Source organism: Tachypleus tridentatus, chromosome 6, assembly GCF_004210375.1.
Source record: "Tachypleus tridentatus isolate NWPU-2018 chromosome 6, ASM421037v1, whole genome shotgun sequence".
Taxonomy (NCBI): Eukaryota; Metazoa; Arthropoda; class Merostomata; order Xiphosura; family Limulidae; genus Tachypleus; species Tachypleus tridentatus.
Window position 1 is genome coordinate 54,601,490 of NC_134830.1, and position 143,360 is coordinate 54,744,849.

At 34.5% G+C, this 143,360-nt stretch overlaps 2 protein-coding genes across 4 annotated transcripts; both read right to left on the minus strand.

Annotated features, from left to right (window-relative positions):
- Nucleotides 1-1,087: 1,087 nt before the first annotated feature.
- On the minus strand, nucleotides 1,088-82,901 carry LOC143252547 (formimidoyltransferase-cyclodeaminase-like). Of its 3 annotated transcripts, none has more exons than XM_076504867.1 (13): nucleotides 82,769-82,901; nucleotides 47,419-47,602; nucleotides 43,544-43,672; nucleotides 42,312-42,400; nucleotides 39,701-39,880; nucleotides 26,678-26,797; nucleotides 25,796-25,945; nucleotides 23,436-23,624; nucleotides 21,822-21,983; nucleotides 20,401-20,444; nucleotides 16,155-16,293; nucleotides 9,197-9,292; nucleotides 1,088-6,911 (listed from the first exon to the last, which is right to left on the minus strand). In XM_076504867.1, the coding sequence occupies exons 2-13, from the start codon at nucleotides 47,432-47,434 to the stop codon at nucleotides 6,828-6,830; spliced, it is 1,398 nt and encodes a 465-aa protein (XP_076360982.1). In that variant the 5' UTR covers nucleotides 47,435-47,602; nucleotides 82,769-82,901; the 3' UTR covers nucleotides 1,088-6,827. The 3 variants fall into 3 exon arrangements, with proteins under 3 accessions (XP_076360982.1, XP_076360979.1, XP_076360980.1); XM_076504864.1 differs by lacking the exon at nucleotides 82,769-82,901 and adding an exon at nucleotides 56,520-57,057; XM_076504865.1 differs by lacking the exons at nucleotides 25,796-25,945; nucleotides 82,769-82,901 and adding an exon at nucleotides 56,520-57,066.
- A 20,864-nt stretch (nucleotides 82,902-103,765) lies between these two features.
- On the minus strand, nucleotides 103,766-131,359 carry LOC143252548 (RNA-binding protein 45-like). The gene is made up of 9 exons (XM_076504868.1): nucleotides 130,921-131,359; nucleotides 120,904-121,156; nucleotides 119,618-119,776; nucleotides 114,255-114,407; nucleotides 113,775-113,904; nucleotides 112,733-112,860; nucleotides 112,108-112,355; nucleotides 110,133-110,288; nucleotides 103,766-104,411 (listed from the first exon to the last, which is right to left on the minus strand). Exons 1-8 carry the CDS (start codon nucleotides 131,257-131,259, stop codon nucleotides 110,145-110,147), a joined length of 1,554 nt encoding a protein of 517 aa, XP_076360983.1. The 5' UTR covers nucleotides 131,260-131,359; the 3' UTR covers nucleotides 103,766-104,411; nucleotides 110,133-110,144.
- Nucleotides 131,360-143,360: the final 12,001 nt, after the last annotated feature.

Sequence of the window (143,360 nt, forward strand, 5' to 3'; positions counted from 1 at the left end):
GAACCAAAGTAACTTAACCGTAGCTTTGGTCATTCAACAACAATCAAGAGTAAAGGGAGGCGCCACTGGTGGACAACAATATTCAACTACAGCTATCTTACTGGTATGTGAAACTGCAGACTCCAAATGATAAGGACAATGAGCCATGGAGTAGTAGGGAACTTCTCCGAGCCAGACATTATGCTGTTTGAGTGGGTAGGTAAAGCCACAAGAGTTGATAATAACTGCTAAAGGTAATTAATTGTTCTGCCCCTTTAGACAATTTCTTCTATACAGTTTATTTCATGGTAAACTGATGAATCAAGTTCAGTTTAAGTTGCACTGAATATTAGATATTTTTTTTTCAGTACTTCATGAGCTGTGCTTGCCACGGGTTGTGCTGGAACAAATTAATTCACTTTACATTTGTATGCTATTTAATTTGAATTTTTTGCTTTCTATCATTGTTACTGACATGAACTCTATGAAAAGCTACATTTAATTCCACTGAATTAATAACTCTTTGAGTGAGTTATGTAATAGAATGCCAAATAATGTGTGTATGTGTTGGAAATTAAAAATTATCACCCAGTTTCTTTCAAAACCTAGGCATCACTATGGAATAAGACTCCAGAAACAATTTAGGACAAGTTCTCGATGACAAGACACCCACTTGAAATAAAAATGTATCTGAGAACAGCTGGTATGGGTGTTAATACTTTTATTGATAAGCAGATAACATTTTGACCTTCCTAGGTCATCTTTTTTAACCTAGGAAGGTTGAAATGTTGTTCTCTCCTTGTCAATAAAAGTGTTAATACCCATACCAGCTGTTCTACGATATACAATTTAGGACAAAATATATAACAGCTCCCTTTGCTCATTCAAGACGTATTACTGATCAAGGGATAAAATTAGAAGACTGAAGTTTGATCTTAAATAAATAAATAGGGAAAATAAATAAATTATTATTTTTAGCTTTAAGATATAATAACCTCAGTATATTTTCTGTTGTTCTGTTAGAATGATATACTGCATAAGAAAATGATTCAAACTAAAAATTTCCTCTAAACATTGTAAACAATAGATACATCACTCCATAAGATCATTTATCACTTGATAAAGAGTATAATGGTTTATTTACAAATTGTTTTCAAAATCACCACAAAGATTTTGTACAAATGTGCAACTTGTAAGGAGTAGATAAGGAAAAAGCAATGGATCTATTTAGTTCCATCACTATATTCAATGTAGAACTCACAAAATCTAACAGTGAAAATATGACAATTTACATTAAAGTTTTAAAACTGTTTAGGTGCATCAAAACTAGGTTTCATTATTCTGGGTTAGAAGTTACACGTGCACATTATTACTAACCACGTTTGTGGTTTAGAAAAAAAAAAGTTTAAGACAGTTATAGATAAAAAATGAAAAACCATGTTACTTACATAACTCAGCCACCATAAAGACAATAATTATTGAAAACATCAGAAATCTCAACATATGTTAGTCTTTTAATATTCCCACACTACAAACTATTACACATTACTAATCTATACACTTTGTGAGAGCTTTAGTTTACCAAGTAAATAGCAACTACACATCAATACAAACTGTTCAATTATTTTAAAATTAATTTTTTTTTGTCTGATATGGAATTGTACTGTATACACCTATTCTTTATAAAATTATTTTCAAGTGTTAGATACTGCTCTAACTAGATTGAAAAAAAAACTTTCTACATTTATTGTTCTTATAAAAAAATGAAATTATTCAAAACATTTCACCAATTTTTGATAGTGTGACTTTAACCTGAATACACGTTTGAAGAATTATGTTTATTTTAATTTTTCACACAGCTGCTCAATAGGCTAGCTGTACTGTATCTGTCACAGAGATCAAACCCTGTACAATATCATTTTAATCCTCTCATGTTTACCCATATATTGTCAGGGAACAACAGTGAAATGTAAAAAAAACAACAGAAGTTACTAGATCCTTCACTAAAAAGTTTTATCTTCTACAAAATAACTCCTTACATAAAATACATGCTTTTGATACATACACGTGCTAGACCTTTTAGTCAACATATCAGAATCATTATGAAGGTTGAGGGACAAAGCTCCCAGCACTGATGAAGGGGCAGTTGAATTGTACAGTATATCAGGCCTATCACTTGGAAGGCAGTAGTATGCAAAAAAACCAAAAAAAAAACGTGGCTATTAATTAAAAGCCAAGTAAGTCATGGGTATATGTGATGCTGTGCATATGTTTCTAGCCAAACATTATAAGACAGAAAGTTACAGAGTTGATCCCTAATAGAGACTTAAATTTAAAAACCATAATTTAACTAGCTTTTAAATACAATCAGTCAAATTTATTTAGTTCATAGAACAATTAAAATAAAACTATCAAATCAGAAATACTTTCCTTCATTTGAATGTTGAACATTTGTGTTAGGTGTATACTATATATAGTGTACCAAAAAAAAAACCAATGTATTACAATTAACATCTGTACTTGGAAACTCACCAACATGAAAGCAGGACTCTAGTTTCCTGAAAACAATTTATTCTGTGATGGAAAATTGAAGGAAAATTTAAGAGTCCAAAATTAATGTTGTAGCTGGAAAGTGAATTTGATACCCTCTCCCCCTCCATCTACATTTTTTATTTATAGATGGACCCCAGACCCTTTACAAATTCAAAACCATGCTGCTATATACAAAAGATCTTGCCTTCATTTACTTTTCATTTTGAACAACATACAAAATGGTTAATTTAAGATGACATTAAAAACAAAGTGAATAATCACAGGGTGGACATGAAATTAAGTAATATCTCATTTAGTTTAGCATAAGATGATATACATTTGTAAAAATATCTAAAAAAAATTGGATTTACCAATCTGATATGCATACTCTAGCAATGTATTCCATATTTTTTAAAAAATTATTCCAAACGAAGGAACTTTTCTTTTCTTCCCTGAAAAACAATTTCAAATGAAACTGTATTAATACACAGTTAAGCTTGACATTGTTTGGAAATGAGACAGCTAGTGAATGTTAAAATGTCAACTCTTTTTTTGATTGAATAGTGAGATTTGACCACTAATCTTAAAGCACAACTGAGACTACAAAGCATATATTTCATTTATGTGGCAAAGGATCAAAAACAATGAACCCTCAAACATTTACAACCTGGGCACTTAATTACTAATAAAGTGTAATTTATGGAACTTAAAAATAAGTTTTATTTTTTAAAGTGTTGGTTATTATTATGGGCAGATATGAGCCCAGTCACCTATTGTTCACCTACATGTAATTTCTAATACAAAGTAGTGGCTTTAGAATAAAAGTAATTAGACTGAAATGGATGTTTATCCTTTGCATGATACTTTTGGAAATATTAAATGTAACTTTGGTATTTGAAGTGAATTTATATCAAAAAGGTAAAATATAAAGGAATTAAATGCTGCCAATTGAGGGATATGCTAATAATTTGCCTCAAAATTTTTTTAGAACTGATAACAATTACAATGATATTACACCATGACTGAACTGCTTTCTAGAACTTTTTCTGAATTGTTTCTTTTTTCAAAGTAATATCTAATATTTGGTGCCAACATCCTTGCACTTCAAAAAACTATATAATCAAATGGAAACAGCTTATTAAAAATACTTAAATTAAGCAAGCATAATATTCTACTTGTTCAATAAATATTTTCTTATCATTGCTTTGTCTTTCATTTAAGCTTCATTAAAAAACAAATGCGACTAATGTAAAATAGATTTTAAACTCAGAGTTTTTCTTCTCCACTGTATCACTTGTATGCCATTAAAAGATGATAAATGCAAACATTTACAGTCTTTGAAGTTGCACTATCATTTGACTTGCAGTGTACAACTTTAAAGTGACCTTAGTGGACTACTTAATGTTTTAAGTCAAATTGAGCCTAAGAATTTTGTCCAAAAATTGGATCCCCTCCCTAATTGATCACTGATATGCATACACAGTTTTGTAAACCAAGGAATAAATTAAGTGTGGCCTCAGCTTTGTTTGTTTGTTTTCAATTTTGTGCAAGTGTAAGAACAGAAGAAAAGTAGCTTGTCATCAGCACCCACTGCCAACTCTTGGGTCTACTCTTTTACCACTGAATAATAGGATTGACCATCTCATTATATTGCCCTTATGGCTGAAATGGCAAAAGCACCCTACCCACTCAGCCATGCTAGGCCCATCAGTTTTGTAGTAACTCAAAAACACTGATGCTCATAACCATCAAGCTATGGACATCTTGTGGTCATAAAGTAATCTTTTGTTTCAGAATCTCAAACAAGGCTAAATAAGAACTACATATAGTTAGCTATCCCTAATTTTAACTGATATACTGAAAGGTTGTTATACAGCCTGTACAAGAGTCTTCATATTATGATAAATAGAAAGGTAAAAAACAGGGTTTTCACTTTTACTATTTTAAATTAGGACAGTAAGAAAATGCAGCATATAACCACAAATTTGATGTGGTTTTACAAATGATGAATTAATTACCGAGAATACAACTTTCAATAAAGGTTACAGACAAATGGTTTTCTTGTTAATCACATTCTAAAATTCAATATAACAGAAATTTCAACTCAATTAAGAGCTTTTTTTTTTTTTTGAAAACTGAAAGCTTCCTTTCCATAAAACGGGTTTTTTGTTCTCTATTACTTTAAATGCTAATTCCATAATCAGCATTTTTCTCTTTAAAATCATGCATTATTAAATCAAGTCACCTGCAGACAACTTACAATGCTTAATCTACATACACAATTTAAAGACCACTGACTTTTTTTTGTATTCAGTCAACAAGAATCATTCCCGATTTATGCATTTGCCATTTGATCATTCAAAACCCATTTTCCTCAAGAAACCTTTAAGATCTAATTCGTATACCAAACATAACTAGAGTCAGCATCTTAAATTACTTCCACCTGAAATATAAAAATTAACTTTTGTTATCTTACAGTAAACACATTACATTTTATATACACATAACTAGCTTCAGGGTAGTACGTTACAAAATTCTTACTTTTCTATGTATATAAGAAAAACTTCTTGTGATCATAACATGTGAAACCAAAACACTTCATCAACTTACCATATTGAACTAATAAAGACAACTTCAGAATTTAAGTTATCACACTTTAAGGACAGTTTATTTTGTTTTCTTTATTTGCAAGATTATTTTTTTACTTAAGACATAACTTCATGTCTTTTAATACTGAAATGTATTAAAAAAATTATTTGTTAAATGTATTTAACAAAGATTAACCTGAAGATGACCTAGGAATGTTGAAACATTGTTCTCTGCTTATCAATAAAAGTGTTAATACCCACACCAGCCATTCTGAGATACAGTATAATCTGTACAAATTGAATAAATAACCCAGTTAATCAAAATCACCTTCTACTGCCTTGGTTGTTAGCCTCTACACTCAACAATCAAGTGGATAATGCACCAGACTTCTATTAAAAAGAACCAGGACTGAATCTTAACCACTACCAACATCATACCTTCTCAGGACATCCTTGGAGATTATTGGCCAAAATAAAGAATAAAAACTACTTTGTAACTGATAGAGTTATAAGAACAATAAAATAATTAGTAGTTTTTAATTAATGAACAGATTTAATGATCATGTAGGATATTAACCATAACAAAGTTTGATATTTAATCATCACAACCTTAAGTACTGAAATCTTTTTAAACATTTGCAAGCTTTTCCATGCGAGAAAGACTAATTTTTGGTGTCCTACATGATTTTGCATGCTTGGTAATAATAATAATAATAATAATAATAATAATAATAAAAAAACCTATTAATTTCTTTCCTTGATTAATTGCACAGCCTGTGATGGTTTTACTGTCTTGAAATTTTTACATCTTTTATGGTAGTTCCTGTAAGTTGAATTAGAAAATGATATACATTTTTCTCCATCATGTACAGATTTTTCACAAAACATCGTATGTACTTTTATACAAGTGAATTATTTTAATTGAAATCAAGACATTTTGTTATGCTTAAAATGATGCCAACTACTGGCTGTAGATTTCTCTAGACAAATTATGGCATGAAAATCATACTGATCATACTTGAGCCCATGAGAAGCATGCCACTGGTCTAATAAAATAGTTAACAGGTCACATGACATGTCATTTCTGTATAGTATTTATTTGTGCATGCACTTTGACATTATTATTTTCTTTTCAATATCATTTACACACTATTATGACAACACGAGAATGAATGAATGATACAAACATATTTGTGGTAAATTTGATTTAAATTTGTAACAAATCTTTACATTAGAGAAAAAACTTAATATTAATTTCTGAATCTGTGTAGCTGAATTATGGAAAATCTGAAATTAAAACCAAAAAAACTTTTATAAAGTTTAAATTTGCAGTCCTATGTTAGTTAACCATGTTAATTTAATTGAACACATGCTCAACAAATTAAAAGAATTTCTACGTATTTCATTACCAATAATGAGGTTAGCATACTTTATGTGCAATAGACCAATTAAAAGTTTCCATCTCACATAAACAGCTACTTGAATATTTCAATAAGATCAAATAAGCCATTTCTTTATTATGTATGTAAATGTTAAAACTAGGATAAAATTATTTTAAATAATAAAAGACAATGAACAAGAAATGACTTAGATTATGTATACTCTCATCATTGATCTCAAAATTAAATATGATTGGCCAAAAAAAAAAAAAAAACACTTCACAACCTTATTATTTTAAGAACCTAAAAATTCAAATAAAAATGTTTTAAACTGTCAGTCATAAATCCTCTACTGTCTGTCATGAAGAATGCTCAGCACTTCCTGACAGCCTGTTTCTGCAACTCTTCTATGGTGTTCTACTTCCTCCAAGATCTGAAACAAACAGTAAAACACAAGTTTTCTGTCAAAAAACAAACTATCAAAACACTTAAAAACCTCTCGTTCCTGTTCAAGCTTCATTCAAATGATAAATCATACATTTTAAATTCTTTAATAAACAAAACATTTTTTGTTTCTCCTTTTTCAGTGGAGGATACACACACACACGCCAATGGTATTAGTGCACAGAAGTCTATTAATACGATCTTCAATTAAAAGGATTTTTTTTCAGCATACAGGTGACAATTTTTTAATGCTTTTGAAGTGTTAAATGTTAGTATTACCTTCACACCCACAGAGATATCAATAAAACATACTGTATTACATGTCTGTAGAAATGTGTTGAGACTAATAGTATTTTTTAATTTTTTGTAATCTTTGTGATGAGATAGTGCCTTTTCAAATCACAGTAGTAAATGTAATATCTTAAATATGTTAAACCAAGAGTAGCCACAAGTAATTTTGTTTTTATGTTTTATATTGATTTAACGAGTTAAGTTTCTTGAAACCTTAATATGATATTAGTTGATTTCTTAATTTAAAAGTAAATATTAAAAAGAAACCATGAACATCTATTTTTGTGTGTCACATGGTATGTTGAATGTTCCATTACTTTAAATTAGTTTAATGCCCAAATACAAAGTCGATAGTTTATTATGAGTTAGAAATTCAAATTACCAATACAGATAAAATACAATTTCAAATAACAACCTCTTATCTTTATTACCTGTGGAGATACTACTCACATACCAAATCAAACACATTGGCCTTGCTCACCTATTTCCATTTTTGGAAATGCTCCCTTGTAAACATTTACTTTTGTCTATGACATGTTAATAACCAATCAAAAGCTCAGAATATCCCCCTAGTGGCTTTCTCAGCCATTTTCAAATATTATGACATCATATCATTGTTTCTATACAAATCTTCAAACTGGTCAGTTGAATCTTTAGCTTGCTTACAATTTCATATTTTTTAAGACTCAAATATAGCTTAGTTACTAAGACTGATAAATGAAAGTAAAATTCTATGTTAACAATATAACAATTTAAAATTTGGTTATTTCAACATGTGTGTGTACACATAAATCTAAAAACAAAGAAAATTTTGTTTCACATCCTCCATATGTAAAAGTTTACAAGTTCCAGACACCTATAACATGCAGCGAATGAGTACAAACGTCGTCACTAGAAGATAATTGTTTGCTTTAATTCATTTACTGTTCTATGTTATTCTTAAGAAAAATAAGTTTAAGAACTTGCATATAAACAGTAATAATGTATTTACATATATATATAATGTATTATAACTGAAATGTGACTGCATTTTACAAAATACTAGTACACTAAAACATAGCCAAGACAGGTTACTTTGTAAATGTGTTATATATCACTGAACAAGGTAGCCCTGGGTGCACATGCACCATGTCATTGTAACTTCTGTGATATTAGCCAACAATGGCTGAAAGGTGAATATAATAGAGTTAATAAAAAAATATGAATGAATAATGTCATGAGATTTAAGCTAATTGGACTAAATGTTTGAGTTATAATTTGTAGTCATCCTAGAAAAAAAGCATAATTTATATTTATTTCCTAATTTTTTATGATGGTTACAAGATCAGTCAAATTGAACCAACTCATCAGGCAGTGAAAATAACAAAATAGTTTTTCCTGAAGAAAACATTTCATAATTACCTGGAGGTTATGAGGAGATAATAAACATTTTGCATGTGAAATTTGAAAATGTTCTGATACATAAAAGTATCTTTAGTTTTAAAACCAAAATTACTTAGCACATTGGGCAGTTAACATCCTGAAAGAAAATATTTACAAGAACAATATTCAATTGACAAATTTTAATATTTAATTCAAGAACCTGATATTTTGTATTTGAAAGCCTTGTAATGTTTACTAATATATGGCAAATTTTTGTAAACATATGCATATATCATCAAAAACCACATCTAGTTACTTTAGTGGTTAAGAGCTGGGTGGATTTCACCCAACCCATAATGCAGGGGTTAAATTTACTGCATCTACCACATCTGAATCCAATCTATTCTAAAGGTCAACCATTCTGTTCAAAAAATAAATCTTTTTCACAACACACAATATTATGCATATTAAGTCAAAATTTTACTTTCCTCCTAAATTTAGATGAGAAATTAAGAACCATGCATGCTTCAACTGTAAGAATATTAAAAATTGACAAAACTGTTATAAAAAAAATTGTATTAGAACTACTTCAAAATTATCAGAAAACAAACACAAACTTGCCTTTTGTTTATAAATCTCATCCTTCACACCTTCCATATTGATTGTGACATTCCAGCAGGCTCCCAAAAGTCCTGTCTCTAGGCATTTCACACCAACCTGACAGTGATGGTACATAAACCAGTTATTCAACTGTATCATTTCCTGAATATGGCATTAAAAGTAATTTTTGCATTAAACTAAATATTCTATGAAAAAGAAAATTAATTAAGAAAAAACAAACAAAAATGGGATAATTTAATTAGGTTTTTTTTGTAGTTAAGCACAAAAGGCTATCTGTGCTTTACCCCCATGGGTATTGAAACCCAGTTTCTAGCATTGCAAGTTTGCAAACATGTTACTCTGCCACTTAGGGTTTATAATTTAAATGAAATTTTAATCTTGTCAAACACAAAGATCAATAATACTGTAAAAGTACATTATAAATTAATATTACAGTGAATATATTGGTCAGGGTTCATTTTCCACCACTAATTTACAATATACAGAAAGCATTTTTATTCTGTAAAGAGTTATTCATAAGAGAGTTACAGGTTATTTGTTTTAATGATACACCTGAAATTACATTTCATTTAGCAAATTTAGTTAATATAAATTTACTATAAAATTTAGCTTTTAGCTTTTGTTTTAGAAATGTAATGGATGTTGTATTCCCCTTCCTTACTCTAAATAAAATGCAGAGTTATGTCAGTCAATCACCAACAGTCATACTACTGTTATTTTACACCTATACACCACAGTCTTGTGATACAAAGAGTTAAGAATAGATAAATATTTCCTTGATTTATATCTCATAAATAAATCTTAATTTCAAATACTGTGCTATATTAAGCTACTACAACATTCAACTAGAATTTCCACATTACAGAATAACCTCTCGGTGTGAGTTCCTGTAAGTGGTAAGGGGGCCTCCCAGGTAAGGTTCTGCTCTTTAAGTTTACCTCCTCTGGGATCTAAACATTCACCCATGTGTTTGCCATGCATGGTGACCCATGAAGGGGAAGAGAGAATTCCAGTGATTGAGGGGTCCAACCCTAAACACACCACTTTGGCCTTGAATTCCTGTAGATGGGCAGCCTTGGGGTGGTCCCCTTGGGTCAATTGGCTGGTCCACTTGGGCTATGGTCAACCAAGTACCAGTGTTGGATGTTCTGAACAGATGTTGTGAACATTGTATCTGATGCTGGTGTTTGGGTAAAGTGCTCACAAAACCCTGACATTGCTGCAGTGTCCTTGTTTGACATTGTAGTGTGTCCCCTCGTAAGGCTCCATGGTGGGTGGGATCAGTGGGAACTGAAATTTTTTTATTATTATTATTATTATTATGGATCCTCCAAATAAATGTGAAAAAACAGTATACAGGTAAACTACCACATCTTGAAGACTCTGAGCAACAATCTTGAACATCTGTAACACCTGTATCTCATTTTCTACTACATTCTCTTTCAGACAGACCTTTAGGGCAGATGTCTCCCTTTTTCATTCAGAAGAGACTGGAGGGACTTGTTGACTCTCCAAAGTCAGTAAAGAAGCTTTGCTCTGGTGACATATTGGTGGAAACAACCACATCTCAACACAGTGAACTCCTCTTGCATTCAAAGGCAATTGGGAATATACCTATTGAGGTTGCACCTCATACTACTTTGAATTTACCATGAGAAGTTATTGTTGAGAGGGATTTGAAGAACATCCTTGAGTTACAGATTCTCGCTGGTTTTTCCACCCAAGGAATTTCTGTAGTGAGGCATATCTCCACTCGCAAAGATGGAATTACAATGCCAACCAGTGTCCTCATTCTGACATTTACATAACCACGTCCACCTGCTACCATCAAGGCAGATTATCTTAATTGCAGCATACAGCTATACATTCTCAACCCTCTCACATGTTTATACTGTCAGCAGTTCAGTCACTCAAAAATGTCATGTCATGGTTCCTTGACTGTACTTGTTGCGGTGGCAATGACAACGATGCATACAAGTGTGAAACAGACCCTTGTTGCGTCAATTGCAATTGCTCTCCCCGTCCTACTTTCATTCTTACCATAAATGGTTGGAAGGAAACGAAGTGCAGCGTTTGAAAACGATTCAAAACATTACTTACCCTGAGACTTGAAAGTTGCTGTCCACCACTTCATCTCTGACGTATGCTACTGCACTTCTTTCCACTACTACAGTGGGAGTGCAGACGGATCTCTCTGTGCCTCCAAAAGAATCGTTCTCAAGCCAAATGTAAAGTATTTTGACCTCCATGGTTAAGAAAAGTTGATGAATTAACTTCAACATCCATCTCTGTGCCTAACATGCATTCTAGCAAACCCCAAGATCCACAACAATCATTCCTTCATGCCCTCAGTCACTGGAATCCTCTTCCAACAGCAAAGATCTGCCCAATCGACCTAGGGCAGGATTCACGGAGGTCAATAGACCTCTCTCGAATGAAGAAAAAAAGACATGGTCAAAAACAGAAGGGCTCTCCACCCAATTTGCCTACACATAAATAAATATTACCCCCTTAATACAGTGGGACTGTTAAGGTTTCATTCTAATCTGGATGACATCAAAGCACTAATTGGCTCCTACCATCCTGTATGTCTTTCCTTGCACATAAAGTTTCTGAAACCTGCCAATACAATCACCTATCGGCAGTTTTCTTTGTACAGAAATGACAGGCTGCTTGATGGACATGTGCATGAAGGGGTGGCACTGTTGGTTAACCAGCATGTGCCCACCCTGTCTTTACCACTCGACACACACTGGAAGGCCACAGCCATCCATGTTTCCTTGGGTTGTTCCATCACTGTTTGTTCTTTCTACCTGTTGCTTGGATAGACCTATGATCAATCAGACCTTGATGCTCTCACTGAACAGTTGCTGTCTCCCTTTCTAATTCTGAGGGGACTTTAATAGACATCATCTCTTCTGGGGAAATGCTGATATTGATGGGAGGGGTTGCTCCATACAGTGTATGTTCTCTGATCACAACCTTTCTCTTTTCAGTAGTGGTTCTTATATTCATTTTCATGCACCAAGTTTATACTTTACTGCTACTGATCTCTCAATTTACTCCTCTTCACTATTTCCCTACTTTTCATGGAGGGTTGACAATAATCTATGAGGCAATAATCATTGTTTTATAATTTTGAGAGAGACTGGCCGTGGTCGATGCCACCCGACTCACATGTTCTGGTGGAAGCTGGATCAAGCAAACTGGCCCTTTTTCACTGCTCACAGAACTTGATCCTGCCATTGTCTGTAAGCCATCAATAGATGACTGTGTGGCAACAGTAACCGACTGTATTATACAAGCAGCTGCTCAATGTATTACTAAAACCTCGAAACATTTCTCATGATATTCTCATCCATGGTGAAATCCTGCCTGCCACATGGCACAGGAAGCTCAAAAACAGGCTTGAGATACTTTTCGTAGGTATCCCACTGTCTCTCCTCATTGCTTTCCAGCAGGCCCGTGCACATGCTCAATGGGTAAGACGTCAAAGCCAGAAGGAATCTTGGATTAAGTTCACAATCAGCATATCTTCTTCCACCAGTTCCAAAGTCATATGGGACCAAGATTCGAAAGGTTAGTAGGCAAAATAATTCTTTCCCCCTGTTGATCTTGCTCTCTGATGGCCAGGAAGTAGCTGATACCCAGAGCATTGCCGATACTCTAGGTGAAAGCCTTTGCCAGGTATCTAGCACTTCTGCTTCTTCCTCCACCTTCTTTGACATCAAGATTTAGGCAGAGCAATCACCTCTTTCCTTTCAAGCTGATTGTCTCTATGACTATAATAGTCCCTTTACACTGGTGGAAATCAAACTGGCCCTTCATCAGTCTGACAGTACATCAGTTGGACCTGATGAGGTACATTATGAAATGCTGTGCCATCTATCTCCTGCATCTCTTGCTATTCTTCTGGTTGTTTTTAACCAAATCTGGCAGGATAATGTTTTTCCTGATGCCTTGTGTTAGGCTACTGTCCTATCTTTCTCTAAGCCTGAGAAGATTCCTACAAACTTCCATCCATTTGCTTTGATGAGCTATCTCTGCAAGACCTTAGAGAGGATAGTTAGTGCTCTTCTTGTTTGGTTCTTCAAATCAAACAACCTCCTCTCACCCACCCAGTGAGAGTTCTGACAACAGAGCTCCACCATGGACCACCTTATTCAACTTGAAACGTTAATCGGAGAAGCTTTTCTAAAACAACAACATCTTGTATTAATATTTTTTGACATTGAGAAGACATGGAGGTATGGTATTTTGCGTGACCTCCATATATATGGGTTACGTGGCCATTTGCCCATTTTAGTTAAAATGTTTTAATGGACAGATAATTCCTAGTTTGTATGGGTTCGACACTTTCCTGTTCTTTTGTCCCTCAGGGCTGTGTTTTGAGTGTCACACTTTTCAGTATAAAGATTAATGCCATCACTGAACATCGATGACTTTCATATCTCATGTCAGTTGTCAAACATGAGGTATATTGAGCAGCAGCTACAGAATGCCCTCAATCATTTACTGAAGTGGACCACAGCAAACAGGTTTAACTTCTTTCTAAAACTGTTTGCATGTTCTGTACTAAAGATATAGAGTGTTCTTATTCGATTGAAACTCGACTACAGATCACTGGTCTATGGCTCTGCCAGGACCTCGGCTTTAAAGATGCTGAATCCCATTCATTGTCAATGACTTCAGCTCTGCACCAGGGCTTTCCACACTTCTCCAGTTCAGAGCTTTTACACAGAGTCTCATGAACTTTCTTTGCACTTCTGCCATTTACAACTGTATTTACTGTATGCTTCTAAACTTCATTCCTTACCAAAGCATCCCACCTGGGGTTGTGTTTTCCTTCCTCAGTGAGCCATACTTTTTCAGAACAGATGATCTGATATTGCTCCCTTTGGCTTTTGTATCCAGGTGCAGTTGGATGAATTGGGTCTGTCCTTGGATAACACTGCTGCATCCATTGGTCAGCCCATCCCACCATGGCTTATTACAATCCCCAAATGTTACCCGTCTTTAAGTCATCTGAGAAAAGCAGACACTCCTGATTGGAAATACTGTCTGTTATTTGCTCAACATCTTTCAAACCATCCTATCGTTCCTATTTATACAGATGGTTTGAAATCAGGTGATTGTGTGGGCTCTGCCATGGTTTCTTGTGGTTCTGTGGTTGCGTTCAGAATTCCCTCTACAGCTTGTGTTCACTGCTGAACTGTATGCTATTTCTCTTGCCCTGGATCACAATTTTATCACTGGATAAAAGTTTTTCTTTTGCTGCTGTACACTAGATGTAAAAATTGGTTTTAATGTGTTTTTTTTAATTCAAAAATTTAACTTTGTTTTATTTTATCTTAGTTTCCTTTTATAAATTTTACTACTTTTACTTTAAGTTTAACTTTTTACTGGATGTTTGGTGCAGATAGCCTAGTTGCTTTGCTCCATCAAACACCAAACCAACCAACCAACCAATCACAGAATAAAGGAACTGAAAATCCTGGGTTGTACGTAGAAGTGATATTCTCAGGAAGATCAATCTGAGAATGTTTAAATGGTATGCTGCATAACTGATGACTAAAGATAACATTTCAGTCAACCTAGATTTAGAACAGGGATATGATATGCAGAGCAGTACATATGTGCATACACTATTCAGGGCCCATGGCATTAGGTTGTCTAGAAACCCTTGTAAAATGGAATCTTTCAAGTATTCAAACTGTGGAAATAATGTGGTTTGTTATCCATACCTTTCATCACAATCTTGTCCTTGAAATGTGCTAAATTCAGGTTTATGGTAAATTACAGAATCAGATCACCTTAGAAAACATTACAACGGATCTATCAATTAATAGTGACTGGCAAGTGAAAGTGAAAAACACCCTAGAGATTAAGGAGGTAATGAAGATGTCCTAAATAAGCCAGACCACAAGGAACAATGTTTCCACAACAGGCTACTGAAATCACAGGTAGAGATACAAAGAACAGGAGATAAGAGACCTCCTTCTTTCTTTTATTGAAGAACATTATTCTGGCCAGCAAGAAGTAAATGTTGACTGATTCCTTTCTCAAAATACATTTGGACAAATGAAGGAGTGGTATTGTCTTTCATATGTCCTCTCGTGAAAGATGTTTCAGAGGAACATAGGTGCCACAGTCATGGAGGACACAAGTGAATATGTAAATACTTTTAAGACATTCCTCACTGTTAAGATATGCACAAGATAAGAAGCTTACAATATATTTTACTGGAAAAGAAACACAAACTCCTATACCAAAGAAGTTGCAAAACATACACACGTTAACTTCCAAATAGCTCTGTATTTCTTGCAATGGACAAAGGCAGTCAGAATCTGAACAATCATTCTTTAACTACAAAACATGTTTTGTAATGTAATAACAAGTTTCAGATCTATGTTTTTTAAAAATTAATTTTGTAATATAAAATAAACAATAATAATAAGAAAATTTAAACATTCCTTTAAACTTGGGGAATCTCATTGAAAGGTAAGCAAAAAGAAATGCACAATAAGCTACTGGGAAAGAGCTTATCCACAGATTATTGTAACATGTTCTGTTTTTAGAAAAAATTGATCTCAAAGCTAGCTTTTTGGAAAAAAACAAACAAAAAATAATTTTGCCCATTGTTTACAAATTTTCTTCATATTTAGAATTATGTTTCATTATCAACTGGGTGAAAAAAAAAATGCCTGTGCTCCTGGATGGTCATTGGCTAACTGGCAAATCCCATTGGAGTTTGCCAGTTAGCTACTATCAATTTTGAGGCCTACTACCATGTATGTATACTAAATTATTCTATATTACACATCTTTAACCTAGCAACTCTGAATCAATTTCAAAGTTGCATCCGTCAATCTTCTCCAAAAGATCAAAGCAACATCATATGATACAAGACTGTTACTATCGCCAAATGGTATTTAACAAACATACAATATAGCCTAACCTGTAAATCTGATTTCGTGCCTATATTTGACAAAGAGGCGAGTTCTTTTGCTGCTTCCCAGACTTTGTTGACATGTCTTGCAAGGCTCATTGGTACTTCAATAGCTTTCTTCAAACCAGCCTCCATAGCTGTCTCTCTTCTAGAACAAATATTTAATGTTCTATCATAATACAGAGAGATGAATACAAGGTTACTGAAGTAATATTGACAGATAAAGTTACAGATGCTGCTCAAAAAAACTGACAGAAAACTATAAAAATCTGCTGAATTGGTATTAAAAAACAAAACAAAATCATTCTGTATGTAAAAAATTCCTATAATAATTATATGATACAAGTAGCAAACAACTCCTACATGCTTAGTTTCCTGTAGTTTATATTTTGCCTTTACAATTTTGTTTTTAAAGTTCTAATTTTTAACATCCAATGTGAAGTTATGTGTTAGATTCAATCTAAAGTGCAATGCATTTATAGCCTGACCAATCAGGGAGCTTGTGTGCTATATCACATGATAGTTACATTGTATCCTACCTGATCTTGTGTATAGACGACTACCTGGTAACTCTCACATGAAATAGACATATTTGACCATTCCAACTGGTCAACTAGAAAGTACATATTGTGAATACAGTTCTGGTACTTTCAACAGTTTCACTGCAACCTTTGAGAAAAGAAATTTGTATTTGTCTTGCAGGGCAAGTCCTGTCGTCGTTTCACTGGTGTTTGCTGCAGTTTAAGAATTTCTACCATTTGTACTTGTCCTTCTCTTGTTCAACACAAAAGTGTTCTATTTTGACTTCAGCATTGTATTTGTACCTTTATGAGCAACACAATGCTACAACCATTATTCTGCATATTAGATCAGGGATGGAGGTGTGTGCGTGTGTGGAGATGAAGTGACTATCACTAAAGTTTATCCTTGAATTATAACACATACAAGCTTAACGTTTTTAAAATACCAGATTCAATCCATTTTTCGTAACATGCAGCATTTAAGTAGTACCTAAGTAATAACAAATGTATATAAAATTTCACAAGTTTAATCTTTTAATAGACTATATGAATTAGAAAAAAATGTATTTAATAATTTGTAATATACAAGAACATGTGAAATATTAACCAATAATAAGAAAATCTATGAGTGTAATCATTTATTGGCTTCCACAATGGAGAATTACATTAGTGGAAGTCTTAACACAATATCTATAAGCAGAAAGAAAACATTTTTTGCTAAAAGTTTCAATAGGGTCAATGATTTCAGCCAACTTCATACCATGATCTTCATCTAGAAGGCAGTTATTTGTAAGATTCAAGGTTTATAATACAAAATATCCCTGCATGAAAATTAACCTGGTATAAATTGAGCTTACAATGCCATGGGTGACAGTGTTAGACTTGGTTTTATTTTTTTCATTTCTTGAGATTCATTTTCAGAAAATGGAATCACCTTTTCTACAAAACAAAAAAGTTTTAATATTCATATTTATTAACTACTAATTGTAGCAATATTTGAGCATATTCTACAATGCATGACTTTGTTCATGATGTGACCTTCGATCTTTCCACCATGAGGTATTCTCATCAAGCTATACTCATTTAACAATAGATTACGTTATATTTCAGTCAAACTACCATATGGTGAAGTTTGCAAGTTCTTGTGAAATATTCCTGTCCATACCACCATTGGAAACAGTATGGATATAGTATGAAATATTCCTGCTTTTAACACCATAGGACAACTTTGATATTGCACAAAGTATTCCTGCCCATAACATCATAGGAAACAGTACGAATATTGTTGGTGAGATGAAGCAAATGTGGACAAAAGATAATGTTTTACTGAAAACTATTCAATCACAAGTAAGTTTAGAAGAATAAAATGTAATTTTTGATGCAAAACTTAAACAACTTTCTTTGTCTTTATTTAACATGGCAACCATCATTAATTGATGGTGCTATCAACAACATTCTCGCTGTTTAAGGGTTAATGCAAATATTGTAAAATTTGTAATTATTAGAGTGATACAAATTTTGCTGACAAAAAATATTTTTAGAACCTAACAAAAATACAATGTACATAGATTTTAAGGCAGATCATAGACAGAGAGAAAATAATTGTAAAATAATTTAAAATTAAAATGCAAATGACTATCCCATTATTTTATACATTTTTCACAAATGTAGGATAATAGATGAAAACAATATCTTACTTCTTAATGCACTACCATTTGTAGGATATGTGGTATGAGAACCTAAATATATTTACTACTAAAATTTTGTAGAGACTGGAAAACAGTAATTTCTTTTTTTAATCAGATGTTTAGTATGATATTAAGTAGAAATATATTGATATAATGATAACAACAATACATACAGACTTTAAACAAATATATAAATGATCTTATTTAATATAAATTCAAGTTTTTAACAAAATACAATTAAAATATAACTATTGTAAGAAATTTTTGTAGCCATATTTAAAGGTTTCATTTTATACTTAAAAATTATTAATTATATAGCATGTATATCTTGCTGACATACTATTTTTGTTATTGAAATATTAATTCAATATAAGGATAAAACAAACAGCTATTAAAGAATATAGATAGATTCATTTCTTTATTATATAACAACTTAAAACTTTAAGAAGGAAAAAAAAAAGCTTGGGTTTCTCTGACTCCACTATAGATTTAATATGTTAGACTGTACATTACTTGACACAAAATATATATCAGGTTTTCACAATTGGTATATAGTGCCTGGTGAAGCTTGATTTGTCAAAGTCACTTAACAGAATTTACAGCTTGCTTAAGAGCTATGTTTTTTAATTACTTTAAAATTTCTGCACATAGTGATTGCTAATTTTGAAATGACAGATCATGGAAAAGCCATTCATCAATAACCACCACCTCCATCCCTTGGGCTTCTCATGTCTGACTGTTTGTTTGTAATTAAGCACAAAGCTACATAATAGGCTGTTATGTGCTGTGACCACCATAGATATTCTAAACCAGTTTTTAGCATTGTAATTCTACTGACACATCATTGAGCCATTGTGGGACAAAGGATTTTGTGTGACTGAATGATGGGATTTGGTTAACATACTGTCTCAAAGAATTAGCATGAATGGGATGGAAACCATGAACCCTCAAGACTCTCACTCTGGACTTTTTAAGCAACAAGTTCTCTATTTTCTTTAGGAACATACTCATTTTTGAAATCAAACAATTGAAGAAACACTTCCCAAATTAAGCACCCAATCTAGACTGTACAAGATGAGCTGGTATTTCTGTATGCAGTTCTCTTAAAATGATGCAACTTTCAATGGAAGGTTCTCACAGAGAAAGAAAAAAAATTACAAGAGATTGAAAAACATAATGTGGTCATAAAATTAGTTTCTCTTTTAAAGGTATTATCAATCTTCTAATCAACATTATTTTCATATAATCCATTTTAATAAGGTAGCATTTCACAGGACAACAGTTAAAACGAGATTGTCAAAAGATTTCTATTTGACATTACTATGAAGGGAAAAAATGGGATTTTTCAATTAAAATGGAGGTGTTGGATTGGAAGAAGAACTGTATGAGGATTATCCAATAATTTTTCACAGAATATTCACATTTTCATAAATGTTTTGTACATAATAGATTTGGGCACCTAACTAACTTTTTTGACATTTTGATCTGATCTTTCCTCGTTGTGGCCATAAAGAATTTCTTATTTTTATAAACTGTTAAATGAAAGTACTAGATTTGATATAAAAAATCTGTGAAAGCATTTTTCCACACCGATATTACAGTTACTATATATCATGTCACAAGCCACTTACAGAACATTAGTGTCTATTTGTGTTTATCACACAATATGCTAGCAAGTAAATATTTTGTTCAAAGTATGTGCCTGTTTAGATCCCTGCAAATGCTGTCAAAAACCTGCAATAACATACACTCAATAATCAGATATTTTGTAAATTTGTTCTTGCTAATACACTGGCACTAACAATATTTCTTCTTCTCTGCAACAACCTTAATCCCAAATCATTTTGGTTAGCTGATAGTTTTTGAAATCCATGAATGTTCATACCCACATGGTAACTACACAGGACAAGCATTTTTGTTGATGGGAATTTGAAATCCTGACCTTCAGGTTGAAAGTCATGTGCTCTAACCACCAGGCCATGCCTGACCCAAACAGACACCAATCATTAATTGAACTTAATGTAAGAAAAATAGACAAGTACTTACATTGCTATTTCTTCAGGAGTGTTTGTGGGCAATTTCATAGCTGCCTATGTGAATAATAATTAAAAAAAGAAACTTGCATGTCTGACAACTTAATACCTGTGGTTATGACAATAACTTGGAACACATATGTACATACATACTTAAAAAAAATATAAACAATAAAACACCAGCCACAACTCCATACATAATTACAGACACTGCACAATCAATACTGAAAGGTGACCCAACTATTAATAATAGCAGTACAGAGAGCAAACACTACACACTGAAATATGGAATATTTTCTAACTCCAGTCATTTTAGTAGTAAAAAAACAACAAAAAACAGAGAACTGCACATCAAAATATGAAGGGTAGTCCAATGTGATATTATGTGGGGGTTACAATTAAGAAGTCAGCTGAAATAATACATAATACCAGTGGCTCTAAGACTGAAATAGTACTTTGTTGCATAAATAAATGTTCATTTAGTTCTGTTTGGATCAGAAAAAGGAACCTATAAGTTATTCCAATAACTCAGAACATCTAACATGTTGCAAAAGTGATGTTATTGGATAATAAAATTCTACAGTAGAGTGCGTACAGAAAATGAAAATGTGCTGTCTCAATTTAAAGATGGAAATCAGTTTGTTCACCAGTTTTTTTAAATACTCCTTTTGATTGTAAAGATGTATATGATAAAGTTCTATACTATCATTCCTTATGTAGATAAACTGCCTCGTGTTATAAGTTAGGCTGTTATGAATGACCTTTGTAAATGTTTACAGTAATTCAAAAAGTAAATCATTCTAGAACAGAACTTATGGTTCTACTGCTCTACAACATAACACACACAGTTCCTGTAGTCTTCAACTGACCAAACTTAAGACTTTTTAAAACCATCCTTATTGTTCAAATACCCTGTACAAGTTACTTATTCAATTTTTAATTATATTTACTATCAACACCAATGTGTTTAACAATGTGCAGTTTTTGTCTTTAAACATGGTGTGTTTTGTTACACTTGTATGTACACTTAAACGGTAAACATGTTGTTTTAGCCTCTGATTGATTTCAGATATTTTAAAACCTAAAAAAACCTTAAGACTTCAAAGGTCTTAAAAGTATGAAAACCAATTATTGACTTAAAGGCTCTGCAGGAATCCTGATACAAAATAATAAAGTGTCCAATGGAAGAACTAATTAATCTTACTACTAATCAACACATAAAAGAAAAATAAAGGGAAGAAGACAGTGGTGTTTAACATTTTGTATCTCTAAGGAAAATTTATAATTATCATCTGATATAATAAAAAATTAAAAAACTTTATGAACATTAAACTCAGGTATATAAATACTGTCTTCCAAACAAGACATGTTAAGTCAGGCTGAGTTTAATACGAAACATTTATAAATGTATTCTGCCACAGAAGAAACACTCACCATATAGTCATTGAAAGCTGTTGTATCAGCATCAATGAGAGTAATCAGTTCTTTCATAGTATTGTGAAGAACAGGAATAAGTTTTCTCATATGGCCATCATAAATCTCCCACTGTCTCTTACCATAAGTCATTTGGCCTACCATTGCTCCTAGGGCAGAACCCTGAATGTTAAATCACAACTTATTAAATGCAAAAATATAGGTGTCTTCCAAATATTAATGTGTCACTAACCTAGTTTCTTAGCTACTCTTATTCACACACAGATGGTACTGCAAGGCACAAAATTAATTAGCTGAATGGCAAAAAAAAAATCACCTAACAGAACAAAATCTGGAATTCTGTTTTTAGAAAAATAAATTTCAAGTCAGTATTTTGTCTGAGGCCAATACAACCAAACCAGTGAAATATTTAATTTTAAACATTTTTTTTTAATTTTATTTTATTTATTTATTTTTTTTTACAGAAAATGGTCTGTATAGTTTATTCATTGAGTCAATTTTAATACAAACCAAAAGCTTAATAACCATTACTCTCTATACTCTACCATTACTTTACAGAATGAGTTATCAGAGACAAGTAACTTTTTTATTACAATTACAAGCTCATCCCTAACTTCTTGTTACTAAATTCTTTGTGTGTGTAAGCAACTGTGCTCTCATTTCATGTAGCACAACACTTTCATTTAAGTTGAACAACTACTGAAATTACATTAACTTAGCTGGTGAAGAACTTGTCTGTGTAGGTGAAAGTGGTATGTATTAAAAAGTAACTGTCCACAAGGATAAGTGATTCTCTCTCTTTTGTTAGAAACTAATTACTTGTCAAATGTGGTTCAACATTTTTATGGTTTACTTCAATACAACAATGTGGGATTAGTTCAATTTTAATAAATTCATAACTGTTAATTTAATTAATGCAAAGAAGAAATCCACATATGCAGCAGTGTCGTCAGGAATAAGTTGGCTTTGTTCAATGTATATTTCTAGCAGACTTATCTAAGAAGCCACACAGAGCTAAAAGACATGTAGCTTTTCAGCTGTTGTGGCTTACCACTATACCTGGAAGGAATAAAACCTTATTTTTTATATCTGTGTTTGTTTATATGTTTGTCAGCAATATTTTTTGAAAACAGGTGAATGGATTTAACACACAAGTTGGTATACATTTGGACTACGATACAACTCAAAAGTAATTAGTTTTTGGTAATTAGTCATTATCCAAGGTTTGGCAGATCCAAGAAAATCATTCTATTAACATGGGAACTGATTTTTCATACACTTTTGCTCTGTAACTTAGGGGGCACACGCATAATATTACTCCTCTCTGTCCTACTAAAATGATCTACGTCCATTGATAACAATAGAAACACAGGTACATTTTTGTGTTTTTGAGATCCAAATGCGATCAACACCTCATGGTAGAGATATGCACAACATAGAAACTGAGAAATCTGATGAAGTTATTTTGTTCTTGAATATTAACCCAGAAGTAATATGCTAATAGAATTCCATATTACATAATAGCCAAAATTTACAAGATTAACCTATTATTTTTATGGATATACAAATGAAAACTTAAAATATTATACAAGTTTTATAAATACAACTACATACCATAGCAGCAACAGCAGCAGCTACCGATCCACCTCCTGGGGCAGGTGTTCGTGCTGTAACTGCTCTAATAAAGTCTTGTACAGTTTTCTTGGCCAGAGGGCCAACACGTTGGTCAGGAAGCCTATATTCAATTATTTTTTCTTTTGGGTTAAAATGGCCTAACGAGTTTAGACCAAGTCTGTTGACTGCCTAAAATTTACAAAATTGTGAATTTCTTTAAAATGAAGTATTTCTAATCTAGTAACACTGTTACATAAAAATAAATTAATAATTCAATAAAATCTTTTAAAATAACACTATGTAACACAAATTTTGTTTCTGGATAGCATGTGTTATTTCTTAATTGCTTTTGTAAAAGTACAGAAAATGGCCGTTATTCCCTTCATACTTTGCTTTTGTGACCTGGATACTGAAATTTAGAAATTATCCTATTTTCTATGTAAAAATGGGCAAATTTGCACATTTACATTTACATAAGGTCTGAATAAAACAACACATGAATCAAGATTTACATGTATTTATATTAAAGTTATACAAAAGTGTTTAGAAGTGAGTAGTTTTTAGAGATTTGCAACTGTAATGTAAATCACTTTCATGTATCAGCCCTCAAATATAGTCTCCCATCATGTTTTCATTATATGCTCCTTGGTAATAGTGTTCAAAGTCCAGTACATCCTGGTGGAAGTGCTTGCCTTGCTCCTTGGAGTATGCTCCCATGTTTTCCTTGAATTTATCAAGATGAGTGTCAAAGGATATGGACTTTCGGGGACATCCTGCAGCTCATTTTGCCATAGTTCTTCACCAGAGCCTCAACCAGTTACATGTTTTTTTAGACCTTGTGATTGCCCAAGAAGCTCTAAACCACTGCAACAAAGCTGCCCCAAGCTTTTTTTCCCTTCCTACTGAGCTTCTTGGGGAATTCTGTGCACTCCAGGATCTTCTTTATTTGTGGTCCAACGAAGACACCAGCTTTGACCTTTGCCTCAGTCAGCTTAGGTAAGAAGTCTCGAAGGTACTTGAAGGCTGCAGGCTCCTTATCAAGAGCTGTGACAAATTATTTCATAAGACTCAATTTTATGTGCAATGGTCAGAACAACACCTTCTGGAGGTCCACTCGTGGCTCACACTTGACACTGTGCCTCCCCACAGGGAACTCAATCCGTTGCGGCTAGTGGTTCCTGTTGTAGTGCGCTGCGGTGTCCCTGCTGTCCTAAAGGCAAAGATAACAGGGAAACTTGGTAAATCCTCCTTGGAGACCCATCAGGAATGCCACCATTTTGAAGTCTCCAATAACTTTCCAACCATACTAATTATACTTCAAGGCTTCTAGCAAGGTCTTGACACTGTTGTATTCCTCTTTAAGGTGCACTTAATGAGCCAAGGAAAGAGATGGATAGTTATTTTAGAAAATTCTGAAACATGCCTTGTAGACTTCACAAATTTTAGCAGATGCTATCACAGAACACCTTTTTGCTCTTGTCTTGATAAATTGGCCACATACATAGCATAATGCATCTGGAGAATGCTTGCAGCTTCTTGATGCTATCTCTGATAACATCAGATAGGTCTATGTATTCACTTGGCAGCTAGAACTAAACTGAAGTGATGAGTGCTTAGCCCCTGTATATATATATGTGGAAAGTTCTAGAAAATTCTTGTAAGCTCGAGAAAATTCTCTATCAGCTACTTGGCATTGAATCTACCTGGAATGTTCTGGAAAATGGGTAAATTTGAAAATTTCATTACCCAAGTCACAAAAGCAAAGTTTGAAGAGAAAAAATAGGTCTTTTCTATTTACTTTAGACATAAACAATTAGGGAATAACACTTTCTCTCCAGGAATAAAAAAAGAATAAAAAAATTTTGTTACATAGTGTAATCTGTGTTTACAAATCTAACGAATAAAAACTAATAGCAACAATAAATTTATGTACACAGGTATAAGAAAAACACACCTTCATAAAATAACACCATTTAATGACTAAGAAAAGGGGGAAAAAAAGGAAACTCTAGTACATATTTAAATGTGATTTATTTGTTTGAAGTTAAGCACAAAGCTACACACAATGGCCTTACTGTGTTCTGTCCACCAAAGGTATCAAAATTAGATTTCTAGTGTTAAGTCTGCAGACATACAACTGTGCTACTGGGGGGCATTTAAATAAGTATATTAACCTAAATACAAAATTGGACATACACATTAAATAAAACAATCATATTTCTCTTAAGTAGTTTCACACATTAAAAACAAGAAACTTTTAATTAACTGAAGATTTCTTCTGGTAGTTCTGAGAAAACTATCGTGGTTACAGTAAAACTAACAACTGAACACTTACTAAACAATTCATCTGATATACATACAAGGTGAATTTTTTGGTCTTCTTCCAATAAGAAGAGGTTTTCTTTTTTAATGTAGTATTCTGCTGTTTGAAGCATAGCACGCAATGGAACTAAACCGACAATTTGAGAACCCGTAACTGGTATTCTTAGGTCTTGAGCATGCTTGCAAACCTACAAATATGGATCCATAATTATAAATACTTGTTCAGTATTTACTAAAAACAGTAAATGAAATATAATTGGGATAACAAGAGTGTTACAAATGCATAAAGCCACCTGGCTCCCAAATAATAATTTTGTATTATATTGTAAGTACTACGTGTTTCTTCATTCGTGGCAAATGATCACAGGTGTACTACCAAAGTTATGGCATATGTGCCTCAGAATACTTTTTATGAGAAAATTTTTAGATTTTCTAGCATGTATTTACATCTAAATAAAGAAACCGGAAACAAAAACAAACAGAATGAATACTTCCCATTAAAAATAAGTCTGTGTTAGGACTATTTGGTAATGACAGTTATACCAGATGACCTCTAAATAAAATAAATATTTACATCAAGCTATTCTGATTACTTGATTGTTTTAAATTTCATGTGAAGCTACGTGAGAATTGTCAGTGCTAACCATCCCTAATTTAGTAGTGTTAAACTAGACGGAAGGCACTGGTCATCACCACCCACTGTCAACTCTTGGGCTACTCTTTTACCAACAAACTTTGGGATTGGCTATCATATTATGATGCCCCATGGTTAAAATATGAGCAAGTTTGGTGTAACAGATTTAAACTCGCAACCCTCAGATTGCAAGCCAAGCACCCTAGCCATCTGGCCATGCCCAATCTACTATTTTTTGAGGAAGTCACTATTTCTACAAACATCAACTAATAGTGAGTTAAATTACCTCTTCATACACAGTATGAATGGGAGTAATATCATGATCTGTGAGGTTCAGGGATACCTGAGCCAAGCTGGCTTCATCTAGCCACCAACCAATACCATGACAATTCCTGAGGCAACCTGGCTATTGAAAAAAGGAAACAAATATGTATTTAACATTTCAAACATTTGATATAAACACATACCTCATGAGTTGCAAATGGTATTGTTAGAAAATTTTTCATTATTCAAAACATGTCGAAACTTATGGTTGAAAAAATTGAGTTAACATTGTTTTAATTATATCTCTCTGAGATCTAATCATGCAGCTCGCAACACTATACAAGTTTTGCTTATGTATAATACAGGGTGTTCGGAAAGTCACTGTGCACTTACATATTTATTAACAGACATGTTTTAATTTAGAATAGAGGAGGTAAATATACTTTTCAAAAAAGAAATGCAAAAGGGATATTTTTTGTTATTTTAAAGAGAAATATATGTAATAACATTACATACTCAGAGTATGTGATGTTACATGTGTAACAATGATTGTCAGACCAAAATGACAATAAAAGTTGTGCACTTTGAAAACGGAGGAAAACATCGGATTTTTCACCAAAACGCATTCGTGTCCAATAAATTTGTTTGAGAGACCTGCATGTTCTGCAAGTGCAACATGTGCAAAATCCCTATAAAAGTGACGGCTTCTCGGTTTCCATAGCTCAGTGTTAAGCCACCGACACGCAATACAGTTATGCCAAGACTGACTGTAGCACAACGCAACAACGCCATTGGTCGGTTGGAAGCAGACGAATCTTGATCAGATGTTGCCAGAGTTTTGAATGTCCACCCAAGCACCATCACAAGGCTATGGAATCATCACCAACAACATGGAATAACTCATGACCGTCCACGATCTGGCAGACCTCGTGTGACCACACCCGCACAAGATCGCTACATCCGGTTACGTCACCTTCAGGATAGGACCACCACTGCGACGTCTACTGCCTCAACCATACCAGGACTGCGTAGGATTTCCGATCAGACCGTACGCAACCATTGACGAGATTCTTAGGCCCCATGTGTAACCCATCATGGTGAACGTCAACGACGTTTTTCAACATGACAACGCCAGTCCTCACACAGCGCGACTCACCACTGTCTTCTTTAGACACCACAACATCAACGTTCTTCCCTGGCCCTCCAGATCACCAGATTTAAACCCCATCGAACATCTTTTGGACGAGTTAGACCGACGTCTGCGACGGCGACAACCTCAACCGTAGACTCTACCTCAGCTTGCAGCAGCTTTGCAGGTTGAGTGGACAGCCATTCCACAGGATGTGATTCATCATCTCATCGCTTCCATGGGCAGGAGATGCCAAGCAGTTATTGATGCTCACGGGGGGGGGGCATACTCGTTATTGACGTTGAGTGACGTTAAACTTCACCTAGTGAGTGTGGACTTCGCCTTTGCAGACTTTGGATGTTCAGCAGTGAATGTGCAAAGTTTCACACATGTCATACAGAACTAACCAGAATAAACTTGTTAACAATATGTCTTAAATTTTGCCTTTTGCGTTTCTTTTTTTGAAGAGTATATGAAAGAGAAAGACAATTATAAACAATGTTGAAAGTGACCCCCATAGGCATCAATACAGGATTGGATCCTTCTTATTTTGTTTCTAAACACCGCTATCTGTTGCTGGCTTGAAATAGACTAAATGAATGCTGTTATTGCTGCTTTCAAAACTGCACAGTGACTTTCCAAACACCCTGTATGATCATTCAGTTACTTTTAAACTTCATAAGAGGAAAACTGTCTCAAGAAAAACAAGAGGTGCCTACAGACAACACTGCAGCTGTCTAGGTGTTCAAAGGCTGGAATTATATGGTTATGCCAAAGTTTGAACACTATTATTGTGCATTTCTTGCTATCTCCATGTGTGTTTATGATCATATAAAAACAATTTATGGATAACATATCTTTATAGTAACAACATAAACAAAATGAAAAACTCAAATTGAGAGAGCATAAAATACAAAAAACAAAGTAAAATGAGAAAACAAAACTTCCAATTAATTTCCTAAACTTGCGTAAATGTACGTTAGCATTTTCTTAAATCAAAAATGTATTTCCAATAATACTTACTTCCTCTCACATTACAACTATTACTTGATAGGGTTTCATCTTTGTTCATCTAAGCATCTGCTTTATTTAGCTTGCTCCAGTCTTTTATTCACCACTTAATGTTTCCTGATGATATGTGTCTGTTAACACACTCCACCTACATCAATGAGCTCTCTATCTTGGTACAATATATAAGCACCTCCTTCAGATAATAACTTTTTTCAAGACTGTCAAAGTCACAGTCTCTAACACATCTTACTGGGGAAGAAGGGTGTGAGATGAGCTATTACCAGAAACACATTGTTGATTTAAGAAAGTTACCTTCTGAAACATACTCATCTCTTTTCACACTACAGCTGGGATCCAAGATCGATAAGATGGATGGGCTGGTGAGAGCATTACACTATGTAACACAAATTTTGTTCCTGGACAGTACATGTTATTTCTTAATTGCTTATGTTGTAAAAGCACAGAAAATGGCCATTATTCTCTTCAAACTTTGCTTTTGTGACCTGGATAATGAAATTCAGAAATTAACCTATTTTCTATGTGAAAATGGGCAAATTTGAACATTTTAATTTACCCAAGACCTGAATAAAACAAGATATGAATCAAGATTTACATGTATTTATACTAAAGTTATACAAAAATGTTTAGAAGTGAGTAGTTTTTCGAGATTTGCAATTGTAATGTAAATCACTTTAATACATCAACACCCAAATATAGTCTCCTATCATGTTTCTGTTGTATGCTCCTTGGTAGTGGCATTCAAAGTTCAGTATATCTTGGTGGAAGTGCTCGCCTTGATCCTCTGAGTACGCTTCCATGTTCTCCTTGAATATATATATTAAGATGAGTGTCAAAGGATATGGACATTTGGGGACTTCCTGCAGTCCATTTTGCTATAGTTTTTCACCAGAGCCTCAACCAGTTCCACATAATTTTCGGCCTTGTAATTGCTCAAGAAGCCCCAAACCACTGCGACAAAGTTGCCCCAAGCTTGTTTTCCATTCCTATTGAGCTTCTTGTGCACTCCAGGATCTTCTTTATTTGTAGTCCAACAAAGACATCAACTTTGATCTTTGCCTCAGACAGCTTAGGTAAGAAGTCTCGAAGGTACTTGAAGGCTGCAGACTCCTTAGCAAGAGCTTTGATAACTTGTTTCATAAGACCCACTTTTATGTGCAATGATAAGAACAAAACCTTCTGGAGGTCCACTAGTGGCTCACACTTGACTCTGTGCCTTCCCACAGAGAACTCGGTCTGTTGTGGCCAGTGCTTCCTGTTGTAGTGTGCTGCAGTGTTCCTGCTGTCCCAAAGGCAAAGATAATAGGGAAACTTGGTAAAGCCTCCTTGGATAGGTCTGTGTGTTCACTTAGCCAGCTAGAACTAAACTGAAGTTGTGAGTGGTGAGCTCCTATATATTACTATAGAAGTTCTACAAAATTCTAAAAGGTTCTTGAAAATTCTCACAAGTTCTACAACATTCTAGAAAGTTCTTGAAAATTCTTGTAAGTTTGAGAAAATTCTCTATCAGCTACTCAGCACTGAATCTACCTGGAATGTTCTGGAAAATGGGTAAATTTGAAAATATCATTACCCAGGTCACAAAAGCAAAGTCTGAAGAGGAAAATAGGTCTTTTCCATTTACTTTAGGCATAAGCAATTGGGAAATAATACTTTCTGCCCAGGAACAAAAAAAAAGTAAAAATTTTGTTACATAGTGTTATCCATACAGAATGCATCTGTATAGATTGTGGTCCTGCCTATAAAAATTAGCATCCTAGTGGAGAAATTGTTCTACACCCAGAACAGGTATGCTCTTCACCCAGAACCAAAATCATACATTTTGGGTGGAATTTGACATGATAGATTATCACTACTGGTCAGGTACAAACCAGGTAGCTGAATTCCCACTGCTCAGGGTTGGAATTACAGGGCTGTGGCCCCTAAATACCACTTTGGTGGCTAGAGCACGTGGATCACAGTGGATACATTTTAGTAGATCCCAACCAGTAGTTGTAGACTGATGCATTCCAGGCTACCAGAATCAAAAGAAGGTAAGCAACACCCCAAGCTCAGTCAAAATGATGTCATTCTCAACCTGAGGGAACAGAACACTTCTTGACTGGAACTGTGAATGCTCATCCTCATTTCCCAAAAATGTGGGCAAGATAAATGCCACTTGGTCCCAGAATTATGAGGAGAACTTAGAACAAACAAACCTCAACCTAGGATCCAGGATGGGACCACTCTGCACTCAGAATTATAAGAAGACAATGGACTCTCTGCCAAACAATGTACCAAACCAACCCATATTGATCAAAGAGAAGGGCCACTCTCAACCCAACCATACAGCTGAGCATAAATTCTGTACTGATATTACAAGTAGGCTGGTGCCACTCCTACCACATTTTGAAAACAAATATCCACTTGAATGTCATTCGAAAACACCAGAGGAATAACCTCTATCACCCACAGTGACTTGAAACTGGGAGCATAAGGACTCCTTTGCTCCACTAGTAGAATAGGGGAAAGGTGGAGGCAGGCACAATGGGAAGTCTAGAAGAACTATGCTCTGGAAGAAGTGCAATTGATGAATCAAGCTTTCTAAATTTTTTAAAGGTGAACTAATCCCAATTTATTTAATCCACTAATTGGCAGAGATGAGCACAATCATCTTATGCTTTACTCATGGAAGTCCATGAGCAATGGTCAAGCATAATACAGTAATACCACCCAATCTGCCTCTAGATGATCTTATGGAACACTATTTCTACAGAGCCTGTTGCAACCTAGATAAAGTACATTGTGTTAGTGGATTGCTGGTGTGGATTTGGTTTGATAAAAGTACACGTGACTGAGACAATAATCACAGAGTGGGATCCAGTGAAAAACTAGTAAGAGACCCTGAAAAGGAAAGAAGGGATGATATTAGTAACAAAAATACTTACCCCTCTTTATCACCTAGCAGATAGTTTCAGGGGTAGGGGGTAATAAAAACTCCCAAGGGAAGAAACTGCCATATCAGACAAATAATTTGAGATAGAAGTCCTGGGGAAAGTCCACACACCAGTCTGCACAATGTCCTTAGTGGCCTCGTTGAACTGTCCACTGCAACAAGACATAATTTGCAGAAGTTTCCTTATCTCCAAAGAGAGATCAGAATAAGTGCTTTGGATTAATTTTCTTACCCTCCCTGTTTAGGTACTCAGGGATAAATCCCAGGTAACTAAAGAATCATAATGAATAAAAAGCCACTGTCTAGCACTTTTAAAAGCTTTAATGTGCATAACATAATACTTCAAGACAACTGATGTGGATCCAACTGCTCACAGAGGTGAGAAGTAGCAGTCACATGAAACTGTGAAAAAAGATTTATCTACTTCCCTGGCTGTCAGTGTCATAGGGAAGAAGGACCTGTCTGGGTATAGAACATAGGTAGAATGATAAAGCATCCTATGCATGTGCAGTGCAAACAACTCCAACTAGTGATGTCAGACAAGAAGTAGTAAAAAAAACGTTAATGAGAAGGTAATACATGGTATATTAAGTTAAAGGTTCAAACAGATGTAGAGAAAGTGAATGTAATAACTACTGTTATATCCCATTTAAGTAACTGAAACAGTTTAGGATGAATGTCTTAAAGTAACTTTGAGCACTGAGGAATCAAAAAATTTCATTCTCTTTGAATATCTAAAAATAGTCAATATGACTGCCTTATACTGAGCAATTATAGAAGATGTGAAACCCATGTCAAAGAACCAGGTACAAAAGGAACTATGATTGGTACATCTGAGCAAATTTGGTTCAACCTCCTTGCAATATAACAGTCTCGATATGTATGCCATTTCTGCTGATAAATATTAATTGCATGAAAACAAAGACTGAGACAGGTGCATAGCAACCTTAGAAGTTAAACCCCAATGCCATGCAAAGGACTTTATAACCTCCACACACGAAGCTTGAGTTTCAGAATGGATGGGTGTCGAACTGTGGCTGCCTCAAGAGAGATGGTCTAAGAGGAAGTGGAAGAGGTAGGCACTCCTACAGATACTGCAGAACCACAAACTAAAGCTGAGCTGGCTAATCCAGGGCTACCAACAAAACTTAATCAGGAGATGAAAAATAAATGCCAGGTCTCAGGGTAACAGGCAAACAGGTGAAATTCTGTCCAGTCCTGACTAATGCATCTATTGTCAGTGACTAAGATTCTGATAGTTGTGTGTTTTCTTATAGCAAAGCCACATTGGGCTATCTGCTGAGCCCACTGAGAGGAATGGAACCCATGATTTTAGCATTGTGAATCTGTAGATTTACCGCTGTACTAGCAGGTTTCTGGTAGTTAAAAAGTCCAATTAGGGTAAAATGCATTGTTCATCAGTGCCCTGAACTGAGAGCAAATCCAACAGAAAAACTCTCAATGAAGAATTCATTCTGTTGGGAAGATGTGGTACATTTGAGACAATTGATCCACCACTAAATTCATCAATACAAAAACATAGCAAGTTAGTAGGACAATATGATAGGAATGAGCCCAATATAGAATGTCCAAATTTAAAAAACAGAGGCGTGAATCGTAAACATAAAATTGTTTGATTGAAACACAACAACTTTGCCCCTCAATAATCCTTAACCTTGAGACACTGTCCTATGAAGAGCAAGAAGTACTACAACTTTGATGTAAAGGAAAGATTTGTCATTCATCCACAGGTCAGGTAATTCTTAACTGTTGTGAGATACCCATTCTGAAGTGAGGCCTCCATGAAAATATGCAGCTCTGGACAAGATAGCAGCAGAGGAACACCAATTGTAGTATTGTTCTGGTCAAACCACTGTTTGAGATCAAAGATGTTGACCCTGAAGAAAGAAATCGGTGGATCACTGTTCATGATCCATTGCTTGTGCATAAATCACTGAAGGGATCTCATGTACACATATCCTAAAAGTAATGAGGGGTCAGAGTGATGCTTGTACCTCCAAAACAGAAAGAACCACATGAGAAGGAGATATGAATAAGAAAGAGACTGCTTGTTCCACAGCGTGGAGCTGGTTGGTAATTGGTCGAGTCTGACCGAGATATGTGTTCATATAACACTGGAAAACACTTTTTCAGTAACTTTGAGTTGCATGGGATATTTTAACTGATTCTGAAGGAGTTTTAGGCGTTGATTTCAAATCTGAAATTAGTTTTTCTCTACAAGCTCTAGTTTGTATGCAATTTGAGGTTAATGAAATTGTACAAATGTGAACTTGCGTAAACCATGTATAAGCATTTTCACGTCCATATATATAGAGAGCTTCTAATATTTTGATCATTCTTCTTTTGTTTCAGATCAAACATGGCTTCCAAAAATAGATATCATTGCAGAAACAAGCCTGATGCCTTCTGCTACATATGTGGATGCTTCACACTCAATCGTCAGAGACGTAACATATCCTCGTTCATCAAGCGTGCCTACAAGGCATATTTTGAAGTTCATCTTGGTGATCAAGACAAGCAATGGGCTCCTCATGTTGTGTGCCACAATTGTGAGGAAATGCTTCGAGACTGGACCAAAGGAAAACGCAATGGTCTGCCTTTTGGTGTTCCAATGATTTGGCGCGAACTCATCAACCATGTAACTGACTGTTATTTCTGCATGGTAAACACAACGGGTGTTGGGAAGAAAAACCGACATAAGATTACATTATCCGAACATTCCCTCAGCTATTCGGCCTGCTCTGCACTCTGAAGAAGTTCCTGTTCCAGTTTTCAAAGGCTTGCCTTCATTGGACGATAAAGACATTGGACATGATACAAGCGAACAAGACAGTTGTGACAGTGAATTGTCAGAAAAGTGTACACAATCAGAGAACTGTTCTTCAGACACTGAACCTTTCCCGCCCCAAGCCTCTTCCCAGGCTAAACTGAATGATTTAGTGCGGGATTTAGGTCTTTCAAAGAAAGCAGCAGAACTTTTGGCATCAAGATTACAAGGCAGAAATCTTGTTGATCACTCTGTTAAAGTATCATATTTCAGAAAGCGTGACCAGCTTTTTGTGACCTTCTTTTCAGAAGACAGACAGTTTGTTTACTGCCATGACATCCAAGGGCTTCTCAAAGAACTGGGTGTACCTTACTATAGTCCTGCTGAATGGAGACTCTTTTCAGACAGTTCAAAACGCAGTCTAAAGTGTGTTCTTTTACATAATGGGAATGTTTATGGAGCAGTACCTGTCGGTCACTCAGTGCATTTGCGGGAAGACTGATGATATGAGAATGGTCATGGACTTATTAAAATATCATGAGCACAATTGGATCATTTGTGTAGACTTAAAGATGGTCAACTTTCTTCTTGGACAACAGAAAGGTTTCACCAAGTTTCCATGTTTCTTCTGTATGTGGGACAGCCGAGCACGAGACAGACATTGGGTCCAGAAGGACTGGCCTATTTGTTACACCCTTGAAGCAGGCATGCCAAATATCATACAAGACCAAATTGTAAGCAGAGATAAGATCATCTTTCCTCCTCTTCACATCAAATTAGGTTTGATGAAGCAATTTGTCAAGGCACTGGAAACCGAAGGTGAATGTTTCCAACACATCATCACAGCTTTACCAGGGTTATCATTTGAGAAGATCAAAGCAGGCGTGTTTGATGGCCCACAGATTGAACCCTAATTCGTGATGATCAGTTTGTTGCTAAGATGACCGCTTTAGAAAAGGCAGCATGGTTATCCTTGTGGCAGTCGTTCAGAACTTCCTTGGAAACAATAAGGCGGAGAACTACAGTGAACTTGTGAACAGAATGCTCCTCGCCGTGATCTCGGGTGCAACATGAGCATCAAGCTTCATTTTTGAACAGCCACCTTGATAAGTTCCCTGACAACCTGTGGGCTGTGAGTGACGAACAAGGAGAACGATTCCACCAAGACCTAAAGGTCATGGAAGAACGCAACCAAGGGCGCTGGGACAAAAGTATGATGGCTGACTACTGCTGGAACATTAAACGAGATTGTCCAGATGAAGTGTACAAACGCAAATTCCTTCCTGAATAAAATACACAAACAAATTGATAAGCTATTCCTATAATTTCCTATAATAACGAAAAATTAAAAAATAAATACAAATTTCAAATTGCATAAAATCTGTAGCTTGCAGACAAAAACCGACTTCAGATTTGAAATCAACGCACTAAAACTGACTATAGAAAGGTCTTTTTTTAAATGCAACAAAATGAGTGTTCCCCAGTGTAATGTGTTACAGTGAAAAACGATGTTTTAGTTCTAATAAGAAATACTCTCTTAGGAGATTCAGAAAGTAACATTCGGGTATAATATTTCACCAATTGATAAGATAGTGCCAGGAGCAGCCAGATGTTAATTGAATGGTGTGTGCATGGGTCCAGGGAATGGAAGTAACAAGAAGAGATTGATACAATTTAGCAGAACACACATGCAGCCAATACTAGTCTGAAGGGTTATCTCAAAACTACAGCATCAGATCCTCATTTATAAAAACGTAGATAGTGGCAAAATAACTCTGCTAAGGAAATGTGCAGATCTTAGTCCTCCACAGTTCTGGCAAAAAACTCCATTGCAAACTGTGAAAAAGACTCCATCATGAAAAAACGTTCTGAAATTTTAAGATGTGAGAGAATAATGGAAATACTGCAGTTTAGGGAGATAATAGTGGTAGAACTGTGAACTGGATGACAAATTCTGATGAAAGGACCTCTAATAACACTATGTAACAAAATTTTTACTTTCTCTTGTTCCTGGGAAGAAAGTGTTATTTCCTAATTGCTTACACTTAAAGTAAATGGAAATAGACAGATTTTTCTCTTCAAAAACTTTGCTTTTGTGACCTGGGTAATGAAATTTTCAAATTTACCCATTTTCCATAACAATGCAGGTAGATTCAGTGCTGAGTAGCTGATAAAGAATTTTCTTGAAGTTACAAGAATTTTCTAGAAGTTTCCATATATATACAGGGGCTCAGCACTCATCACTTCAGTTTAGTTCTAGCTGCCTAAGTGAACTCATAGACCAATCTGATGTTATCAGAGATAGCATCAAGAAGCTGCAAGCATTCTCCAGACACATTCTGCTATGTACATAGTCAATTAATCAAGACAAGAGCGAAAAGGTACTCTGTGACAGCATCTGCTAAAATGTGTGAAGCCTACAAGGCATATTTCAGCATGCCTGTCGGGGATCAATACAAACCCTGGACACCTCATTTTACCTGCAAGCACTGCAAAAAAACTCTAGAAGGTAAGAGAGACAATTCTTGCTTGCTTGAATAGTAATATTTTATAATTTAAATTTTAAAAGGTCTAAAATTTGTATAAATCTTTTAATTTTTTCTATACTATTGGAAATATCATAAAATATTTTGCATGAGCCTCTTAGACATTAGGCTTTACCAAGTTTCCCTGTTATCTTTGCCTTTGGGACAGCAGGGACACAGCAGCGCACTACAACAGGAAGCACTGGCCATAATGGACCGAGTTCTCTGTGGGGAGGCACAATATCAAGTGTGAGCCACTAGTAGACCTCCAGAAGGTGTTGTTCTGACCATTGTACATAAAAGTGGGTCTTATGAAGCAATTTATCACAGCTCTTGATAAGGAGTCTGCAGCCTTCAGGTACCTTTGCCACTTCTTCCCTAAGCTGTCTGAGGCAAAGATCAAAGCTGGTGTCTTCATTGGACCACAAATAAAGAAGATCCTGAAGAGCACATAATTCCCCAAGATGCTCAGTAGGAAGAAAAAAAAAGCATGGGACAGCTTTGTCGCAGTGGTTCGGGGCTTCTTGAGCAATCACAAGGCCCATAATTACATAGAAGTGATTGAGGCTCTGGTGAAAATCTATGGCAAAATGGGCTGCAGTATGTCCCTGAAAGTCCATCTTGATATATTCAAGGAGAACATGGAAGCGTACTCAGAGGATCAAGGCGAGCACTTCCACCAATATATACTGTACTTTTAATGTTGCTACCAAGGAGCATGCAACAGAAACATGTTAGGAGACTATATTTGAGTGTTGATATATTAAACTGATTTACACTACAGTTCAAATCTCGAAAAACTACTCACTTCTAAACATTTTTGTATAACTTTAGTATAAATGCATGTAAATCTTGATTCATATGTTGTTTTATTCAGGTCTTAGGTAAATTAAAATGTACAAATTTGCCCATTTTCACATAAAAATAGGTTAATTTCTGAATTTCATTATCCAGGTCACAAAAGCAAAGTTTGAAGAGAATAATGGCCATTTTCTGTACTTTTACAACATAAGCAATTAAGAAATAATGCATACTATCTAAGAACAAAATTTGTGTCATGTAGTGTAACTCCCAAGAATTTGTGGTAAGGATTTTCTGCACATCCAGAAATTCTTGGTACCAAGTTTCCACAGATTCCTAAGGTATACAATTGTTACCACCACACTGGCAGTATTCTGAATGAGCACAGAATCTTCATGTATATCATTGGAATCTATTCTGGGTAGCATTGAACTTAAAGGTTGATGTCAGAAAACTTGAACAGGGGAATAATTATAACCCCATGTAGGAGCCATGAAAAGTTAAGACAATGATGACAGGGATGATTGCAAATAGACGATATCAACCCTTTAATTCAAAGAGACTCTAAAATGCCCACAAAAATCAAGCATTGGAGAAGAGGGCCTCATGTAACTCACTAAGATAGCAGCAGGTAGACAAAAGTCTTCCAACAAAACTCAACAATATACCATGAAAGAGACTAGTGCAAAAGCTGACAATCAAATCAAGGTGGATGCTAATAGTGGTCCCAACATCTCACCAAAATGATATGACAATAAGCCAGAGGCTTCCTAAAGATAAAAAAGGTGTAGGGATAATTAATATCTCAGCACCTTAATCAGGGTCAAATAAATTCTACAAATTTTTGTTATCTATTCAAGTTGATCACAGACTCTGTTCTGGAACCCACATTTTCAGGAGTGGGTCTATTCTCCAGGAGTCTAAATATGCTTCCACCTGGCAATGGTAGGTGAAAGCATTTTGTTTGACAAACATGACAGATAAAGCATAACTGTAACTGAGCAGTTGCCATCTCTGCGGGAACTACAGTATGGGAGATGGAGAAAGAACTGAGTACTTGCCCTCAGACCTTCTGCCATCTAGGAAAGCACATGCTCAGAAGTAAAAAGCAACCAAAGCATCCTACACTCAAAGTACCAACAGAACAAAAAGTAAAAGTGACTGATCAAAACTGCACTCATGACAAGCCAACAGAGTAAAGGGAAACACTGGAAGAAGTAAATTCTCTCCAGAATGTCCAAGATTACCCACAAATGCAGCCTCAGAGCCCCTCCAGAGAAACACTACTAGACAAAATGTACATCTTCATCTCACTCTTGATAAGGTAATAGACAGCCTTAACTGAGAGTGACCTCCCCACCCAATTCATGAGCAATGCTGGATATAAAAAGTGGAATGGGAGAAACCTGGTTTGCTTCCATGTAGGATACATTAATCTGCATACCTTAAATCAGTTTGCCTAACAACTTCATTTTTACAAAAAAACAAACAGGTAACATGAACACTCGAAAGTATCTGCAACAGCCATACAACAGAGAAACCTGTTGGTGAATACTTTGTCAAAAAAAACTGACAATATTATTTGAAGCAGTGCTTACATACAGTACCAAGATCGAGAGTGCAATGAGGGAAGTGGTGAGTGTCATGACAGAGATTTCAACAAGGGCAGTTAAAGGCAAAGACACTCTAGCAGTTCAGTAGTAGTTGTAGTGCGAGTAGATGTAAGTATGTTTTGGAATTATAATAATTATAGTAATAAAACTGAATATTTTCAATCACATTTATTTTCTTTAATTAAAATAGTTTACCCACTCCATAAAAAAGCAAAAACTACTCACTTGGTCAGCACCTCGTCCTTGTTCTCTGATATTTAATGCTATTCTATGAGCTTGCTCTTTAGTACCCAAAACATTTATATTGTAGACAATCAGAAACTTTCTTGCACCGCAAATGGTTGCTCCCCATCTTGATATGAACTCAGCAGGACCATAGTCTGGCTTCCATTCTGGCTTGGTGATCTATGTACACCAAATGTTTTGAAATGTCAAATAAGTTAGTCTTTGTACTACTTTGAATAAATCTCTATCAGCCAACTGAAAGACAGATCAACACTTATTTTAATTAATTTTCAATTTAAAGACTGTTACACATGATCTTTTCCTTCATGTTTAGGTGGAATTAGAATTAAACAATCAACTTAGTTGTACAAAGCATGCAAGTAGATCAAACCAAAAAGGTTTTGCTAGATATGGCTCTTATCAGTAGACTGTTATTTCCTATAGATGTTTCATAGTAACATGTACACAAACAACTATGCTGTTTTCATCACAATAACCTTCACTATGTAGCATAACAACTTAGACAAGATGCGTGCATCACTTATTTTATTACACATGCTCTGTAATCTAACAGGTGTGTGTAACTTGTGTATTCATACAGATTAAAAAAAAAAAAATCACCTTTACGCTGAAGAAATTTCAAGTTTCAAAGGTAAGTACAACCAGTAACAAAATAAAACTTTTGAGATTGAAGTGGAATTGAAAACAACCTTTTATTAACTACTATTATCTTATTACCCATCAGATAGATTTCTTTGTTGGGTTTCTGAAGCTAGTAAAATGCTACATGTGAGAGTAGAGATAAACTAGAAGGTAGGTAGTTAGTCAACACTACTCAGATTTTTAGATATATGGCACTGCTGTTTTTCTTCTTTCCTTCATAATTTTCGTTTCACACTCTTATCTCCTATTTATAGATTTATTCATATTTAAACAATCAACATATTTAAAAGAGCACAAAAATTTAATTAAAATTCAAAACAAACAGAAACCAAGTTTACATATTTGATTCACTGAAACTTAAGCGTTAAAGTTGAATTTTGATAACCTCAAACATACGGAGTCAATTTTTACTAACTTTGTATTTTAACAAAAGTTAAGTGAATTATTAAAATGCTTTTTGCTTATATTTACCAACTTTACATATGAAGTCAGCAAAAAAATCTAAACTTAGGAATTTCTTTTAAAAAACATTCTCTCAGTGAGGTTTGATATTCTTCTGATGAGGAATAGTTGAAAGTGTTTGAAAGTTTGTGGACCCAAACAAACTACAGCTGAATGTGAAATATTAGTCTAAATATTTCTTTTTTCAATTTATATCTTTAGTTTTGTTACTACTTTTCTGTTTGCCATTTTGTATGCAATGCTTAATTTCTACCAGATCTCAGAACAAGAGATCCAGAACTCATTTGGATCATTTTTAATCTGAAGATAGAAATCATTATTAATTTTAAGACTTTCTTGATTGGGTTGACAACTGACTACTCCATTACTCCTTTGAATCTCACTCAAGATAGTAGCAAGAATACATCAGTTTCGTTTAAGTTATTACCTGATAGAACTCAAACCATACCTTTCAACAAGGGTACAGCTACTTTTTCCCTAAACATTAAACACTACTGTTAACTTTCAAGTAACAGGTCTCGCTCTCACACCCACTTTCCTTCTAAAACAACTTTCTAAATTTCTGTGCATTGACCTGAGCAGGTCCTAACCATTAGAACAAACTCTTGTTCACAAAACAAAACAAACTACAAATAAGTCAATGACAGACATCAGATGAGTAAGACCAAAATAAGTTAGACCTAGTCATAATTGTTTTTTATATTTATATACCATCTGTTATTGTACAGCTATCTTATGGAATAAAAATATATGAAGTGGTAATGGGCAGCTAAGAGCAGGCACCACAATTACAAAAATTCGTTTATATAAAGAGTTTCTTGTTCAGCAAGTTCTTATGTTGATCAGAAGATTAATCACTTAATACATTAAAATGCAAATGTAAATATAAAAATCAGTTTCTTAATTAGAAAACTTGTATAAATTTACTATACTCATCTCATAGTTTATAACTGAATTCACTTTAAGTAACACAAACTTCAAATAAAGCTACAGGTTCAAATACAAGGCCAGCTAACTATACTAAAAATGTACATTGCCCCAGTAAGTTTTCTAAAGTAGCATTTTGTCTCTAAGTAATTGTTCTGTTGTTAAGTTGTCAATTAAAAATCAAAAAATACTAAACTTATGTAACTTGTTAATCTTGTTTTCTTTTTCTAGTGAAATGTAAATTGTAAATGGCAAGTTTGCTTGGATAAAATCCTTAAAATTACTGGCATACTTTTTTTCTGTCTTTATTGAAATTGTTAATAAGCTTAGAAAAAAAGCATAAATGGCAAATATAAAAATGACTACAAACAGAGAAAAGTTTGATGTTTTTCATACAGAAATATTTAGTCATAGATGGACATTAACATTTAAATTGAAAAAGCTTATATTTTACTCGTCTGAAGTTCAATAACTAAAAAACAAATACAACTATAATATAGAACAGGACACAAACAAAAAAAATTATACACAACTTTTAAAAAATACCTAAAGAAGTCACCTTTTCCTTTAATCCTTCATATTCTCCTACTCGTATCTGAGATACAGTCTTTCTGTGTTCATACTGAGCAGCAAAACCATAAAGAAACACTACAGCAGAACAACACCACGATCACTCTTAGTGTTACCACTGCAACATCTAGATATACAACAATAATCATTTTTTGTTCTAGTTTTGTTTCACCTTTAGACCACATTAGTTTTTTTTTTTTTTTGTAAAAATAAACACAGGCCTCCTAGTGGGCCACTTGAAAAATAGTGTTTTTTTTTCTAAAATTCCTCTAATTCCTAAAATGTATGAAGAGCAAAAGAGTTCACAAATGAAAATATATAGTTAGGTATATGCAAGGTTTCCTATTTGTTTGCATAATTTCCATTAAGAAATCTATTATGTTGCTTGTGAAGCAAGATTTCACCATAGAAGATTCAATAATGTTGAAGCCAAAGCCTCAATTATCCCCCCCCCCTCCCCAGGAAATGCTGCAAAATTATTATATTTCAACTAATCTGTGCTGGATAACAATGGTAACAGCACAACTACAGTGCTGATACTTAGTCCTGCAGCAACATTTTTGGTGGAAAACATAGGTTTCCAAATTTTTAAGTGCCTATTTTCAACAAAATACAAGAAAAATAGATGATAAAAATATTTTTTAATACAATTCATTTGGAGGCACAAACATTTCATTAATGTATACATGAATATAACCTTCAATGACGAAATGTTTTTATTTCATTTTACAACAAACTTGCAATAGGAATTGTTCTTCCTTTGGGATGAAAAAACATAAATGAATATAACATCGGATTTATGCTTGCAAATATAATGTTTTGTTCATTTTTGATATGTCATCATTGCAATAATACCATGTATTTTATATCCTAAATTTCAAGTCAATCACATATAGAGTTACAGAATATTTAAATTTCCAGTACCAAATCAAAAAGCATTTTGCAAAACATGTATATATATATAAATATTACTCTATAAAGGGTTAAAAATTCTTCAGTTTAAACTTGGGTAGTGTTGTGTGTCTTAAGAAGTGAAAATTTTGGTGTTATTAATACTCATGTTTGAACTGGACTTATTGTAAATCATGATTACATAAAAATAATATTTAATTCATTAATTGACTTTATTTACCATATTAATTTTTATTGACAAATGTTTTTAAAACATAAAAGTTGAAAAGACACAAATAGATTTATAAAGTAACTTTAACACCATTTTACCTGGAACATTCAACTCTGCAGCCAATTTCTCTCCAAATTTCCTAGCACAGTAGATACACTCTTCCATTTCCACACCCTGGACTGGAATAAATGGACAGACATCTAGCGCTCCAAGTCGAGGATGTTCTCCTGAAATTACATCAAACAATTTTTTTTTTCAAAACTGATATAAAGAAGCAAGATTATTGGTGACCAGGAATCAAACTCTCTCTTAATAAGGTAATTTTCAAATAGTGTCTACTAACATACAACACTTTTTAATGCCAACATATCTATTAACATGGTGATTTTTCAAACAAAATGACTACAGATGTATTATACATGTTTTATTAAAGCCAACAGCTAACAATAACATGATGTTTTAAATAAAATGTCTACAAATGTTTTACGTATGTTGTTAAGGCCAAAACATCCATCAATAAGGCAGTTTTTCAAGTAAAATATCTACAAATGTGCTATACACGTTATTGAGGCCAACTAATATTCCAACAATTAATTTTTGGTAACAATATCTTATACACGTTTGAGGGTCTTTTTAAATAAAAGCTCATCTTCTCTGTGTATATATACATAGCACCACTAAAGGTTTCTTACTACTGTAATTTTTGCAATCAATCAATGTGTGTGTGTTTCATAACAACAAAGTGAAAACATTAATAAAAGCTGGAAAGTAAATTTTTATTCATTGCAAGAAAAATGACATTTTGGTTTTTGATTGGTAACTAGTTAACAACACTGATTAAAGTGACAATAGGAACATGAGATATTTCTATTGGTGATAACTGGAATTAGCCATTAATTAATTATATGTAAATATTGCCAAGTCTGTTATGGAGTTGATTGTTTAAACATTTCTTTGAGCAAGTAGAAACTGATTTTGACAGTTTCATTTCTGTACATCTCTGCTCCAAATCATCATTCGAAATGAATTTAACAAACTTGTTAACTGCACGTGACAGTTTTAGATTTTAATTAGCAGTAATTCATGTCTACTACATGGGACAAAAGGAGAGTTTGTCTAGTACAACTAGAACTGATCAAATCTGAATTCTGTTGTACAAATCACCAAGTGGTCATGCTGAATGGAAAAAACAAAGAAAGCTTAGTCTGGTAATTGTGGTTGATGACCACAAACTTCCTTTAACTGCCTTACTTCTTGGTTACCAAAATACATGGGAAGTTATTTTCAGACATTTCAGACACAGTCTACGAGTTTTAGAGAACATGCATTCTTTAAGTTCGACCGAAAATTTTGCATGATTAATGATTATTAGTGATCGGTAAATTCTGAATAATAAACACTTTATAGTGATATTCCTCCAATTTGGTTTCACAAAGCAGAGCTACAAACTTAAGTAAAAGGTCTTAAAAAATATAATTAGTGCACAAAAATTTTCTCTTCTTGCCTTCTTTCAGTGATTTTCTTAACTTCACATTGTCTTCTTGTACACCAGAAATTAATTTCTTTCATTCTCTAAACTTGAAGGGAATTTGGTAGCATAATTTCAGATCCATTACAGTCAGCTTACATTCTTGAAAAGATTAAATGCAATGGCCAAAGTTTATTTGACCATTTTCTAGATTAAGGCAGTTAACTTGCTAGAATTCTGTTTGTACTGAAATATACTACTGTGCACAGCAACAAAATTCATGTTATGTCATAATGAGTAAACAATTTTTTTTACTTTTGTAAATCTTCACAGGAAATTATAAGCATTAAATGATAACCAATTGTAAATAACTGTATTACAGGGTGAAAAAAAGTTTAATGTCACAAATATAGGGATGTGTTTTAAGTTTCATTCACCAATAAAGAATCAAGATTTTCATTAGGAGAACTGAAGTAGTTTCAGAATTTTTTATCTTATTAATGGGAAACTGTTTAACAATGTTTTGAGTAATAATTATATATTAAATGTAACTTAAGTGGAAATATTCTGTCCTTTGTATAACTCTACATTTCTTAAAATTTATATAACAAAAATACACATTCTATCAAAACACAGAGGAGGGGATGCTCAGGAGTGGAGTACTTGAACAAAATGTATTAAATGCATACTACACGAGACATAAGTGAACTGTTACTGCATACTAAGTATGAAACATAATATATACACTAATAATAATGATTTTAATGTTCAAATAAGTGCACTGGTGCAACTCTACACCCTAAAGCATATGTTTAATTACTCAACAATAATGTTATTGAATAAATCATTGTGACTAATAACAACACACACTTTCTTACAACTTTGTAAAAGATCTGTATTTAATTCCTAATCAAACTGTTAGTATTACATGGTTCTATTTTCCTGCTTATTTATTATGTATGTTTTATTGATCAATGATTCATGTTAAAAAGACTGACTACTCACCTGCTTGGAATGGTGATTATTAAATAAAGCTGCAGATCAGTTACACTAGAGTACAGTTTCAGTTTGTAGCTACAAGTATTGTAAACAGAGTGAAAAAAAACAAACATGCTTTTCTTCTTTGCACTCAAGATATAAAAACATGATTACTATTACATGTAATGTATTTTAAAATTATGTGTATGTTTTATTACATTTATATGTGCAATAAAATGTTTTTTTAGTCAAATATAAATCAATTTTGGTGACACATGATGGAAATCAATACAGTCAAAGGTATGAAACTCACTCTGTGATGATGAGGAATCCACACGTAACAAATAAATATGTAGTAGAGATAACTGATATTTAAAACACAAGAATTAGTAACACTGACTTCCTAATGATAGCCTAAAGGTTTGAATCTTGGTTTAATAATGCATTATTAACCTTTGAGAGTCAAAATGTATTTTAAAATATTTTTTCTAAACTTTAATGCAGAAATAGATGTTTCTTAATGAACATTCAAAACCCACTTATGCCACCCCCCCACAAAAGTTCTCATCCACAAGTCTAGGAAACTTGATTTAATAGGGACTGCATCCAGAAATCAATACTGATATTTTTAGTTAATTTAAACAATTGAACAGCTGTTTCATGGATTTGTTATTGATGCATGTAAACATATAATTTTACATAAACCATAACAGTTTCACACAATTAACAATTAGAGTATCATAGACAAATATTAAAATGTCATATACCATACATAAATAATCAAAATTTACACACTACAAATAGAATTATTCACCATAAAAAACCAACAAAAAACAACTATCAATTAAGTCTCATACTTCTTTATTAGAACAAGAGAATAAAGAATGATCAAATGTGAGCCATCAGTCTGGTCATGACATCTCACCAACAAAGGTATTTAATGACTTAACATGATTATACATGGAATAAAACACCATTAATAAAAACATTATAATCATTAATCTTGGACTAACATATATATAACAGCTGGTGAATGAAAATTACAGCTGAATCAATAAATCTCATGATAATAATCAATTATTTGACATATTGCTATCATTATCATTTTTGATTAAATTCAAAGTTGTTCAATTTTACACATTTAGTGCCACAATTCACAAAAGTAGCATTTCTGATTATTATTTTCAACTATTCCAATGATCCTAGTCTCAGAATAATCAATTAGTTGAATGCAATCTAGTAATAAGCTTTACAATTAACTAAATTTTTACTAATTACCCAACAATATGCAACAGAAAAGCTTGTACTTTTTAAATCTCACACTTAAAATAACACATGCACAAATTACCTTCAAACATCTTTTATACTATAACTTATTACATCTTTGAACTATAAATAGAAGAAAAATACTCTAACTTTCGTGTTTGATCACATCAACATGCTTATAAGCAGTCCTTGTTGTATTGAGAGCTCCTTAAATAACAAGTGGTGTCAAGATATAAATGGCAACTAGTTGCAGGTTCTTACCTTTATGTTTTATCATGTCAATATGCTTATAAGCAGTTCTAGCTGCATTGAGAGCTCCTTCAATAACATCATCTGGAGAACCAACAAAAGTAAAAACTGTGCGGTTAGTTGATAGACTACAATCTGTGTCCAAAAGGTCAACTCCATCTGTGTTGCAAATTGATTCAGCAATTTCTTGAATGATCTAAGAACATCAAAATTAACAAATTCAGAGTCCAACATTATTCATTTTACCATTAAAGCACGGAAAATAGTTAAACTGAAGTCACAAATTTATGTGTGTGTGTGTGTGTGTGTGTGTGTGTGCATTGAAATTCAAAATGAACTACTATCAAATAAAGGAGATGCTTTTCTCTATCTTTATGCATGACTTTATATGCTTAAAGTTTCAAATTTGTACATATAAAACAGCTGCTTATAATTCATTCATTAAGATTAAAATTAAAACCTAGCATCAATATTAAACCTCATATAACAGACCACAATGCTATTCCACTAATTACAATTTACATAAACTATGGTACAATTCTTGTTAAATCACCAATGTAATTTATTATTCAATTAAAAATTGGACTGATATGTTCACAGATTTTCTACAACTGAACTATTTAGTGAGTGAAGGTTTATTATGGACTGCAACAACTTTGGAACAATTGAATCTTATTGGATGAAAGTTAGTAAATGATACTGTTTTGAATTATTTCAATTATCCACATAAAGATCTACTTTTATCAAGATGGCAAAAACGTGCGTCATGATGACATACAACAAAATAAGAACTTGAAAGTGACAAAGTGAAAGCATTATGATGTCACAATAAATCAAGTGGAGAGACTGATGAGTGAAAGGTTATCACAGAAAGATATCTAGGGTGGTTCTGAAGCAGAGCAGTGCTTCTTAAATATATATCTGTAGCTGGAGACTTAGTGGTAGAGCTGTTAGTTAAGAAAGGCTGCTCACTTTTAAGCCTGCACATCTGTTCATATTTGGTTATATTATGTTTGTTTATGAGGCTCTTCTATTTAACATATTTCCCCAAGCAACTTGTAGATGAGATAATTAATTGTGTAACCTGTGGGAAAGTGTGTGTTATTATAGCAAAGCCACATCAGGCTATCTGCTGTGCTCGTTGATGGGAATCAAACCCCTGATTTCAGTGTTATAAATCTGAAGACTTTCTGCTGTCCCAATTGCGAACTGAAATAAATTTCTCATCTGAGATGAGAGATACTATTATGATAAACTTTAAAGGCATTGGCGAGAACTGAACTCACAATCTTCTGTTTACTAGACAAGTGCTCTAACCAACTAAGCCATGGCACCATCTGTGAGTTGGTTGGTTTGATGTTTTATGGTGCAAGGAAACAAGGCTATCTGCACTAAACATCTGGTAAAAGGTTAGACTTAAAGTAAAATTAGAACAATTCATAAAAGGAAATTAAGGTAAAACAAAACAATGTTTAATTTTTGTATTAAAAAAGCATAAATAGCATTAAATCCAATTTTCATCTAGTCTACAGTGGTAAGAGAAAAACTACAGTAATACAAGTTGTAAAGGACTTTCTGTAGCATAATTGTAATTATCATAACTCACCAGGAGGATTAACAGGTAAGTTCAAAAACCACCATTAGTCACCTGAAGTTGGCCTTTCCAGTCCTGGTTTCGAGTTATTTGATGTGGCCATTTTTAGAAAGTAATAGAAATGTTAAAAGACTTGTAGCAAAATTTCAAGTCTTAAAGATGAATAACAGGTAGTTCAAACAGCAGCATTAGTTACCTGAAGTTAGCCTTTCCAGTCCTGGTTTGGAGTTATGCAACATTAGGACCATATTCTAATTTCAAATCAAACTACATCTACTTTGATTCTTAAAAGGGAATCATATTAAAAAAGGTCAAATATATAAATTAAAAACATAAAATAGCATTAAAAAGATTAATGGCCTTTAAAAACTAAAAACATTTTCAAAGTGGACAGTGTCACCATCACCAATAACACTAACATTACGGATAAACCTTGAGACAGAACATGTTTAAAATGGTACCGTCACTGAGTCATAATGAAGGCAAGACAGTATAATTTGGCTTATTGTAACCTGAGTGTTACACAGAAAACACACTGGTGCACCAGTGCCAATTAAAAAAAAATGATGAGTTAAAAACTGTGACCAATGCATAGTCTAGTTAGAACAACTTTTTCTTTCCAATCCTTATGGAAGTAAGACTGCCAAAGTCCAATAGAGGGTTTTATTTTGAAAAGCTAATTTTCATGTTTTTCACTCCAAGTTGACTGCCAATTGGCAGGACCATAGTCCATGTATGGAACAGGCACAGCAGTAATAGTGCTAGAGCAGATAGATTGAGCTGCAGTGACAGCAAACTCGTTCCCACGAATACCAACACGGCCTGGTATCCAGAAAAACTGGATAGAAGTAGATGTTAAAGAGAAATGGCCCAGTCGGTTTTGAATATCTGCGAGAAAAGGGTGTGAGCAAACGTGAAGCGATTCCAGGGCCAGTAGAAAACTAAGTGAGTCAGTATAAATAGTGCAGTTTGAGTACTGCTTAGCTTGTATGTGATCCAGAGCAAAAGAAATGGCATACATTTCAGCAATGAACACAAAAGCTGTAAAGGGGATTCTGCATGCAACCACTGAACTACAACAAACTATTGCAGAGCCCACACTGTCATCTGATTTTGAACCATCTGTATAAATAGGAATGGAAGGATGGTTTGAAAGATGTTCAGCAAATAACAGACATGATTTCTAATCAGGAATGTCTGCTTTTCTCAGATGACTTAAAGATAGGTTACATTTGGGGACTGTAATAAAGCCATGATGGGATGGGCTGACCAGTGGATACACAATGTTATCCAAGGACAGACCCAATTCATTCAACTGCCCCTGGAAACTAAGGTAAAAAGGAGCAATAGCAGATCATCTATTCTGAAAAAGTATGGCCCACCAAAGAAAGAAAACACAACTCCAGGTGGGATGCTTTGATAAGGAATGAAGTTTTGAAGCATATAGTAAAGACAACTGAAAACAGCAGAGGTGCACTGAAGGTTCATGAGACTTTGTGAATAAGCTTTGAACTGGGGAAGTGCAGAAAGCCCCAGTACAGAGGCAAAGTCCTTGATGATGAACAGGATCCAGCATCTTTAAGGCCAAGGTCCTGACAGAACCATAGACCAGTAATCCATAGTTGAGTTTTGATCGAATAAGAGTATGATATACCTTTAGCATATACCTTATACAGAACAGTGATCTGCTCCCCAAGTGGTGGAAGCAAGGACATGGAAGATGTTCAGTGCTCTTCTACATTTGACCCGTAGCTGCTTGATGTGTAGTATAAAGGTCAGCTTACGGTCAAAGATAAGTCCTAACAACTTTGTTTCAGGAACAACATGCAGCACAACTTCACCAATACAGAGTTCAGGATAAGGGTAAATACCCCATTGGTGGCAAAAGTGCATGCAAACAGTTTTAGAGAGGGAGAAGTTCAAGCCATTTATTGTGGTCCACTTCAGTAAATGATTGAGGGCAGTCTGTAGCTGTTGCTCAATGTACCTCAGGTTCGACGACCGACATGAAATGTGAAAGTCGTCAACGTAGACCCCCTTTGTAACAGTAAGAGGGAATTGTTCAGTGATGGCAGTAATCTTTATACCAAAAAGTATGACACTCAGAACACAGCCCTGAGGGACTCCAAGTTCCTGTCAAAAATAATTGAAAGTGTCAAACCCACATGAACTTGGAATCACCTGTCCATTAAAAAACCTTTAATAAAAATGGGCAAATAGACACATAACCCACATATATGGAGGTCTTGCACAATGCCATATTCTTGATAGTAATCTATTCTTGATAGATAAGAATCTGGAGAAAGAAGCAAAAGTGCAAGATACCTGGCAAAAGCTTTTACCTAGAGTATCGGTGGTGCTCCAGATATCAGCTACTTCCTGGTCATCAGAGAGCAAGACTGAGAGGAGGACAGAATTATATTACCCACTAACCTATCAAATCTTGTCCCATATGACTTTGGAACTGGTGGTAGAAGATATGCTAGTTGTGAACTTAATTCAGTCCTACTGGCTTTGATATCTTACCCAATGAGCATGTGTATGCACAGGCCTGCTGGAAAGCTATGCAATGCGAGAGTGTGGGATACTTATGAAAAGTATCCCAGGCCCATTTTTGAGCCTTCCTCACCATGTGGCAGGCAGAATTCCACCAGGGACAAGGATATTCTGGAAAATGTATTGAGGTTTTATGAACACACTGAGCAGCTGCTTGTATAATACAATCAGTTACTGCTGCCACACAGTTGTCTATTGATGGCTTACAGATGATGGCAGGATCAAGTTCTGTAAGAGCAGTGAAAGAGGGCCAGCTTGTTTGATCTACCTTCCAGCAGGTAACACAGGGTGGGTGACACTGATCACGGCCAGTCCCTCTCAAAATTATAGGAAAATGATCACTGCCTAATGGATTATTGTCAACCTCCATTAAAAGTGGGAGAATAGTGAAGAGGAGCAAACTGAGAGATCAGTAACAGGAAAGGACAGACAAAGTCCATGAAAATGAGTATAAGAACCACTACTGAAAGAGAAAGGTTGTGATCAGAGAGCATACAATCTACAGAGCAACCCCTCCCATCAATATCAGCACTTCCTTAAAGGGGATGATGTTCATTAAAGTCTCTCAGGATTAAAGAGGAGATGGCAACTATTTAATGAGAGCATCAAAGCCTGATTCATCATAGGTCTCTCCAGGCAACAGGCAGAGAGAACAAACAGTGATGGTACCACCCGAGGAAACATGGATGGCTACAGCAGTCAAGGGTGTGTTAAATGGCAAAGGCAGGATAAGCACATGCTGATCAACCAACAGTGCCACCTGTCCATGCACTTATTCATCACACAGCCTGTCATTTTTGTACAAAGAAAACCACCAAAATGTGACTGTATCTGCAGGTTTCAGAAATGTTTCCTGTAAGGAAAGACATGCAGGATGGTAGGAAGCAATCAGTGCTTTGAAGTCATCCAGATTAAAATGTAAACTACAACAGTTCAATTGTATCAAGGTGGCCATTTTATGTGTATGTAAATTGGGTGGAGAGCCCTTTTGTTTAAGACCATGTCTTTTTTTCTTTATTCAAGGGAAGTCTGTCAACCTCCATTTATCTTGCCCTGGGTCAATTGAGCAGGTGTTTGCTGTTGGAAGAGGATTCCAGCAACTGAGGACATGAAGGAATGATTGTTTTGCATCTTGGGGTGGGAGAGAAGATGTACCTGAGTAAATGCCCATATCCAGAACCAAGTGAAGTGGATCTTGAGGTTTGCTGAAATGTATCTTAGATGGGTGTTGAAGTTGATTCATCAACGTTTTTAACCATGGAGGCCAAAAGACTTTTCAATTGATTTGAGAACAATTCTTTTGGAGGCACAGAGAGATCCATCTATACTCCCACTATAGTAGTGGAAGAAAGTGCAGCTGTACATGTCTGAGATGAAGTGGTGGACAGCAACTTTTGAGCCTCAGGTTAAGTAATGTTTTGAATAATTTTCAAATGTTGCACCACTCTTTCTTCCAACCATTTAGGGCAGGAACAAAAGTAGAACAGGTGAGAGCCATTGCAATTGACACAATGAGGGCCTGTTTCACACTCATAGGCATCATGGTCATTGCCACTGCAACAAGCACAGATCAAGGAACCATGACATGATGTCTTCGGGTGACCAAACTGCTGACACTGGAAACATAGGAGAAGGTTTGGATTGTATGGCCATACCTTGCGATTAAGATAACCTGCCTTGATGGTGGCAGGCAGATGTGGTGATGTAAATGTCAGAATGAGGACTTTGGTTGGCATCATAATTCCATCTTTGTGAGTGGAGATATGTCTCACTGCAGAAACTCCTTGGATGGAGAAACCAGGATGAATCTCTGACTCGGGAATGTTCTCCAAATCCCTCTCAACAATAACTCCTCATGATGAATTCAAAGTAGCATGAGGTGTAACCAATAGGTATTTCCCAATCGCCTTGGAATGTAAGAGGAGTTCACTGTGTTAAAATGTGGTTGTTTCCACCAATATGTCACCAGAGCAAAGCTTCTTTAATGACTTTGGAGAGTCAGTAAGTCCCTCTAGTCTCTTCTGAATGAAAAAGGGAGACATCTGCCATAAATATTTGTCTGAAAGAGAATGTAGTAGAGAATGAGGTATAAGCTGCATTACACATGTTGAAGATTGTTGCTCAGTCTTCAAGATGTAGTCGTTTACCTGTATACTGTTTTTTCATGTTTATTTAGAGGATCCATAATAAAAAAAGAATATTTCAGTTCCCACTTATCCCACCCACCATGGAGCCCTATGAGGGGATGCACTACAATGCCAAACAAGGACACTGCAGCAATGTCAAGGTTTCGTGAACACTATTCCCAAACACTAGCATCAGATATAATGTCCACAACACCTGTTGAGAACATCCAACACTGGTTCTTGGTTGACCGTAGCCCAAGTGGACCAGCCGATGACCCAAGGCTGCCCATCTACAGGAATTCAAGGCCAAAGTGGTAAGTTGGAATTAGACCCCTCGACCACCAGGATCCTCTCTTCCCCTTCACGGGTCACCACACATGGCAAACACACAGGTGGATGGTTCAGATTCCAGAGGAGGTAAACTGAAAGAACAGAACCTTCCCTGCATGGTCCCCTCACCACATACAGGAATCCACACTGAGGGGGCCATCTGTGGGAAAGGCCAGTTCTGATAGCAGATTCAGGTGTCTTCATCAGTTTTGCACTGCTTTTTTGTTTCTTCTACATATATGCTTGAACAGGGACACCATATTTATTACATGGTATTACTTGTTTCATCTGCAGGTGGAGTTTGTTTGGTTTGCCCTTGTGATGATAAAGGGTTTATGAAACCTTCAAATAGATTTTAACACTCATTTCTGGTGTTTAGAAGTAGTGGCAATCAACATTTTCTTCTAATGCTACATAAACACACAACAACCAATTAACTAGCTGCACACATCCTTGGTAATGGTGAATAGTCAACACTTTGACAGCCTTAATGGCACTGACAGTCAATAGACCTAAGATCCAAATAACCAACTGGTAGCACTGCAAAGTGGCCAATTGTTCCAGTAGGTTCTATAGTCAAATATACACATACACACATAACTTTCCTTTTTTTTCTATTTTGCAGAACTTTACATGTGTGATTAATGAACGATATTCACGAAGAGAAATTAAGTAAATTACACCCTGCTTCTCCACAATATGTTCTTGAATGTTTGCTGTGAAGAAAATAATAGATTATCTTTGCTATGCTCACCTGTTGATTTTTATCATTATCAGAATTATTGCTAAGCCACTGTAAAGATAGTTTCTTGAAAAATATATTTTATGAACATCAAACATGTCAAATGATTATGCTCATCTCTACAAATAATTTGAAAATTCTTGAAAAATAAACAAGACTGGCCCTGAGGAAGCCACAATAGCAAACTGTTGGATGAAATAAAAGTCCCTTTTTTATTTTTAATCTTTATGTGAAAAGTAAATATTTTTTGTTTTCCAAATTTATTAACAAATTGATTAATAAAGATTATATTAGAACAGGGATTAAGATATCAAACACAGGGCCAAAAAAAAATTACTTCTATCATGGACTCTAACATTTTGTGTTAATTATAAAACGTTCACATGTGAATAACTTCCTAAAATTTTATTCCTGAAGAAAGCATTGCAAAATGTTAAAAAATTATTAATAATAATAACAATAAAAAAATGATAAAACAGTCCAAAGATGAGCATTACAGTACAGTTAACACAAAATGTTTTATTTCTTGAGCCACCTAGGTTCATGAAGTCTTGTGGGGAAAAAACAATTGGTTTCAGTTCTAAATATAAAATTCAGACACTTCAGGAAAGCAAGAAGACTTTACTTTTTTATACTATTATTGAAGTTTTATACATTTCAGCAGAACTACAAACCATTTCTTAACACATCAACTATGTGGATATTCCAGATGCAAAAGTTTTTACTGCATTCTTGTAAAGTGTTCATATGAGTAACAAAAAATGTATGTGTAATTACTAAACTTGGACTAACTGCTTAAAATAAAGCTAACAGTTACTCAAACATACCAATGTACATATATTTTGCTTTAGGAAAATAGAATGTAAATGGAAAAAAAATGTCTGTTTTGTTGCAAGCATTGAAAACTGTAGTGATAAAAAACACAAATGAAAGAAAGTAATGACATAAAAATAATCTTGGTTTATTATTTGTTGTTTTTTTGTACAGCTGTAATAGTAATAACTTGTAGCTCTTTATTAATGAATATAATCACATGGAACATGTTCAGAAATTTAGTTGTTTTCTAACTGATGAACATCAATTTTCATCATTATTTCCCAGAATTATTATTATTAGTTTCCTTCCTAAAGTACAAAAGCTTAAGATAATTTTATTCACATTTTCAAAAATAACAAACTGTTTGTCAGCACATATTTTATTTCTATAGAGAAACTGATACTTGAATATTAAAAATTAAATATACACAGAAGTCTGAAAGACCAAGTTACATGTTCTTAAATATATTAACCTTTTGTGTGTGTGCACACAACTTATGAAATAACATTACCAGATGAGGTTGGATAAATGTTGAGTTACATCAAAATCCTGTTAAATTACTTAAAATATTTATAAGTTTTTTTTGCGTTCTTAAAAATTGAAGAGTGATCTTAATGGTTCAGCCTTTTTATTTTTTTTAATCAAATTCATGTTAATATGTTTTCAGAAGCCATAGTGATCTTTAATGATTAAAGTTTAATTTCAAAATGGAGTATTTGCAGGCCCAGAAAATGTATTTCTCAGAGGTTACATTCATTACACCTTAAAAATAAAATCGCTCATCAGTCTCCAAACAGATCACGATTCCTAAAACTTAACGTACAGAAAAAAAGTCAGTACTTAACACAGCGTAATATATAAAACAGTAAATATCTTATCAAGGCTGTGGTTAAGACTTGACATATCTGTACTACTGTTAGTTTAGTATTACATCTTAATCCACACTCACCTCTTTACTTTGACCTTCTGAAAAATTGGGCACACACTCTACGACTTTCACCTTCATTGGCCCTAACGGATGATTTCAATAAGTAATAAACGTGTTGAATGATTTAGTATCAAAATCTAAAACTCTCTAAAGTAAAACCTTCGAACACAAAAGCAAATAAGTTGCTTCTTCACTCCACTAGCGAGTGATTCATCGAATAACCAATTCCGTATGCTAGGTGAGTGAGGTCAGTGACATGGAAGTATCAATATAATTTTGAAAGCTGTGTCAGAAACAAGGACCAACGGAATAGGAAATAAACATTATCGTTCAAGGATTGGATTATTATTTTAAATAATATTTTCTTTGGGTTAATTGACAACAAAGTGCTAATTTTACTTAAATATTTGTTTTCATTTAAGTGAAAGAAAGTTTACGCGGGTTTTCGCTAAGCGAGTGAATCACTCCTCAACCGGTTTCGGGAAGTTTTAAGAAAACCATACAGTACATACAGCTTATCATTATGCACTATAGGGGTATAGCACTTCAGAAACGTGGAACCAATTTATCACCATTCCAACTTAGAGCTGTCACTTCTCACTTTTCTTGTACCGGAATGAAACGTACTATGCTAAATATGTGAAAAATCGAGTATTCCACATCATAATATTAAGTTGGAATTAAGAACCATTTTAATTCGAAAGTTATTCTTTATAACTAATCAGGAGTCGTAATTATTTGTCAAAGTTGATTCGTAGTATATCCAATTTTGTGGACCACAGTAAGGAAAGTTGAGCTGTTTGCTTGAGTGACTCTCTATGTTTCGTTAACATAAAAGAAAAAGATAAATTTCAAAAAAGGTGTGTATTAACCCACGTTTTCATCCACCCATTTACTTCCAAAACAATCCTATAATTCCTAATTCTAAAAATTCAAAAATCCTTTCAATCGCCTATTGCTAGGATAATGGTAATAACTGATCATTACCCCACATCCACTCAACCAACAATCATAAGGGTAAAAAATATATAACTTAAAATGGAACACAGCTCAAGGAGGAATCTCACAAATTATACCTTGACTATTTTTTGTTGTTTTTTTAACACTCCTACGAAAAGACGTTTCTAGTCCTGATTTCTTCAAGCCCGTTCCCCTGGCTGTGGTTTCGCTAGATAGTAGATAGGGACAGGGGAATCTCGTTAATCCATTCATTAATGGATTTAAATGGCAATTTCATTTAAATACAAAACTATTAGCCTAATATTAATAACCTTTCAAGTTGCTCTGGGGTCTATTAGGCCCCACTTTTCGTAGGAGTGTTAAATTCTCGCAAAGCTACACGAGAGCTATCTGAGCTAGACGTCCCTAATTTAGGTTTGTTTGTTTGTTTGTTTTGAATTTCGCACAGAGCTACTCGAGGGCTACCTGTGCTAGCTGTCCCTAATTTAGCAGTGTAAGACTAGAGGGAAGGAAACTAGTCATCACCACCCACCGCCAACTCTTGGGCTACTCTTTTACCAACGAATAGTGGGATCGATCGTAACATTATAACGCCACCACGGCTGAAAGGGTGAACATGTTTGGCGCGACGGGGATGCGAACCCGCGACCCTCAAATCACGAGTCGCACATCTTAACACCCTTGGCCATGCCGGGCCCCCTAATTTAAAAGTGGAAGATTAGAGGGAAGTCATCACCACCCACCGCCAACTCTTGGGCTACTCTTTTACTAACGAGTAGCGCGATTGACCGTCACATTATAACGCCCCCACGGCTGAAAGGGCGAGCATATTTAGTGCGACGGGGATTCGAACCCGCGATCTTCAGATTACGAGTCCAGCGCCTTAATCACTTGGCCATGCCAAGTTTACCGTGAGTAGTAAACAAACAACAAGAAAAAAAATTTAACACTGATACCTATCTCCATGCCCCCCGCTAGTACAGCGGTATGTCTCCGGATTTACAACGCTAAAATCAGGGGTTCGATTCCCCTCGGTGGGCTGAGCAGATAGCCCTTTGTGGCTTTGCTATATGAAAAACACACACAAACACACACCTATCTCCATTGCAAACAATAATGTCCTTTGAAAAGAAATGCATAACACTGTATGTAGCGGCAGTGTGGTATGGCTGCAGACTTACAACACAAAAAACTAGGTTTCCATATCCGCGATGGACGGAACACAGATAGCCCAGTGCGTTGCTTTGTGCTTAATTACAAAGAAAGTGCATGAAATACAACCTTTGAACAATAAAATCTTACAACATATATATAAAAAAATCTTTTTAATGATGACAACCTAACAAAACATACTCGTTAATATCCGTAACACATAAAAATAACTTATTTTAAAATATCAAACAGATCTGAGATGAAACAAAATAAAACCAAACTTTTCAACTACAGTTTAAAATAACTGTTTGCTAATAGTATAACTGATAAAAATCAAACCATGTAACATCATTAGAACTCTTTAAACCTATTATACACAAAGCCCCTCAGTGGTAAAGCGGACATCTGCGGTCTTATACCGCTAAAAACTAGGTTTCGATATTTGTGGTGGGCAGAGCACAGATGATAGCCCATTGTATAACTTTGTGCTTAATTAGAAACACAATATATTAAACACATACACTTGAGCCAAAACAGATACATATGTACACAGATATCTTAAAATGAAATTTTATCTCTATACACACTAACCTAACATTTTGCTGAAAACTTAACCTAAACAAAAATACATGTTTTAAAGCAAAATGTCTGTAAGTTTACCGCTGACCAAAGGTATACAAATACACACACACACACACACACACACACACATATATATATGTACATATGTACATATATTATATTCAACAAAATAAAGCCGTTATAAAACATAAAATTTACATATGTATACAATTTTTACAAGGTTAAATAACTAAATACAAAATCATTACCAAATATATATGTATGTGTGTGTGTATTTATATACAGTTTATAGGGAAGCTGGAAATGTTTTGCCATAAAAGTTCCGACAGCAAATCATTTAATATAGCTGTAGATGTTTAGTGTTTTATGGTAGCCTGGTATATAATATATCTGACCCTCGTAAGAGCCTTCCGAGTTCTTGTAAGATACTCTCAGATACGATACACTTTCTCCTCCAGCTTCAGTTCCTTGTACTTAAGCAGATAGTCTTCCTCACAGTTCTACAATGCCCATACCCCTTTCCAACTGGCTTCCTGATGTTTTATTCTTGCCAAAAGCTTGTAGACAGCTCTATATTTTAAATCTTTGCTCCTGGAACATTGGGGGAAGTAGTTGCCACTAATGTAGAAGCCTTGGTGCTCTAGTGGAGCCCACTATCTCAACGAGTATCTACAATTCCAGTATGGGCATTGTGATAAATACTACTTAGATCATTGTTTCTAGGATAACAGTCAGAGTCATGGAACTACATTCTTGCTTGGATGACTTCTCTTCATGTCATAACTTGTGGAAACTTTTGCCAGGATAAGATATATTATGGTTTCACAGGGGGTGAACATACATAACATGGTGCTTGTTTTGTGAAATGAAACACCAGTTGATGGGACATTTGAAGCTCTTAGACCAGTATTCTGACCTTGTTTTGGTCTTGGTCCTCTTCCTGACATATAATAGTATTGGATCTTGTGTTGGGTGAGCAGTCTGGGTAACTGCAATACTGTACATTGAGAGCTTAACAGAACTCCAACTCCCTGCCTTAGTTATCTAAACTTCTACAGTAGGTGGCAACGTCTGATGCTCTGGAGTTTTTAAGACTAGCCTATCAGTTATTTTTGCCATAACCCACATATTGATTGTGATGAAATAAATGCAAGGCCAATCCAAGCATAGTTGGAAGAACCGTAAACTTCAAAACAGTCACTAAATTCAAAGAGAAAACTATCACAATTAGTTTGTTCTTCTTAGTGTAAAGATTCAGGTTGAACAACAACACTGAAAACACTGGAATGCAACTGGAGAACTGAAAATTTAAAGAGCCAAAAGGATTAAGAAATTGATCTTAAACAGAAAAAGTCAGGATTGACAATGGAGGGTCAAACGAATTCTGTTTGTCTGAAAAACTTGGTTAAGAATGTGGGTTAAAGATGTAATATTCCCGTTATAAAAAATCTTTATCCTAAAATGATCCTCACGGGTAGAGTGCAAATAAGGAAAAATTAACCTGTGATCAAACTCATTAGATACAGACTTATTTGTGCTCATGTTCAACATGCTTTTAGAACATGATCTGTATTACCGTCAGACAGATCAGTTACTGCAGGTATCCTTGTGTATTGAGCTTGGCCTGAATCTCAGCTGTGTTCTCTGAGGTCGCAATAGCCATGACGATGGTCCAAAATTAAAATGCTGCATTCTGTATAGTATTGTCTGGTTGTTACACTGAACTGAAACCGTGTTTGCTGAGAAAGAAAAAGGGGTGGGGACGAGAGTACAAAGAAAGATACCCACAGTAGTAGCTCAAATAGACTGAATGATAACCTAATGTTTCTGACGTGAAAATTAATTAATATCTACGATTACACCGTGTCTTATTTATGACTTTTTACAGTTTCATGTTTAACACAAAGTAAGGTAACTACACCTTGTGACAAAGAAGTTACTTCTCACTTCCGATGCTAAAAGCACAGCTTCCACTTTCATGGATTATAATTGGCCATGTCCTGAAAAATGTTAAAAATATATTCAGAAAACTGTGTACTTTTGAAATTTTTCAATCTGCATGATGAAAAATATTTCATATAACCAAATAAAACATTGGACACATCAAATTTTCATTAATTATGCTTTGTGATACTTTTTATTAATATTACTTTTTATAAATAGCCTCATTTTAATCTCTCACATTTCAGTTCGATATAAAAATTATACTTTTGGCCAATACTCATGGAACACTAGTCAAATTGTGTTTTCCTACACGTTTGATACGAATCTAGCCAATACTATTATCCATTTTCATAAAATCCACTACCTGCTGAATATTTCAATGTCAAAACTGAAATACTCTAACATCCACAATGACGAAAATAATAGGTACTCTCTTTCTTCATATAATGTGTTACAGGCTAGTAACCACAGTTAGCCATAAAAATGCTTTGTTTACGGTTACCCAACCAACCCTATATAATAATCTCCAACCCTAAAATTAAAACAAAAAATCATCTCTTGACCGAACCTAATGAAAAACGCCATTCATTTAATTTTTATTTTCATTAAATTATTGCACCAGTCTGCTACCATTTTGTAAAGGATGATAATCATATGAAACTCCATCTCTGGTGTAGTTTGTCAAACCCTAAGACAATTATTAATCTCTCTCAACACGTGTATCGTCAAACTGTCCGATCACTTGAGCATTGTATACTTGATATAATTTACGCAATTATAGCTTCCAATATAGTATACATATATTCAGAAACTTACCAGATTTGCATTAAAGTTACGAGTCTTTTATGTACAAACAATCAGGTTTTTAGTGAAGTATCTTTAATAAAGACTTGTCCGTGAAAATATCGAGTTTTTTTTCCCCATTCCACATGGGTACGGCATGGCTAGGTGGTTAAGGCACTCGATTTGTAATCTGAGGGTCGCGGGTTTGAATCTCCGTCACACTAAACATGATCGCCTTATCAGCTGTGGGGGCGTTATAATGTTATAGTCAATCCCACTATTCGTTGGTAAAAGAGTAGTTCAACAGTTGGCCTTCCCTCTAGTCTTACATTGTTAAATTAGGGGCGGCTTGCGCAGATAGCCCTCGAGTAGCTTTACGCGAAATTAAAAAAAAACAGTCCGAATGCAAAATGATTTTTCATGTTAAAAGTAAAAATAGAATTCTTCATCTCAAATTTCATTTACAAAATCTCTAAAACCTCCTAAATACATTTCAAATGTTTTTTTTACAGTAAAACTTTTATTTTATCTGTTTTTTTTTTCTCCGCCCTAATTCCATTTGAAATTGGTCAAACTACCCCCCAAAGTTTTCTAATGGAAATAAATCTAAATTACATACTTCTTCTATCTAGAATGATTTAAATTACAACATGAAACTACATTTGTTTATCCGAATATTAATATCTTAACAATATACATCTATTTATACTGAAAGTTTATTGTTTTATTGTTTGTTGAACCATGTCTAACTACTATTCGCCTCGCTTGGTATGGCCAGGTAGTTAGTGCTGTTGACTGATAATCTGAGGGTTATGAGTCTGAATCCCTGTACCACCAAATATGCTTGCCCTTTCGGATTTGAGGGCATTATAAGCGACATTCAGTTCAACTATCCATCAGTAAGAGAGTAGCCAAATGAGTGGTGATGACTAGCTGCCTTTTATCTTGTTCAGTGGTTCTTAACCCCGGGTTTAGTCGAACCCCAGGGGTTCGGTGAGTCAGTCTCAGGGGTTCGGCGGAGGTCAAGACACACACACTGTGTGTGTGTCCGTTCCGTTCATCCCACTCGTATGATTCGTGACGTCATGTTCCACTTGGCCATTATTGGCTGCGGCTGATCACGTCACATCACTTGGCCTGAATATCTGTGCTGCAAGGAACTTCGTGTGCTTAGCAGTCGAGTTGTGACTGTAGTAATCGACATAATTTGTGATTTTTTCCAAAAGTTCAATCCCTTCATACTACCTATGTCGAGCAAAAACAGAAAGTGGTCGGACGAATACGTACAATATGGATTCACGTGTATAACGGAACATGATGGGAGTCAGCATCCTCAATGCATGATTTGCAATGCCAAGTTGAGCAATTCTAGTCTAGCACTGGCAAAAATAAGAGAACACTCCCTAAAGCTGCATGGAGACGGGAAATACAATAACACAGTGCTTGCTGAATTCAAGGTAAAGAGAGCCAGGTTCGATGAAAAGGCTACTTTGCCTGTTCTCGGCTTTGTACCCATCGACAAACCGATCCTCACAGCATCACACAAAGTTGCGTACTTGATCGCAAAGCAGGGCAAACCACACACTATTGGTGAAGCACTCGTAAAACCAGCTGCGTTGAAGATGGCGAATATCATGCTGGGAAAAGCTGCTGAAAATAAGTTATCCTAAATTCCTCTTTCAAATGACACTATCAGCAGCAGAATAGATGGCATAAGCGATGACATCGTGGCTCAAGTAGTTGCAGATCTGATTTCAGGCCCAGCAAAAAATTCAGCCTTCAACTCGACGAGACCACTGACGTTTCCAATCTAAGCCAGCTTGTTGTATTCGTGCACTATGTGAAGAACGACGAGATAAAGATTTTTTTTTTTTATTTTGAAGCCTCTTACAACAACAACTAAGGCAGCCGACGTGAAGAAACTTGTGGATGACTTCTTCAGAGACAACGATCTTACGTGGGATATAGTTTCTGCAGATTGTTCGGACGGAGCTCCAGTCATGCTGAGACAAAACTCTGGTTTTGGTGCGCTGGTGAAAGCTGATGCACCACACATCATTGTAACGCACTGTGTTCTGCACAGGCATGCATTGGCAACAAAAACCTTGTCTTCAAAACTGGCAGAAGTATTAAAAATTGTATTGGAATGTGTGAACTTTGTGCAAAATAGTGCCCTGAAGCACCGCATCTTCAAAGAGCTGTATAATGAAATGGGCTCTGAATTCGAGGTACTTCTGTACCATTCTAACGTTCGGTGGTCATCCCGGGAAAAGGTGCTGAATTGTGTTTTTGCCATGCATGTAAAATTAGCCCTGTTTTTTCGAGAGCACCAACATTGTCATGCAGATTGCTTCGAAAAATCTGAGTTCATTCTCATTTTAGCGTACATGGCCGATATCTTCAATGCTCTCAATCATCTTAATCAACAGATGCAGGGCGGTGGAGTCAACATCATCGAAACAAAAGAAAACCTGAAGGCTTTTCAAAAAAAACAACCGTTATGGAAACGACGAACAGAGAATGATAACTTTGCAAACTTTCCCCTGCTGGACAACTGTGTAAGTAAGATCGAAGATGTGTCTGAAATCGGAGACATTTCTGTACCCGGCGAACTGAAGCAAGCAATTGCCGTGCACTTAGATGAACTCGCAAAGTCTCTCGACGGATACTTTCTCACCAAGGAGTCATATCCAGCATGGGTGAGACAGCCGTTCACGTTTAATGTTGCGACAGCAGATGTCAATAATGAATACCTCGACAAAATCATTGAACTTCAGCAGAGCCAGGTTCAAAAGCAACTTTTCAGAACAACAACGCTCTCAACATTTTGGTGTCACCAAATCGTAGCATACCCTCGTATTGCTGAGAAAGCCCTTGAGATACTCATACCGTTTGTTACAACGTATCTTTGTGAGCAATCCTTTTCGAGGATGGTGGACATAAAAATGAAGAAATGGAACAGACTTTGTTGCGAAAATGATATGAGAGTGGCACTTGCCAAGGTGAAGCTGCGCATTTCTGAACTTGTCTCTGAAAGGCAACAGCAAAAGTCACATTGATTTGCAGTAAATATTCATTGTTTGTTTTTGGAATTTCGCACAAAGCTACTCGAGGGCTATCTGTGCTAGCCGTCCCTAATTTAGCAGTGTAAGACTAGAGGGAAGGCAGCTAGTCATCACCACCCACCGCCAACTCTTGGGCTACTCTTTTACCAACGACTAGTGGGATTGACCGTCACATTATTACGCCCCCACGGCTGGGAGGGCGAGCATGTTTGGCGCGACTCGGGCGCGAACTCGCGACCCTCAGATTACGAAGTGCACGCCTTAACGCGCTAGGCCGTGCCGGGCCTTATATTCATTAAGTTATGTTTTTTTGTGTGAAATTCATGTTTTGTTGGTTTTGTTCTTTGAACACAGTGATATTGTGTGCAACAGATGCATGGTTCATTTTGTGCACTAATAAAATATCTACTTATGTTTTGAATTTGAAAAAAATCATCTTTTATTTTTCCAATTACGAAGGGTTCAGTGAATATAAGTACGAAACTTCCGAGGTTCAGTACCTCCAACAAGGTTCAGAACCACTGCTCTAGTCTCTCACCCCTAAATTAGAGACGTCCAGCGCAAATAGCCCTCCTGTAGTATACACTTTGAGTTTGGATCAACCATAGGATGAAAGTGATAAAGTGAATTACACATGCCCACCATCCCAACACAATTCAGAAAATAACTGAGTATTGATATTAATTCCCTGATTCATGTGAATAAATTTAAAAGTGCAAAAACATGATATAAACTGCTGGCCAAAATCTTAAGGCCAATGAACATGAAGAAAAAATATGCATTTTGCGTTGTTAGACTCAACCACTTATTTTAGAAGAGCTTTGGAAAATGAAAATAAGAAAAGGGAAAATAAAAATAAAAAACTCTTTAGCATTTAATAAGGAAAATGTGAACACTATGAAATTAGCCTAAATACTAGCTGGTCAAAAGTTTAAGATCATACTGAAACGAATTGTTAACTGATAAACACGTAACGAAATTTAGTCATTTGTGTTTAAGCATTAGCGTTATCAACATCTCCCACTGACATCTCCTGTGTTACATTGGGTAAAAACATGGCAAAGGCTAAAAGGTTGACAGAGTTTGAACGTGGGAGAATTGTCGAGCTGCAAAAGCAAGGTCTCTCTCTAAAAATGCCATCGCTGGTGAGATTGGACGTAGTAAAACTGCTGTTGCAAATTTCTTAAAATACCCTGATGGATAGGGAACGAGAATTTCAAGTGGTCTGCACAAGAAAATGTCGCCGGCGTTGAGCACGAGGATTCAACGGGTTGTCCAGCAAGACACCAGCCGATCATAACCAGATTAAGGCCCTTACGGATGCAGAATGCAGCTCAAAAACAATAAGACGGCATCTACGAGAAAAAGGCTTTAAAAACCATAAACGTCTTCAAAGGCCACGCCTCCTTCCACACCACGAATCAGCTCGGTTAAACTTTGCTGAGAAGCACCAAACATGGGACGTAGAAAGGTGAACGATTATTTTGTTCTCTGATGAGATAAAATTTAACCTGGATGGTCCAGATGGCTTCCAACGTTACTGGCACGATAAGGATATCCCACCGGAGACATTTTCTACACGACACAGTGGAGAAGGTTCCATCCTTATCTGGGGTGCTTTCTCCTTCCATGGAACAATGGAGCTTCAAGTTATACAGGGGCGTCAAACAGCAGCTGGCTACATTGACATGTTGGAGAGAGCATTATTATTGACTGAAGGCCCTCGCTTGTGTGGAAATGACTGTATCTTTCAGCAGGATAATGCTGCAATCTACAATGCCCACAGGACAAATGACATTTTCATGGCGAATAACGTGATTCTTTTGGACCAGCCAGCGTGTTCGCCCAAACTGAACCCCATTGAAAATGTTAGGAGGCGGATGGCAAGGGAAGTCTATAGAAATGGACGTCAATTCCAAACAGTGCATGATCTTCGTGAAGCCATCTTCACCACTTGGAATAACATTCCAGCCAGCCTTCTGGAAACACTTATATCGATCGTGCCAAAGCGAATGTTTGAAGTTATTCGCAATGACGGCTGTGCAACTCACTACTGAGTCCTATTGTTGGGCATTTCCTACCCTGTTTAGGACTTCTTTTTGGTATGGTCTTAAACTTTTGACCAGCTAGTATTTAGGCTAATTTTATACTGTTCACATTTTCCCTATTAAATGCTAAAATAATTTTTTTTTCATTTTCCCTTTTCTTATTTTCATCTTTCGAAGCTCTACTCAAATAAGTGGTTAAGTCTAGCAACGCAAAATGTATATTTTTTCTTTATGTTCATTGACCTTAATATTTTGGTCAGAAGTGTATGTTGCTTTGCAAACATGCCAATAAAAACTTTTGCTGAACTATTGACTAGCTGGAAAACTTTAAAACACTTCGTGAATTAATCATTAACAACCGATGTGTATTGATTATCTCACTCAGTATTATAGAGGAAAGTGTTGATATCCAGGGCTATTTTCTGGAGAGGAGACCAATAATTATTTACTCTAGTTTATTATGTTTAGGCCAGTTTTCTTCTAGGCTACATATATGGTACAGTGTTGGCACCAATGCTTAACATCGTGATTCACACATGGCCATTAGAATCGTGTGTGTAATGCACTGGTTGGCTCCAGCCTTTACATCTTTACAAAGTCCAAGAAGCTTATCATCTCAGGGCTCCGGAGAACCAGTGGTTTCAACACATGCTGATGCTCATGTCCAGGTGACTGAAAAAACTGGTATAAAGCAATGTTGCACATATAAATGCTCTTACAAGTGGCTTAGACTGCAAGAGCTTACAACCAGTTCTTCTAACACATTCTCTTGCTGCATATGATAGTCCCTATGCTAATTCTGGATCCTTAATCTGATTTTCCTTGAACTCTTGAGCTATAAATTTTGTAATCTAGTCATCAATGAAATTGTCTACTGAGATGAAATTACCTTTATTTAATCACACTGTTCAAAATCATGACATTCAATGAAAAAACATGATCTAATGGCTTGCCAAGTTAGTAAACCTGCATTTCCATGTCATAAAAGTATTTCATACACCTGCAGTGTTGTGATCCAATCATTCCTACTATGAGCTACTTCAGTGATGTAAGATTCACCATAAGAGAATTTTTCGTCATATGAGTAATGTTGATATTACTTAATACATACTAAAAATCCTGTGTTTAGGAGCTAGAAGCATACAGCTAATATGTGGTATCACTCATTCAGCCTCATCCTGCAACTTAGACAGTACAAACACTGTCTAACCCATTTCAACCATTAATGAGGTATAACAGAAACTTGCAATCCTATCATGGATATGCCAACTTAAGATCTTCGATTAATGCACGATTCATAGATAGGAATGTATACTTGCACTTCTCAATGTATATGAAATACGTATCAACTTTAGTAAGAGCGGACTTGTGTGTTGATTTGGGAGAAATCGAGCGTGAAATATCAATAATATGAGGTAACACAAGGAAACTTCTTAGGCTGGGGCCAGTCTTGAACCACTGAACTCTTCATAGGGTCCATTGAAATACTTTTTATAGTCATAATATGGCCAAGAAGTTTTAAGTTTTTGTATGCATCAGGATACATTTCCTGGGTTTCAATATTAATATAGTCATTCTTATTTACTGCAAAATTATGGACAGGTTGAAAACACCAGACTGGAAGTTTGGCAAAATTCCAAGACATAACTCGTGTATCGGTTATCTCTACCACAGAAACAATTTTAGCATAATATTCATTGGCTTCTTGAAAGTGGCAAGAGATTTCAATAGGCGAAATGGCATGAATTAAACCTAAAAAAACCCATCTCATCATCCTATTTGACTTTTCAGTCTCAAAAAGCCAAGTATAAAATGAATAACTTATTAACATCTTCCAATATTTTCAGACATTCATCCCTTTGCAGCAATAGGAAGGTATCAATGCATATTAAAGCATTCTTCCTGCATAAGTCAACAAAAATCTATTCAAGCTATCAATTCTTCTGGGAAATCACCACTGAAGACGATCACACTCTCTCGAAAGGCTCTTTGATCATCCCTTTTATTAATATCTGTTGTATCTCTGCACTGGTTCCATACTCAGTGCTTCAGGGAAGTCTGAGTAATGGTTGTTTATTTGAAGATATCATAGTTCTATTAGTTGGCTTTCTGATCTCACAAATACATCAATGAATTTAACCACCAGATTACTGAGATTTTATGTTGTCTAGAAACCCAGAGATGCTAACTATTTCAAATGACTGAGCGTAATAATTGTAGACAGAGCCCGTACAGATATCGTACAACCACTGGATACAGTTTTGAGTCATCCATGTCTGTGGATCCATCTGTGGCTAAACTGTAAACACTGTTAGTAAGTATGCTTGAAATCATTTTCTCATCTTCACAACCCAACATTTGTACAATGGCTGTAGTTTTGGTTCTAGCACAGCCATATTTTTTCGCTATATCAAAGTCTAGGAACATTTTTCTGAATAGATGTCCTGCATGATCAGCTACAGCTAGGGGTAAATTATGAGCAACGACGAATTGCGTAAACATCACTTCTGCATTTATGGTTTCATATTCTGAATTCTTACTCATAAATGTCGTTATCTGAATCGTTTTTGTCTTCGCCTCAGCCTTTTGTTGGTGAGATGCCGATTTTGTATATCTGGAACAATCGTTTATCCCACCATGCGCCACAGAAAAACCAATGTGACAAACTGTACAAAACGTATGACTGTCATTGACTTTTGATGCAATGACCGGATATTTTGCACTATACTCTTTCCTAAATCTTTGATTCACAGTTTTAGTTTTTTTAGATTTGCCAGAAAGAAGAATCTGGTGAACGAGGCCTCTTTTCTTCCATGTTGTAAGCGATCGCATTGGTGTCTCTATGCCGCTTAGAAAACGAGAAATACCCATCTACGCGAGCGCTGATTGGCTGACAAGCACTGATGACGTAACTATGGATTTCCCTACGTACCCAGTATGGAGAGGCACCGCACTCAAACTATTGGTAGACGTAGGAGATACAAATATTTTTTATTATTTCAAGCACAAACATGATTATCGCAAGTAGCCATTTGGACTATGTCTTTTATTTATTATCAAAATTTATTTGTATCTCACTAGAAATTTTCTTTTCACCCATTTCAAGCCCTGGGGGATCAATTTATCACTTTATTGTATAGGACTATATAATATATAATAATTTGGGAGTTGCAACAAGTCGTAATATTTGTCTGTATGAGCGTATAGTCGTAATGTATACACCAAAATCGTAATGATTACGCTCAAATCGTCATGGTTAGCATCTCTGGAAACCTCAGTAACATTGCTACATGGTATTTGTTTCAATAACCATTCCACTGAGAAATGGGATTAACAATCATTCATAACTGCAGAGAATCACTTTGACTTCACTGGAAAAATTAGTTAAACTATGCAGTGACCAAGTTTGACGGGTTGGCTGAAGTTGTCAGTTTTTTACTTATCTACAATTTAACTGGGATGAACACCACAAATCCTATCACCACAGTTACTGCATCCATCAGGATATGAGTATTTAGAACCACTAGGTGGTTCTTCTTGGTCTAACTTGGTTGTCTTTAATGAACTCGTCAATAAGGACGTTCATATGACCTACTGATGTTATTGCTGGGTAGGCTTTATCATACGAATGATACATATCATTTGTAAGGTGATCAAGGTTATAAGAGGGACTCCTCTGAAAAGCCCTGTACTTGTCCCATTGGATGGGTTGAGTTTTCACTGGGTCAAGCTATGAACATAGTGCCCCAATCTCCAAGCTGTGTTTCTGTGAGATACTTAACAGCATCAAGTTCTAGACCATTTAAACTTATGGCTAGACATTGAATTGACTGTTTTCAAGACTGTCAATTACAGACAACAACTTGTCTGAAATGAATTTAAAAAATTTCTGTACACTCCTTTTCCACCATATATGAGTGATCTTTGCAAAGATTTCTCTCTGGTGAAAGCCTAAACTACTAATATGTTAGTAAGTGTTGTTTTAAGAAATCAATCTAATATGTTAGTAAGTGTTGTTTTAAGAAATCAATCTGACATGAATAGGCACATATCAACAGCTTATGTAGGATTATCTTTGATGCACACAGAAATGCAATTTGTAAATATCCTTTAGAAGTGTCACTAGAGAACATTCCATTACAAGACAAATTTTAACATATTCATGGGCAGATGTCTCGCATTATGGAATACATTCAGACTTAGAATATTTATATCCTCCATTATTCAATCCTGGGTGCCAGGTAGTTACTTCTACAACTAGCTATTGAAACTCGAAAGAATAAGTTTGGTTTACTAATAAATGTACATTTCCCAGACTAGAAGATAATTTACATTATGTTTGAGCAGTACTTCTAGTTTACATAAACGTGTGCTATCAGAATTCAGCGTTTTAGTCAGGTGTTCTCATTTGAACAATTGTTTTTAAAGTTAGTAATGTAAAACAACTTAATAGCCATGACATTTGTTTATCCTTGATTATGTATCTCTAGTCAGCTTTGAATTACCTTAACTTAGGTTATCCTCGTATATTTGCATATACAATAAAAAACAATCAATTTAAAGCTTCTGTTTTTTACTTAATCATATCAACCGTGAAGGAACATGATTGAGAAATCTCCAATGGTTTATTTGTTTGGAATATATTTTAGATTTGATGATAGATAAAATATCCATTCTTCAAATTGTATAACGGCCAGTGACCATGAATAATATGATTGCCTGTGTGCCAGACTGTAAATCCAGTAGATGGACTTTAGGGGTTTTAGGTGAGCTATAAGAGTAACAGTCAAATCCTACAAATTAACCTACTACTAGTCCAAGAGCTGGCAGTAAGAACCGTTAAGTAGATGCTTTCCCTTAAGTTTACAAGTTCTAATTTATGAACTGCTACTGTCTGACTGAATAGAAGGATTTGATCACTTTTATAGCGTATCTAAGATCCGCAAATTACGGGATCGAGATTTTCTGGCAATGGAATGCAAACTGCGAATCCTCAAATCTCCAGTCCGAGCACGTTACCAACTAGACTATGCCCATGGTAAGTATTATTTTAACTTTTTATTCACTAACTAGTTGCGGGTTACCTATTTAATATCTGGTTAAATCATCTTTTACCTTTTAAATCTGAGGAGAATACATATTATTTATAAAAAATGGTTTGTGAAATTATAATTTATTATCCAGAATGTTTAATAGTGATATTTGAGTCAATACAATCTAAACTGAGCAATTTTTTAGAGTACCTAAACTGTAGCTAACCTGAAATACGAATGCGTCATTCAAAGTTTCAACTCCACTGTTTACGTGGTTATACTTCTAAGACGATCGTTGTTGTCGTTGTCTTAGTAACAACATAAATTGTTTAAAATCAATTAGATTTTTGAAACATGCGAAATAACCTTCAAATTATTAACCGATCTCATCAGGTAAAAACAAAATATTATATTAGAATTATAAAGGTGTGTTGAAACTCATGTATTCTTATTTTTAGTGTATTACAGAGGCCCCAGACATTTTTAAAAAACAGGATATGACAAGTAAATAGCGTCTTAATGCATAAAGTTTGGAGGTTATATGGCTAAAATCCAGGCTTTGTTACCCATTGCAGACACAGCACGAATAGCTCGTTGTGTGGCTTTCTGTTTAACTACAAACAAACAGAAAAATGAACCTTTAAAAAAAATTATTTCCTCAACAGATGGCGGAAAAATCGTAAGTTCTAAGTTAATATTATTCGATAAAAATGTATATCAGAACGGCTGGTATGGGTATTAACACTTTTATTGATAACCAGAGAACAACGTTTCGACCTTCCTAAGTCATCTTCGGGTTAAGAAAGAGAGAGTTTGAAAGTGACCGTTGCCAGACGCATGTCTCAGGAACGAAAGTATAAATGGGTACCGGTTTGTAGGGGGCGTTGCAGATGGATGTCAGGTTATTAATTAGTACAGGTATATAGGTTTTCCTTTATATTGGTTTAATTTTTGTTTTAATTGCTGTATAAGTAAGACTTCTTTGATTTTGCATTTGTTTATATTTATTTCCCTATTTAGTATCTGGGTGTTTTCTATGGTTACGTTGTGTTTATTTGACTTCCAGTGTTAAAACAAAACAAAACGCGTGAAGGCGTTTCTTGTGTTCTTTGAATCTAGTTTCCATTTTTTCTGTTTGTTTCTCCAGTATAGAAGTCGTGGCAGTTGTTGAATTGTATTTTATAAATTATGTTGGTGTTGTGTTTGTCAGCGTAGTTTTTACATTGTATGAACTTCAGTTTTGTACCTGTTTTTTGAATAAATCTGGTGTGTACTGGAATGTTGTGTTTTGTTACAAGTTTTTTTCCAAATCATATCAGCCGTTGTGAGATACATTTTTATTTCAAGTGGGTTCTCGTCATCAAGAATTATTCGATAAAGTTCTACTTTATGTAACAAATAATGTATCACAGTCTTCCTCATGTTCATGCATCTGATACCTTTATCATTGTAATAAAAATTATAACAGAAAATGTCAACAAGCACGAATAATACAGTAATACAACCCTATCGAATATAATGTTTGTTTATTTGTTTGAAGTTAAGCAGAAAGCTATTCAATGGTTATCTGTGTTCTGCCAACCATAGGTATCTAAACCAGGTTTCTTGCGTTGCAAGACCGCAGATATACGTTGTGTCACTGGGGACTTTTACAGACTATTATTTATTTTATTTAATTAACTATTATCATGCTTTTAATGGCCTTTAAATATTCTTAATATAGCATATCCGTACTGTTGCTATACTACAGTGGTATGCCCGCTAGAAACCGGTTTTCGATACCCGTGAGCAGCGCACAAATAGCTCAATGTGCAGCTTTGTGTTTAACTACAAATAGTAACAGTTATAAAATGTTATTTCGAAATAGAATAAATTATTAGAAACTACAAGACACTCACCAAAACCGCTGTGAAACACGTTAAATATGATAGAGATTTCATAAATAGTAAGTCAAAGTATTAAATTTATTACAATAAAATACAAACAATGCGTTCAACTAGTTTCTAGTTTGGCATAGTTTAAATATTTTCTTTGTGTGAATTGCCCTTCTAATAATAAATTATTAGAAACTACAAGACACTCACCAAAACCGCTGTGAAACACGTTAAATATGATAGAGATTTCATAAATAGTAAGTCAAAGTATTAAATTTATTACAATAAAATACAAACAATGCGTTCAACTAGTTTCTAGTTTGGCATAGTTTAAATATTTTCTTTGTGTGAATTCCCCTTGCTGGGACAGTGGAAAGTTTACAAACTTATAACGCTACAATCAGGGGTTCGATTCCCCTCGTTGGACATAGCAGGTAGTCCAATGTGGCTTTGCCATAAGAAAGCACACACACCCACGACAGATAATCCAATATCTTTCTTTAAAGTACAAATATATTTCAAACCTAAACATCACGTATAAGTTCCTTTTTTGTTTTATATCATGTTCTGTTAGGAATGAAGTTAAACAAAGGACTACCTGTGCATGAGGTGATTCATGAATTATAAAGTCATAAACCCTAGAGTTGGCCGTTGAACCACTTGAGGACTAAATGTGTTGCACGAGCGTGTAGGTAAGTCTTGAAATATAGTATTTTTGATGTTGTTTCATTAAAGGACCTATATATATATATACAGCTACTGCATGTTTTACAAAGTTACACAATAGGCTATCTGTCTATCGAAACCCGATTTTTAGTGTTGTAAGTTCGCAGACATACCTCTGTGCCGCTGGGGAAGGGGAAGAAAAAAGGACAAGAATTCAACTTCCAAAAATAACGGGTAACAAAAGGGTATCCTCGGTAGCCATAACTGTGATGCACTTGAAAACAAAAACAACTTAGAACATTCTATGATCTACTGTTGAAATATGTGTTAAAAAGATTTTGTCAAATTATTAAGAGTAAAGTTTATAAACATAAAAAAAAATGTTTAGCTGTGGATTCTCTTTGATTGTCTTTAGGGAGAGATAGAAATCCGACCACGATTATGTATACCTGCAGACCTAACATTGGGAAAAAGTTGGAGAAATTAACGAAAATATAAATATAAGGAATAATAGTAATTTGAGGTTTTTTTTAAGAAAACGTTGCATCACCAACTTATCCAGGCACGAGTTGCAGTATGGAATTCCCTTGGAGTAGAAATGACGTAGAACGCAGTTGACACGGTTATCTTTAGGAAGAGAGATCTAAAGACTGACGCTCACAGCCACGTAAGTCTGAAGACCTCTTCCCGCAAGGTAACCCACATGAATCTGAAGACTTTTTCCCTCAAGGTAACCTACGTAAGTCTGAAGACTTTGTCTCGCAAATTAACCCACGTAAGTCTGAAGACCTCTTCCCTGAAGGTAATCTACATAAATCTGGAAACCTCTTTTCGCAGGGTAACTCACATAATTCTGAAGACCTCTTACTGCAAACTCCACACACCTTGTTTTCCAACAAAACCCACAGACTAGTTATACTCTAGTAAACATCAAGTTTGACGATGAAAAGTTGATGTGAAATATTATTTTCAGAAGTATGGCATACAAATATTAGTTGTTACTTGATGTACTGTTTTATCTGAATACATTCATCAAACATGCTTATATTAGTCCACCATATACAGTTCCAGTAAAGAGGATACATTATAGTTTTTGTAACATATTGTACATAATTTCTTGATATTAACAATAAACATCTACAGTCTCAGTAAGAAATACGTTAGCTGATTTGTTTCGTTTAAACATACTGTCCTTTACTCACCATTAATATCCTAAAATACTCTTAAATGTTTAGATAACATATAGCATACCTTCAAAATGTATTTATTTACTTCTTAATTTCTCCATTTTTCACCAAAATGTGAACCTCAGTGAAGAAAAGCCAAAGTCTAATCTGTTTTTATGATTTAATACTTCACAGACTTAATTCTTCTAGTTCACGGTTCATCATTGCTGACTAAAAAGAGCCCAGCAAATAAAAACAGTAGATCTCATTACAGTGGCGAAATATAAATAATTTGTTTGTTTTTGATGTATATAAATAAAGTAGGCTTCATGCACTAGAGGAATATAAGCTCCTTGTTTGGTTTAGGTTACATGAGGCCTTTTTCATCTGTTTCGTTCTTCCAAGTGTCACTCATGAGTTGTAATTCAACGAGACTAGTCTGTTGAAGCGGAAGAATCTTTTCGTCTTTGAAATTTACGTTTTGGCGAAAAAAACTAGTAAATTACGTAACAATAGTTTTATTACTTTAACAAAGCTGGTGAAATTTATAACCTTTCTACGAAATATTTTATTTTGGGCGAATAATCGAACTATTTTAATGTACCTCTAGTTTTCTATTTCACAAAAGTAATAATAAACCAAACAGGGACGTAGATCCTGGGGGATTGGGGGATACACCCCCTTCATTTTAGGTGGGGGGTATAGTGCATACAATTATCCCCCCTACAGTTTGGTCTGTTGAATTGTTTTATAGCATCACATGCCTACAAATTGTGTGTTTGTTCATGTGATTCTCGTGTTCATACCAATCGAATTACATAATTAGACCTAGATGTAAGCTTTTTCAGTAGCCGAAATGTACATCTTTAATATAAGCGTGCTTCTAAGCTTTTCGATCTAAGCGATAGTTCGTAAGTATCAGTCAGTAGGCCTAAGTATACATGCAAGTATCGTGGCAACAAGATTAGTCTGTGACTGCATGTTTACATCTTTCAGGTTCACGTAATCAGAGATTACCAATTTGCAAATTGAACAGTCCACATAAGTGGTTGCAAAATTCATCCCCCCCCCCCCAACGGGTGTAAAAAATCTACGCCCCTGGTTGTAACCTCTGATACCAAATGATGTTCGTATTGTACTACATTTAGTATCGTAACTATACAATAACGTTAGAATAATTGTGAAACAATATTCTGGAGATTGTTAAAAGCACGTCACAAAAGTCTCGAAATATAAAAACAAAAGTTATTAAATAAGTTAGCGTATTTTGAAGCCCGCAACATAAGTTGAAATAAAATAGTATTTTTATAATTGTTGGAGAGCAAAAGTCGTCTTTATTTAAGTTTATTGCCAAAACATTAACAATTTGTATGAGTGATAGTTAATGTATCCAACCATGAAAAGAACGACGTCCCGGACGTAGGATAAAGGGGTATACTAATTAAACAATGAAACTAATTATGAATTATGTTAGAACTTGTTTCAAGGGTGAGACGTTGCAGAAACGAAACAGGTTAATGTCGTCGTAACTTAGCGGTCAACTTTTTTTTCTTTATACACAGCAACATAAAAGAACACTGAATGATGTGTCGAAAAGTTTATATTCGGCAACACGGGAATAATTCGGAATTTATTTGTAATTCTTTTACTAATTACAAGCGATCTCAGGTTTCTATCTTTTGCTGATCTTATTATTTATTACTGTAACGGATTTGCCGTTACACGTTTATTTTAATATCTAAGTTTGATTGAGTATGATGCATGTGATGTATATTGTTGGATGTGTTCTGCCTGTTCTCTGAATTTGTTTGTTTGTTTGTTTTTGAATGTCGCACAAAACTACTCGAGGGCGATCTGTGCTAGCCATCCCTAATTTAGCAGTGTAAAACTGAAGGGAAGGCAGCTAGTCATCACCACCCACCGCCAACTCTTGAGCTACTCTTTTACCAACGAAAAGTGGGATTGACCGTCACATTATAACGCCCCCACGGCTGGGAGGGCGAGCATGTTTGAGCGCGACTTGGGCGCGAACCTGCGACCCTCAGATTACGAAGCGCACGCCTTAACGCGCTAGGCCATGCCAGGCCCGTTACACATCCATCTAGTACTTAAGAGTATTCAGTGGCTGTAATATTTTAAAGTTCATTTCTTTAAAAAACAACAGCAAAATATACTAAAATAAATTCCAACATGTGAAAGCAGTGTGCTATTAGAGTAAAAGGAAGTTCTCAAACGCCCACTAGAAAGACAGAAATACAGTTACGACAGAAAGTGTTCGTACCCCTGCGTCCCGAGTGGCTTTTTGGTCATAACTTAAAAAGTATCACGAGTTGGCTAATATAAGTAGATTTATTACAAATATTATACTAACACACATCTACTTAAAATTTTATGTAAATTAAACGACAAATAAACTGTTTATAAACAGATAACCAAAAATAGGAGGAGCAGAAAGTGTTCGTACAGTTCAGAACGTGTGAAAAAACTAATATTCCCGTAAAAATTTTGTTTTCGTTCGGCGAATAAACTCTTTTATACCATTCCAGAACTTGACACTGGGTTCATAATTATTGGAACCTAGCCAACAAAAAATGTACTTCCGTCAATTTAGCGCCGTCTCCGTCATTATCTGCTTGGTTATTATGGCGAACAGGAAACAACTGTCCAGTGATTTAAAAAACCGAATTATTGTAAAATACAAGTCTCGTGTCTCTTTCCGATATTGCCACACAACTTAATGCGCCGAAATCTACTGTTCAAAGCATAACTGCCAAGTTTAAGCTTATAGGATCAACTGCTAACCTCCCTCGTTCCGGACGCCCCACCAAAATTTCAGAGAGAACCAAGAGGAAGGTTCTCAGAGAAGTTAGTAGGAACCCTCGTTTAACACGTAATAACATGCAGAAACTGGTAAGGGAAACTGGGGTTGAAGTAAGCACCTCTACAGTTACGAACACATTACGCTTTTCTGGGTTCAAAGCATGCCGTCCTCGTAGAACTCCAAATTTAAAGCCTTTTCATTTAGAAGTACGATTGAGGTACGTGTTTAACTGTAGGGACGGTGTTGGCTCGATCATGCTATGGGGTTCCTTCAGCTCTTCTGGTGTAGGCAGCCTTCACCGCGTCAACGGAATCATGAAAAACGAAGAGTACGTTGATATATTAGGTACTTATATCAAGAATGATGCTCGGAACTTGCGGCTTTGGCGTCGTTGGATCTTCCAGCACGATAATGACCCTAAGCACACATCGAAATATGTGCAATCCTGGTTGCAGGGGAACCATATAAGCGTTCTGAACTGGACATCGCAGTCACCCGATCTCAACCCAATTGAAAACGTTTGGCATAAGTTGAAGACCAGGGTTCATCAGCGTCATCCGAAAAACTTGCAAAAGTTGGAGGCCTTCTCTAAAGAAGAATGGAAGAAAATTCCACTCGAGTACTGTCAAACGATCATGGAGAGCTATGAGGAGAGATTGCGCCAAGTAATTCACCTGAAAGGCTACACAATTGACCATTAACGTGGACGCACGAACACTTTCTGCCACTCCTATGTTTGGGTATTTGTTTATAAACAGTTTATTTGTCGTTCAATTTACATAAAAATGTAGGTAAATGTGTGTTAGTATAATATTTATAATATAAAATACTTTTATTATCCTAATCTTGATACTTTTTAAGTTATGAGGAAAAAACTACTCACGACGCAGGGAAATTCTGTCGTAACTGTACGTAACTTTTAAAATCTTGTGTTGATAATGTCTTGTAATAAATCATCTTGTACCCTTATCTTTCTCTGTGTGAATGCTGAGTGTACCTCCCCATAAATAAAATGGGTTCTGCACTAACTGTGAAAGTTTATAACGTTAAAATCTTGGTTTCTATACCTGTGGTGGGCACAGCAAAATTAGTCCATTGTGTTGATTTATGCTAAACAGACTGCACATGTCTTTTGTCTGTCCTTTTGTGTATTTAAGATATTAGAAAAACACGTAAGTTCAAGTAAATCCGTTCATTGTAACGGATTTACCATTATACGTTTATTTTAATACCTAAGTTTGCTTCAGTATAGAGTTATTTTTTTGCATATGACGTCTATTGTTGGCTGTGTATTGGACAAGTCCAACCCGTTCTCGAAATTTGTAGAAGATTCTTGAGAGTAAAAATCAACAATATTTGTTTTACGGAAACGCTAATGCATTTTCGAACATTGTTAAAATTTCGAGGAACTCGCATGATTCGCGTAAAAACAATTAGCCGAGAGACAGTAATAGAAGATTATTATTAGTCAGTTACAATCAGCGTGGTATAGGTCTCGAAAGCTATAAGTGTGATTAACGCTTATTATTAATAGGAAAACTACAAAATATGATCAGGAACGTTTATAGATTTTAAACGTTACAAAGTGTAAACTTCAGTGAATTAACTTCCGACGTTAGTGTTTCTACGAGGACATTATATATCATCATCGGTAAAAGTCAGCGGTGTGAGGCCAATCAAGCTAGCTAGCTTAAGAGAAGTGTGACAGTATCTACTCAGAATTAAGTTCCTCGTCGTTGACCTAGATCGTTGACTCAGTATTGTCTGTAAGTTTGTAAAACTGTTATATATAAATTATTATTTGTAATAACCGTTAATATCAATTGTATTGTTGTTTGTATATTATAATACATTTGTGTTAAGAAAAAATTGTGTGTATCAATCTTATTGGCAACTATCATAAATTTAATACATATTAGCATTTAATTAAGTTCTGTACTAAAATTAAAAATTTTGGCTATTTGAAATCGTAATACGTAACATACTTAACATCACAAATGGAAGACTCGTCCGAAATAAGTTATAATACGTACCACAATCAAGTTAATACAGAAATACGATACCAAAAATCAGATCGCTTTTAAAATATAGTGTTGTATATGTTTTTACTTTGTCTCTATATTTGTGTTCAAAATTCCATCTGTTTATGTATCTGCCTGTACAACTTATTTGTTTGTTGTGTCAATACTTATTTGCTTATACATATTTTCACATTTATCCACATAAATCTGTCTACATATATATACGTATCCATATAAATAAATCACTGCATAACTAAATATGAGAAATTTGAGCTTGTTAAACTATTTGATTGAAATAGATTTACTCGTAACACAGATTTATTCTGAAGCACACGTGACACGATGTTTGTGAAATATTCTCTTATTTGTTCTATTCCGCTGTTGTTCTGTACGTAGACAACTGGCTTACTTGCTCTTTATCAGAATCAGGAAAGAAAACAATTGGATGATTTCAACACCTGTTTAAGGCAGCTTGACATCAAAGTGTTACACGATTTTATTACAAGTTACAGCTTTTACGTCGAGGATTGTTTGTTCAAATTTCGCGCAAAGCTGTATGAGGTTTGTTTGTGCTAGCAGTCCCTAATTTAGCAGTGTAAGACTAGAGGTAAGGCAGTTAGTCATCACCACCCACCGCCAACTATTGGGCTACTCTTTTATCAACGAATAGTTGGATTGATCGTACCTTTATAACGCCTCCACGGCTGAAAGGGTGAACATGGTTGGTGTGTCGGGGATTCGAACGCGCGGCCCTCAGATTACGAAACGAGCGCCCTAACCACCTAGCCATGCCGGACCTTTGCGGAAGGAAGAGCCCGAGTATTGTATTTGGGTCCGATGTACGTATGTATGCAAGCACGCGAATTTTGAAAAAAAAAAATCGATCTGTATCTCAGAACAGCTGATATGGGTATTAACACTTTCACTGATAAGGAGAAAGCAACGTTTCGACCTTCCAAGGTCATTTTTAGGGTTTTTTTTCTTAACCTGAAGATGACCTAGGAAAGTCAAACCGTTGTTCTCTCCTTATCAATAAAAGTGTTAATATCCATACCAACCCTTCTGAGATACATTTTTATTTCAAGTGGCCCGCGTCGCGCCAAACATGCTCGCCCTCCCAGCCGTAGGGGCGTTATATAGTGACGGTCAATCCCACTATTCGTTGGTAAAAGAGTAGCCCAAGAGTTGGCTGTGGGTGATGATGACTAGCTGTCTTCCCTCTAGTCTTACACTGCTAAATTAGGGACGGCTAGCACAGATAGCCCTCGAGTAGCTTTGTGCGAAATTCAAAAACAAAACAAACAAACATATTTCAAGTGGGTTTCTCGTCATCAAGAATATCCCGACCTACTTGAAAAATTTTTAAAGGAGAGATAGGGTGTCCCCGTGGGATTGTCCTCCCCAAGACTGGTCTGGATTCGGATTCTGAATCGCTCTGAAACATTTGTAAAATGCATATGTAAGGCATGTTTCAGTTTATAGATAATAATTGTGTTAGAAGTGACCGCATTAGGACCGAATTTTTGACGCACATAAAAAAAATCCAAACATTAAAAGCGTTTGAAATCTTTCTCTTTTTCTGAACCTAAAATCGGACATTACTTAAGGTTTGTTGTTTTGTTGTTTTTTATAATTTCGCGCAAAGCTACTTGAGAGCTATCTGCGCTAGCCGTCCCGAATTTAGCAGTGTAAACCTAGAGGGAGGCAGCTAGTCATCACCATCCACAGCTAACTTTTGGGGTATTATTTTATCAATGAATAGTGGGATTGACCGTAACATTATAACGCCGCCACGGCTGAAAGGGCGAGCATGTGTGGTGCGACGGGGATCCGAACCCGCGACCCTCAGATTACGCGTCGAACGCCTTAACCCACCTGGCCATGCCGAGCCTACCCAATGAACGATCTGATATGTTTATATCAGTAGTCCCCCGTTGGACCGTCCGTATAGACCTCCAACGTCAAAACCCTGGGTTCGATGACATCAGTAGATAGCCCGTTGTGTAGCTTTCAACTAAGAGAACAATAACACATCAGTAATATTTAAACAAAAGACTATCCAATGTTTTCTATTATTAATAGTAAAATCGAAAGTTTCGTGCTATGTATATATGTGTATAGTTACCATGCAAATCTTAGCCTAACTAGGACTTACCAGCAAATCACTCTGTGCTCTTAACTTTACAGGAAAGAAACAGTTTGTCCTCCAACAACTGTCGTGGTTTCAGAAATGGAAAAACTTGTATATTTCGTAAGCAAGTCAAGAAAATCACGTGATCTGGAGCTATCTTTTATTTTCACACAGGTTCACGGGATACTTAGCTGGACCCGAACAATGCCTTTGATGGTGGCTCTCTGTTGTTGCCTTTAGTCATGATATAACGTTACATACTCAGTTTTCTCAAGAAAGAAAATAACAACAACAATGAAAAACATATATATACTCACACATACATTTTGGCACCATACATCGGTGAATTCACGTGCGCAGGGGTGTGATACCGCTTGGCACCTTAGGTGTTATCGTATAGGACTGGCTTATAAATCACCTGATATCAACAGCCAGGTAAGTTACGTGATATACGGAAGCTGAGAAGGGCCACTTATACGAGATGCCCTTCAATCGCCAATGTGCCGTAAACAGGTATTACTGCGTCTCACTGTATCCTACAGACTGACTGACTATTCAAGCGAAGGCTGTTGTGAACGATCAGGTTGCTTGCTAGACTGCTAGGACAATCTCTTTTGTTCTACTGAAAACATGGCGTAATGAGGATAAACTAAAACCGCGTAATAAACGTATTAACATTTGGCAAAAAAAACAAACAAAAAAAACGATTATTCAATTTCATTTAAGAAAACACGTTTTTGTGTATTTTTATTCGTAATATTGCGCAACAAAAGCTTCATCTGTCGGGTTTGTGCCGATAGTCAACTTTTCACATCGTAGTTTATTTTTATTTCCTTTCATCACAAAACACTTCGTTGGTGTGAAATCAACCAATTCTTAATCAATTTTGAAACACGTGACTGTTAGATCTTCAGTCAGTGAAGCTACCAGCAATATTACATTTGTCCTCCCAGTTTTTCTGCAATTCGTGTTCAATGTGTTTTAAAATCAAACAGTTTCCATAACTACTTCAAAGAAACAAATTATTATATTCGTTTTCAATAATCATACTTAATCATCTTTACTGACATCTAATAAAGAACTGTTACAACCACAGAAGTGACGATTAAAAATGTATTTAATAAACGCTTATTATTTTGACCAGAAACAACCAACATATTAAAAACATAAAGGCACAAAATGTCCCTGTATCGACAATGATGCAGTTTCTTTTAAATGACTATATATATATTTGTACGATTCATCCGGATGTACCCCAGTGGAACAGCAATATGTTTGCGGACTTACAATGCTGCAAACAAATAGCCCACTTTGTGGGTTTGTGCTTAACTACAAATAAACAAAACCATCCCAATAAATTCTTGATGTTTTTCTCCTAAGGTCTAAAGATAATTATTACTTATGCTAAGAACCTGACAACTGTCATTCAAAGAGGGAGAAAGCTGATTTTCGCATGTCATATAGCATGCTGTACAGATGCCATGAAAGAGATGCCAGGATAAGATTTGTGATGTTATGAGTTCTATTGCAGTCAGTGGAATTAGATCCATTGCTAACAAATTAGTATTTAAAATTAGTTTCATTATAACACTCGGAGAAGAAACTGGATCATTTTAATCCATGCAAACCTAAACGATGGAACATTCGGACAAGTTAATAATCGATATTTAACAACTAGCGCAAAAGTCCGTCAAAAAGGACGGAAAAACAAATAAACTGAAAACCAAGACTGTTTGGAATAAAATTAGTAATACACAAACTAAGTATAAAATATTTCCCAGGAGCCATGAAGAAGCCGTTATAATGTGACGGTCAATTCCAATATTCGTTGGTAAAAGGGCAGCCCAAGAGTTGGCGGTGGGTGGTGATGACTAGCTGCTTCCCCTCTAGTCTTACACTGCTAAATTAGGGACGGCTAGCGCAGATAGCCCTCGAGTAGCTTTGCACGAAATTCAAAACAAACCAAACAATTCTTTCCCAGGAACACGCTGCATATTGCTCCTGAATCCAATAAATATAACTAAGCAAACACGATACGTATTGGTGCCTTCGGATAAAAGATTAAAACATACGATGACCATATGATTACATGCATATTTGTTCTTATTCTGAGGAAAAGTTGTCCACTTCCCTACAGATAATTGTTATATTGTGTTGTAACAAAGACGTTTTCGTGATAATTACCAATTACAGATTTTTGCTAATTTTGACTTATCTTTCATAGGCACTGAGAGTGTGCGATGCACTTCCATGTTTTTGATCATGTGAGTCTTCCCGGCTTTTCTATTCTAGCTTGACGCCATAATGATGTGGTGTCGCACACGTAAGGCCAAGCCTGATCTGGTCTTGGGAACTCCCTCTTTGACACGTTTTTATATGACAGAAAAAGTACCGAAATATAGGAGCTATTTACTCCTATGTTAACAACTGTTATCAAGTAAAATAGGAATGAGAGGAAGTATTATAGGAGAAAAAAGTGGAACTGGACTCGTGTAACTCACGAAATTCGGAGAAATTGAGCTTGACCGACCGACATTTGGCTCTTATGATTATGACACTCGGACAATAAGGAGGAATATTTAATAATAAATACAAAACAACAGTCTGTATGTGAATTTACTCAGGGATCATATATTAAACTATTGCTAGTTACAGCTTTTACAGTACTTGAGAGTGATCGCACCAGTGATCGAAACATTGTACCTGTTCTAAAATCACATCTTACATACTGTAATAAAATAATACTCATAGAATGAGTTGAGCTATCAACCGTCTATACATAACAATTCTAGGAGAGAGATTTGAACTACTTATCGAATAATATTTAACAATGCTTGGAGAAACGTTGGGTATTTAAAAATCAATATGCAACAATACTTGGAGAAAGATACACAAAAAGATACACAACAATATTTAGATGGTTTAACTATTAATATATATATATATAACAGTACTTGAAGAAAACAGAGTTATTTGTTTGTAAATGTTGTTTGTTTCAGTTGTATATTAGGATGTAAAACGAATTACTCGTGTCATGTCCAGTAAATAACTACGTTTGACCTCGCCCTAGAGGATGGTGCAATTGGTTGCGTGTGTGTACGTGTGTTTTGTTTCCGCGCGCGTATCTCGAAATCTAACAAACCGACGTACACGACAATTTTATACATAATGGGAAGTCAGCATGAGACAGCCCTCCCTAAATTTGGTCCGGATTCAGTTTCGGATCATTTTGAGCCATGTATAATAATAGGCAGATAGGACATTTTTGCGGTTAACGGTTAATAACTCTGCAAAATGTGATCGGATTTGTACCAAATTTCATGGACACATTGAAGTCGAGACTCCTCATCAAACCACAAAAGGTGATTCGGATCATTGATCATTCTGGATCTGAAAAGGATCTTCTGAGTTCCGAAGGTGAAAGTTATGCCATGTAAAAGCATCTGGAAAAGGAGTTAGGGGTGAGAGTATGTAATCTTCCTCATTGCTCTTCTTTTGTGAATGTGTGCTACCTAAACGTGTTAGGGAGAAATGGAGTATTCAAACCTGAACATAAACTTTCAATACAAACCAACACAAGTGAATGTTATATATCTGGTTTACAGTATGACAAATCATAACACTGCATATCTATTAAAACAGTAGGAGTACGATGTGGTGGTTAGTGTGTCGGGCTGTAATCCAGGGTTTGAACTGTGATTTGCTTAAACACGTTTTGGTTAAGAACGATAAAAAAATGACAATTGATGGGTAAAGCTACACAATAGACAGTCTGCGCTCTGTCAACCACGGAGAATTGAATCCTAAATTGTAAGTCCGTAAACTTACTGCTGACAAACGGGGCGACAGTAAGCTCTGACCTAGTTCTTTAGTCCACGTGCACACAAGGTACCATTCATGTCATAAATACCAGTTCTATTGACTGCAGTTCATTTTTATATCAGTGACTTACTTCTCAATCATGATATTATACAATATTTCTAAACCTCCCATTAAACAAACACACACATATATAAAGAGCTGATATTTTTTGTACTCAAATAGATTTTGAAGGGGCCCGGCATGGCCAGGTGGGTTAAGACACACGACTCGTAATCTGAGGGTCGCGAGTTCGAATCACCGTTACACCAAACATGCTCGCCTTTTCAGCCGTGAGGGCATTATAATGTGACGGTCAGTCCCACAATTCGATGACAAAAGATCTACCCCAAGAGTTGGCAGTGAGTGATAATGACTAACTGCCTTCTCTATAATCTTAAACTGTTAAATTAGGGACGGCTAGCGCAGATAACCCTCGGGTAGCCTTTCGCGAAATTCAAACAAACAGTACAATTTAGAACAAAATGTTTTATGATTAAATAAACAACAGACAACAGAAGATTGAAACAACTATGTATATAAAAAGATTCAAGTTTGTAAAAAATTACCTCGTCAAAAAAGAGAAGTAATTTATAATCAGATTTAAATTCCAATCAAATAATAGAATAATCCCGAACCATTTCTTCGTGTTTTGTCGAAATCAAACAAAAGACAAGGTAAACTTGTCCATAAGACTGCGTATCTTATTTTTAAGGCTAGCGAACCCTTGGGCTCATGTCCCAAATTTGTAGGGTTGCTATAACACACATTTAATGGTTGAACTACTACTTTTTATTTGTTTGACAATAATTCCCGTTTTATTGCAAATTTAACGTATTTAACGAAGCTATGAACAGTGGTTAGCAGACCTGCTTATTTACGTGTTCTAATGTAACTCAACGCCAAATTTGGAGTTCGTTTTCAGAGAATTCTAAGGGATTGGATAAAAAGTTTCATCTTTCTGCAAATCTTATGGTCGAGAAGATTCGTTTCGTATCAATTATAAGTTGATGAGTTCAGCGATTTAGGAGTTACGTGAAAAACACACAGACATCTTATTATGTAGGTAATTTCCTATGAGCAAAAATGAAGCCGACGTAATTCAGAAATACGTAAATTAAAGCGAAATTTGTAAAGTTATTTTTATCGGTTATTTCAACCAACACAAATTATTATTTTTAATTTCGAAAATAAAATACAATAAGAATCTCAATATATTTTAGTTCTGAAATAAATAGACAAAAGGTTACCAGTTAAATTATTTATCTTCTTTCCAACAGGTAGCAGCACCAAAACAGTAATGCTTGATGACGAGAAACCCACTTGAAATAAAAATTTATCTCAGAACGGCTGATATGAGAATTAACACTTATTGATCAGCAGAGAACAACGTTTTGACCTCCCCGTTAACCTGAAATGACCTAGGAAGGTCGAAACGTTGTTCTCTCCTTATCAATAAAAGTGTTAATATCCATACCAACCGTTCTGAGATACAAAATAATGATGCTTCATGCACGTTCGCTGACGCTAAATAAAAATTTTATAATGAATATTATTATTTTTTATTTTATGTTTGTACCGCAAAACTGTATCACTGATAATCTGAGCTCTATACACTACGGGAAATCGAACCACAAATTCTTGCGTTGTTGTTCCGTAAATTTTCCGCTGACCTTATACCATTATCTTATGAATGAAAGATTCGTAGACTTCGGTTTGTTTGTTTTTAAATTTCGCACAAAGTTACTCGAGGGCTATCTGCGCTAGCCGTCCATAATTTATCAGTGTAATACTAGAAGGAAAGCAGCTAGTCATCACCACCCACCGCCAACTCTTAGGCTACTCTTTTGCCAACGAATAGCGGGAATTACCGTCACATTATCACGCCCTCACGGCTGAAAAGGCGAGCATGTTTGGTGTAACGGTGATTCGAACTCGCGACCCTCAGATTACGAGTCGTGTGTCTTAACCTCCTGGCCATTCCGGACCCCGTAGATTTCGTTAAGCAGAAGTTGTATTTAAACTTTTCTTTGCGAATTGAACTGTTTATGTGTACTATCCTTTCCTAGCTAGATTTTGACTAGGATGTATTGGTATATTAAACCAAACTAAAAATTCATACGTGTATAATATTGTGTTTATCACACCCTAAACCAAAAGAAGTATTTATTATTATGTTTCATACTTCCATATATGCTTAACTCATTTTAAGTCACAAGATTAAAACGCCTACTTCTAACTTAACTTTTACTGTGGGAATTTCACGTGACGGAAGTCATACAAGTTTCAACGAGATAAGGTATTCAGTTACATTGATCAAAACCCAGGTCTTGTCAATTTCACGCTTGAAAGGCACCAAAACCTCACGACGCCACCTGTCACAAGAAATTATCTACCTCATCGGCAACGAATGCTCTTAATTTCAGTGGAAAATTTCTCCCGGTGTCTTTCCCTCACCTTTTGTGTTACATGCATTCTGCTTTTATACCATTATCAAAGAGACTAAACAACTTCCAAAGACACTTGTGAATATCTTCACCACCAAGTATGTCTTTTTGAGACAATCGACAAATTTTTGTATAATCATATACAAATTCAGAACTGGAATATAGTCGATTTTACAGTCGTGTTTCTTTTTTGAACTATTTTAATATAAAACTCACGCACTTATGCATGGAGGTGGATGTTTTTTGTAATGTGCAAAATGTTATGTTGATGTACTTGTAGCGCAGCTACTTGTGGTATTTAACGTTTGGGATGTTGTTGGTTTTATGTGAAGAGTCATACAATTGTTAAAGCTATATTTCATGTAAAATTGCTTGTTTATTTATTTTTGAATTTCGTGCAAAGCTACACGAGGGCCACCTGCGCTAGTCATCCCTAATTTAGTAATGTAACACCAGAGGAAAGGTTGCTTGTCATCACCATCCATCGCCAGCTCTTGAGCTACTCCTTTACCAATAAATAGTTGGATTGACCATCACATTATAACGCACCCACGCCTGAAAGGGTAAATATGTTTGGTGCCACGGGGATTCGAACTCGCGACCCTAAAATTACGAGTCGAGGGCCTTAGCCACCTAACCATTCCAGGATTTTATCCAAAATTACTCTCAAATTTAGTTTAATAGTTCTTGCCTTAAACAAATATTATGAGGTCATGCCACCCAGACCATTGTAATATCAGCATGATTTGAGATGACTTTTATTTGTTTGTTCTTAAATTTCGCGCAAAGCTACACGATCATTCTTGAGTACAAAACTTTTAATGGTAAAAGTGTTATATTATTAAATGGTTTATTGCTGTATTTGAAAATAAATGTAAGGCCCAGCATGGCCAGGTGGTTGAGGTGCTTGACACACATTACAAAGGTTGTGGATTCGAATCCCCATCACACCCAACATGCTCGCCTTTTCAGCCGTGTGAGCGTTATAATGTTACGATAATTTCTACTATTCGTTGATAAAAGAGTAGCCCAAGAGTTGGCAGTGAGCAGTAATGGCTAGCTGCCTTCCCTCTCGTCTTACACTGCTAAATTATGGATGGCTAGCGCAGATAACCCTTGTGTGGCTTTGCACGAAATTCAAAAACCAAACCGTTTGCTTGTCGCTTAGCAATAAACTATGATCAGATACTTTTAAGTACCAATACAATGCTTCGAATGTTTAAAACGGTTGATATGATTTCCGCTTTGTAACATTATTTTACGTTTAAGTTTATGCATATAGTTAGCTCGATAAAAAACATTAAAAAGAAGTTCTTGGACAGTTTTAATAACATCTAAATTAGTAGTTAGGGACTATAATTTGTATTATTATATAATCGTGAAGTTTTAAAATTTTATTATTACTTTTTTGGGTAAACATCTTTTTTTCTCTCTCTCTCAAACATATTATCATCAGTCTTAACTAATGCGAGCATTTAATATTAATTTTTAGGCTTAAACTTTGTGCAAGAATTATCATAAACCTTAGGCCTATTGGTTTTGGGTACTTCATCTTATTTCGGTGCTTAAACAAAAATTTTTAGGTTACAAGACGTGATCATAAAAATATCGTTAGCTTTATGAAGTCTTCCACTTACCACAGAGTCACTACAGTGGGCCAAAAGCCAAAATACTGGCAGGTGTTTCGGTTTGAATCCCTCTGTCCCCATTGCTTGGAAACATATAACCGGGGGAGCTCAGAAAGGTACTTTCTCTTCACCCCACTCCTGAATTTGGAATTAGATAAAGCAACCCGAAAAAAAGAAATAAATGAAAAAAACGTAAAGAAGAAAAGAAAAGAAATAATCATGATTATAATAATATTGTGATAGTAAAGCAAACAGAAATGAGCGAAAAGTCTACAAAGTGCACCTCGCGGTATGCGTGAATATCATCAAATAATCATGATAAGAATAATAACATTGAGAATGGTGATAGTAAAGCAAGCAGAAATGAGCGAAAAGCTGACAACATGCACCTAGCGGTATGCGTGAATATCATAAAATCAACGGCTGTTGTTTGACTTAGGGTCAGTCAGGGTGGCGTGGATCTGTAAATCCGATGCTAAATTTTGGATGTGGGGGAAACGGGAGAACCCCGAGAAAACTAACTTTCACTTCCCAGACCAATTCTCTTGGGAAATGCCTAAGCTGACAGCTGAATCGAGTAACTGGAGGTGAAATCTCAAATAGATGGTAAAGTTAGTGCATATAAATACATTTTAAGTGTTACAAACGTGATAAGAGACTGGGGGGTGCGCCATGTGCTAGGTGTATGAGCTAATGTGGTAAACTCTTTCTTTCTTTCGCCGATTTGTAGTATTTAACTGCTAGTTTGCGGATCCTATTGTATATTTTGGGTAATGCCTGCAGGGAGTCCAGACAGGTTAAGGGGTTGTTTAGATTTAGATTTGTTTGTTTTGAATTTCGCGCAAAACTACTTGAGGGCTATCTGCGTTAGCCGTCCCTAATTTAGCAGTGTAAGACTAGAGGGAAGGCAGCTAGTCATCACCACCCATCGCCAACTCTTGGGCTACCCTTTTACCAACGAATAGTGGGATTGACCGTCACATTATAACGTTCTTACGGCTGAAAGGGCGAGCATGTTTGGTGTGATCGGGATTCGAACCCGCGGCCCTCGGATTACGAGTCAAACGCCTTAACACACTTAGCATTGTATTTATGTAAGCGATGAGCTGTTCTAATCACATGGTATTCTAATTTGTTCATAATATTGTGTGACATGTTACATGTGACCATACATCTATATTCGTTGAGTGGCCGACTATATGCCTTGTAAATGGATTCCGGAGAACACCCGGTGTGGGTGCCTCCGATCCGCCTCAAGTATTCGATGAGCTGCTCAACTGATTTGCGAATACGACTAAAATGGTCGGTCCAGATCAGTGACCTGTTGAAGGTCACGCCCAAAAATGTAATGGTTTTCGTGAATTTAATGTTTGTATTGAGTAATTTTAACGTGAATCGATTTTAGTTTTTTACATTTGCTCTTACGGCGACGGTAGAATGCGCTAGCCTGAGTTTTGTTGGGGTTTAATGCGACAAGCAGCTGATTACACCATGCCGATATTCGGTCGAGTGAATCTTGAACCCGATCAGCTGCGGCTACAGGATCGCTTGACGCGCTCCAAATTGCCACGTCGTCTTAGTATTGAGGCGCGTGTTGATATGCGTTCTTGGGGATCGGAATCTCATTAACGTTAATAATGTAAAGTAATGTGCTAATGGCTGATCCCGGCCTTGATTGCAAACGGATGTGAGAGTGCCTGATTCACACGTACCTTGGCCTGTCTATTAATTAGGAAACTTGAGATCCAAGATTAATTGTGTGTGGGATTTGTAGACTGTGTAGTTTGAACAGTAGTGCGTTATGCCAGACACTATCAAATGCCTTTTTAACATCTAAGAACGCTGCTACTGTCATGTATTTGCGATTGAAAACTTGAAATACAGTTTCATTGAGTTGAACTGGATGGTCGCTAGTTTGTCTCTTCAATCAGGCCATATTTTGATTGTCGTTGATGATATTGTTGGTTTCAAAAAAAAACACGAGTCCGTTTGCGATTATTTTTTTCCATCAGTTTACCTGTGGAATTCAGGAGACTAATAGGTCGGTTGCTAGCAGAATTCTGTGAGTCAGTGAGTGCTTGTTTTCGGGATGACTACTCTTATAGCCGATTTCCAGTGCTTAGGGAAGTTCAGGGTAAAAAGGTAACGAACACAAGTATCCGGGAAGTTTTTAAGAATAACGTTTTTGATTTGGTCTATGCCTGAGGCAGTGCTCTTGAGTTTTGATATGTGTGATTTACGTTCAGCACATGATATAGGGCGAGTTATATCGACATGTGTGTGAGCTGCAGCATCACAGACAAATGTGCAAATTTGGGTTAGAACAGTTCTTGGTTGTTAGCTGTGAAATTATTGATTATTCAATAGTGGTTAAGATTGAAAGATGGAAGGTTTGGTGTCTGAAAAGCTGTCTCGAGATATTTTGCAAATATACTGGCTTTGTCTGTGTCACGGTATTAAATAAAAGAGTTAACTTGCATCTTAGAATTGTTGCATATTAAACTTTTTCCTAAACGCAATTGGATCTTTTTTACTTTCATTGATTGAGATGCAAAAATTTTCGCAATTAATTTCTTGTTGTTTAATGAGTGATTTAATAATGTTTTCTCTGTTGATGAGAGTTTTAGTGTGTCGGTCGCGCGTGATAATAAATTGACGGTGTAACCCCCTTATGTTAGTGTATTTGTGTTAACTTCCATTATTTCAATTCTCGTGATAGTTCCTTATATGGGGCTGATGTCAAGATCGCACTTTGAGGAAATTATTTTGTTTATTCGATTGTTGATCGTTGAGACTGTTATGTTCTGTTTGAATAGGAGCAGAATTAAGGTATGTGCGGAACTGGTCCCAGTCTGTGTTAGCGAAATTGAAAACTGAAGGTGGGGGTTTGCGATTTGCCGTCTCCGAGTTGAATAATGTGAAGTATATGGGGTCATGATCACCTCCGATGTTGCGTAGTACGCGAAAATTGGCAACAGGTTGGGTGTAGAAATGGCTAAATCTAAAATGTCTTGAGAGCCATCTACATGCGTATGTGTTGGTGTGCCATCATTAAGTTTCAATATTATTTATGTGGTTTATCCATGTTAATTTAGAGTCGAATGTTGGTCCTAAAATTTCTGCAATTATAGCAGCCTGAAATAATGCTTCATTCATATCGATCTCTGGTTGTGCTTTTTTGTGTTTAGTTAACTTTATGAATACTACTAGTTGTGTTTATTTTGATTCTATATTTTTCACAATATTCATTTATTCTGTTTAATTGTGGTTGTATGTTTGTGGCTGCTATTGCTGGTGTTAGAGCACTTTTTCCAGACTGCCACATCGTCAGCGAACTGTGAGGAGTGTCCGTCATTTGAATCTTTTAGAGGCATATTATTCACGTACATGATGATTAGGATACAGCTAACCACCCCTCCTTGAGGGACACCAGTTTCTGGAGTAAAACACTCGGAGAAGGTCCCTTCAACATTGACTCTACATATTCTGTTTTCCAGAAAGTTTGATAGCCAGCGAATAATTCCTCGAAGTAGTCTCATTTTTTGCATTCGGAACCGGAGGCCGTTATGCCATACAGGGTCGAAAGCCTTCTCAATATCGAGAAAGCAAACGAACGACAGTGCATTATCGTTTATTAAAACTATCAATAATTTCTTCTGTTAATCTGACTAAGTAGTCTGTAGTTTGTCTGAATTCGTTTTATTCCTCTGATTATTTTGATGTTATCTCCAGGAATGTGGAGAGTCTGTTACTGATTATTCTCTCGAGAATTTTGCCTACACAACTGGTCATGCTGATCGGTTGGTAGCTATTTTGGTTATGGGCTGGCTTTCCTTCTTTATGGAACATTAATACATTTGCATGGTTCCAAAAAACCGGGATATAACCAGAGTACAATGATAAATTAAAAATTGCTGTGAGTTGATCAAATAATTTTGGAGTGCCTTTTTTTTTTAAGAAGGATGGCTTGTATACCATCTTCTCCTAGATATTTATTTTTTGTGTTAGTTATTGCTTCTATGAGTTCTTGTACGGGAATTGTGTTTGTTAGCATTGTGTTTGTGTATTCGTTTGTGTTGTTGATTTGACAGTTATTTAAGTTGACTGGGAAGAGTGCTTTACACAGTTCACTGTGATCTGTTATAAAGTTGTTTACTTTGTTATAAAAGTATGTGTTAATGTCTAGGTCGTTGTGCGTTTTAATCGTGTTTTGAAGTTGTTGTATGAATACTTTGTTTTTTCTTTGTTTGTATGTGTTGTGGTATTATTGTGGTCTAGCGATGGGTATTCTCTTATTGCCGTGTCTCCACTTTTGAGTCTTGTTTGAAATAAATTAGACTTACTCTGAAAACAACAAAACACATTTAATAGGACAAAAAGTCATTAATGATACCCAAATCCATTGAGAAGTTTTAAAGAGCCAAGAAACTTGGAGAGGCTACTTACAACAAACCAATAGCATCTTACACTACTGTGTAAAAGCTCCTCGCATCAATCAATACCACCTGTCGTTGTGCCAGCACCAACTAATACCTTAAATAAGTGAGCAATGGCTACAGTGGTAGTCTTTGAAGAATATGGTGTTGTGAAATTATTTAGTAAATCTTACACTTTGAAGAATCAGAACAGTCCTCTTGATGAAGATTTAAGTAATATACGCATGAGACATAAAAGAGTTAGGCAGTGTTAATTCGACTAAAATCACTGCCAGCTTTTATGGAGATTTTCAACTTTTCGATAAAACAAGTTAGACCCTAAACTACTGTTATTGAAGACCAGCATTGCTGCGAAGTTGAACAGCCAATGGTGATGAACATCTTTCAGTATCATACTTATACTGCTAAGAAGAAATTCGAAAACGTTCTCCGGCATTTGCAACTGAGGCATTGCTTAACCATGGTCTTCAAATGTTGTTAACACCAAGAAACCATATGGCTAGATATAATGCACCAACTTCAGGAAAGTAAACGTTTTAATACCATTTAACATTTGGATATGCTGGAATGAAAATACTGGTTTAAATACTGTGAATATCATTTTATTATTTCTAATTACTGACAGGTTGAACTATGCGAGATGAGTCAGTCAAAGACCATTTAATTACCTAGAGAACACTAGTTAAGCTTCAACTAGCCATTTGGATTATAAATATAGCTTACTATTTTCTTATAACGTCTTGAACAGCACGTCTTAAGTGTTTCAAAGTACTTTTAGTCTGCGTCCAAAGGGAGCTGATTGATACATTGCCCTGCCAATAATTTTAGATGTTTAACAAAGTTAATCATGCCACTTAGGCTGAGGCGTCTGTTGTTTCTATGGTTGATGAAGTTATGAAACACTATAAAAGTAATATCCTGTTGTATGTACCACTGAAAACCAAACATTCGGGCTACGTTTGTACCACTGAAAATTATTATGAAAGATGACCTGGAAATGCTCAAGGCGTTTCAGGGAAGTCAGTTAAAACGTGTACCTTTTCACACGGCCATTAATATTCAAGTAACGTAAGGTAGTTTCAAGACCATTAAGCAAAAAATAAATTAAACATGGTAATCAAAGTAGGTAAATATATCGTACTTAGAAATGTTAAAAAGTTCCTTATTATCAAGTACCAAGGAGTTAACCCTTTCAATGTGTTGGTAGGACGATCATCTGGTGTGTAAGAGATCTCAGAAAGACCAGACTTGGTGAAATATTTAAAAAACAACGTTTGCTACATACAGACGTGAACCAAAGAACATTAAATTCTTTATTTCCACTGTGCTGGTATGTCACCAGACTTCTAATTCCTGTGAGACCATACCATCTGACTGCTGGGGTTGAGGGCAGGAACAAGAGCTAAACAAAAGTTACAACCACCAGAAAAGATAAAGAATCGTTGAAGTATTTCACCCAATAGTTCACATGCAATTAATTCTGAGACTTCCCAAGATAGTTTGCACAGGTTCCTGAACCACCTGTTTGAATAGGTTACTCTCCTGCAAGGCCAATACATAAAGTGTACATGTTAGGATTCATGTTTGAAGTTACAATATATAATTATTACCTGTATCAAACAGTCAGCACGTGTTTATAACATTGCAATATCTTGTCACCAGAAGCGTGGTTAACTACATGTAAAAACTGTATGAAAATTTATAGACACATTCTATAATAATTATGGAATAGGGAAATTAAGAGTCATTTTAGCGATAACATTAATTTGTATAACCATATAGCAGGTGTTGGAGTAGCTGTTATAAGAAAAAAGCACTGAAGTTTGGGATTTCATGACAGGTCTCAAGAACTGCAAACAGTTAGTTAATTCAGATAATCCACTTTTTATTGGCTGAATCACTCAGCACAGATTTGTTTGTCCTTTTTGAGTACAGCCCAAAGACTTGCAAGTAATGGGAAATGCTTGGGAATTGACTACCTATCCAACTGATATTTCTTAAGTTAATACAGCAGGAAATCCTGTAGACACTTCAATGTTCCAGGACAGAACTCTTTAGCTGCATAAACACTGAGTTATGCTGGTCAAGAGCATGACATAATGTGAAAAGATGGTATAAAAACTGCAGAATTTCTCTAGTTGGGTGGAATTATCACCTAAAAGAGCAGCCCAAGAGTTGGCAGTGGGTGGTGATGACTAGCTGCCTTACCTCTAGTCTTACACTGTTAAATTAGGAATGACTAATGCAGATAGCCTTTGAGTAGCTTTGCACAAAATTCAAAAACAAAACAAAAATAACAACAAGCTTTCCAAAACCCTCTAATGTATGAGGATAACAGTTTCTAAGCACCTATTTCAACAAAAACATATAAGCATTGTGCCTGGTACATCTATTTATAAAAATGCAACTGATATTTTTAGTTGCTGGTTCTTACTTGGTAATAAGTTTATGGTGACATCATACGACCTATGAAATGTAAAAATATAGAGCTAGTACATTCTGTTCCACTTAAGATGTATCCGCTGTGCTCTTCATATAACATATTCAATCTTGTGTATCATTATTTTTATGTTTCTATTCAAATTTACTTTTGAATGTTGGAGTTTTATTTCATTTCCAATTTGTTGTATTTGTCACTATAATTATGTTTAAACCTTGTTCTGGTAATTTATTTTCAGTAAATTCTGTATTATTACATTTTAACTGTCTTTATTTTATTACGTTTTGGTTCATTTCACTTTAATCATAAATGTGAATTGCAACATGATTTTGCAATTTACTGTAATTAAACTTTTACTTTACAGTACACGCTGTATTCCTTAGTCAGACTGCATTGGATATTTGGCTGACAAAGTTTCATTACAGGATGAAAATAAGGGGTGCCAAACTTTACCCTTCATCTTAAACTTAATCACTGACAGTTACAAATTATAATTAATATTTTTTTCTTAGCATAAATTATATAAATAATCAGGCTGCGTTTGTGCAACATCTCTGCTACTCTACTGGTTCATCAATTTGCAGTGTTTAATAAGTAATTGTATATGGGTCATTGCTTCAATGTTCACACATTCAGATAACATCTATACTTTTATCCAATAAATTATCATCTGTGGGTCACTGCTCTGATTTGCATGTATTAAGATAACATTCACATTTCCAATGGGCTTGGTTACAGGATAAAAGAACTGACTCCAAGATTTGTCTTTCTTCTACTTGGATACCATCTCTACCTCCTTCAAGAAAAGTTATGTGCCAACCTTCAATTGGTTTTACTAATGTTGATGAAAAATAAACCATTTAATAAAAATCCACAGTTGAGTTACAACTAATAATATTTTGCACACAATGTAAAATCATCTACCCATTTGATCTTTTTATTCCCATAGCTTTCATTTGAAGTCCTAGTTGAGATCATTGGAGGATGGAACCTGAAATTATATTGTAATACTAAAATGGTGTTGTTTTACATACTTTTATTTAGTGATCAAAGGGTTTTTTTGGGTACTTGTGAAGAAGTGGATCCAGTTATTATTTTCACCATCTTCATCTCAAAATCTTATTTATCTTTGCATCTTAGGTTACTTTTGATACTCAAGATGTAAGAGGATGTCAAAGTGACTGAGAAAGTAAAATTGACTGTGGTGTAATGTTAACTAAACCTATATTTTTAATAAGACAGGTCATATTCAATAAATGTCTAAATGTGCAGTTTTGTTAATTGTATTAAGTAATTATACATTCATTAACCTTACTCGACCCACAATGTAAACCAGACGTTACAAAAAATCTGTACATGGAGAACATATAAATTTAAGGCACTGCAATGTTCTCAGTTTTCCTTTTATAATTATTTATTGTATGGTATGGAGATGCACAGAAGTGGGAGTTTTGTCAATATGTTTGCTTGGCTGCAATATAATTGTTTTGAAATTTGCAGAAAACTACATAAAGGTTATCTGTGCTATCTATCCCTAATTTAACAATGACAGAGTAGAGGGAAGGCAGCTAATCATAACCACTCACCTCCAACTATTTTACCAACAAATAGTGGGGCAGATCATCCCAGTATAACACCTGACATGACAAGCATGTTTGTTGACAGGGAATCAAACCAACAATCTTAGATTGTGAGTTCAGTGCCCTAACTGCTAGGTCTTTAACATGAGGATCTAGAAATTAAATGTAAATGTAAGGTGGATATGCGCAAAGTATGTTATTTTTTAGCTGTTTCTAATTTGCTCAATCTACCTCCAGTGACAAAATCTATGTTGGGGAAATCTAAAAAACACACACACACACACATATAGAGTTAGATCCTCTGGTTACATGCCATAATTAAAGTGTTATTAAATGTGTTTAGAAATAACAGTGTAAAATACACCCAATTAAAACTTGCACACAGTATTCTGTTAGACCATCTAACATTAATACATCTCAACCAATCACAGGTATGGCAGGATGACATGTTAAGTATAGAGGAGTAAATAAAAAATATAAAAAAACATTCCCACTTTAAAATGTTGCATTCAGATTCAGATACTTATGTTTAATTATATCATACCTATGCAAAGGCACTATCTTTAATTTTATGATTTTATACTAGTTTGTTTTGAATTTTGTGCAAAGCTACATGAGAACTATCTGCACTAATTTAGTGGTATAAGACTAAAGGGGAGGCAGCTAGTCATCACCCCTGATCACTAACTCTTTGAATACTTTTGTATCAACAATTGTGGGACTGACCATTATGTTATAATGCCCCCATTGCTAAAAGGGTGAGCCTGTTTTGGTGTGACAGGAATTCAAACCCACAACCCTCAGATTATGAGTCGAGTGCCCTAACCACCTGGCCATTTAATAGAGACATCTCATTACATAGAATAATGTGACAGTAGCTGGTTGACTGTAATTTAGATGTTTTTAAATTTGAGTTATAACAAGTGACCAAAGTGTTTTGAATTTTATGAACTTCCAAATTAACAGCATTTAGTCACACAGTTTTAACTTAATTTTTGAATAAATACATCATGGATTAAAAAAAAAAAGCCTTATTCAGTTCTGAAATCAACAGAGGTGGGCAAAATATAAAACATACTGTTGTATGTGATGTTTTTAATGTTTCAGTTTAGATATACTTAAGGTGCATGACATTAAGATTAAAAACTTTATAAAAGTAGTACTAGAATAGTTGGGATGTTCTACATTATGTCATGAAAAACCAGCAAGTTTGAAAAATATCTAGAAATGAGACATCGGTTATAAATAAGAGAATCAGTGAAATATTGCATCAGTTATGACAGATAGTATAATGCCAGTTATTCAGTTAATTATTTAGTTTCAGAGAAGCATTTGGATCAGTACTAATTACTGTGAATATTAAGTTACTTGATTGATAAGCCATGAAATTATAAAAAGTTTGTTTGTACAATTATCAAATCATCATAACTAAATAAATCTGTTGAATGTAGAAGTGGAAACATATTTGTAAACTTAGGCTTAAAGTAATAAACTAATTAGTTATTATTACATAGACTGGATTAAGCCTTGTTTTCTCTGAATAATTTTAATGAACCAGTTTAGAAAAAGAACATTATAATGATATCAAACAATGTCTTCACTCTTAGACAACACAGTTGAGAATAGATATGTTTCCTGCTGGTGCTAGTTTTTGTGTTCTTGAGTAGTCAACAAAGCAACATCCTTCCCTCTGTGTGATGCCATTTTACTTTTTTACACACATTTAAAGTCAAAGTTATTTTATTTTTCAGCTGGGTACATTACATTCATTACCAAAAATAAAAGTTAACAAAAGAAATTTTGTAATTTGGCCACTACAATACTGCAATGTACATGATATTAAGACTTCAGTAAACACCTTACTAGAATAAAAAAATCAGGTATAAACTACCTACACTCACCAGTTTTCAACTACTCTCAGAGGCAAAATAATACCATGGATAAAGATCCTTATAAAAAGTAACAAAATTTTCCAAGAAATAATTTAAAACTAGCTGTATTTCTAAAATATATGACTTAGCACTGAAACTAATAATTATAATACTTGCATTCTAAGAATTTTTTTCATACATTATCTAGCACCCGAGTACTTCAAATATTATAGTACTTTATTCAAAGTTACAGGAAAAGTCTTCAAAAGTATTCTCTAATGAACTGGCTTACACACATTCCACTGACTTTACAAATGTTTTAAAGGAACAATTACCATAAGAAGCAGATGCAAAGAATAAAGCCCAGGGACACAAAACAAACATGCCTGTCTGGTTGAATTTATCATGTAAGAACTTTTAATTATTAACTGAACAACTCCATTTAGTTTGAAACTACGTGTTTCATATTAGTTTTTGATATATCTTTTTATCTGATTTTCAGAATATACAACTTGACTTAGGTGTATAAATTTCATTACTTAGTAATTCTTAATTATTAAATAATTCTGTAATAAATACAAAGAATAACTATTTCACTTCTAATAAGCTATTTTATAGAAATATGAACTTGTCACTTATGTTTCTGTTTTGGTAGTAATAAATGATTTTCTAAGTCCTAATTACAAGCATCGAGCATACACTATCTCCATTTTGTTTTGGAATTTTGCACAAAGCTACTTGAGAGCTCTCTACACTAGCCATTCCTAATTTAGCTTGTAAGACTAGAGGGAAGGCAACTACTCATCACCACCCACTCTTGGGCTACTCTTTTACTAACAAATAGTGGGATTGACATTATAATGCCCCCATGGCTGAAAGGGCAAGCATTTTTGGTGCAACGGGAATTCAAGCCTGTGACCTTTGGATTACGAGTTGAATGCCTTAACCCAGGCTGTTACTGTCTCTGAGTAGTTACTTTGTCATTTCTATTGCTGTATGCTACTTTTTAGTAATAACCTTGTTTTTTTTCATGGTAGCAACTAAACATTACTTCAGAAGAGAAAATATATAATGTCCAAGTTGTAACTGGTAGCTATACATCATTTTTGATTGAGACTTGTAATTTCAAAAGAGTACATTACTTCAGAGAATTAATTTCACATACAAAGTCTGAATAATAATTATATGTCAACATTAGTTCTTCCAGTAAATATATGAACATCACTTCCGTATGTAGGTTCTATATAATAATAATAATTGTATGTCTTTACTGCAATTAAATGTCTTCTCTTGAAAATGATACAATTTATATATATGTATCCAAAACTATTTCTATTTTGAAGAATCATTCTTTAATTTCCAATTATAATTATTATTTACATTCTGTAGATTAGGTTTAATGCAATCTGTCAAGTAAGTTTGTTATTGGGGGGTAGAGGCTGTTGAAATCACAGTTTTTAATTTCTGAAGCTGTACAGAAACTTTTAATGTTGAATAAACATCAGCAAATCAAAATCATAGGGGAAGTTAGTCCATTCAAAAGTTTGAAGAACCACATTATTTTCATTGCAAAGATATCAAAATGAAAACCATTTATCCAAGAATGTATGCCTGAAGAAGTCCTGAATAGAGAGTTCCATGTCAGGACATTATGCTCACAACATAAGAAATCAGAAAGAAATAAAAAAATAATAAATCATAGGGAAGCTTCCTACTTGAATGATATTTACAAAGTGAATCAACTATAACAATTACAGTAAAGACAAAACTGTATCTCAGTACAGGTGTCTGACATTAGAAGAGCATCCCTAACATCAAAATACCATAAATGTCAGAAAACACACACAAAAATAACATACAAAATTCATGATACTCATAAAGTAAAACTAAAGAAGGAAATACACACATCAATTACAAACAGCACCCTGATACAGAACTCTTACACACATTAGTGTTGCAGAAAATCAACTCTAAATATACTCCCAACTGGCCTTGAACAGATTTGTCCAGAATAAGTGCCTTTTGTTTAATATACACCACAAACTCCACCAATGCTTGTGGTAGGAAAGTAAATGCAGAAATTAAATCATTCCCATTTTTATGTTCAGATTTTGTATTTTCCAAGGCTGGCATTCCTATCTTCCCTTCAATTAAGGTTGTCATTTCTGTACATCTTTCAAGTAAGAACTGAATTTTTTTTCAACCATGTAACATTCTTGTGTAATAATTTGATACATCTGTTCCAAATATAATTATGTTACTGCTGATTATCAAGTAGACATCATTTCTTAATAGTAACTTTAAAAGCTGAACCAGTTGAAACATTAAATTTATGAAATTTTGTCTGGTTCAAATCAAGTACTGCTTTAAACTATTGTTTTGTAGGCCCAGTGTTCCTGTTGCTAAAAGACTAACAATTTTCTTGTAAATTACATTTATTATATCATGTTCATTCTGATGCACTAGACAATTTAACCACTTTTTTGAATTTCTGGTTGACTCGAGTATTTTGTTGTATTTTACCATGTATTTTCAAGAGATTTGCTATTATCAGCTTCTGAAGAAATTTGTATTCCCAGTAAACTTATATCAATAAACATTATTTTACACTCTCATTCTGATTAATATATATAAAAAGAAAATAATGAACCCTAAAACCTTTATTTCTAAGCAAGAACTAGTACAAAATAATCCTAGAAAAACAATATCTACATGCTGCCATGTACTTATAATGTATTATTTGAAAAAAGGAGTCTTGAGATTTTCTCTGGGCTTTTATTTTCAGAAATTTTCATACACATAACACCACGGCATAAATGGTAAAATTCTACACACATATACAAGATGAATATTGAAAAGTTAAAGAGATGAAACAATGCAGACAAAATTGGCTACTACTCTAGTTTAGGCTACACTGTTACCACATTGTTTATCACAGTGACAATATTTCTGTCTTAACCTTTAATAGTCAGAAGAAAACTGCTATATTTATATTTTCTAGCATAGTATGTCGCTCTTATACCGTTAACCTTAACTAAAGTTATATTTTCTAGCACAGTATGTTGCTCTTACATCATTAACCATAACTGAAGAAATAATGTCAAGGAATCAAAAATAGTATCATGTAGTGAAGCCTAAACTAGAGAGACAGCACTGCCTGAAATTCAGATCTGTTTTTTTTTCCGTCTGTCTGCACTTGTCACACTTAATAGCATGAAGTATTCAACTATGTCAGCTCTCTGTCTTAGAACAGTCCCCTGGTAGTGGCATGCTCCGACTTTGAACTGTACAGTGTTTCCGATGTCAATACGTCTACAGTACGGTAAGGTAAGAGTATCACGACACTTGAAGTTTAAAGCCCAGAATGTGTCACAAAGGTTAGCTGTTATCACCTTATTCTGTTAACCCTACACATGTTTTACAAAGAAAAAGAGATTAAGACAAATCATAGGACAACATAATCTCATCAGTTTCAAATACTGCAGTGTTTTCATAGTCTTCAATTACATTGTCCTAACTACTGTGCATTTTACAAGTTTTCTTAAATCTGTATCTATAAACTTATATGATTAAGATATAAAATCCTTTGATTTTGAACCTATATAATAAAGTCCTGAACATACAGACATGTTACTGGTGCCAATTTCTTGTTATGTCTGTTTTTAAAGAAAGCCATGTAAACACAATTTTTAAGATTTGTTCACATAAGCAATGTTTTTGGTCAGCCATATTTTCTATCCCAAATGTCTGAACTGTACAAAGTAACAGTGTAAAAGGTCTTTACTACCACAGTTATAACACTGTCAATTCTGTTATTTAAACTTTTTTTTTCTTATTGTAATTTTTGGAATTAAGAGCACAACTTGGAACAAACAACAAATGAAAAAATATAAAAATAAACAAACAAACCTTCAATATCTTGTGAAGATTTTCCTCCAAAAATATTTGTAGTTTTTTTTTTTTTTATTAAATAAATAAATAAAGCCACATCATGAAGTGATTCCATAGACACTTAAGACTTGATCTTATGCTCTTATTGGCTATGAGTATTATTATAATACATAAAGTACCCACATTTTCTTAGGAACAATTTTTCTCTTATTCTCTCATGTTTCAGATTTTAGATAAAAACAGATGGTTTCTTTATTATGTCATTGCCAGAACTTCCATGAAATGCAAAGAACTCGATAATAAATAACTATTTTTAAAAAGTTAGTCTAACTGTGTAAGGTCAGGTTAATAAAAGTTGCAGCTAAGAGAAAAAAAAGACAACAAAACTAGTTAATTAATCTCAGATGATCAATGGGCCACTAACTATGACTAATCCAGGATAATATTACTTCTAAAAGTAGTACATAATAATTTGTAAAGACACAAGTAAAAATAATATTTGTTTTCACAGAAATACTTTACAAAATCCAGCTTTCTTTAGAACTGATAAAGCAGACTGTTTGTACATGCCATCAGTGCTAATGATTTCAAGCCAAACAACTGTGAAGTCTTCATATGAGTACAAACCAGTATATGATATAAACTGTTCTAACCAACAGTTAAAGCAAACACCTAGCATTTAAGGTTTTGCTTAGGTTACAGACAGCAATAACCTGAACAAGGTCCAAAGAAGAAGAAAAAACTGCCCAATTTTGCCCAGAATTAATGTATACATTGCTTTAAAGATGGTTTAAGGCTGTATTTTATAACACAGATGATGTTATTAGAAAGATAGTTTGAAGAAAGTGTAGTAATTCATCTGGAAAGTTTAATGGTTAGTTTGTTCCAGCTATTTTTGCAAAGCTACACAAACTATCTGTATGCAGCCACTCCTAATTTTGGAATGGTAAGACTAGAGGGAAGGCAGCTAGTCAACAGCACCTATCACCAACTCTTGAGCTACTTTAGTCCAACAGTGAAATTTCACCATCACATTTTTAACATACTCTCGAACCCAAAATATAGAGTGAAATTTAGCAGGAATGGGATATGAACTGTGGACTCTTTGACATGCAGTCCAATTTGTTACCCACACAGCTGTGTCTGACTGAAGATTAACTGGTCTTCATACACCTGTTTTACAGTGTATTCTGGAGACCACCTTTCAATGTACCAGTGCAGGTCATCATTATCATAATGAAAACCTACCACAGCACAACTAAATGTTCAAACCTAGCTAACGAGTACTTTTTATGATTAAAAATTCCACAGTGAGAATTAACAGTCAGAAATACACTACAACAGTTTGTTCTGTTTTTAACATGAGGGCTATCTAAGCCATTGAAACAGATAAATAAAAAAAATAGATAAACAGGTGTTACATTTTAAATTTTTTTATTTTAAAACAAATATATGACTGACCACCTTGCATGATAAACCAATGTAGGTCTAAAAAACAGTCACGTAATAAGTAAGCAGTTCAATTTAAGATAAAAATTACTCCATTCTGTTAAGAGCTGAAGTTCAATAACATTATTTTAACCCTTACAATAAAAAAATTATGATAATTTTCCAACTATTTGTCCAATTATCTGCTGTCTTGGTGCTACCCTAGTTTAAGAGTTTCACAAATCTTTGCAATTGTCAAAAACTGCACATTTCTTTGTTAGTCAAATTTTCCCAACAAAAATGTCTTAACAGTGCAAAAATTATCCTATGTTTACCTTTTGAATGTTGTGTTGAAACTTGTAATTTAAATTGCAGTTGAAAATACATACAAAAAGTTACTTAAATAGTTACAAACTGATCAACAACTGGAACATTCAAGACACACAGTGTTTTTGAAATCTTTCATGTATTCATTTCTCAATGTTATAAATTTGTTTTACACGTTGATGAAATGTATGACTTTAGTACAAAATTAAATTTATCATGATAAAATAAGCTTAAAAAGCTACTTGAGAAATATGAATTTTAATAATTTATTGTTCATTTCTTTACAATGCTTGCCAAGTTTGAAAGTTAAACTTATTGCTGAAATATCAAAACACATTTGAAATTTTGAACTAAACCTTACACTAGCTTAACAAAAAAAATAATTGTTGTTTAACAATCATTTCCAGTGTGTTTATTATATTAGTGTTATTGCACTTAGTTTTGTGTAAATTTTGTCAGTGCAATATTCCTGCTGTTATTACAAGATCAGTAATCTACCAGACATTACTGAATATTGATAAATGTTTCACACAATTATGAACGTCTGTAAAGCTTAAAATGTTCTCAATCTTGCTGTTGAAAACAAAAATATATATGTTGAATCGCAATGAATCTAATTTAGTCAACTCCAAAACATGAAAACCTTAAAAGTTATGTAACAAATATAAAAATAAAGGACTTAGCAAGCATATTAAAAAAAGATACTTACAAACTAAAAAAAAAAAAGAAGTAGAAATTTCAGAACAACAATATTGTGACAAAAACTGATAAAATGATGGGGAGTTGGTCACTCCATGCTAAAAAAAACTGTCCTTTTAAAGTTACTTTCAAGCTTAAGAATAATGGAAGCTTTTGATAACAGTCACACATGAACTATAAATACAGCATAATTACATGTATTTCTTTAAATCTCTCCAAATCAAAACACTTAGTACTGTGAGAGTTGTCAGCCAACAGAATTTATTATAAAAAATTAACACCTGGTGTTAAGTTTTGCTAAAATATAAATTTAAAAACAAACTGTTTAATCTTTGTATACTTGCCTTCCTATAACTTTGAAAAGAATATCTTATATCTTATCAGAAATACTGAAACAACAAGAAAAAAAAATAATCGACATTAACTCTTAACTTATGAACTAGTCTATTTCAATAAAAGTTCAGAGAACATGCAAAATGACTGAACCTTGTCTTAGTTTTCTGTGAACATTTTCCATTGACAGACTCCATCGTAAAATAAATAATTTTAAAATATCTATGAAATAAACTATTATTGTGGAAACAAAAAACACTGACATGCCAAATATTTTCCTTTATTACTAAAATAACAAACATCGAATATTACAAATTATTTATTTTTTACCACTTAAATTATGTGTAACAATTGAACACAAACTAGCTAAATAATAATGTTATTAAGAATATGTGTTTAAACAAATGTTTAAAAATATTTGGGGTCCATGAGTACCTTGGAAGACTAACACAGGGTTAACATGTATATTTGCAGTTTAAAAGCTGTTAAAAATATGAAAACTACACAATGTACAACAAGAGTAAATTTTTTTTATGTCTTACATCTGTGTTTATAACAAGTATAACTAGTGAATGATGTGAAGTTTGGTAGAACATGTAAGCACAGTAGGAAATGTGCTACATTATTTCCTTGTGAAACCTTTTAGCAATATGTTTTTTCAAATTCTGACATCTATTGATGTGAGATTTTCTGGGCTACTATGTAACTTGATTTCAACCTTTTTTCTTTTTACTGTGAAGATATGGAAGCAGCTTACATATTAAATAGGAGCTTAAGAACATAATAACTATAGAATTTCTTAGAAAACAAGTCACAGTGCTGAGCACAATTGTGCATCACATGATACAATAGAAAGGAGGACACACTAAACACAAATTATTCACAGTTCCTGTATCTCCCAAGTAGGAAGTATAACAAACACAATATACTTAATATAAAAAGACACTTACAACACTGAAACTATGCAATACTCCAATAGTTTATGTAGACACACGCGTGTGTGTGTTAAAGTAATGATAAAACATTATTTTCTGATCTTAGTTAGAATAATAAATTAGTACTTTTTAATCTTTAAATACAGAGATGCCAACTATTTCAAATGACTGTGTGTAATGATTGTATACAGAGCCCGTACAGATATCGTACAACCACTGGATACAGTTTTGAGTCATCCATGTCTGTGGATCCATCTGTGGCTAAACTGTAAAAAAAGTTAGTAAGTATGCTTGAAATCATTTTGTCATCTCCACAACACAACATTTGTACAATGGCTGTAGTTTTGGTTCTAGCAGAGCCACATTTTTTCGCTATATCAGAGTCTGGGAACATTTTATCTGAATAGATGTCCTGCATGATCGGCTACAGCTGGGGCTAAGCTATAAGCAATGACGAATTGCATGAACATCACTTCTGAATTATGGTTTCATATTCTGAATTCTTACTCATAAATGTCATTATCTGAATCATTTTTGTCTTCGCCTCAGCTTTTTGTTGGTGAGGTGCCAATTTTGTATGTCTGGAACAATTGTTTATTCCGCCATGCGCCACAGAAAAATCGATGTGACAAACTGTACAAAGCGCATTGGCTGCCACTGACTTTTGATGCAATGACCAGATATTTTGCACTATACTCTTTCCTAAATTTTTGATTCACAGTTAGGTCCTTTTAGATTTGCCAGAAACAAGAATCTGGTGAACGAGGCCTCTTTTTTTCCATCTTGTGAACAATCACACTGGTGTTTCTATGCCACTTAGAAAACAAGAAATACCCATGTACGTGAGCACTGACTGGCTGACAAGCACTGATGACGTAACTATGGATTCCCCCACGTACCCAGTATGGAGAAGCACCGCACTCAAACTATTGGCAGACGTCGGAGATACAAATATTTTTTATTATTTCAAGCACAAACATGATTATCGCAAATAGCCATTTGGACTATGTCTTTTATTTATTATCAACATTTATTTGTATCTTACTAGAAATTTTCTTTTCACCCCTTTGAAGCCCTGGGAGAACAATTTATCACTTTATTGTATAGGCCTATATAATATACAATAATTTGGGAATTGCAACAAGTCATAATATTTGTCTGTATGAGCATATAATCGTAATGTATACACCAAAATCATAATAATTTCGCTCAAATTGTAATGGTTGGCATCTCTGCAAATATACATAAAAACGTAGGAACTTCACACCTGAAAATTTTCAGTTTTATATGACAAAGTACTGTATATTAAAACATGAAGAGTTAAAAATATTCTAGTATGTCATTCTATTTTATCACCATTAATACAGTTAGAATTTCTGGTTTTATAGAAAAAACAAAATTCTAAATACATAAAATGATGAAAACTACTTAAATAAAGATTTGTAAGATCTTTATAAAAATATCCATGTCTTTCTAAATAAAAAAAGGGTTGTTAGAGTCAAAAGCTATACGTACCTTTACTTTGGGCTATGCCTCATCATTACGAGACTGCTTAGTAAAGGTGTCTTCATCATCCTGTTGCAATGAGCGTTTCTTGTCTCGATCACCTTTTTCAGGATTTGCGATATCTACTCTGATCCTACCTCCTGCAATCTCAAAACCATGTAAAGCCTGAAACAAAAAAGATTTGATATACATTAATAGTTATGATATATAATAACTTATGCACCTCCAACTGAGAATTTGAAAAACAAAAGGATAGTGGAAGATTTGTATTTGAAGCTTATATGTATGTTAGAATTGTTAGATCTTTAATGTGTAATAATGTTTTTTATTACAGGACATCAATTCAAATATGTTGAAAATGTTCTTAATTCTTTGAGTGAAAGTAAAAAGGTGTATATCAGCCATGCTACATCTGTTGTATCCAGTGATAAGAAGGCCTTTATCCAATACCATGACCCAGTGATAAGAAGGCCTTTATCCAATACCATAACCTTTCAAGGTGGATGGGATATGACAGACAGAAATGGTTTAGGCAATATTGATACTAAGATTTTTCTTGAAGCTTGAAAATTAAATAGCAAAGTATAATTTTTGCTTTAGTTTATTTAGATCACAATACATCAGAATTAGGGATAAGATTTTGAACAATACATTTCTCACTTTAACATCGTATACTATTAATTATTATTTTATTTAATTAGCCTACTGGTTATCATTCACAAGAACCAGTGAGCTAAACTTCTTAATGACATTTTTAAATATCCTATAGTTGAAAATGTGGGGAACTTTCTATTTCCAATGTCAGCAGCAAGATGAAATAGAATAACCACAGAAATGTACTAGGATTAAAATAGCCAAACAATTTTATTTTCATATAATCTAATGTACAAAATATATGATATTTTGTGCAAGTTAAATTTCACCCTCTCAATTTGTAATAATCAGAGACAATGTAAGGGTCAATAACAAATCTGTAAAAGTACATAGTTCAAAATTGGTTACTGACCAGTGGTGCCAAGTTTACAAATTTACAAGTCACAGCTTTTAGAAATAGCCTTCTGCAAAACTGAAATAAACACAATGGTACAAACTATCATTGATACAAACATGAGGGATGTGGTTGGACTTGTAAACGTTTTCCTAATACTTTCAGTACAGAAAAATTTGCTTAAAAATATCCATGACTTTCAAAAGGCACATGGCCTGTGCAAGCTGTAAAAATTTTAATACAACAATCTTCAAGCAAACTGACCACCAAACAGAATTTGAAATGGGTCCAAGAAATACAGAACATGGTATCAAAATACTGCAACTATGCAAACTAAGCAAACTTTTGATGCATGACTCACAAAGTCAATAGCACAAGAAAACTGAAAGTGAGAAAACAAACAAACAAATCACCTAAAAAAACCCTGAAAAAATCAGGTTTAAAAACAGGTGAAAGCTCAACTGATCATTTAGAGTCAAAACATAAAAGTTTTCTTTTTAAAACTGCAAAACCATGCATCTCATAAAACCATGTTGAAAGTTTGCAAGTGTAAATACATACATTAGAAACTCATAAATCCAATTTCAAAGATAAACAACACTGAAATGTTTGATGAAGTGTTGTACATAATTAAGATCTTATGTATCAAAAGCTATCAAAAAGTTATTTTTGAAATTTTAATTTTTAAGTTGGCCACAATTAACTCCTTTTACAGTTTCAGTTCTTGAAAGTAGCATTTGACAAATTAGACTTTAAATAAATAAAATATCAGAATACTTACTTGAATTTTATGTAAAAATATTTCATATGAATATTCAAGGCTTGCATTGTAAACAGCTAACCAGTTTAATGCCAATATCATATTACTAAATGATAATGACATAATGATTCGTAATAAACAAACTTCTGGTAAATGCCCTAGAAATACCTGTCACTAATTTAATTTTAAAAACTGTATCATATTTAAAAAAATATTTTAAGAATGTAAATACTTACCTGCATAGCTCGAAGTGCAGACTGCTTGTCTGAAAATTTTGCAAATCCACAGTTTTTCCCAGGAAGGAGATAGATTTCCATTAAGTTTCCAAATCGGCAGAACAGGTTCTCCAACATTTTGGTTGGTAGTCTTTCAGGCATTACAATAAACAATCGCTCTTTCATCTCACTACCAGGTTTGGCCATGGGTTGAAGAGGAGGCAATCCTCCAGGTTCCTGCATGTTGTTTCCATTAGATTGCCCAACACCTAAAAGAGAGAATTCCTTATAAAAACACACAAAATCACTAAACTATGGGATCTAATGGAAATACAACATGTAGAAAGTTTGAAAACCAGGGACAAACTAACCCAAGACAAAGAAACTTCTGAACTATTACGCTTCTGAAACAAGAGTTGAGTTGGACTGTTTTCTTCAACCCACTCTTTATGTTATCACATAAGTAACAAATAAGTTAGAATAATAAATGCAAAACACATGCATAGAACAAAGGATGAATCTCATATTTATTTTAAACTGCATGGAGTTTACATTAACAAACTGAAGCCCAAGTAACCTAAATAGCTAAATATGGTAAACTTAATTTAAAAAGGAAAAGTTAAGAAACAACAGAATCGTAAAATACCTGTTGTGTTATTTACATGGAAGCCAACGTTCTTGAGTACATTTGCTGCTTCTGAAATTTTTTCCATCAGGGTAGCAATATGGTTGGTAAGCTGTCCAGATGGTGCCGAGGCAAGTGCCGTATCAGCTCTACGATTGAAAGAAGACATAACGATAATTAACATGATAATAAAACAACTAGACAACTCAGGATTAAACCTTCAACAGTATAAATCCTTGTATAACAGGGATAACAAAAATAAAACACTTATCATTCAAAATATTAAAATATATTCTTTAAAATTACTTCAAATTTAATCCCAGGATGTCAATCTATACAATTAACTTCATTTTACCAGCTACAAATCAACCAACCAACTTCATTTTACCAACTATGTCTTTTAACAAAATACTCTAAATATTTCAAAATTCTATTTCTGAGTTTGTTAAGGAAGATATAGGTTTATAGCAAGTAAAAAAAAAATGTTCAACACTTAACACTTTGGTATTAATAAAAAAAAAAAAAACGTAATATGCTCACACATTACTCAATATATATCTTATCAAAACTTGTTTGAAACCCTTACAGAGTACTCTTGTGACTACATATATATAGCAGAAAACTAGAAGATGTTTCAATATATATAGTATTCAGTAAACAAGGACAAACTTGCAAAATCTGGGAGCAACTGACCAGCGAAAAACAACATCGTAAGTTGTTGAAAATGTATTATACAGATTAATTTCATTACAAATATAATACTCAGTCCAAATCCTAATCTGTACGTTAATTCTTGGTACTTTAATACAATATTAATGTATATCTGGAAAAAATAAAGAGAGTAGATCATACAAAAAAGTTAGATATCTTCATGAGGCCAAATTCTTGGAACATCCCATATTAATAAATTGGATAATATTGGTAAGAGAATAGGCTTACAGCTAAATGTATGTAAATCACATGTACAAAACCATTTAACACTCCTACGAAAAGTGGGGCCTAATAGGCCCCACTTTTTGTAGGAGTGTTCAGGCACTTACAGCTCAATAATCGTTTTACTTACTTCATTCCTCCACCACTTGGTGGTATATCAACAATTTGCAACAAAAAGCCTGGAGGGTACTCTATGCGACATATTTTCTGTTTTGCCCATGTAGCAGCTTCGCAACTATTAAACTTCAAGCTGGCCAAACCTGTATTAGATACAGACCAAAATAAATGTTTTAAATTAATTAGTAAGAAGTAATGGAAACACACATAAACACAACATACACTTTGACAGACAGACTAGTTATTATAAATTAAAATTAAAAAATTATGTTTTGAAATGTAGCATTTTTAAAATTAGGAGAATACTAATATAAACCCTACTAAAAGTCATTAATAAACCTAGTTACCAAAATTTAATGATGTGCTTTCAGTTTAGCTAAAGTTCTTGTATTTTTTAAATGACATAATTAATCATAAACCTCATTTTTACTGTGAAAAGATTTGACATTTTCAGAGACAGACATGATGTGTGTAATGTTACAAGTAAACTTACCAACATTCACATCACAACGTTCCAGCCCAGGAATTAGGTCAAAAAGGTGATATAGTTGTTCAAAGCTTGCTGTCTGTGGAACTGCCACATTGACTCTGAGCATATCATCAGATTTGGGAGGAATGCATGGAATGTTATCATATCCACTGTTTACTGAAAAGAAGCAACAGATTTATTTTTTATATGCAATAATATTACCACAACAATAAATACACACAAATATTTACAACAATAGTTAAATTGTAATACAGTTGATTTGCTAGTTTTTTTGTCCACGTTCCAAAACGCACATACAAAAGCATTCACAGCTAGTATTTTTGGAGTTACGTTCAAACATGTAACAACCATATGTTTGCACAAAATGAATGGAATCTTGCAACTGTACTAAGATAAGCACTTTTATTCATGTAACAAATGATTATAAGCTTATGAGCTTTCAGCCTGTAACTAAAAGATGCCACACTAAACTATATATATGTCATGTGCTCTATGATAAATTACATCAATGATTTATTTACTTGTAAGTTTCAGATACAAAGATATGACATTTGAATGATTTTTGTTCATTTATTTCCTATTCAACTTAAAGGATATCAAATATAGCATTCACTAATTTAAGAAACACCAACTCTGTGCTTTCAGCATTTACACATATAACTAAAGCACCTACATACTGATCATAAAATCACCAAATATTATTTGAATGTGATGAATAAAGAAACTTGTAATTTATTGAAATGAAAGCATATTTATCAAGTAGAACTTTATTTTGATCAAGAACATTCTTAGCAAAGATTACGTTACTTAGTCTGACCTAATGCTATTTCAAAGACCCATGTCACCGATATATCCATCATTTTTTCCTATTTCTTTTATAACTTATAGCCTGAACTGGTTACTTTTGCACTTTTTAACAGGCCAGGGACCAAGAATTGTGCATAACCTAATTTTTCAAGTCATTTCAGATCATTTATTTATTGGCTAACATATTTACCAAAACCTTATTGGACAAAAAGCAGGCAATTATTGCAACCTTTATGAAAACTGGAGCCACATTGACATACTATCAACATTCAGTGAGTACTTGTACTGATCTTGTATTGATGAAGTTAACAAAGAAAAGAAGGAAATGGCTTGTAAGTGTAAAGTTTCTATGCATAGTACTTGTGTAAAATGCCCTTGATGTGAGTGTGGATGCAACAGTTTATACCCAAGAGCCAAAATAGCACAAAAAGCAAGTGGGAAACAGCCACATAACATTAATAGCACAAAAAAAAAAAAAAAGACTGATTACACTTATCCATTGGAGTGATGAAGATGAAATGTCTAGCTATACTTTTGAGGATCCCTTGGATTTTGTGACAGTGAAGGTCATCCAAGAACTCAAATGTGAAAGCAAGGCATTGTTGTAGTACTCCAACAGTGTGCAGGAATGATGTCTCTTCAATTTGGCAGTTATTTGGCATTCAAACCACAATAACATCAAACTTTCTAAATAAAATAGCTCAATGGAAGGCATTAAGTTTCAGTGCTCTTAAGAACAACTGAATACCTGGATTCTGCATGACTGTATTACAGATTCTATGCATCATGTTACTCTCAAGAGGTCCAGATGGTTTTATGAATGTAATGGAAACAACATTTGTGAGAAATCTGATGACAGTAAACTATTCTCATTTGCCAACAATGTGCAACAAGCTTTGACAAAAAATTGTATTCAAAGTGAAAGCAAAATTGAAGATTCGGTAATGAGCTTTTGAAACAGCTAGATGGCACTTTTGTTAACTGGAATCTGGGTTTCAGCTAGCTAGAGCCTACAGTACAGTCTTCCAGCATTATTGTAAGTGAGCTGCACTGGAAGCAGTAGAGTACCATTTATCAAAGTGATGAGAATTATCACACTGAAGCCAAGTCCAAGCCTTTGATATCTACTCTGATAAAAATGACACAAGAATGGGAACAAAAGTCCAACAACACAACAAACTATGTTTGGTCTTAGTCAAGAGGCCGAGAGGGTAAGTCAACACCACATGTACACCTTCTGAGTTTAGTACTGTGCACTATGGGAGTCAAAAATTTGCAACAGGGTCAATACATATACAAATTTTATCATATATATTTGTGTAGAATTTTCGTTCAACCAAAAGATGTTAAAAATGCAATCTTAGCTCATATCAAAACAATGTTATATATTAAGGTTTACCATACAGCCCCAATTCTGGGTACCTGGCCTGTGAAAGAACTGTTAAAATATAAAAACAATATATACTCTAATGCAGGGGTTCCCAACCGGTGGGTCGCAACCCCAAGCCTTGGCAGGGGAGTCGCGAAGCCTTGTTAGAAGTAGCTTGGGATAACATTAATTTTATTTCATCAATTACATTTTCAAGTCCCATGTGCCAAAAGGTTGGGAACCCTTGCTCTAATGAATAACAGCCAATTCAAAACTAAGTAGACTTACAAAATGAAACATTTTGATCAACATTTAAAAAGTTAAATATCAAAATAAAATGGACTATTTTAATTTTTTTTAAAATAGTGCCAAGCAAACTTTTGTACAATTCACAACCTAAAAATTGAGGAAAAAAAACTAAATTACAATACATGGATTTCTAACTATTGAGTTAGTTAGTCAAGTATTTACACTACTAGAAGCCAAATAATAAAAAATCAAAGGACACCAGTGATACCCCCAGTTTAAAAAAGAGTAGTGACATATCGTACATTATTATTACATGCTATGAACTGATTTGTTTAGCAACAACACAACCACTAATAATACTTAGGTAAACATTAAACACTATTAGCAAACCTTAACAATAACTTCCCATAAAGAAATTAGAAAATCCTACACTGGCTTTCATTTATTATGTACAAAACAAATTCAAAGTTTGACTAGACAGTTTGTCAGGTCCAATGATTCAAGACACTGGACAAAGGTAATGAGATGTAACAAACTCCATTATTTATTGTAATTATATAATAATTTATGTCTAAAAAATGTGGTATTCTTAATCCTATAATTATTGGCAAGTCTAAAGGTGTATGTAATGACCTGTTACAGTCACATGCAAAACTTAACTAATCTGTTTTACTATCAATGTACACCAATAATCTTGACATTTCATAAATAATGATTACTGCTTTGTGCATTCTCAAACTTTGTTTTTAACTAAAATATCTACACTGAATTAATGATGCAATGGTTCATTTCAGTATCCAAGTTTCATGAGCAACTCCTACTTTCACAGGTTAATGATGCAATTCCTTCAACTATGCACATACGTATTTTTTCTTTCCTACGTTTGAAAACATTTCAAATTCAATAAGAAATTATGAAACAAAAGCAAAAAACATTGGTTATAGGATTACTTTTAACAGTTGTACCTGTTTTGATGCAAAACCAATGGTATAAACACTACACACTTTAACAAAGAAGTAGTAAACAAGTCTAGGACTTACAGACAACTATTTCTAATTATTGACATTAATAGCCTTTGACACAAACTGTCAAAACTGAGGTATCCTTTAACAGTTGTTGACATAAACATCAAAAATAATTTCACGCTAATATGTTTCTACAAATTAAAAAGCCAATGCATACAATAATCAAAAGTCATAAAAGAAATGCAAGCTCACTCTTATATTTCCAATTGAAAAGACACAATGGAAATAAGATATCAAACTTGAAGCAAACAAAAGAGAAAAAAGGCTGCTAATTAAAATTTCAACATACAGCATTATAAAGATAAAAATTTTCATTAATTACTTCATCAAATAAATTTCAGAAATAGTAGGTTGTACCAAATTTGAATTTTTTAGAAACTAGTTTTTCAGTCTCTAAGTCAAGGCTTTCATTAGAACATTGGTTTATATATAGTTGATCAGTTTAAGGAAGGTTCATGGCAGAATCAGGGTAGCTGTAATGTTTATGGACAAAATAAATTGTGTGTTGGAACCCAGCCTCTGGTGAACTTGATGATGTGTTTACAGAGTACAAATGTGCAATATTACAGATAGTTGGGTTGTTTCATTTCACTTCTACTTGAGAAATTTTAGAGGTAACTACCTTCCCACAACTACCTGCAGACAGTAAAAGTTGAGCAGATGTGGGTATAAGCATTCAACTCTATACCCTTAAGACAATTTTCCAAGATTACTGACTTGTTTAAATCAGCCATCTGGTGGAAGAGATGTCCCCAATGCATTTGGGAAGCTTTTACCACAGACAATATCCATTATGGCTTTTAATTTACAAGTGGGATTTACAATTGATTCTGCAAAAAACTTCTTAATGCTTATTTTATGTGTGTGTGTGTGTATACATATCTATACGTACAACCAAAACATAACTAAGATTCACTTGTGGATATAAATACACACATATATTAAAATACAAGATACTGACTAATAATTACTACTGTCATAAAGACTAGAACAAATTTCCAGTGTATTAAAATATTCAAAAATCATATCTCAAACCTCTTTAACATTGCTACACATGAACCATTATTACAATACTCACAATTTCCATTCCTAACACACACATTTTCCTCATTTCAAAGTGTGTTAACTCTCTCAATATGGGTTCAGTCAATTTGACCAGCAACATGACCTCTTTGTACTTATTTAAAATCATTATAGATTTAATAACTTTCTGTGCAGTTGTACATCTTCACAAAATTTGGCAGTCTTACACATACAAAAAATAATATTTTAAAGTATTTTTAATAAACTAAAATAAAGGTTTGTCCAGTAATACATTGAACATTTGTAATGAGCATAGACATACAAAAAGTAGACAATTTTCCTTAACTCTCTCAATTTTTCTGGCTTTTTAACTATGAGACATCGCCATCATGAATTCATCCAAACTAGTCTCTAAGTTACTCACTGGAATGTTGCTTGCACTCAGAGTTAAATTGACTATTATCTTTTCAGAACACAGTGTTATGCAATAAGTCATTTGCCAGATGAAAACCTTGACTTTCTCTTGGTAAAATGTAATGTATAATTACATATCAGAGAGAACTGTGAACATATCCTGAAAGAGAAGATATGGGTGTAGAATGAAGGGTCTGATTTTCTACTGATAGCTCTGCAACCAAACAAAACTGAAGGCTATAAAAATTATGGTTTGTCTGAGCAATGACAATTCTATAGTGAGTAATTTACATTTTAGATTTTTACTCTTCCAAGGTGTTGTATAAACAATAGAGAATAACATAAAGTAGTTGAATAAAATTTTAGATGTAAGACACTAAAACTTTCTGTCATGAGTAGTAAAGGATAACATGTTCAAAACAGTAAAGAGTTTTACTGATCCATCTTTTGATCTAATATACAGGCAAACACACACTTACACATCCCTGGAAATTGTCCCATTATAGGTCCTGTTTGAGGAGGTGGTGGCAGTGCTCCTTTTGAACCATCAAAGCCCCATGCTCCCCCTCCTAGGGGAAGATTCTTATCTCTCTGAGAATGACCAGATGGCTTTGGGTCAGCAAATTTAGCCTTGAAAGCTGCAAAAAGAGAAAGAAAACAAAGACCATGCTCATTGTATATATTTATGATATACACATAGATATATATAGAATATTAATAATGAAGAGTTGAAGTAAAACAAAACAAAATCATGAGGAAGGACTGCATTAAAAACAGTAAATCCAAACCTTTGATTAATGAACATAGCAACTAAAATTCAAAACATGTAGCACATATTTGGGTTCATAGTTTATCATGTAGCACATATTTGGGTTCATAGTTTATCATGTAGCAAAACTGGAGAATAAAATTTGTCATTTGCAAGTTCATTCCTTTTTATACGTTTGCATTTTTCTCTTACATGACTAAAAGAAGCTTGTTTAATTACCCATCACCTGTTTGCCAGTTTACCCACACATTTCCTTGATAGGTGTGTGTGAGAGAGAAAGTGACAGGAAACCACATGACATCCATGAACTCAGTTAGTGTTTACATAGGATAAGACAGTTTGTAACTATATTATGTACATATACCTAACACACAACAGAAAGTGTAACTATGTTTGATATTGTTTATCTAATGTCAGTAACAGCAATAGAAAACTAAAATTAACTTTTTTTTACCTTTTCCACGTGTATGAACGGAAATTCCCGAGCACAAATTTACTAATATAATTTGATTTTATGTACAAACTTGAAAATGTATACATGAATCACTTTGGATTCCATGTTTCTGAGAGCTCTGCCACAAACATTTTTGTGAATAAGTACACAATCATTTCACCATTTGACAAAGATGCTTCAAAACCAAATAAAACCAACTGTAAATCATTCTGGGTTTCTGTTGTCATGTTTCCAAACCTGTATAATATAAATCCTCTTATCCACCTTGGTATACAAAACTCTTAATGAAACACAAAAACAAGATAGATTAAACCATCAGGTATAACACGTGTATTATGTGAGGGACCCAGATCCAATGTTATAATGAATTACTATAAGTGCATTATTTACAAATGCATAATAAAGTAGTTGTTTTTAAATATTTTTACTATATTTTTAACATGATAATAATCAAATTTAGCATACAGAAATCAGTGAAAACATACACAAATTAATATTTTTTAGATTTTTATCATAAATTTAAAAATTACTTCAAAACTTACTTTTTGGACAATTTTCAAAAGCATTTGCTGCTGAAGACATTTTCAAAAATTTGACATATCCAAACCCTTTACTCTCCCCAGTACTGTGATCTCTAACGATATTCACACGGTCTAATTCACCATACTGTTCAAAGTCCTTTTTTAAGTCATCCTCTGTATAGGTTTTTGGAACCATGACAAACAAACGTAACACACGCTCCTCTTCATTGGGGTCTTTCCTACTACCATCTTCCCTGTTGTGAGCTATTCTTACCTATGAAAACACCATATCAATAATTAACTTTAAAAAAGAATAGAATCTTTACAGCTAAAGTATCTACAAACAAGAATGGGGCAATTTAATCAATTAATTATACGGAGATAGGTGTGGTCAATTTGACCAGCCCTGTAAGTACCATTTAACCATGAAATTATAAATAACATAAAGCTATATGTATTGAGAGTATATTCATAAAATACAGTAAAATTGTAGTGAACATTAGAAGAAATGTTACACAAAAATATCCAATTTTTTTAAATAAAACATTCTTTACTAAATATTTGCCTGTGACTTTACAAAGCCATTACTGGGTCAGTCTTAGAAAAAAATGAGAATTTCATGTTATGAATAAAAATAAATCTTTTCATCTTACAGTTTTCATATTTTATTTGTATGTAATCCTTAGAATCTTCTAAATGAATCAAGATCAGATTAAGGCTTTTATTAACCCTTGACTTTTCAACTTATAAGAGGCCCCTTGAAACAGAACCTTTATGTGTAACATGTTTATAGTCACAGCTTGAGGCTCCCTAATTAGTGTGATATCCTGGGCTTCAGCCTAGTAAGCCCATGCCTTAATGCAGGGTTGAAATTAATACAAGTTTTTTTCCCAGTACAAATTTAAATTTTCTCTCTTATTTTTCCTATCTGTAGCAAAGTAATTAATGCAGTGAATAAAAAGTTGGAAAATACAAAATAAAAGTCAAATATACCTTTTTCTTTACCTAGACTGACAACAGATTGTAACAAACTTATAAAACATTATTTATTGTAATAGTCTCAGATTTCCCCTGTTTTCACATCTACTTTCTTTTAGTTTTATTGCTTTATTATTGAACTTTTCAGTATTATAACAATCAACACATCACATGATGAAGGAACTTAAGATAAATCAGGTTATGTCACACAATGACAAAGTGTGTAAATTGTGTTTTCTCTAGGGAATGGCCATAAGTCGTTTTCTTCAAGTTTTCATACCTAACCTGAAATGTTTTTCATTATTACATTTCAGTTGCTTATTTAAAAAATAAACAAACAGATAATAGTAAATAAATATGAAAACGATACATAAAAACCAGAACATTTAGCCTGTATATGTACTTGGAAACATACTTCAATTGGATCACTTTTCGTTTTTCTACACTACAGTGGTTGTCCACAATATAATTCATATATCTGTCTTTCTAATATGCATTTTAAAAAACAAAGTACACCAGACACTGGGACACCCAAACACTATCTAGCTTTCTACCCAACTTATAAACAGGCTTAAACAATTTCATTACTATGAGGTGCAACATCTTTAACTTAAACATATACATCTCGAAGCAAATAATTGATTTTGACCATTAAACAAAACTACATGTAGTTTAGAATATTATCTTTCTATTGGTTATAAAAATATCCAAGAGTAAGATGGAAAGAATGAGAGACATTCCTTAAATGACAGAGGGTATGAAGGATATGTTGAAACTGATGTAGTTACATCTCAAACAAGGGGTTGAAATTGTATATTCTGGTTTTTCAATATCTCTATTATATGTTTCTGACTGAAAAATCTGAGACCCTTATAAGGGTAGAGAAGAAAATCTATAAATAAGAAATCAGAAAATTATGCATCATATGAATCAGAAGTGAAGACTAGGAATTTAAAGGTTTCCTCTTCAAATTAAGAAATTAAAAGTTTTAATTATAAAATAAATTTTGATGCCAGTTTATTATCGTACATTTATAATAAAAGTAGGTTAACCATTTCACTACTGGTCATGGGTCAAAGGCCACGCCATTGCATTTGTTGACTTGGATTCAAAATTTTACTGATTACTGTTGTATGAATTCATGTCAATATATTTGGAATCAAATTGGGGATAATAATTCAAACTTTAATATTACATATGAGTTAATTTCTTAATTTAAAAGTAACTATTTAGAAAACACCTAAATATAGATTTTAGTGAGTCACATGGTATGTTAAATGCACCACTGTTTAAAATTAGATGTTTCTGATGTCAGAATACTAATTTATAATTTGGTACAAATTAGGAACTCATATCACTAATATTGTCAAGTTAGAATATAAATTGAGAACCTTGTATCTTTTTATTTTCCTGAGATATGGTTTATGTACTGAATCAAACAGTGGTCCCATTCAACTATTTCCACTTTTAGACTTATATACACTTACTTCCATATATGCATGTGAATAACCAATCAACAGCTTCAAATGTCCCAAAAGTAGTTTTCTCAGCTATTTTAATCTTTGAAAAGGCTACCTCATTCTTTTGATCCAAGATTTCAATGAGGTAGGTCATGTTTTTAAGTTTGTTTTTTTTAAATCTAAATATGTATTGTTACTTAGCTTAATAAACTATAATGGAATTCTATGGTACTAGTGTAGTTATTTATGATTTTTTTGATTATTCCACTGTATATATAAAGCCCAAAACAATTTTGTTTGATATCCTCCACGTGCAAAATTTTAATAGGCTTAGCAACCTATAGGGTGGCTCATAAGTCCCTACCCATCCATATATCTTATGTATCCAGTGTATATGTGTGCTGTCCCTCATTCTAGCTGCATAATATTATGCAACGCCATGTTCTGAGAGACATTTTCAAGTGTAACTGGGCTTAAATCAGCCATATTTCTCTGAAACAAATGAAAACAATTTATAATACATGCATAATTGAATATAACATGATAACATATGGATGGGTAGGGACTTATGGGCCACCCTGTATGTTCAGCAGCAACCCAGTACAAAGGTCATAGCTAGAAGAGATAATTATTTACTTTACTTCTTGATTTATTGTTCCATCTATATTTTAAAAAAAATAAGTTTAATAATTTATTTCTAAATAGTAGCAATCTATATACATATATATATATAATGTATAATAAATGAAATGTGACTGTGTATTACAAAATACAAGTCCATTAAAACACAGCCAAGACAGGGAAAACTAATGGTCAGTTTTATATTGCTGAATTGGTAATTTGAATGCACCATGTCAATGCAAGTTAAGTAATGTTGGCTAGGCATGACTGGAAGATCAAAAAAATAATTATATAACATTATGAGACTTTAGCTACTTTGACTAAACATTTGTATTTTTGTGTTATAATATGTGGTCATTCTAGCATGAAGAAAAGCATAATTTATATTTATTTCCTAATTTTTATGTTTATGATGTTGGTCAAGCAACAGACACATCAGAGTAGAGAAAATAAAAAAATATAAACTCTTACTGAATACAAATGTTTGAAATAAATTTAAGGTTTTAGAGATTATGCAAATAATATTTGAGAATTATGAAACAAAGAATATTTTTTTAACCATAACATAAAATCACTTTGCACATAAACTAGTAACGAATTTTTAGTAAAAATATTTCATTAAAACATCCAATACTTGTAAGCTTTACTAAACGTCTATCACATTTTGTGAAGATATACATGTATCAAAAGTTACAGTGCAAATACTTAACGTGTGCAAATGTGTAGACAAACTCATGTATACCATACTGAGCCCAGAGCAAAAGGGTTAATTTATGTTTGAATGTATACCTGTTAAAAGTACATGCATATTTTAACCCTTCCATATCACACAGTTAAATAAGCATTTACTCTGGTTAGCATCATGAAATAATCAGCTAACTGAACCTAAGTATTTCTGGTTATTACAATAATAGTTTAATTGAAAATATAATCAAATTGACTGTCATAAAAATAGTTAGTTCATTGGTTGGTTGGTTTGGTGTTTTATGGTGCAAAACAACTAGGCTATCTGTGCTAAACATCCAGTAAAAAGCTAAAATGAAAGTAAAACAAAACAAAGTTAAATTTTTGAATTAAATACATAAATAGCATTAACACCAATGTTTACATCTAGTGTACAGCAGTAAGAGAAAAACTACAGTAATACAAGTTGTAAAGGACTTTCTATAGCATAATTATAATTATCATAACTTGCCAAGAGGACTAACAGGTAAGTACAAAAACCACCATCAATCACCTTAAGTTGGCCTTTCCAGTCCTGGTTTTGCATTATTTGAAGTTGTGGCCATTTTCAGAAAGTAAAGTTTCGAAAGACTTGTAGCTAAATTTTAATTATAACTCACCAGGATGACTAACATGTAGTTCAAATGGGTAGTTCATACAGCAGCATTAGTTACCTGAAGTTGACCTTTCCAGTCCTGGTTTTGAGTTAGTTGACTTTATGGCCGTTATCTAATTTCAAATCGAACTAGATGTACTTTGATTCTTAAAAGGGAATTGCATTAACAAAGGTCTAATGTATAAACTAAAAAACTATGGTAGAAAGCAATCAGTGCTTTGACATCATCCAGATGAGAATATAAACCTCGACAGTTCCATTGTATCAAGGTGGCCATTTTTACTTGTGTGCAGGCAAATTGGGTGGAGAGTCCTTCTTTTTTAGACCACATCATTTTTCTTTATTGTCTTTATTCAAGAGAGGTTTGTCAGTTTCCATGGATCCTGCCCTGGGTCGACTGGGCTGGTTTTTGCTGTTGGAATTGGATTCCAGTGACTTGGGACATGAACAAATGATCATTTTGCATTTTGGGGTGGGAGAAGATGTACCCAAGAAAATGCCTGTACCTGGATCAAAAGGAAGTGGATATTAGGGTTTAATGAAATGTATGTTAGGAACAGAGATGAGTGTTGAAGTTGATTCATCAAATTTTTTAACAATGGAGGTGAAAAGACTTTTCATTTGGTTTGAGAATGATTCTTTTGGAGGCACAGAGAGATCCATCTGCACTCCCACTGTAGTAGTAGAATGAAGTGCAGCAGCATACATCCAAGATGAAGTGGTAGACAGCAACTTTCAAGCCTCAGGGTAAGTAATGTTTTGAATCCTTTTCAAACACTGCACCTCTATTTCTTCCAACCATTTAGGGCAAGAACAAAAGTAGGAAGAGTGAGAGCCATTGTAATTGATGCAATGAGGGTCTGTTTCATACTCATAGGCATCGTGGTCCTTGCCACCACAATGAGCACATGTCAAGGAACCATGACATTATGTCTTCAAATGATAAAACCGCTGACACTGGAACATCCGAGAGGGTTTGTAACGTATTGCCGTACCTTGCAATTAAGATAACCTGCTTTGGTGGTGGCAGGTGGACATGGTGATGTAAATGTTAGAATTAGAACACTGGTTGGCATCATAAGTCCATCTTTGTGAGCGGAGAAATGCCTCACTGCAGAAACTCCTTGGATGGAGAAACCAGCAAGAATCTCTGGATTCGGGAATGTCCTTCAAATCTCTCTCAACAATAACTTCTCGTGATGAATGAGCATGACACGAAACCTCCATAGGTATTTCCCCAATCACCTTTGAATGCAAGAGAAGTTCACTGTGTTGAGATGTGAATGTTTCCACCAATGTCACCAGAGCAAAGCTTCTTTACTGACTTTGTAGAGCCAGCAAGTACCTCTAGTCCCTTCTGAATGAAAAAGGGAGATATTTGCCCTAAAGGTTTGTCTGAAAGAAAATGTGGTATAACAAGATGAGGTACAGGTGTTACAGATGTTGAAGATTGCTGCTCACAATCTTCAAGATGTGGTCATTTACCTATTTTTTCTCTATTTTATTTAATTTTTTATTTGAAAGATCCATAATAAAAAAAAAATATTTCCTTGCCTACTGACCCCAACCACCATGGAGCCCTATGAGGGGACGCACTACAATAACAAATGAGGACACTGCAGTTACACCAGGGTTTCGTGAGAGCTATATCCAAACACCAGCAGATACAATGTCTGCAACACCTGTTGAGAACATCCAACACAGGTATTTGGTTGACTCTAGCCCAAGTGGACCAGCCAATTGGCCCAAGGGAGCCACCCCAAGGTCACCTGTCTGCAGGAATTCAATGCCAAAGTGGCATGTTAGGGTTGGACCCCTCAACCTCCAGGATTCTCTCTTTCCCTTCATGGGTCACCTCACATGACAAACAAGTGGGTGGATGTTTAGATCCCAGAGGAGGTAAACTAAAAGAACAGAACCTTCCCTGTGAGGTCCCCTCACCAGGTACAAGAATCCACATCCAGGTCATAAAAATAAGCAACTAATCAAAATCAATTATTAAATTACTACTACCTGTTTTAATTCTAACTATCCAAGGAAATGAAATATTGCTATTAAATATGTTAATATATACAAAACTATACAATGGGTCATCATATGCTCTGGCCAATAAGGGATATCAAAACCCACTTTTAGCACTGTAACTTGTTTTGTTTTCAAGCCTGTTATTGTAAAGTTACTGAGATTATCTGTCATTAATCACTATTTTTGAACTACTGTTTAGATGACAGACAACTGGCCAGCACCAATAACTGCCAACTTTTTGACTACATAAGTGTTAAATCATGTGTAAATTTACTGTGTGTTTTGTGTTATTTTTTACACTTAGACATACAAATCTCTTATCTTTTAATGTTATATAATCAGGCTTGGATCTAGGGAAAGCATCTATATCTCCTCATCATTTTTTTTCAGATTGTATGAGAAGGCACAGGTCTATGAGAGGGGATAGAGCCTCCTACTTGATTATCAGAAATTTATGAAAAAACAAACAAACAGAAAACTAATTATTTATACAATAAATAGTACCAAAAAGAAACAATAGATGTCAGTATTTTTATTTTGATGATTAATTAAAATAAATGCTTTTTTGAAGATTTCTGAAATCAACACAGCTGGGGTCAACAACAATCCAGTCAAGAATTTAGCCAATTACTGGTTATTTCCAAAGTGATACAACAATAGGAAAGTAATTAAATATTGTCATAGCAAGTTTGCAATTATGTGGTCAGACTTTGCTGATTTGTTTTCATTAAAAACAGTTTTGTTTAGGGTAGATATAGTTTGTTTCACTGAGGTGAAATTCTGAAGAAAAAAGGCTAATCCAAGTGCTTTAAACTTGAGAAAAACATGAAAGAGCATTTAACATCAATTCTATTAATTATTAACCTATAAATTGATTGTACAATACCTTTCCCTACTAAGCCTACTTGTATAACCTTTTCTGTCCCAAATAAATTTTTACTTTTAAAAATAAAAATTAAGCCTTGCACTAAAATTAAAAACACAAAACCATAACTTACGCATAACTCCTTCAATTTTTTTTTTCATCCAGCACATTACCAAACTAAATGTTACATACCCTTACAAACTGTAGAAAGGGAATTGTGCATGTTACATAATGTTAGAAATCTCAGGTCCAGATTTTGCACTACTAGTGGGATCCTAGAGGTGAAGGGACTATCATACGAGAATTGGTTAAGATCTCTCATTTTCTCTTGAGAAAAGAAAGAAGGGAAACAGATGATATTGACTTTTACAAGATTATCTGAAGAATCAAAAAATAAATGCCTCCACTTTCTTTGTACTGTACTCTAAAGACAATAAGACAAAATACTTACAAAGACATGCTATGTTCCAGATAATACAGTTTTATCACATGAAGATGTAGACCAGTAAGTCTAGAGGCTAGATGACTATATCAACTATAGTGCTACGCTTGATATGGCCTGGACTATAGTGATATGTAGATTCTTGGTTATATGCAAAAAATACAAAAGGTAAGAACTATGTCCAACTGTCACACTCATAGTCTTAATCTCTGTTCATATTATTTGTATTGGATTTTTCAGTTTCAATTAAATAAAGTGCATAAGTTTTATCAGCATGAAGCATAGTTTCATACATCAGCTGGTCTTGAAAAATTCGATACCTTGTCATGTCTTCATGGTCCAAAATACAAATCTCACACATGCTCGAGTCACTTTAAACTTTACTTATTTCATATGTTACAATATTGTGGTTGATCATAAATTACACTATGTAAAAAAATTTTTTTTTACTTTTTCTTGTTCCTGGGCAGAAGGTGTTATTTCCCAATTGCTTATGCCTAAAGTAAATAGAAAAGACCTGTTTTCTCTTCAAACTTTGCTTTTGTGACCTGGGCAATGAAATTCTCAAATTTGCTCATTTTCCAGAACATTCCAGGAAGAAGTGCTGAGCTGATAGAGAATTTTCTGGAACTTTACAGAATGTTGTAGAACTTACAAGAATTTTCAAGAACCTTTTAGAATTTTCTGGAACTTTCCGTAGTAATATATATATATACAGGGGCTCACCACTCACCAATTCAGTTTAGTTCTAGCTGCCTAAGTAAACACATAGACCTATCTGATTTTATCAGAGATGGCATCAAGAAGCTGCAAGCATTCTCCAGACACATCATGCTATGTATGTGGCCAATTTATCAAGACAAGAGCAAAAAAATGTTCTGTGATAGCATCTGCTAAAATTTGTGAAGCCTACAATGCATATTTCAGCATGTCTGTTGGGGATCAAGACAAACCCTGGGTCTCCAAGGAGGCTTCACCAAGTTTCCCTGTTATCTTTGCCTTTGGGACAGCAAGGACACTGCAACGCACTACAACAGGAAGCACTGGCCACAAATAATCAAATTCTCTGTAGAGAGGCACAATTTCAATTGTGAGCCACTAATGGAAGTCCCGAAGGTGTTGTTCTCACCATTGCACATAAAAGTGGGTCTTATGATACAATTTGTCACAGCTCTTGATAAGGAGTTTGCAGCCTTCAGGTACCTTCGAGACTGCTTCCCTAAGCTGTTTGGTGTCTTCATTGGACCACAAATAAAGCAGATTCCCGAGTGCACAGAATTCCCCAAGAAGCTCAGTAGGAAGTAAAAAAAACTTTGGGGCAGCTTTGTTGCAGTGGTTTGGGGCTTCTTGGGTAATCACAAAGCCAAAAATTATATGGAACTGGTTGAGGCTTCAGTGAAGAACTATGGCAAAGTGGGCTGCAGGACATCCCTAAAAGTTCATATCTTTGACGACCACCTTGATAAATTCAAGAACATGGGAGCATACTCAGAGGAGCAAGGCAAGTGCTCCACCAAGATATACTGGACTTTGAACACTGCTACCAAGGAGCATATAAGGAAAAATGATGAAAGATTATTTGTGGTGCTGATACATGGCAGTGATTTACATTACAGTCACCAATCTCGAAAAACTACTCACTTCTAAAAATTTTTGTTCATTTTTGTATAACAATACTTGTAAATAGTGATTCAAATGTTGTTTTATTCAGACCTTATGTAAATGAAAATGTGCAAATTTGCCCATTCTCACACAAAAATAGGTTAATTTCTAAATTTCATTATCTAGGTCACACAATCAAAGTTTTAAGGAAATAATGGTCATATTCCGTACTTTTACAACATAAGCAGTCAAGAAATAACACACACTATACACTAACAAAATTTGTGTTACATAGTGTTATTCATAAAGGTTAGCCTCCCTTCTATACATGCAACAAATTTCATCTTAATCAGTAATGTCGAGAAAACCCACATGTAGAGAAATATATATGCAAAAACGGCTCGTTTGGGTTGAGAAAATATTTTACACAGAAGGTCGAAACGTTGTTTGCTCTTCTATGTAAAATATTTTCTCAACCCAAACGAGCCGTTTTTGCATATAAATCTCATCTTAGTCTTACTAGTACTATTAGTATGACTATTACAGAATGAGTACGAGCATTTGAAAACAGGCCTTTGGCATGAGATTACAGAAACAGACAGATCCCATGTTTGAAGTTTTCTTTTGGTAATTAATCAATCTTGGCATAATAATTTATATTAGTTAACTACGCTACAACAATGAAAGTAGAACGCGGTAAACTTACCTTCATTGGCATGTGATATTTTCGCAAACGTTCGCCATCCATTGTTTCCATAGCTGATGCTGCCTCTGATGTCTTAGAGAATCTCACATAGATTACACCTTTAGGCTTATTAGTTTGTCGGTCTTTCAAAATCCAAATATCTTCAATCTTTCCAAACTTTTCGAATGCTTCGCGAATTTCCTCTTCAGTTGTTTCTTTATCGCAAAGTATGAAAAGTCTACTATGCGGTGGTGCACCATCATGTCTATCTCTTTTATCTTTATCAGAGGATCTAAAATTTGAAGTATTATCGCCATAACCACCATTGTAACCTCTCCAATAACCGCTGTAATTCGCCATTTTGGTACTCTTTTCTTTGTACTTGACTTAACCAGGGTAATTATACGTCCTTTCTGTTTTACTATACAACTACAAACAACTGATTTACAGAAAGAAAATGAAAAATATTGCGTGTTTGTGTGTATTTTCAATACATTTCACACATATTTACAAATTTTGTATTTCATTTGGTTAGGAATAGCAAAATAAAGTAAATATAAATAGTTAATTAATTAGCTTTTCACATGCTTTAAGAAAAATACAATAAAAGTAAGATTTATTTTACTCCCTTGAGTATCGAAACAAATAAAGATTTAACGAAAGACATATTTGCAAAAGTGTGAGTGTTTTTGTGTTGTTTTTTTTTTATAGCAAAGCCACATCGGGCTATCTGCTGAGCCCACCGAGGAGAATCAAACTCCTGATTTTAGCGTTGTAAATAAGTAGACATACCGCTGTACTAGCGGGATGCATTTGTAAAAGATATTACATATATTAAACCTTTTGTTGAGAGTTTTAATAAAAATATTTTTCCAGTAACGACTTAGCTACGAAAACAAAAGTTGGAAGTAAATGCTGTTGACTGCTTTCCTTCTAATTTATCATTTCAAAATTAAGAATATTTAGCATAGGTAACCCTCGAGTGTTGTTTACTTTGAATTTCGCGCAATGCTACACGAAGGCTATCTGCGCCAGCCGTCCCTAAATTAGTAGTGTGAGACTTAAGAGACGGCAGCTAGTCATCCCCACCCACCGCCAACTGTTGAGCTACTCTTTTACCAACAAAAAGTGAGATTGACAAAATATAATAACGCCCCTTGAAAGATTTTTTGAAATTGTTTTTGAGCATCATCGCGTGTAGATGCAATACTTGTAATTACACCAGATATATCATCACAAGCGGAGAGCACGTCTTTCTTAAACTGAAGAGAACCTAAGAAGGTTGAAACGTTTATCTGTACATTATTCTTATAAAAGTGTTAATACCTATTCCAGCCGTTTTGAAAATATCAGGTCATCCTAGAAGTAATATCCGAAAATTTAATACAGAAAGTGCATCATCATAACTGTTTTGTAGAAGGCTATAATGACTAAAATATGTAGTAGGACGTGTATAAAAATGTTCAGAGAAATAAAATAAACTAACCCAACTACACGTTTTCAGATCATTAATCAAATAAACCATTATGGAGATGGATGTGTCTGAGGAGCACATTAGCCATATAAGGCTTTATATGTTTAAAAAAGACAATATTCAGGTTGTTTATGGTGCAGCGTTTTACAATGAAAGAAAATGTCGAATGTGATTTCAGAAGTTCAGATCAGGTGACTACAGTTTTAGTGATGCGCCACGTTCAGATCGTCCTGTTAAGTTTAATGATGACCTGTTGCAAGCTGCACTTGATGAAGATTGTGATGCAGCAGTTTAAGAACTAGCACAGAAGCTTAATTTAACCCATTCAACAGTTCAATGTCATCTGCAACAGCTTGGAAAAGTGTCAAAATTTGGAAAAAGGGTTCTCATGATTTAACAGAATTCAACCTTAGAGTAAGAGTGGACATTTGCACTTCTCTGCACTCTCGTGAATGTAACTCACCTTTTTTGGACAGGTTAATGGCTGGAAATGAAAAATGGATGTATTATAAAAATCTTAAGTTCTGCAGACAATGGCTCAGTGCAGGTAAACTGGCTAAAGCACAACCCAAAATGGATCTCTATCCTAGGAAAGTCTTGTTGAGCGTTTGGTGGGATATTGTTGTTGTGATCCACTTTGAGTTGCTACCACTCAATGTAACGATTACATCAGACTTCTATTATAAACAGTTAGAGTGCTTGAATGTTGCACCGAAAGAAAAGAGGCCTACTTTGATCAGTCGTAAAGGTGTTATGTTACACCAAGATAATGCACGGCCCCATACAGCAAGGATCGCATCTGTAAAGTTTGAAGAGCTAGACTTTGCCCTATCTGATTACAGCCTTGTGCAAATTAATTGAAACAAGACGGAAAATTACGATTTTTTCAATTGTTTGCGTTTTATTTCTGAGAATTCAAAAATTACTCACAAATTAATACAATATATGACCGATTTTATTTTTGAGAAAATCATTAATCCGCTTTGGCATCGAGTCTAAGAGTTGACTGCAATCTTTACTAATTTTTGGATCGCGGTACCACACCTCAATTATGGCCTCAATTATCTTTCGTAGTACAGTCTTTACCCCGAGGTCTTTCTTTACAAATCGCCCAAAGATTTTCAATAGGGTTTAAGTCCGGAGAGTTTCCAGGCCAGTCCAGCACCTTTATTCGTGTTGTAGTCATAAAATTCTTCACAAGTTTCGATGTGTGGCACTAAGCCAGATCTTGCTGAAAAAAATGTCAGATCCATCTGGAAATCTCTTTTTCAATTCTGGAACGACTCTTCTCTACAAAACTTCGATGTACTGTGGTCCTCGCATCGTACCTTCTACGATATGTAAGCTTCCGATGCCATAGTAGCTGAAAAGGCCCCAAAACGTCTTCTTTAAGGGATGTTTTACGAACTGATTGATGTGTGATTCTCGAAGTTTCTCACCTGAAGATCTGCGAACATGCAGACTTCTTTGATCCTATACGAAGAAATGAGTCTCGTCACTGAATAACACCTTTCTCCATCATTGTTCTTGCGTCCAGTTCTTGTATTTCAGACCCCACTGATACCGTTTTTTCTTCATTGAGTTGGTAAAAAGTTGGTTTTTGACTGGTCTCCTTGCCCTTCTAACGCAATTTTGAATGACGTAATATTCCTCAAAATTTCGGCATATATCTCAAAAATAGATCGCCCGTACTGCAAAACACAGCTGATGACGCCGTCTGTGTGAAAAAATGACTATTAAAGGAAATCAGTGGGCCCAGCTGCCATGCTGAAAATATTGTAAAATGACTATTTGTTTCAATTAATTTGCACAAGGGTGTATCATCTATTTTGAAGTTTGCAAAACTAACTTAATAGAAAAGAGCTTAGAACACATGAAAATGCCAAAACTACCTTCTCTACATTTTTTCCTCCAAACCACAAGGATTTTATAAAAGTGGCATTCAGTAGCTCATGAATCGTTGGCAGGAAGTAATTAATAATAATGGAACATACATTATAGATTAAATAACATTAAAAGCGTTTGAAATCCTTTCTCTTCTCCTGAACCTAAAATTATTTAAGGGATGACCTGGTACATCAAGTACATCTTTGCTTTTATCCTGCAGCTGTTTGGAAATTATTTTTTGTGAACCCAAAAAAATAACGACAAACTTAGAATTCAGCCAAAAACTCAAATGATTAGATTTACTTCAGCAATCTTGATATTTCAGTTAACTATAAGTATTCCATTGCACACTGTTATTAGGATTAGGTGAAGAAATCTGCTCTAGACTTAAAAGTTCACAATGATAAAGTTCGTGGAACTTCTATTGTGGAATGCCGTTCTACCCATTGAGTATCATGCTTAAGTTTCAGCTTCTTCTTAATAAGCGTTGGCTTTTCTTCAGATTTTCTACTCTCGTTTACGTGTTTTGTACAAGCCTTCAACTTGCACTGGTATTTAGGTGAATGATTGAAGAATATACCTAGTGCTTTCATTGAGGAAACCATTTTATGCATCTCTGAAACTGTACATGCCTTTTACAAAGAAAGATTGGGCTGACGGTTATTACAATGACAATAAATTACTTTTGGCACTTCTGTTTTTAATGGCACTTGTCATCCTTTCGGAGATCCTGCCAAAGCACCACCCCCGTCATATCCTTGATTTCCCCACTGATTTAAATCGAGTCCACGCTTTAAGAGAAATGATTTTATCTCCTGAAACAGATCTCCTCCATGTACACATTCACTCGTCACGAATCCAAACCATTTCTCAACAGCCTACATCTTTCACATACCATATCACCATTTATAACTGTTTTCAATTTAACACATCAGCTACCTCATCAACTATGTAAGCATAGAAATGGCTTGTTTTGATTTCAGTAACAATTATATCACAGATGTTATCACTTATTCACTCTAAATACTTATTCTTTGTCAAATCCTTTGATATTAAACACAGTATAAACTCTTTAAAATCTTATTAAAATATGCCACTCAAGAAATATATGTTACTTACCCTGAATTATAGCTTTAGTCTGTTTGTTCGTTGTTAAGCGGAAGCTACACAATGGGCTATCTGTGCTATGCTCAAAACGAATGTCGAAAGCCAGGTTTTAGCGGCACGAGCTTTCGCACTTAGCTATGAACCATTGTGGTTGCTAGAACTTTAGATGTCATTTTAACTATAAATTATAATTACCTAGAGTCCACATTCTGGGTAAACAATTTGTTGAATTCAGTAACAAACTGTACAGGATTGCTGATTAATTTTCAATAACCCTTAAGAAATCTTACTAGTTAGATTTACATGCACAAAAAATAATAATTCCTTTTATCAATATCTAGAGGGTGAAAGACTTTACCAAAATAAAATGTTATCTGTATTGAACTACAATTCTACGAGTACAAACTTTCAAGTTGCAATGGTACTCCACCATTCCACGAAAACAGAAAGATTCCTTGTTCTGTAACTATCAATTCTGGAACTTGACTCTATTTTTCTTAGTAGAAAAAGAATTGAACAACAGGTTCCATCTTGGATATCCCTAAATGACATCAACCATTTTTGGAAGATGAGCTTTTATATTTAATTGAGGAACTGATACAATTGAAATGATTTTGGTTTAGTTTTTAAGAAAACAAACATAAGTGTATATTGATATGTAATGAAATGCATTATTGTTTTAAACTTTGTATGGTACTTCTTCATAAAGAGAAACCCACTTGAAGTAAAAATGTATCTCAGATCCGAAGATGACCTAGGAAGGTCAAAACGTTGTTCTCTGCTTAAAAGTCTTAATACCCATACCATCCGTTCTGAGATAGAATTTTTTGGTACTGTCCTTCGCTACTAACGATGGCAACTTATTCCTTAAGCTAATTACCTGATTACCAAATTAGAATTGTCTTAACTGGGCGAAGCTCATATCTTTTTAAGTCTTATATGCTTTTGTTCTGTTGTCTTCAGAATATAGCTGAATGAAATAAAATGCCTTTATTCTATCAATCACAATGATAATAAAGTAACTTGAAATAAGATCACCTTTAACCTTTTTCTTATCTCAAGCGTTTCTAGCGTTGTAAGTCCCGCAGACATGCTGCTGTGCCACTGGGTACGTTTCTCAAGAGAAAAATATGTTAAAATATTTAAACCTATATATACAAGATAACCCTTTCATTCCTGTATTCAGTCTACTATCAATCCTTTAAACCCTTTCCAATACGTTAATAGCCTTTGTTGGATAAGGAGACCAACATCACATACAACATCAGCGCTCGCAGGATGGAGGGCCAAGAGGCATTTGTCCCCCATGAAAAATGAGAAACATAATTTTGTCTTTATTTACTCAGCATATGTGTATGAATTCATAAGGTTTCTACATATTTCACAATTTCACATTACTTACTACACTTAACTTTAATTTATAATACATTTCGCCAAATTTGCCAGTAGCTTTACTTAAAATTTCAAGACACCTACCTTGTAACTAGATATTGAAAAACGTTGCTATCACAGCGGTTTCTCGGATATTGGACATGGCGGTCTCACTGAGATTTTCAAAAAGACCAATGTATTTTTGCTTACAACCCTTGTGCCCTGACACAGTATGATCAGGGTCAACATATTGCCACGTGCTGATAATACTGGCAGCAGGTTACCAAAGAAAGTGATACAGTCTTGCAGACTTCCTAAGAGACAGCATGGCTGGTATCATTCACATCTCATGCAACTTCCTTGATGTTGACCATTTCCGAACAGATTTCGTCTAGAAAAGTGTTTTAACACCTTTTGTCTATTGACTAAGCGTCCCAGGAAACTCACCTGTTGATAAAACAACTTATATTTCTAAATATTCAACTTAAGATTTGTTTTCCTCAACTGATCCAGAACATTATCAAAGGTCTTCCCATTTGTTATTATGTTATTCAAGTAGATGAGTACGATGTTAAAAGATAGCTTAGAAAGAAGAAGCTTCATTAGTCAGTGAAATATAACACGTGCATTATATAACCAAAATGAGGACATAACAAAATTACCACAGTCCATTCTTAACACTAAATACTGTCTTTTCTCTACGTTCTCTTCTCCTTGCACTTTTTTATATTTGCTCTTAAGATCCAAAGTTGAAAACCATCTTAATCCACATTTATAACCTAAAATGGAATCAGGCATTAGCAGTGTGTGAACCTCTTATTTTGTTACTACATTCTGGTAGTCCACATAGATCCCTGTGGAACCATGATTCTTTGTAAGTACAATGGCTTATAATTAATGATTAGAACTATCTTTTTAAACTATGGCTTTGATTTCCTTGAAATTCTCAGCTTGTTTAGCGATTGAGAGTTGCTGGGTAATTGATGCAATGGGTCTCCGTTTGCAGTTTCAATCTTATGAAATATTTTATTTGTTGGACCAAAGTTGAGGAGCTAACTGGAAAGACGTTTTAATGTTCAGTGACAAAATCATGTAATCTATAGCACTGATTAGCTGTAAGGCTTTGATTACACAACTCCTTTCAATGTGTTGCCCAGCATGGGCAGGTGGTTAAGGTATTTGATTCTGATCTCTAATCTGAGGATCGCGGCTTCGAATCTTCGTCACATCAAACATAGTCGCCCTTTCAGCCATGGAGGCGTTATAATTTGACGTTCAATCCCACTATTCGTTGGTAAAAAATAGCTCAAGAATTGGCGGTGGGTGGTGGTGACTAGCTGCCCTCCCTCTAGTCTTACACTGCTAAATTAGGGATGGATAGCGCAGATAGCTCTCGTACAGAGTTGCGCAAAATTCAAACCAAACCAAACCTTTCAGTGAGGTGGTAAGTTGTCTTCATGTGAGGATTTAATACCAGGATTTCTAAATCTTGTCTCCACAGTGACCAGTTCCGATATTCTTTTATGTGAAAGTAATACCCACACAGATTCAAGTATTACAATGTCTATTCCAGATGTGACTTGCATTTTATGAGTTGTTATGTTAATGGCATTATTGATAACGTTATTATTTTTCAGATTTATAACAGTTCTGCAACCATTTTTAGGGCTTGCTGAATTGTTTAGTTTTGTTATGCCCCAGTTGCAAGATGAAATTTTATTCCTAATACATCCTGCTATGAGTATTTCTCTTCATAGTGATACAATTACCGCTCTCTTTGTTGTCTTAGGAGTTGAATATTTGGTTTAGTAATTGTTGTGTAATTCATAGAGAGTTTCTAGTCGTAGACTGTGAAGTTAGCCTAACTTATCATCCATCTCTTTGCATGAAGTCAGTTCCCAATGTGCACTCTTCTTTAATGACAATCATTTAGGGTAGATATTACATAATCTATAGAAATACTTTCTCTAAAGGTAACAAAAGCTTTATCATTTCAGTCGCTGAAAGTTTATTTTTTACATACTATTAACACATTCACTTTCATGTTGTAACCACCAAAACAGCCATAAAAAGATAGGTGTTCATTTTTTATATTCACTTTTCTAAGAAAAGACTATTGTATACACACAAAATAAGTATTTATTTATTTATTCTTTATGTTTAGAAAAAACGTAAATAAAAATGTATAATCTTTTATATTTGAGCTGAAAGGCTGCAAGGACATTTTTGTTTTCTTTCATCTCACCTGTTGTAAATAAGCAAAAAATAATATATTTATCATACTACAACTAAATTAAATAATAACAACTACAGGGTGTTCCAAAAAAATGTAAACACACTTTGAATGATTATAACTCACTCAAACATTCGTTTTTTTACAGGTGCAACTGAGTTGATATAATGGCAGAAGCAAGGCTAACCTCGAGAAAGAAAATTTATCTTAAAGTGCTACTAGAAGCGCGAAAGCGTAGCTGAAGTGCAAAGAGGCTTTATAAGAGAGTTTCAAACAGATCCACCAACGCGACTCACCATTACTCGCATCAGAGATAAGTTTGAAACAAATGGAACTGTTCAAGACGTCCATAAAGGGCGTTCTGTAAGACCTCGGTCGTCTCCCAGTCCCACACGAGAAGCAGAGCTGTTGGAAAGTCTCCACCGATCTCCAAGGAAATCTGTTCGGCAAACAGCCTGTGAGACAGGAATCCCAGAATCGAGGGTCCATCGCATGTTGAAGTGCATCATTGGAAAAGTTTTATTCCGGCATTAGTCCACGCCCTCAATAAAGATGATCCTGATTGGAAAGTTTAATTTGGTGAGTGATAATTGGCAAAATCTGCAGAGGAGTGATGAAGCCACATATAAGTTAAATGGTTCAGTTAATCTCTACAATTGCACCTACTGGGCACCTCAGACCCATGATACGTTTACGGTTGAACACCACGTAAACGTATCAGGGGTTACAGTGTGGTATGGATTATCAGCGTTGGACGTAATTGGACCATTCTTTTTCGAAAACACAGTCACTGGTCTCGTTTATCTTAACTTGCTGCAAGAAGCTGTCATTTCACGCATTCGAGAACAAATTGTAGATGAGGAGTTTTATTTCCAGCAAGATAAAGCACCTCCTCACTATCATCGTAATGTGAGGGGCTATCTTGACGAAAATTTGCCGAACAAATGGATTGGGCGAAGAGGTAGCACTGAATTTACCCTACGTTCACCAGACCTCACACCTCTGGACTTTTTTATGGGGATACGTGAAAGATAAGGTTTATAGTTTAAAACCTGTAACAATTAATGAACTGAGAGCAGCAATTCAAAGAGAATGAACCCAAATACCAAATAAAATGATTTGTGAAGTTTGCAATTCCATCTGTCCGCGTTATCAGCAGTGCCTGGATCAGAACGGTCATCAGTTCAAACGCCTGCGATAACTCAAAAGATTCTACACTTGTCTTCTTAAACTTGGATTATAAAACCTAGATATATCTTAATAAACATTGTATTTATAATCATTCAAAGTATGTATACAATTTTTGGGACACCCTGCATTTACTTTTTTTCCTATTGAATGTGTGCCTTTCACCCCATCATTCACCCTTAAAAACGTTCATATTTTGAGAGACCTTTCCTTCACCCCACTAAAATATTTTGTCATTTCTATAAATTGAAGCAATTACTCTCCAATAATATGTTCGACAGAACAATGTTTTTAAATGTTTAATTTAGTAATTTTAGATTTAAAATTGTGTTTTAACAGTTTAACTGTCAAATCAAAATAACACTATTACGAGCAGGTTGTGCCATAGGTAGTCAAGTAATTTGGAATTTTTTTTAACTTAAACCTCAATTCATGTGACATGATTTGAACTGAACATCGTCTTGCGAACCTATAGCACGCGAAAAACTTTTGCTGGCACGCAGCATGCAGTACTGCCTCTTGATTCCTTAAAGCCTAACGCTAACCCATAATAAATAAATATAATGATTATCGTTATTGCCAAATGCAGCAGCAAATGATTTTGTCCAATCCGGGAGCAGTGAGAAATGTTCACAGGAGACGATTCACGTCCTCTTGGCCCCACCTTTGCGGTTGCGGAAACATGTGATATCAGACGAATTCCTCGCAAACCCAGTGTACACATCAGTATTTGAGTAAAAATAGAAGTAAACTGTTGGTATTGGCTTCGCTCTGCTTATATTTTTCTTTTGTTGTTTGTGAATGAATACTGGATATTTAGTGATAATAACGGTAAATATGCATTTATTTTTTCGCAGTAAATATATTAATTATATTGTCAAAATTATGTTATTTGGCGTGGCATGCGTATATGTTTTAGCAGTTAGTTAATTATAGATTTATTTTTATATCAATGACATAAATTTTCACCTGCTGTTATGTTATGGTGAGTTAATTTATTATATTTAAGTTTATTGGTGAGATATGTTTTAAATTTTATTTACCATTTTCAGCTTGTCAACTCAACCAGCAAAGAAACAAAAAACGTTCAAATGGAAGGAGCAGCAGAGGAGATTTTCAAGAATCGCAGACTGAAAGATTTGTCATGATCAAAAAGGGTGATAAAGCATTATGCATCTTATGTTCTGAAACAGTGGTGTGCAGGACTTCATCTGTAAAGCAGCATTATGAAGCTGTTCATAAATGGCTTTGTGATAAGAGTGAGCAAGAACAAAAATAACACATTTCAGCAACAACAACGTGCAGTCAAATGTTTTGATGAAATTTGTTTCAGGTAGTTCCAACTTAGTTGCTGCTTGTTTTAAGACTTCAAAGATTATTTCTCAACGTGGGAAGCCACATATGATGAGGAGTATATTAAAGAATCATGGCTAGAACGTGCTACTTTCCTTATTGAGGTTTTCCTCCCCCCAAAAAAAACAACATATTCAGCGCATTAAGGAATTGTCAGTGAATAAAAACACAGTAAAAAATAAAATATTAAAGATGGAAACAAACATACCAGAACAGCTAACAAAAGATATTCGTTAATGTAAATTCCTTTCCATTTTTCTTGATGAGAATACTGATGTTACGTCATCAGCTCGGCTAGCCATTATTGCTTGATTTTGTAGGGATTATGAAGTCTATGGAGAACTGGTTAACTTGGTAACGTTACCCGAACATATCTCAGGGGCTGAAATATATAAGGCAGTAGTAAACGAATTATCCAATCGATAGGTTGACATTTCAAAAAACTGTTTCCAGCATGATTGTTAAAGAAGCAGGTTTTGTAATTCTGTTTGTAAACTTGTTGGACATCCACTGGTAGACTATCATTGTATCATACACGAGGAGACTGTGCGTGCAAAAGCTGGCCTTAAGGAGCTTGAAAAAGTGATAGAAATTGAAACCAAGGTAGTTAATTTTATTTCTGCGCATGCTTTGATAAACACAATTTCAGAGTTTACTGAGAGAGGCGAATTCGGTGTATACAGGACTACTTATGTACAACAATGTTCGTTGGTTAAGTAGAGATTCTGTCTTTAAACGATTTGTTGAGTGTTGAGATGAAATTCGTATGTTTTTGATAAATAAACAATTTTCTTGTTAAGAATTATCTTATGTTGTGTTAATTTGTAGATTGATGTTTTTTACCGATTTCTCCTCACATTTATGTGGCTTGAACACCTAAATTGCAAGGATCTGGCAAAACACTTGATGTTATATTTGATAACATAAAAGCTTTTGAAATCAAACTGAATTTTTTAAACGTTATATTTACAATGGCATTTTAAAATATTTCCCAAACCTAAAAAAACACATGACAGATCTTGAAATTTACGAGAAATTATACATTCGGAGCTTGCAAATGCAATTTTTAAGAATCATAAATTCAAATTTTGATGGATGTTTGTAAGATATATTAAGTTCAGGTTATTTGAAGAAAGTGCAATATTCATAAAGTATGCAAACAGTGTAACATTAGACAAACTGAATTTGGAAATGTTCCAGTGGATTGATTTGGATAATTTTGAGATGCAATTGAGTGATTTACAAAGCAACTCAATTTGGAGGGAAAAATTTGTCGACTTAAGAGCTGAACTAGAAAATGTTGAAAGAGATCGGTTATTGACTGGAATAGCGCAGAAAATGAGGTTCTGAAACTCTGAAATTCTGTTCTTGAAATTTCGACTCTCTGAAAAATGTCACTATGGCAGTATTAACAGTATTTTCATCAACATGTTTATGCGAGTCATTATTTTCAGTGATGAACTTTGAAAAATGTAATTATAGAAACAGACTTGCTGATGAAATTCGGTGGACTCAGCAAATAGCCCAGTGTGGCTTTGCTATAAGAAAAAAATATATACAAAACACGCACTGACGAAACTAGTGCTGCATGCATAGCTTTCAAAACAACCAAATACAAGCCTGATATAAGATAGCTGTCATCGTTGGTGTAGCAGCAAAAGTCTCACTAAGAGTAAAATATGCTTATTTTTCTTTCATCGGTTTTTTTTATTTTTTATGTTACATAACATGAACCAAAGCTTATCAATTCAAAAAATGGTTTATGTTGAAAGTAAAACAATGGATAAACGTAAATAAGCAAGAAGACTCCTTTTTTTCTTCTTAAGGCCCAGTATGGCCAGGCGGTTA

Excerpts from the sequence above, each read along its gene's own strand:
- LOC143252547 (XM_076504864.1), bottom strand. The coding sequence starts at position 56,576 with ATGAAGGTGAAAGTCGTAGAGTGTGTGCCCAATTTTTCAGAAGGTCAA. Across the intron at positions 42,401-43,543 it reads TGCAGAGTTGAATGTTCCAG|TGTTTCTTTATGGTTTTGCT; the intron begins GTAAAATGGTGT and ends GTTCTGCTGTAG. Across the intron at positions 39,881-42,311 it reads ATGAAGGATTAAAGGAAAAG|ATCACCAAGCCAGAATGGAA; the intron begins GTGACTTCTTTA and ends TGGTGTACATAG.
- LOC143252548 (XM_076504868.1), bottom strand. The coding sequence starts at position 131,259 with ATGGCGAATTACAGCGGTTATTGGAGAGGTTACAATGGTGGTTATGGC. Across the intron at positions 119,777-120,903 it reads TTTTGAAAATTGTCCAAAAA|CTTTCAAGGCTAAATTTGCT; the intron begins GTAAGTTTTGAA and ends CTCTTTTTGCAG. Across the intron at positions 114,408-119,617 it reads GGGACAATTTCCAGGGATGT|TAAACAGTGGATATGATAAC; the intron begins GTAAGTGTGTGT and ends GCTTCTTTTCAG.